We start from the raw sequence: 144,179 nt of genomic DNA, 5'->3' as shown, positions 1-144,179 counted from the left end.
CAGGTCTGAACTGCTTGCGACGTCTGGCGAGATCCGCGCTCATATCCAGGAAAAGGCTGACCCTCTTGCCATCGATGGTGATGTCCCCTTTGGCTCTTGCGAGTTGCAGTATCTTCTCTCTGTCTTGGAAACGGAGGAACCTGATCAGGACGGCCCGTGGGGGCTCATCTGGCCGGGGTTTCGGCGCTGATGTTCTGTGGGTGCGTTCGATTTCCAGCGGCTTGGTGAAGTTGATTATGCCTAGGACATCCGGGATCCATTGAGTGAAGAAACGGACTGGGTCACGGACCTCGCTGTCCTCTTTCAATCCCACCACACGGATATTACTACGTCTGCTCTGGTTCTCCATCTGGTCTACCTTGTTTTTGAGGTAGGCATTGTCCTTCTGTAGTTGTATCAGATCCTGGTCATGTCGAGCGATGGTATCTTCAACTGTGCTAATGCGCAACTCAGCCTCAGTCGTTCTCAAAAGGAGATCATTCATGGAGGATTTCAGGTCGTCAATGGAAGAATGGAGTTCAGCCGATTTCTTGTCAATTTTCATAGGAAGACCTTTGTTACCATCCTGAATTTCCCAGAGGAGAGTAGCCAGAATGTTGCGAGGCTGCCAAGAGCAACAGTCTGGAACTGTCGTCTGAGTTATGAGGGCTAATGCTAATCTTGCTAACTGTAGCGTTATTGTTATCTTGAGAATCAACAACGTTTTGGTCGTCCTTCTTGCCTCTCGGTCGGAGGTCCATGGCTCTTTGGGAAGGTAAGTACTTGACAATTTATCAGCCGATGTTAGAATATTGTTTCAACGTTGTTATTTAGGTAATAATAGAATAACTTTGAAGAGCTCGATTTGTCAACGTCTGCTCAGCAGCATCACGTGTCCCACGTGTCCGCCCTACTATTGATATTTTTGACAACTTTTATTTTACTACATTCCAAAAGAAGATAATGTACTTTTTACTCCAAACATTTTCCCTGACACCCAAAATTACTCTTTACATTTTGAAAGCTTAGCAGGAAAGGAAAATGGTCCAATTCACACACTTATTAAGAGAACACAAATGTTTTCCATTCAGCCACAAGAGCATTAGTGAGGTCGGGCACTGATGTTGGGCGATTAGGCCTGGCTTGCAGTCAGCGTTCCAATTCATCCCAAAGGTGTTGGATGGGGTTGAGGTCAGGGCACTGTGCAGGCCAGTCAAGTTCTTCCACACCAATTTCAACAAACCATTTCCGTATGGACCTTGCATTGTGCACGGGGCATTGTCATGCTGAAACAGGAAAGGGCCTTCCCCAACCTGTTACCACAAAGTTGGTAGCACAGAATTGTCTAGAATGTCATTGTATGCTGTAGCGTTAAGATTTCCCTTCACTGGAACAAAAAAAACACACACAAAAAACAGCCCCAGACCATTATTCCTCCTCCACCAAACTTTACAGTTGGCACTATGCATTGGGGCAGGTAGCGTTCTCCTGGCATGTGCCAAACCCAGATTCGTCTGTCGGACTGCCAGATGGTAAAGCGTGTTTCATCACTCCAGAAAACGCGATCTTAGGCTTGTGTGCGGCTGCACGGCCATGGAAACCCATTTCAAGAAGCTCCGCGGTCATCCCCTCTTCAAAGGGGGTGACACTAGACCCAAACTGTTACAAACCTATATCTATTCTACCCTGCCTTTCTAAAGTCTTCGAAAGCCAAGTGAACAAACAGATCACCGACCACTTAGAATCCCACCGTACCTTCTCCACTATGCAATCTGGTTTCCGAGCTGGTCATGGATGCACCTCAGCCACGCGCAAGGTCCTAAACGATATCATAACCGCCATCGATAAAAGACAGTACTGTGCAGCCGTCTTCATCGACCTGGCCAAGGCTTTCGACTCTGTCAGTCACCGTATTGATTGCCTCGCCTGGTTCACTAACTACTTCTCAGATAGAGTTCAGTGTGTCAAATTGGAGGGCCTGTTGTCCGGACCTCTGGCAGTCTCTATGGGGGTGCCACAGGGTTCAATTCTCGGGCCGACTCTTTTCTCTGTATATATCAAAGATGTCCCTCTTGCTGCGGGTGATTCTTTGATCCACCTCTAAGCAGACGTCACCATTCTGTATACATCTGGCCCTTCTTTGGACACTGTGTTAACAAACCTCCAAACGAGCTTCAACACCATACAACACTCCTTCCATGGCCTCCAACTGCTCTTAAATGCTAATAAAACGAAATTCACGCTCTTCAACCGATCGCTGCCCGCACCCGCCCACCCGATTAGCATCACTACTCTGGATGGTTCTGACTTAGAATATTTGGACAACTATAAATACCTAGGTGTCTGGCTAGACTGTAAACTCTCCTTCCAGACTCACATTAAGCATCTCCAATCCAAAGTTAAATCTAGAATCGGCTTCCTATTTCGCAACAAAGCCTCCTTCACTCATGCTGCCAAACATACCCTCGTCAAACTGACTATCCTACTGATCCTTGACTTCGCGATGTCATTTACAAAATAGCCTCCAACACTCTACTCAGCAAATTGGATGCAGTCTATCACAGTGCCATCCGTTTTGTCACCAAAGCCCCATATACTACCCAGCACTGCGACCTGTATGCTCTTGTTGGCTGGCCCTCGCTACATATTCATTGCCAAACCCACTAGCTCCAGGTCATCTATAAGTCTTTGCTAGGTAAATCTCCGCCTTATCTCAGCTCACTGATCACCATAGCAACACCCACCCGTAGCACGCGCGCCAGCAGGTATATTTCACTGGTCATCCCCAAAGCCAACACCCCCTTTGGCCGCCTTTCCTTCCAGTTCTCTGCTGCCAATGACTGGAACGAATTGCAAAAATCACTGAAGTTGGAGACTTATATCTCCCTCACTAACTTTAAGAGTCAACTGTCAGAGCAGCTTACCGATCGCTGCAGCTGTTCACAGCCCATCTGTAAATAGCCCATCCAACCAACTACCTACATACCTCATCCCCATATTTGTTTTTGTTTTTCTGCTCTTTTGCACACCAGTATTTCTACTTACACATCCTCATCGACACATCTATCACTCCAGTGTAAATTGCTCAATTGTAATTACTTCGCTACTATTGGCCTATTTATTGCCTTACCTCCTTACTTAATTTTTCACACACTGTATACAGATTTTTCGATTGTGTTAGTGACTGTACGTTTGTTTATCCCATGTGTAACTTTGCGCTGTTGTTTTTGTCACACTGCTGTGCTTTATCTTGGCCAGGTCGCATTTGTAAATGAGAACTTGTTCTCAGCTGGCCTACCTGGTTAAATAAAGGTGAAATAAAAAGATGGTTTGCAGGAGTAGGCCAGTTTTATCACAAGGAGGAAAGAGGAGGAATGGAGGGAAAAGAGAGGGAGGGAAGAAGAGGGTGAGCTTGAGTCGGATAAAAATGGTGGCAAAAAGGGAGATGGTTTGTTAAAGAAGAATGGTAGAAAGTATAAGCAGAGGGTGCTGAAGACAGGAGGAGAAGTTGAGGTGAATGAGGGTGAAGTATCGGAGGTGGTAGGTGTAGTGAAGTTATCGGAGACCGAGGTATGCACCGAGGATCAGGAAAAAGATGAGTCTGTGACAGTAGGAGTGAAGTTTATGGAAAAAGTGGACTCTTGCCTTTTTGGCTGATCCATTTGTGGTTTCACGGTGGGTGAAAAAAAGAGTTGGGTAATGTTGAATCGGTGAGGGTAACCAGAAGTGGTCTAGTGATAATTGTGTTTCTGTTGGTCAGAGGGAGAATGTGCTCGGAGTTAAACGAATGGGGGCAAGAAAAGTGAATTGTTTTGTTCTCAAGAAAAGGGCACCAATGAAAGGAGTGATAACTGGGGCAGCAGTAAATATAAAGTTGACCAGCTGAGGGGAAAGATTCCGGGTGTATGTGATGCTCCACATTTGATGCGATGCAGACAGGGTGGCGAGAGTGGGGAAACAGAAGTGTCATTGTCTGTCCTTTTGAGTTTTGAAGTTGAGTCTTTGCCTGACAAAGTGAAGTTAGGACATAAGTTATCCTGTACGAGCATATGTGCCGAATACATTACAATGTTATAGGTGTCAAGCTTATGGGCATGTGGCAGCAGTGTGTAGGAGGGAGGGTCCAAGGTGTGAGAAATGTGCAGAAGGGCATGAGACAAAGGAATGTGTAGTATTGGGGAAAGTAGTGGAATGTGTTAATTGTTGTGGTGCCCATGGGGCTGGGGATCAGAAATGTCCTGTGCAAGAGAGGCAGGTTGAGGTTTCCAGGGTTAGAGTAGTGCAGAAGTTGTCATATGCTGAGGCAGTGGAGACAGTAGAGGAAGATGGGTTAAGGGGGAGGAGTGGTGAGAGTTGTAGATATATACCAGTACAGAGGGATAGGCCAACAAGTGATATATGTTTCAGTAAGATTGGATTTTTTTTGCATTCATAGCAATGGCTATCAACTGTACTGCAGGGATGGAATGTAAGTCGCAGAAAATTGAGGTTGTGGTGGCAGCAACAGAGAGGTATTTGGGTGTGCGAGACTTCACATCAAAAGAGTTACAGGGTGTGTTAAGGGGTGATGTTCCATCCTTTCAGGATGATGGCATGAGGTAGGAATAAATACATTTAGTTAGTGGAGTAGGGTCTTAATTTCATTTTATATAATTGTGAAGTTAGCGAGTGTAGTGTTAGATGGTAGGGTATTTATTTAGTCAATTTTTATTTATCAAGCAAAGTACAAGGGAGTTGTACTCCCGTCTAGTAGGTGGCGGTAATGCAACAATTCGATGCCAACCGCCGTTAAACCTCATAGAAGAAGAAGAAGAAGAAGAAGAAGAAAGGCACAATAAATGCGGAAGATAAGTTTGTGTGTGTCGACGCGGTGTGCGCCATGGAGTGGGGTTCCCCAAAACACCAATCAGCACATTGTACCGCCTGAAATATCTCTCTATGCCGGACAGTAGCCTAAACAGAAGAACACCTATTGCAGTATTGCAAAATACACTGAAAGTTGCACTCAAAAGTAGTACTGTAATTGAGATAACCACGTCTGACGGAGTGCGGTGAAATTAAATTGTAGCACCCTACAATTTTGGATTACACGGCGTCGGTTGTGCACACTCCGCACGTTCATCAGTCGAATGCCGAAGGAGAGGGAGAAGAGGCGAAAGACCTCCAAGGAGGCAGGGCTGTCTGGCGCTGGGATTGGTGAAGGGTTTTGTAAAGAGCGCAGAACAAGCTGCAAAGCATCTGAGAATTGCGATGAATTGTGCCATATGACAGAAGTTCGGATACCTGAGGTTAACGCCGTTCTAGCGCAATCTAGTATGATGGAGGTGCTCCGTGTACCGCAGGTGACAATAACCCCAGATGGAGGCTGCTCGCAGGAGATCGAGCAGGAGGACTGGGCTGATGTGGACGGTCCTCTACGACGGAATATGTCAAACTCCTCTATCTCCTCAGCAGGTTCCTCCATAGAGTCAGAGGATGACATTCTGAGTGACAACGAGAAAAGGAGCAAGGGGAATATCACATTAGAACATTTGTGTGAGCACACGGGAGAAGTGAGTACAGACTATTCTTTATTAAAATAAAGTCATATTGTTATTGGGTCGTTCCACAAAAAGAGTGCCTTTTGCGTCCCTTTTCATATTTGAAGGAGAAATTGTGCACCAATATAGAATTTTAAAAGCCTGTTATAGTAAATGAATTGCCCTTTAATAAAGCTGGGTTGAGAAACTCTGTTACCTTTTAATATAGACCACATGGAGAATTCAATAAATCAGATTTTTGAAATGAATGAAGACTTGCTAAAGTGCACAAATTCGTCATTTTTATTGCATTTATTGCAAGTCCTCTGATTTCTAGGATGATTTTTAACCCACTTAACTCCAAATGTGTCCAGGTTTTCACCATCATGTAGTTAAGCCCTAGTTCTGATAGTTATTTCTGAAGATGATTTTTATTTCATGTGATTAGTGATTCATTTACGTGTACCTCATTTTAAGGTCAACCCTGTTAAAGCGGCAATATGTAAAATTTTGGGGCGACCTGACAAAATTAATTGAAAGCAAGTCTAAGAAGCGGTAGCGCTGTTCTATGTGCGCTTTTTCTATGGTTCCCGTTCTTAAGTTTCGTTTTTGCAGTCTATTACTTTTGTCAACCCTGTTACCCATAGATATAGGCTAGAAATGTTTTGTCTACTAGTATATCTCAGATCTGGCAGTCATTTTGATATTATGACTGAGAACTCTGTCCAGGGAATAGGGCTGGATTTATTCTTCCCCCATCTACTGTACAGTACCAGCCCAAAGTTTGGACACACCTACTCATTCCAGGGTTTTTCTTAATTTTTTACTATTTTCTACATTGTATAATAATAGTGAATACATCAAAACTATGACATAACACACATGGAATCATGTAGAAACCAAAAAAGTGTTAAACAAATTCAAATATATTTTATATTTGAGATTCTTCAAAGTAGCCACCCTTTGCCTTCATGACAGCTTTGCACACAAATATATTTCACAGCGGTTTAAATGGTAGAAGGATTCTCTACACTATACTTGCTTGTTTTGTCACCTGAACTAGAATTTTAGCAACCAAGAAATGGCGGAGTGATTTCTGCATAGTTAGTCTTTAATGGATGTGAGCTTTCTGATTAATTTACTAAACCTCCTTAATGTATTAATTCATCTTTTAGAAGCCCTTTCATACACAAGACCATTAAGCAACATACAGTACATGTGATACTGGTATAATCAGTTGTTTTTGAGGATCTTTATAATGTTTTCTAATTTATAGTGCAGTAACAATGAATCACTGAGTGAAAAACAGGACATTTTTGTATCTAATCAACAGCCATGTGATCAGTAAGCGCTGATCACTTGGGTAATTACAGACACTAATTACAGACACTAATCTAATGGTTTATTTAGTCTTGTTTGAGATCATGTCAGATAGGCCTATAGTTAGCCATCTTAAAGGTCATTTCCTCTTTTGCGGTGCTCTTCAGTGAGACAACACAGAAATGGAAAGGAATTAGTTCACCCCCCCATCTTAATTGAGTTAATCCCCTTCATGTCTGATGGACCCTGGTCTGAAGCAGCCATTTTGTTTTAGCCATGTCTTATAGCACATAGTACAGGCGCTGCTGTTAGCCTGACCTACAGTATGATTTAGGGGGGCTGAGGATGGTGTTGTATTTGACTTCAACGCGCTTGATTGATGACTTGCTGTATAAAATAGTGACACAGTTGTGTTTGTCAGGGCACTACAGTAGTTTTAGATCCTCAAACTTAAAAGTAGCTGTGAATACCTATATGATGATCCAACAAAGCTTCCAAATAATGTCACTTGTGAATGTAAAAACGGAATTCAATGTTTGACTTCTAAGGCCTCTGTTCCTCAACACCACTGGGTGACAATTCTGATTGAAGTGAACAATAATCTACTTATCAGAAGCCATATTTGACTTTGTCTCCGACAAAGATCTGTGCCTGTAACTCATAAGAGCTATGCTCAGCCATCTCCATAGAAGGCTCTTAGCTGTCAGCTTCCTTTAAACACACTGAATACACATTGCCTGGCCCTGCTGGAAGAAATGGCTGGGCTGTGTACACTACATACTGGTTCTCAGTGCTCTCCAACTGGGCCAGGTCAGTATGACAGGCCACTTGAAAAGCTCTCATACCCAACCCGTTTTATTGATCTTCCCAGTTATTGAAAACAAAAAATGGTCACTCGCCTCCCTGTTATGAAAATAGAGATTTCATTAACTCGCTAACCTTTTTAAATGGCAGATGAAGTCTCCAGTCAGCCCCCACACTTGCATTACAAGCCACCCCCATAGTCTTATGACTATGTGCACGTTTTAGCCACATTGACATTTAGTTATTGCCCTTTCAACACAGCAAGAAAACTACAACTTTGTACACTAGGTTACCCATTCTGTTTTTCCAGTAGGGGAGAGGTTATGTAAGTAGATTTTTTTTTAACCCTTTAGCATTACTCCTTCAAGGGAAATATAGTATTCTTTCTAACAAAGATATCTACATATATTTCAGGATGTTGTGTATCCCTGGAAATAATCAGAGGTCATGGAAATATTACAGTTTTGAAAACATAGCTTGTCTACCTGACACTTTTAACATAGGCCCTGTTGTTAGCTCATATCCCCTGTTGTTAGCTCATATCCCCTGTTGTTAGCTCATATCCCAGCAATAATGCCTTGCATTACGCCTGGGAAGACAACACTTCAACTTGTTCAACTTGCCATTGGCTCAACTTACCCCAAGGCAAACATTTAGACTATATTAGCCCACACAGCATCAGTTGAAGTCAGAAGTTTACATTATGTTGGAGTCATTAAAACTCATTTTTTCAACCACTCCACAAATGTCTTGTTAACAAACTATAGTTTTGGCAAGTCGGTTAGGACATCTACTTTGTGCATGACACAAGTACCTTTTCCAACAATTGTTTACAGACAGATTATTTCACTTATAATTCACTGTATCACAATTCCAGTGGGTCAGAAGTTTACATACACTAAGTTGACTGTGCCTTTAAACAGCTTGGAAAATTCCAGAAAATTCTACCTTCAAACTCAGTGCCTCTTTGGTTGACATCATGGGAAACTCAAAAGAAATCAGCCAAGACCTCAGAAAAAAAATTGTAGACCTCCACAAGTCTGGTTCATCCTTGGGAGCAATTTCCAAACGCAAGTATAAACACCATAGGACCACGCAGCCATCATACCACTCAAGAAGGAGATGCATTCTGTCTCCTAGAGATGAATGTACTTTGGTGCAAAAAGTGCAAATCAATCTCAGAACAACAGCAAAGGACCTTGTGAAGATGCTGGAGGAAACAGGTACAAAAGTATCTATATCCACAGTAAAAGAAGTCCTATATCGACATAACCTGAAAGGCCGCTCAGCAAGGAAGAAGCCACTGCTCCAAAACCACCATAAAAAAGGCAGACTACAGTTCACAACTGCACATGGGGACAAAAATTGTACTTTTTGGAGAAATGTCCTCTGGTCTGATGAAACAAAAATAAAAATGTTTGGTCATAATGACCATCGTTATGTTTGGAGGAAAAAGGGGGAGGCTTGCAAGCCAAAGAACACCATCCCAACCGTGAAGCACGGGGGTTGTAGCATTATGTTGTGAGGGTGCTTTGCTGCAGGAGGGACTGGTGCACTTCACAAAATTGATGGCAACATGAAGAGGAAAAGGATGTGGATATATTAAAGCAACATCTCAAGATATCAGTCAGGAAGTTAAAGCTTGGTTGCAAATGGGTCTTCCAATTGGACAATGCCCCCAAGCATACTTCCAAAGTTGTGGCAAAAATGGCTTAAGGACAGCAAAGTCTAGGTATTGGAGTGGCCATCACAAAGCCCCCCTGCTACTCTCTGTTTATCTTATATGCATAGTCACTTTAACTATACATTCATGTACATACTACCTCAATTGTCCCGACCAACCAGTGCTCCCACACATTGGCTAACCGGGCTATCTGCATTGTGTCCCACCACCTGCCAACCCCCGCCAACCCCTCTTTTTTTTACGCTACTGCTACTCTCTGTTCATCATATATGCATAGTCACTTTAACCATACCCACATGTACATACTACCTCAATAAGCCTGACTAACCAGTGTCTGTATATAGCCTCGCTACTCTTTCTTTCAAATGTCTTTTTACTGTTTTATTTCTTTATACACACACACACACACACACACACACACACACACACACACCATACCTTTTTTTCCCCGCACTATTGGTTAGAGCCTGTAAGTTAGCATTTCACTGTAAGGTTTACACCTGTTGTATTCGGCGCACGTGACAAACTTTGATTTGATTTGTCCTACCCAAAACGTTTGACCCAAGTTAAACAATTTAAAGGCAATGCTACCAAATACTAATTGAGTGTATGTAAACGTCTGACCCACTGGGAATGTGATGAAAGAAATAAAAGCTGAAATAAATAATTCTCTCTACTATTATTCTGACATTTCACATTCTTAAAATAAAGTGGTGATCCTATCTGACCTAAGACATGGAATTCTTACTAGGATTAAATGTCAGGAATTGTGAAAAACCGAGTTTAAATGTAGCTGGCTAAGGAGTATGTAAACTTCCGACTTTAACTGTATAATTATGTATTGTCATGCTAGGTTTAGGACCTAATTTTGAAGCTTATAGAGACCCCCACTGATGTATGGAACCTTCTTAAAATGATCTTCTTTGGTTTAGATGGAGGTTTCATGATGCTTCTAACACAATAAATTCATTTGACTTGCTTACCACTTTTTCAACGTGGTTTCTTCCTTCACAGACTTCATGAAATTATGACCTCTTCCTAAATATTTGGTCAAATGATTAATTTTGTGTATGGTTTACCCCTTTGGCTGAACTTACCCCACCCTCCCCTATGACAATTACTTTTAGTGAAAAAGAGGAATGAACTTTGATGACATCACATTTATTGGCGCTACCAATTTGTAAAAAAAAAAATAAAATACAATAAAATGGTACGTTAATGATTGCTCATATTCAAATCTGACAGGTTGAGAAACTGTTGCAAGGAAAATTAACAGCTTGAGTGAATCATTCAGTATTGTCACTCCCATGTTCCAGTTCTTGTTTACTGTAATGTCATTTATAATTGGTCGAGTCAAAGTGTACATGTTCATTAATATGTCACTGTACACTGTTGGCAATTATGTGTTTGCGAGAGAGTTGAAGGCCTGTGTGGACATGTGACACCCACATAGCTCTGGCTATACCAATAAAATCCATTTTTATATGCCACATAAACAACACCAGCAAGTGTCACTTGACATTTCAGAGTGTCTGTCTGTGAGTTCTGTTATTTGTTTTCAGTGTATACAATCAGTAGAATGAGTTAGTGTTCTTTCACTGCGGCCAATGACCAGGGCTTCACTTCCTTTTACTGCAATCTCAGTATACTGCATAGTGACCTCCGACCTCTTTCATTGATTACCCTAAATTGTCACTGGACTTACAGTGCATTCGGAAAGTATTCAGGCCCCTTGACTTTTTCCACATTTTGTTACAGTACAGCCTTATTCTAAAATGGATTAAATTGTTGTTTCCCCCCTCAATCTACACACAATACCGCATGATGACAAAGAATAAAGTTTAGATTTTTTTTTTAAATGTATAAATTAAATGTTAAAAACCCGGAAATATCACATTTACATAAGTATTCCGACCCTTTATTCAGTAATTTGTTGAAGCACTGAGTACAGCCTCGAGTCTTGGGTATGATGCTACAAGCTTGGCACACCTGTATTTGGGGATTTTCTCCCATTCTTCTCTGCAGATCCTCTCAAGCTCTGTCAGGATGGATGGGGAGCATCGCTGCTTAGCTGTTTTCAGGTCTCTCCAGAGATGTTCGATCGGGTTTAAGTCCGGGCTCTGGCTGGGTCACTCAGGACATTCAGAGACTTGTCCTGAAGCCACTCCTGCATTGTCTTGGCTGTGTGCTTAGGGTTGTTGTCCTATTGGAAGGTGAACCTCCGCCCCAGTCTGAGGTCCTGAGCACTCTGGAGTAGGTTTTCATCAAGGATCTCTCTCTACTTTGCTCCATTCATCTTTCCCTCAAACCTGACTAGTCTCCCAGTCCCTGCCGCTGAAAAACATCCTCACAGCATGATGCTGCCACCACCATGCTTCACCGTAGGGATGGTGCCAGGTTTCCTCCAGACGTGACGCTTGGCATTCAGGCCAAAGAGTTTTCATCAGACCTGATAATTGTTTTTCTCATGGTCAGTCTTTAGGTGCCTTTTGGCAAACTCCAAGCTGGCTGTTATGCCTTCTACTGAGGAGTGGCTTCCATCTAGCCACTCTATCATAAAGGCCTGTTTGGTGGAGTGCTGCAGAGATGTTTGTCTTTTTGGAAGGTTCTCCCATCTCCACAGAGGAACTCTAGAGCTCTGTCATAGTGACCATTGGGTTCTTGGTCATCTTCCTGGTCAGCTCCAGGAATATTCTTGGTGGATCCAATCTTCTTCCATTTAAGAATGATTGAGGCCACTGTGTTCTTGGGGACCTTCAATGCTGCAGACTTTGTGTTGATACTCTTCCCCAGATATGTGCCTTGACACAATCCTGTCTCGGAGCTCTACTGACAATTCCTTTGACCTCATGGCTTGGTTTTTGCTCTGACATGCACTGTCAACTATGGGACCTTTTTATAAAGACAGGTGTGTTCCTTTCCAAATCATGTCCAATCAATTGTATTTACCACATGTGGACTCCAATGAAGTTATAGAAACATCTCAAGGTTGATCAATGGAAATGGGATGCATCTGAGCTCAATTTGGAGTCTCATAGCAAAGGGTATGCATACTTATGTAAATAAGGTATTTCTGTTTTATTTTTAATACATTTGCAAACATTTCTTAACCTATTTTCGCTTTGTCATTATGGGGTATTTTGTGTAGATTGAGGGGGAAAAATTATTTAATCCTGTTTAGAATAAGGCTGTAACGTAACAAAGTGGAAAAAGTGAAGGCGTCTGAATACTTTCCGAATGCACTGTATCTCAGTACTTTAAAAAAATATCTGGTTTTACTTTTATTTATTCAGGGGAGCCCAATTGAGACCAAGGTCTCTTTCACAATAGTGTCCTGAGTACAAACATTTTCGCAATAAAAAAACAAAAAAACATTCATAATAAAACAATAATAAAAAAACAACCATTTTAACAAATAAACCAATACAATCAATCGAAACTGCAATCTTCAATGAATTCGTTTAACACCAGAGCCCTCAACTGCCCTAGTGGCACCAGGGAATCAAGATGCAAGGAATTTTACTGGTTATTTCAACAATGGGGGGGTACTAAAACTAGAGGAGGATTTACCTAAATTGGTCGAGACCAGAGGGACCTCGAGTTATCCCACTCGCAGGGATGGTTTGGTAGCTCATTCTTTTATACTTTAGTAGCACAGTTAGGTAAGTTGGAAGCTTGTGTACTAGAGCTTTGTAAACAATCTGCTTCCTGCTATTTAGGGAGAGACAATATCCATTTCTGAAAAATAAGCCCACTTTACATGTTTTTAACTAGCTCATCTGTATATTTTTTTTAAACATTAAATCTTTGTCAATCCAAATGCACAGATATTTATTGGCTGCTGACCCGATCAATGGGAGAACCATCAAATGAATAAATATGTAGTCCATCCCCAAAATTTTGCGAGAATTAGAGAACATGTATTTAGTCTTGCCTACATTAAGTGTACGTTTTAAACCTACCAGAGCGTTCTGTAAGGCAACCAGGCCAGATTGCAGCTCTTACACAGCCTGGTCATCAGTTGGGGCAATGGCATACATAAGTGTCGTCTGCATACAGATGAACATTATAAAAACTTGTATCTCGTAAACTAGACTTAACACCATTAGAAATCACACATTGTGTCTTGTCTGACAGATAATTCTCAAACCACACTGATCCAGGCCTATTTCACTCAACCTTTGGTAGGAGAATGGGATGGTCAACAGTGTCGGAAGGTCTATAAAGAAGGCAGCATAATGATTTTTATAATCGAAGCAATTTAACACATCAGCTGGAACGGTGCCATGTCCAGGTCTAAAACCGGATTGGTGTGGAAATGTTTCCTTTTAGAGTGTAATAAAATGTCTCACCTCCTGTGTCATCAAGCAAGTGCTAAGTCTGTGTCGCAATTCTGCTGTGAACATGCTGTGTGACTGACTCAACGTCTCATCACAGATAGGGAACCAAAGTTGTCATGTCTCTGCCTGAATCATCCACATCTCGTTGAACAAGATCTCCCATGACTGTCTTAATGCAAATCACATGCAAACAGCAAGCCAGTGACCATACACAACAGCTGGTAGTGAAATGTGTAAGTTCCACAGAAATGACAACATATAGCAAAGAAACGAATATGTTTGCAGATGAGGCCAAGGTTAGTGTTTTCAAGTAATGGGTTAGGGGTAATGGCTATGTTTTTATTTATTTTTATCGAACCTTTATTTAACTAGGCAAGTCAGTTAAGAACAAATTCTTATTTACAATGATGGCCTACCAAAAGGCCACCTGCGGGGACGGGGGCTGGGATTCGAAATAAAAATGTAGGGTAAAACGCACATCACAACAAGAGACAACACTACATAGAGACCTAAGACGACAACATAGCATGGCAGCAACATGACAACAGCATGGTAGTAGCACAAACATGGTACAAACATTTTTGGACACAGACAACAGCACAAAGGGCAAAAAGGGAGAGACAACAATACATCATGTGAAGGATTAAGGTTTAGGGTTGAGCAAGAGTGTGGCCATGAAGCTAGGGTTAGATTTGAGGTTTGAATTAGAGTTGAGCCGCGATAAGGATATGAAGCTACGGTTAGTGACTTAGATACATTGTAGCAAATAACCGAAGTAACAGTAGCCAAGTGATTATGACAGCTGTCCGTCGTATTTGAGTCAAATCATGATTATTATCGTTATACAACTTAATTGACATCCACCCGACTGGTGAGCGCTGGCTTGAGGAGGACAGTGGCTCTGCCTGGTTGATAATGGACCAGATACTCCAAAGAGATAAAGCTGACTGTTACTGTGCTTGGTCTTCCTTCTGCAGAGCATACCCTGGTGGACGCTAAAGAATATCGTCGTCAACTGGCCTTTTGTTGGCTCCCGGAGAAGAAACCTGTCCTGGGTTCAACTAGCTGGACACAAAGGTAAAGCACAGTCATCATGGTCATGACCCCTCACCTATCAGAGCAGCATACCAAGAACCAATCACTAATGACACATACTGTACACATTCCACGCAAAATAAAGCACACGAGACACAGACTACTGTATACTATTAGTCACACACAACTGCAAATTCCATCTGAAACAATCTTCTTGACCCTTACCAGCTTCAAGACGGGTCACTCAACCGAGACCGCTCTCCTCTCTGTCACGGAGGCTCTCCGCACTACCAAAGCTGACTCTCTCTCTCTCTCTCTCTCTCTCTCATCCTCCTAGATCTGTCCGTTGCCTTCGACACTATAAACCATCAGATCCTCCTCTCCACCCTCTCAGGGCTGGGCATCTCAGGATCTCCACACTCTTGGATTGCATCCTACCTGGCTGGCCGCTCCTAACAGGTGACGTGGAGAGGATCTCTGCACCATGTCCTCTCACTACTGGTGTCCCCCAGGGCTCCGTCCTAGGCCCCTCTTCTCTCTATGCACCAAGTCACTCGGCTCCGTCATATCCTCACATGGTCTCTTCTATCACGGATGACACTCAATTACTTTTCTCCTTCCCCCTTTTGACACCCAGGTGGCGACAGGCATCTCTGCGTGCCAGGCAGACATCTCAGCTTGGATATCGGTCCACCACCTCAAGCTCAACCTCAACAAGAAGGCCTGCCTGCTCCAAGACCTCTCCATCACGGATGACAACTCTACGGTGTCTTCCTCCCAGAGTGCAAAGAACCTTGGTGTGATCCTGGACAACACCCTATCGTTCTCTGCAAACATCAAAGCAGTGACTCACTCCTGCAGGTTCATGCTCTACAACATCCGTAGAGTACAACCCTAGTACTTCACACAGGAAATGGCTCAGGTCCTAATCCAGGCACTTGTCATCTCCCATCTGGACAACTGCAACTCGCTGTTGGCTGGGCTACCTGCTTGTGCCATAAAACCCCTGCAACTTATCCAGAACGCCGCAGCCTGCCTGGTGTTCAACCATCCCAAGTTCTACCATGTCACCCCGCTCCTCCGCATACTCCACTGGTTTCCAGTCGAAGTTTGCATCCACTACAAAACCATGGTGCCTACCTACGGAGCAACAAGGGGAACTGCCCCTCTACCTAGCAATACTCAAACCCTACACCCAACCCGAGCACTACGTTCTGCCACCTCTGGTCTCTTGGCAGTCCCACCCCTACAGAAGGTCCGCACCTGCTCAGCCCAGTCCAAGCTATTCTCTGTCCTGGCACCCAAATAGTGGAACGAGCTTCCACCTGAAGCTAGGACAGCAGAGTCTCTGCCCATCTTCTGACAACAACTAAAAACGTACTACCTCTTAAAAGAGTATCTTAAATGCAGTGTCTTCACAAAATATTTATACCCCATGACTTATTACACATTTGTTACAGCATAAAAAAAATGGATTCAATGTATTTTTTTCCCCACTCATCTACACACAATATCCCATAATGACAAAGTGAAAACATGTTTTTAGACATTTTTGCAAATGTATTGAAAATTAAATACAGAAATAGCTAATTTACATAAGTATTCCCACCCTGGACTTAATCCATGTTAGAATCAGCTTTGGTAGTGACCTACAGCTGTAAGTCTTTCTGGGTAAGTCTCTAAGAGCTTTGCACACCTGGATTGTACAATATTTGCACATTCTTTTTCAAATTCTTCAAGCTCTGTCAAGTTGGTTGTTTATCATTGCTAGACAGCCATTTAAGTCTTGACATAGTTTTGACTTAAATCGACTTGAAAATAAGGCCACTCAGGAACATTCAATGTCATCTTGGTAAGCAACTCCAGTGTATATTTGGCCTTGTGTTTTAGGTTATTGTCCCGCTGAAAGGTGAATTTGTCTCCCAGTGGCTGTTGGAAAGCAGACTTAACCAGGTTTTCCTCTAGGTGCTTAGCGCTCTTCTGTTTCTTTTTATCCTAAAACAACTCCGTAGTCCTTGCCGATGACGAGCATACCCATAACATTATGCAGCCACCTCCGTGCTTGAAAATATGATGAGTGGTACTCAGTGATGTGTTGTGTTGGATTTGCCTCGAACATAACACTTTGTATTCAGGGCATGAAGTTAATTTATTTTACACATTTTGGCAGTTTTACTTTAGTGCCTTATTGTTGTTGAATATTTTTATTCTTTACAGGCTCCCTTCTTTTCACTGCCACCTACCATCAACCAATCATGCCAATACGGAGCCCTCCACATTGGTACAAAATGTGAGAGGCACACGGCGATGTGGTACGGAGCTTGATTTGGCCTCTGTGTTCCTCTGGCGGCTCTGCAATTGTCACACCCTCCATACAAAGCCTCCGACCATATTTTCGGATCAAGCCTAAATTGGATTTGAGTCTGGACTGCGCTGCTGTGATCACTTCCACCTGCCTGGGTTCTTCCTCTTATCGCTGGCCTCCTGGTTCACTCCTGGCCTCGTATCAGATTACCCTCTGACTCTCGCTGCCGTGTATGGCTTCCGCCTCCCCCTGATTATTTGCCAGTAAGCTCTATGGCAGTGGTCACTGACGATAAAGGCTTACACTCCTTTTTTTTGTGTGTGTTGCGCTGTTGTTGGTAGTTGCACTTGATTCAGAAGCCCTGCACACCAGGCAGGCAAAGTGTTCCCATTTTGAACCATTTCATTTGTCTGAAAAGACAAACTCTGTCTACCAGGCAGTCCGGGAGATCTGTGGTTAAATTGAGAGTGCCAACTGTGCTGGCCAATTTTAGATAGCTCAAATCACTTTGTCTACAGCTTCCCCGGCCACAAAGTGCTCTCTCCTTCCCTCTGCTGATCAAGACAACTGGGAACTCTGGCAAAAAATGAGATCCGACTGGGAACAATAGTTTGAACGGTCATTCAACTCAGAATTCCAAGTTGGAAACTCTAGAGCTCCGACTTTCTGGCCTGAAGATCAGTGACGTCACGATTTGACCATGCCCCCCCCAGGTCCCAGTTGTCATAAAAGCACCATTACCATCGGATGCAGGTACCATCAGTCAACAAAAAAAGCTCATAATTTCAATTTATGCTCAGCTATGCCTTGCAAGTGCTACACCAACTGATCTATTAGTTATCAAATCTCGAGTTTTGAAATATAATATGGTCTGAGAAGAATATTGGCAAGCCAGGCATATAGCCAATATGCTTTAGGTTTGGGCCTACTGCACAAACCTCATTCCTACAGAACTGTTTTTATTAGGTTAATGTTACATTTTAAGTCCTGTTTAGAAAATATTATGAGCGATAGAATTCTGCATGCTTTTTGACTGCGAAAGTGGTCTTGACTCAGAAAAGGTTGGTGACCACTTCGTTACGGCCTCTCCCCTGAAGCGCCTCTTTCCCTGGCTCTGGTAACCCAGCCTCGACTCTTTTGCCATTGTGTGGGCCACAGTCATCAATCTCATTGAGTAAGTCTCCGCTCGCTGCTTTTTCCTCTGCTAGCAAAGATTTTGTTTTTGACTGTGGGTTATAGTGCTAGTTGGTTTAGAGTAGGCTAGTTGGGCTTTGGCTTGCTGCTTTGCCGACCATGGCGGTTTCCTTCATCTACGGCAACTGAGTTAGGAAGGACGCCTGTATCTTTGTAGTGACTGCTTGTATTGATACACTATTCAAGGTGTAATTACACGTTTTTTCATGCTTAAAGGAATATTCAATGTCTGCATTTTGTGGTCCTGTATGGCTCAGTTGATAGAGCAGGGAGCTTGTGACGCCAGGATTGTGAGTTCAATTCCCGTGGCTATTCACACATAAAAACGTGTGTATGCATGATTGTAATTCGCTTTGGATAAAAGCGTCTTGCTAAATGACATTTATTATAATAATAATAATAATAATAATAATAATAATAATAATGAATCATTTATTATTATATACAAAAAAATACCAATAGGTGCCCTTTGCGAGGTATTGGAAAACCTCACATTTTACATTACATTTACATTTTAGTCATTTAGCAGACGCTCTTATCCAGAGCGACTTACAGTAGTGAATGCATACATTTCATACAATTTCATAATTATTTTTTTTTCTGTGCTGGCCCCCCGTGGGAATCGAACCCACAACCCTGGCGTTGCAAACACCATGCTCTACCAACTGAGCTACACTGGTCTTTGTGGTTGAATCTGTTTGAAATTCACTGCTCGACTGAGGGACCTTACAATTATCTGTATGTGTGTGGGGTACAGAGATGAGGTAGTCATTCAAAAATCATGTTAAACACTATTACTGCACACAGAGTGAGTCCATGCAACTTATTATGTGACTTGTTAAGCAAACCTTTACTCCTGAACTTATTTAGGCTTGCTATAACATTTACATTTTTAGTCATTTAGCAGACGCTCTTATCCAGAGCGACTTACAGTAGTGAATGCATACATTTCATACATTTTTTTACTGTACCGTACTGGTCCCCCGTGGGAATCGAACCCACAACCCTGGCGTGGCAAACACCATGCTCTACCAACTGAGCCACACGGGACCACATATAACAAAGGGGTTGAATACATATTGACTAAAGACATTTCAGCTTTTTCATTTTTAATGAATTTATACAAATTTCTAAACATAATTCCACTTTGACATTATGGGGTTATTGTTTCAAGATAGTGTCACTATCTCATTTTTAATTCATTTTTAATTTAGGCTGTAACACAACAATTTGGAAAAAGTCTAGGGGTGTGAATACTTTCTGATGTCACTAAGTCATATGTCTTATTACCCCCCCCCTAAAATGCCAATATAAACTGGCATTCATGAGTGGTTTGCTGTGGAATGTCAGTGTGTCTGTGCTGCTCTTTTCCAGGTAATTTCAAAGCTGGCGGCGAAGGCACCATTCTGAAGAAGTTCTCAGAGAATGAGAAGCTGTGCTTTGAGAGATTGCAGGGTGACGTGCTCCAGGGCTTTGTACCAGGATACCATGGGGTGGTGGAGAGGGATGGGGAACCCTTCCTACATATGACTGATCTACTTGTCAACTTTGATGAACCCAGTGTCATGGACTGCAAGATGGGAGTGAGGTAAGGGAGCAGCAGATGGTCTGTTCAATAATAATGTGCATAATAATAATACTAATATAATAATACTACATGTCTGGCCCTTTAGGAGGGTTGGGTGAAAGGAGGTATTAAGCAATGTTGAGAAAATGGCAAAAGAATAACTGTTGGAGTAATATAATTTAGCAGTATCAGAGAGCATTTTCCATTTTTACACTTCAGTGCTCCTGATAGCAGAACATGCACACTGTAAACCTGTTTCTTTTTCTCTTGATAAAAAAAACCAAAAAAAAACTGTTTCTGTGAGGATTTCCTGCCACAGTTGGTGGGGGTGTCATGTCACACAGAGGCCCTCACGTTTCCTGTACATAGACAAAGAACCACATACACGCACACACGGGGGGTTGCAGGCACAGGTTTCCCCTGGAGACTCCCTTCTGACAAACACACAATCCAATTTACTCCCTAAGCTCTCTCACCGTCAGCTAACACACCCTGTCACACAGTTAAACTAACAGTCAGGCTGTGTACCCTGGAGTCTCCTCCTGACTTCCTCCTTTTATACAGAGGAAGTTCCATGAGCAGAATGAAACTGACCTTCACCGCGCATACATTGACTTTGCTTCTCTTTTTTTGTCTACCAAGTAAGACTTTGCATGCCGTTGTCTGTAGTGCCACCACACCAACTCCACTCTCATCATACACGACAAGAAACAATGAGAAGTCACTTAGCTGTGAGGACCTGTTGTCCTCTTCTCAGGACGTATCTGGAGGAGGAGCTGGTGCGAGCGCGGGAGCGGCCTAAGCTCCGAAGGGATCTGTATGACAAGATGCTGGAGGTGGACAGTGAGGCCCCCAGCCCCCAGGAGCACCTCCAGAGGGCCGTCACCAAACCCTGCTACATGCAGTGGAGAGAGACCCTCAGCTCAACACACACACTGGGGTTCCGCATCGAGGGCATCAAGGCAAGTACCAGTGTGTCAACATGAAAGAAGGAATTCGGTTAGTTTTCACTCAAAACGCCACCATAGAGATCCTTTCCCATTTAAACCAGAAAAGGTTTTTCTTAGTCCCCCCCCCTCATAAGTTTTTCATTTGAAGTTCATTAACATATGCAATTTAGTCATGTTGGCTGTTCCTTCTCTCAGAAAGCTGACGGTACGTGTCATACGGATTTCAAGAAGACCCGGTCTAAGGAGGATGTCTCACAGGTCTTCAGGGACTTTTCCGGAGGCAACACAAACATCGTAGTAGGTTGACAGCTACGAGTCCTACCTGTTATGGTGTTACAGCAGCATTCATTTCGAGTCCTACCTGTTATGGTGTTACAGCCGCATTAATTTGCATGTTCTGCTGATTCATAGACAAATGGAGGCATACCTTGTCAAACAAATTGGTTTGACTTTACCTGTCTTGTGTAAGATCACGTGAAAAGTAATACACACATTGGTAAATATTTGGATAGGATGAGCAACCCACATGGCAATATGCACTACAGTAGATCCTGTTGGAACGACAGATGGCAAATGGAATTGAGCTACCTGTACACATAATCTCTATTAATTTAATGGATTTATCAAGGGAGGCTCCCAAGTCTCAACTCTACAGCCAGAATTATCATATTGCCCCCTATTCTCCCCCTCTCATACAGAATTCATTCCTCAGCAAACTAGCAAATATTCAACAAGCCCTGAAGTCATCTGAATTCTTCAAGAGACACGAGGTGAATAGAGGAGCTTTAGTTCATCAGCACCTGTTTTCTATTGAAATTTGTTCATCACATTATACAGTCGTGGCCAAAAGTTTTGAGTGACACATTAATTTTCACCAAGTCTGCTGCCTCAGTTTGTATGATGGCAATTTGCATTTACTCCAGAATGTTATGAAGAGTGATCAGATGAATTGCAATGAATTGCAAAGTCCCTCTTTGCCATGCAAATGAACTGAATCCCCCAAAAACATTTCCACTGCATTTCAGCCCTGCCACAAAAGGACCAACTGACATCATGTCAGTGATTCTCTTGTTAACACAGGTGTGAGTGCAAATGAACTGAATCCCCCAAAAAACATTTCCACTGCATTCCACAAAAGGACCAGCTGACATCATGTCAGTGATTCTCTAGTGTTGACGAGGACAAGGCTGGAGATCACTCTGTCATGCTGATTGAGTTCGAATAACAGACTGGAAGCTTCAAAAGGAGGGTGGTGCATGGAATCATTGTTCTTCCTCTGTCAACCATGGTTACCTGCAAGGAAACACGTGCCGTCATCATTGCTTTGCACAAAAATGGCTTCACAGGCAGGGATATTGCTGCCAGTAAGATTGCGCCTAAATCAACCATTTATCGGATCATCAAGAACTTCAAGGAGAGCGGTTCAATTGTTGTGAAGAAGGCTTCAGGGCACCCAAGAAAGTCCAGCAAGCGCCAGGACCGTCTCCTAAAGTTGATTCAGCTGCGGGATCAGGGCACCACCAGTACAGAGCTTGCTCAGGAATGGCAGCAGAACTTTTGGAGGATGGCCTGGTGTCAAGAAGGTCAGCAAAGAAGACACTTCTCTCCAGGAAAAACATCAGGGACAGACTGATATTCTGCAAAAGGTACAGGGATTGGACTGCTGAGGACTGGGGAAAAGTCATTTTCTCTGATGAATCCCCTTTCCGATTGTTTGGGGCATCCGGAAAAAAAGCTTGTCCGGAGAAGACAAGGTGAGCGCTACCATCAGTCCAGTGTCATGCCAACAGTAAAGCATCCTGAGACCATTCATGTGTGGGGTTGCTTCTCAGCCAAGGGAGTGGGCTCACTCACAATTTTGCTTAAGAACACAGCCATGAATTAAGAATGGTACCAACACATCCTCTGAGAGCAACTTCTCCCAACCATCCAGGAACAGTTTGGTGACGAACAATGCCTTTTCCAGCATGATGGAGCACCTTGCCATAAGTGATAACTAAGTGGCTCGGGGAACAAAACATTGATATTTTGGAAACTCCCCAGACCTTAATCCCATTGAGAACTTATGGTCAATCCTGAAGAGGCGGGTGGACAAACAAAAACCCACAAATTCTGACAAACTCCAAGCATTGATTATGCAAGAATGGGCTGCCATCAGTCAGGATGTGGCCCAGAAGTTAATTGACAGCATGCCAGGGTGGATTGCAGAGGTCTTGTAAAAGAAGGGTCAACACTGCAAATATTGACTCTTTGCATCAACTTCATGTAATTGTCAATAAAAGCCTTTGACACTTATGAAATGCTTGTAATTATACTTCAGTATTCCATATTAACAACTGACAAAAATATTTAAAGACACTGAAGCAGCCAACTTTGTGGAAATTAATATTTGTGTCATTCTCAAAACCACGACTGTATATATTAAACACATCGAAGAGCTTTTGTGAGGCATACCGGTGAACAAGATCAACCATTATATTGTAATGAGTACTAGTCTTCTCTCTCCAAGGTGATTGGGAGCTCCCTCCTCTTCATCCATGACCACACTGAGCGAGCTGAGGTTTGGCTCATTGACTTTGGTAAGACTACAGGGCTTCCTGAAGGACAGACTCTGGACCACTGCATACCCTGGCAGGAGGGCAACCGAGAGGACGGATACATGTTGGGACTGGACAACCTGATGAGGACACTGGGCTCTTTGACCAATGAAGGCAATGGTGAAGGAACTAGTCAATTGACTAGTGAGTGAACTAGTGAGTGCCTTTTAGCTATGGCCACCCGGAAGGGAGATGGATTTTACATCATTCTAGCAGTTAGAGGACCCTGGGCAGTATTCTATAGTCTCTCAAGGGTCCTCTGTCACAAAGTATACCTACTGTATGAATCACACTTACAGCTTACCTACCTACTATATTCAGCACAACCAATTGTATCTCTGAATAAGTATTGTTGTAAATAATACTGTATTGTTGAAGCCATTGCAGCATGGAGGTAAGAGGAAGTTTTTTTTAGCGTATCTGTGCCTGCTGAACAAATGATACATTTTAGGGGATGAAATGTAATGAATATACAGAAACTTGATATTGTAAAGCCTGTACATTCTAGAAAAGGCATACATTACTGCTTATGTAAGGGACAGTATTGCATAGAAATCTAACACACTCCATATTCCAAGGTATTATTAGATATGATTGAAGTATTTGATAATCAAGCATGTCATTTTTGGTTTCAAATGTTAAGACATTGGGCATACTTTATTCTAATACAGTTACATATAGCAGTTTGTATTTAGGATCATATGGTGAAACATTTAAAATGAGTCTTTCTAGTATTGTATTTTGATAGTCCATGAGACTAACCTCAAACGCTATTGCCTTGTGTGAATGGGTTATCAATGGTTGTGTATTGGGATTTCATATGTTAAAGTAAACATCTGTAATTCTGTATTATAAAACACTTTAAATAGGTCATTTATTTGGGGTAGTGAGATACAAGAACAAGTGTAGTGTTTGTTCTTCTGTGTAGAGGCCCATAACTTTGGATATGAAACCAATGTCTGCGGAAATGATGCTGTGACAATATTCTAAGGAAATTATGTGAAAATAAAATAGTTTTGACTGTTTTGGTGGGGGAGATTGTATTTTACCAGGTAGAGTCAGGTTAAAGGGGGTTTCTTCACTGTAATTAATATATAGGCGTCAAGTCTTGTCCACGTCAAAGTGTCACTGTAGCCTACATCATGGAAACACAGGACATTATCGTAACCTAAAATATCCAGTAAACAATGTTTATTTCAGTGTAATAAACTAACATGTACATCAGCAACCGTACCGCTTTAACTACAGCTCGTGACAAATAAAGTAAATGGCAAACAAGCCCTCAAGTAAATACGAACTTTAACTATTTGGTATTTCATATGAGAATGCTGTCCCCTGCTGGGTGTAGGAGGTACAGTAGAGTACATTACAAACCTGTAGTGTTCAACAAGACAAACACACTTTATAAATAAAGTATAATTGCTACAAATGTACGAAGTTAGTCCAGTTTAAGGAATTCCAATGTCAAATAATATTTTGGTGTTGCCAAGGTGAAATTCAGTAGTATTAACATTTTCTGTGGTGGAACAAGATGGACACAGGAATTCCTACCACATGATCTGCTCTAGGTTTCTCTAAAAACCCTCAGTAAAAAGTGAGAATAGCCACCATTTGATTAAATGCACATAGAGGGTAAAAGTATTAGTAAACAATTAATAGACTATAGTATTAAGAAAATAAGTGTGGAAATGACTACATTTAAACTATCTACAAAATAACTATGACAATTCTAAGCGAGATGACATTTTGGTCATGCACCTTATAGGGAACAGTAGGTGACAAGTCATAATTCTTATCGCAAGGAGCTACTTACTACACGTCATAGCATCCTCACAATGTAATTCTCCTTTCTGCCTTACCGTCACCTGCATAGGGAACCAGAGATTCTAATGTCTTCACAGTATTGATTTAGCAGTCAATCCCAGTCATTCATTCCAGTGTAAACCTACAATACAACTTTATTATCCATCCTTTCAGTGACGAACAAACCCCCCCCCCCCATCACAGACACACTGTTGAGAGGAGCACAGGGTCAAGCTGCAGTGCTCTCCCTGGATGGAGAGCATGTTGTGGAGTTATGGGCTCAACGGTAGAGGATTGTCGTTGGGATATGAACCCAGCAACTAAAGGTAATGGTAGAAACCGAGAAGGAATGGACAAACAAAAGAGCCCCGAAGCAGAGGAGACACTGCGCATTTGAATGGATGCCAGACAGTGCAGATGAATCCAGCTCGGGCCTAGAAATTCACTGAGGCTTGGATGTGCTTCTGTGCCAGTGACGGCCTTCTTGGGATGTGTCATATTCCACATCAGGAAGAGAACATACCACCTGTCTCCTGGCAATGCAGCATCTCTTCCTGTCTGTAAACTTGTTTTCCTGCTACTCTGCCTTTCATATAATTCTCTCACTGCCTATGCTAACTAGAACGCATCATCAGTTGCACCAAAACTGTATAAAATAAAACAATGAAATCGACAAAAGGGAGTGAAAATTATTTGGTCAAAATGGCTGCCGTCTCCAGTAGTGTGTTCCTGTGAGTGGCCATTGATCTGTGGGGTCTGTTCCAGTGTTCTGCTCCTCTCCCCCATGGGCCACGGTTAGACAGGGGTGACGCTCAGGTCCTCCGACAGGGAGAAGCCTGAGTCTCTGTCCCGGGTGGGTTTCTCAGGTTTGGTGTGCTTCCTCACATCCTCGTGTCCATAGCTGGCGTGGCGCTTCAGTAGCAGTTTGGGCATACAAGAGGAGGCTGCGCCCAGGCCTGCCCCTGAGGAGGAGAAAGAGCCACTGGGGGCACAGCTGGTGCTGGGGCAGGGCTCTGGGCTTTTGGGCACCACCAGGGGCAGTCTCTCCGCCTCGTAGCTCTGCTCGTCGTAGGCATAGTTGACGTTGCCACAGGGGAAGCTCTGCAGCTTCACCAGGTCCATGGCCTGGCCCCCACTGGCTCCTCCTGCTGGGCCCTTCCGGGAGGACACCAGGCTGAGGCTGGGTGCACCCTGGGGCTGGGGAGCAGAAATGGTCTGGCAGGACGAGGAGGGGGATGAGGAGCACAGGCTGCTGGGGACAGGGAGGCCGTGGCTGCCAGAGTCGGTGCACTCGGAGCTAGGGGGTGCTGCCTGGAGGGCAGAGCAGCTGCTGGACAGGGGCATGGACTGGGTATGAGACAGTGCTGTCTTTCCCTTACCAAAGCTCTCCAGCACCCAAGAGCCGTAGGTTGGGTTCCACAGGTTCTTGGTCTTGTTTTTGAGCCTCTGGCTGCCTGAGAAGGAGCTGTTCCTGGAGCAAGGCTGGAGGGGCTCGGGTTGGAGCCAAGCCCCAGGGCAGACCCCTGGAGCAGGGACAGGCTCAGCCCAGCAGGGCTCCAGGGCCTCACGGTATGAGGCCACCTCCTGAGGCAGCTGCTGGGGCCTATGTAGCAGCAGACAGGGCTTGTGTGGTTGGGGCAGCGGGGTGGGACCAATGCCCAGACCCAGGCTGCTGAGCTGGGGAGAGACCTCCTGGGTGTCAGAGTGGGCCACCAGCAGAGGGGTCAGACTGCCTGAGGTGTCAGGGCAGATCACAGTGCTCAACTCCTCCTCTATTGTGGGGCCATACTCCACAGGCAGGGGTGTGTTGATCACATCAGGGTCCTGAGTGTGTGAGAGAGAGAGAGAGAGAGAATATAAATGGTAAATATGAATGATGAGTGTTATAAAGGAAATGCATCCCTGGTTGCCAGTGGGTCAGTACCTGAGTGCAGTAGTTGATCCTCTCCAGAATGGTGGAGAAATTGGGTCTGTGTTCAGGGCAGTGCTGCCAGCACTGAGTCATGATCCGGTAACTACAGAAGGGAAAGGGAGAAAAAAAACTCAATATCATGGATTTAAGTCTAAAATTGCATATAGGCATTTCAACAACAGTAAATGCATTATAAACTCCCACCAGGAGTTAACTCCATCAGCTCAATCTGATCTACTCACACAGGCCCGGGACAGCTCTTCGGGGGGTCCATCCTCCCCCCACTCGTCACAAACTCCAGAACCTCTTGGTTGGTCTTGCAGGGGTAAGGCATGTAGCCCAGAGAGAAAATCTCCCAGAGCAGTACTCCAAATGACCTGCAGAGGGAGAACAGAGCTCAGTTTAAAAAGTTGCTAAGAGAAATCAGTTGCTGTCCCATTTACACTGGCCGTATGTACTTATACCACTCATTCAACTTTGGATAAATAAACTTTGGATCATGTAGAAGAGTAAATGGGTTACCATGTGTCAGTTTTGCAGGTGAAGATGCCTTCCATGAAGGCCTCTGGCGGCATCCACTTGACGGGCAGCATGGCACGGCCGCCCTTTCTGTAGTAGCTGGCCCTATGGAGGAGAATGAGTCATGGTTAGCGTCTCAAACTCCTCTAGGTATATAACTCAATGGGAATAGTACTCGAGTCTTCATCACTGCATGGAGCAAGACCAGACTGATCCTACAGATACGTTGAGATTTCAACTAGGAAAAACACACAATGGAGAAATGAAACGGCTCATGTCTCATGAAGATCAAGAGGCTTGGTAGATGCTGAGCGTGCTATCGGTGTACCTGTATATATCACGTGCCATTCCAAAGTCCCCTATCTTAGCCACTCTGTCTGGCCCAGGGCAGGTCAGCAAACAATTCCTGGCAGCTATGTCTCTGAAACACACAACATTGAATACCTCTTTATGTAATATGAATACCGTATACAAAAAAAAGGTCATGCTTAGGTTGTGGTAGGAGGACGTGGTAACCTGTGGATGAAGTGGTTCTCCTCCAAGTAACGGCAGCCGAAGGCAATGTCTCTGGCCACGTGTAGCAGCTCCAGCATGGTGAGGGAGGAGCTCTGACTCTGAAAAGACACCATACAAAACCATTACTGCTGGCTTTTACCTACACAGACCTACAGGGCTGTTGAACAGTTGAGAGACACTCCGCTTCTGACCGTTTTGGGTCGGTTCTGTCTCAGGAAGCTAATGATCGTTTTGGTTCTGTTCTGTCTCAGGAAGCTACTGACCGTTTTGGGTCGGTTCTGTCTCAGGAAGCTAATGATCGTTTTGGTTCTGTTCTGTCTCAGGAAGCTACTGACCGTTTTGGTTCTGTTCTGTCTCAGGAAGCTACTGACCGTTTTGGGTCTGTTCTGTCTCAGGAAGCTCTTCATATCTCCTCCAGTCATCAGCTCAAGGAGGATGAAGCGGGGCAGGATCTGCAGACTCACCCCAATGCAGCGCACTATGTTCTGGTGGCTGAACTTACTGTGGACACACAAGGACAATGGTGGTGAATACACTACCTCAGGCTAGGAGAATTGGCCAGACACCAGCTGTAATAGCTTCAGGGTACACAGGATCCGGCACCATTCCGTTTTGAACTGTGTCATTCCTGAAACTATTTGGCCGGATCCGATACCTCTCCTGGCAAAAAAGAAATAAACGTAATATGAAAAAGTTGATTTTCAGCCCTTACCTAATAGTCGAAGAGTTGATTGGGGTAGGCCCAGCCTGGGTTTATGGTTTGAGCAACATTATGTTTGAGACCAACGCATGGCCGTGGCTGTGTGAGAAGCACGGCTTTATCGCTCACAGAACTAGAATGAGATTCAGTTTCTATGATCTCTCTCCCTCTCTCTGCTCTGATAGACATGAGCCTGCAACTCTCCGCTCTCCAGCGTTGTACTTCATTTATTTCCATATAGAAATCATAGCCGCGCAAAGGGTTCTGGAGGAGCTGCAGCACCCCTGATAAATTCAAATACATTTGACAAAGTTACAGAATTACTGCTGTCTGTTCAGAAATAAATGAAATAATTTTGAGTAGCCTACTAATTTAGCCACAGAGGATCAACAGCTTCTTTAAAAAAAATAGCCTAGCTGTGGATTTTGTATAGTAGCCCATTAACAAGACATAGCCTACAAGTCGAGAACGCTCGGCATATTGGTCAGTTGCAATTTGTCCATTGCGTGGAATTTGTTTATTAAAAAGCCACATTTTTCCCCAGACCCTAGGCTATTAAAAAATGTTCCCCATGTGTGCAACTTCTGGAAGTGCCTCTACTCTACTGCTCTATGCCAACACGCAAATAAAATGCCATTACATGCAAGCCAGGCTTTATTATACAGGTGATGTGTTTTTTTCCTCATGGGTTCCGGTACCTCAGAGCTCCCCAGGTCACCCCCCCACGCTCATTTTTTGTTCCGGCACCTCCCAATTTACAAATGAAGCACAGATTTTTTACAAAACTGTGTGTGATGTTGTGTGGTGGCATCTACATTAATGTGTTTACATCTGTATGTCTAAGGTTATTTCATGGCGAGGAAACACTCCGGGTCCCAATTTATCCCAAGCTGCTTATTATGTACTCTGTTGTGCCTGCTTTAGCCCGACAGCATCTGCTCGACAGATATGCTTTTTAATGCTTTCAGCAGAGCTCCATTTGGAGGAGAGACGAGGTTCTTCTGGCAACCAGCTGCTGTCTCCTCGATAGGGATGAATTGCCTGACTCACTATGATAAACAACAGCTGGTGAGCTGGTTAACAAAACAAGCAGCGAATGAGGACTACACAAAACATGGCAGCAGACTAGCCTGCCGAGCGCTAAGTGACGGCATGACAGTGTTTGGGTCTCATCCGCCTGCCTCATGGTACGCTATGTTACAGTATGCATCCTTTGTGTGTGGTGCAGGAGGAAGTGGATGGGGCAGTGTGTTCCAGCCCAATGCACCTCATAATCAGGGCCTCCATCAGGAAATCCATCTCGTCCTGTTCAGAGCAGATCTCCGGAAGAGTCTGTGGAGCAGAGAGGTAACAATAGGCAGTCAGGCCAATCAGGTTCTATTCAGAGCAGAAAGAGAGACACCTCATGGCACAAATTTGTTTACGTCACTGTTAGTGAGCATTTCTCCTTTGCCAAGATAATCAACCCACCTGACAGGTGTGGCATATCAAGAAGTTGATTAAACAGCATAATCCTTACACAGGTGCACCTTGTGCTGGGGACAATAAAAGGCCACTCTAAAATGTGCAGTTTTTGGTCACAACACAATGCCACAGATGTCTCAAGTTTTGAGGGAGCGTGCAATTGGCATGCTGTCTGCAGGAATGTCCAACAGAGCTGTTGTCAGAGAATGTAATGTTCATTTCTCTAACATAAGCTGCCTCCAACGTCATTTTTGAGAATTTGGCAGTACATCCAACCGGCCTCACAACCGCAGACCATGTGTAATTACATCAGCCCAGGACCTCCATCTAGCTTCTTCATCTGCGGGATTGTCTGAGGGGGACTGCTGAGGAGTATTTCTGTCTGTAATAAAGCCCTTTTTCTGGAGAAAAAAATAAATAATTCTGATTGGCTCGGCCTGGCTCCCCGGTGAGTGGGCCTGCCTCCCAAGTGGGTGGGCCTATGCCCTCCCAGACCCACCCGTGGCTGTGCCCCTGCCCAGTCATGTGACATCCATATACGAGGGCCTAATGAATTTTTTTAACTCACTGATTTCCTTCTATGAACTGTATGTTACTCAGTAAAATCGTTGAAAATGTTGCATGTTGCGTTTATATTTTTGTTCAGTATACATTGTTTACTGCGGGGCAGGGCTACCGACATAAAGGCTAATCTGAAGATGGTGCTGGCTGAGGTTAAAACGGGTGAGTGTAGATGGTATAGGGATATTGTTATCCACAGCAGCACAAATTATGTTAGGATGAAACAGTCAGAGGTCACCGAGCGCAACATAGCTTCAGCATGTAATTTAACTAGAAAGATATACTGGCATTGAGTAATTGTCTCTGGTTGAAAACTTATTTCTGTCCCTCACAAAAGATAGAATTTCTAGATAGCTGGCCCTCTTTCTGGGACTCACCTACAAACAGGACCAAGCCTGGCCTGCTGAAGAGTGACGGATTCAATCCTAGCTGAAGAGGTGCTCTCATCTTATCTATCAACATTCCCATGGCTCTAACACCTCCATCTCCACAATGAGATAGCTTAGTGGAGTCTCCCCCTAGCACAGTCAGTGTAGTCAGCTCAATTTTCTCCATTGAGACTGGGTATGTGCCTCAATCTAGGTCTGGCAAAACTAAACATGGCAGTGTTTGCCTATGCAATCTCCCTGGAATAAAGACTTCCTCCATTCCTGTGATTATTGAAAGAGAGAGTGAAAATACATCATCTCAAAATAGGACTACTTAATGTTAGATCCCTCACTTCCAAGGCAGTCATAGTCAATTAACTAATCACTGATCATAAACTTGAGGTGATTGGCCTGACTGAAACATGGCTCAAGCCTGATTAACTGACTGTGTAAAAGGAAGCCTCTCCTTCTGGTTACTCTAATGACCATATCCATTGCACATCCCGCAAAGGCGGAGGTATTGCTAACATTTATGACAGCAAATTTCAATTTACGGGGGAAAAAAATGACTGTCTTTTGAGGGTCTAGTCATGAAATCTATGCAGCCTTCTCAATTACTTTTTATAGCTACTGTTTACAGGCCTCCTGTGCCGTATACAGCGTTCCTCACCGAGTTCCCTGAATTCCTATCGGACCTCGCAGTCATGGCAAATAGTCCACAGACACACTCCAAAAGGCTTTCGGAGCCATCATCGACTCAGTGGGTTTTGTGCAACAGGTCTCGGGACCTACACAATGTCACAATCATACCCTGGATCTAGTTTTGTCCTGTGGAATAGATATTGTGAATCTAAATGTTTTTCCTCATAATCTTGAACTATCGGACCACCATTTTATTTGCTCAGACCCCAACCGAGCATTAACAAGAGCCACCCTATAGGTTCTCTGATAACGCAAAGATTCCTAGATGCCCTTTCAGACTCCCTCCACCTACCCAAGGACGTCGGCGTACAAATATCAGTTAACCACCTAACCTAGGATCTAAACTTAACTTGGCGTAATATCCTAGATCCAGTCGCGTCGCTGAAAACAAAAAAAACATTTGTCACAAGAAACTTGCTCCCTGGTATACCCAAAATACCTGAGCCCTGAAACAAGCTTCCAGAAAATTGGAAGTCCACCAAATTGGAAGTCTTCCGACTAGCTTGGAAAGCCAATATCGAAAAAGACCTCACTGCTGCTCGATCAGCCTACTTTTCAAAATTGATTGAGAAAAATAAAAACAATACTGACGCAAAGCTAACTAAAAACCAGCATTCCCCAAGTGATAATGGCCTTCACTTCAGCAGTGATGAATTCATGAACTTCTTTGACGAAAAGATCATGATCATTAGAAAGATAATTGCAGACTCCTCTTTGAATGTGTATTTCTCCAAAACGCAGTTGTCCTGAGTCTGCACAGAACTGCCAGGACCTTGTATCAATGGAGAGACTTCTGTATTTCTCAACACATTCCACGGCAATAGTAATGGCCTCTAAACCTTCCAGCTGCCTAATGGACCCTATTCCAACTAAACTACTGAAAGAGCCATTTCCTGTACTTAGCCCTCCTATGTTGAACATAATAAATGGCTCCCTGTCCTCCGGATGTGTACCAAACTCACTAAAAGTGGCAGTAATAAAGTACCTTCAGGCGTTTGGAAATTGCTCCCGAGGATGAACCAGACTTGTGGAGGTCTACAATTTTTTTCTGAGGTCATGGCTGATTTCTTTTGATTTTCCCATGATGTCAAGCAAAGACGCTTGACATCATGGGAAGAGTTTGAAGGTAGGCCTTGAAAAACATCCACAAGTACACCTCCAATTGACTCAAATGATGTCATTTAGCCTATCAGAAGCTTCTAAAGCCATGACATCATTCCCTGGAATTTTCCAAGCTGTTTAAAGGCACAGTCAACTTAGTGTATGTTAACTTCTGACCCACTGGAATTGTGATACAGTGAATTATAAGTGAAATAATCTGTCTGTAAACAATTGTTGGAAAAATGACTTGTGTCATGCACAAAGTAGATGTCCTAACCGACTTCCCAAAACTATAGTTTGTTAACAAGAAATTTGTGGAGTGGTTGAAAAACTAGTTTTAATGACTCTGATGTAAACATCCGACTTCAACTGTACATGTACAGTCGTGGCCAAAAGTTTTGAGAATCACACAAATATGAATTTTCACAAAGTCTGCTGCCTCAGTTTGTATGATGGCAATTTGCATATACTCTAGAATGTTATGAAGAGTGATCAGATGAATTGCAATTAATTGCAAAGTCCCTCTTTGCCATGCAAATGAACTGAATCCCCCAAAAAACATTTCCACTGCATTCCACAAAAGGACCAGCTGACATCATGTCAGTGATTCTCTAGTGTTGACGAGGACAAGGCTGGAGATCACTCTGTCATGCTGATTGAGTTCGAATAACAGACTGGAAGCTTCAAAAGGAGGGTGGTGCATGGAATCATTGTTCTTCCTCTGTCAACCATGGTTACCTGCAAGGAAACACGTGTCGTCATCATTGCTTGCACAAAAAGGGCTTCACAGGCAAGGATATTGCTGCCAGTAAGATTGCACCTAAATCAACCATTTATCAGATCATCAAGAACTTCAAGGAGAGCGGTTCAATTGTTCTGAAGAAGGCTTCAGGGCACCCAAGAAAGTCCAGCAAGTGCCAGGACCGTCTCCTAAAGTTGATTCAGCTGCGGGATCGGGGCACCACCAGTACAGAGCTTGCTCAGGAATGGCAGCAGGCAGGTGTGAGTGCATCTGCACACACAGTGAGGCAAAGACTTTTGGAGGATGGCCTGGTGTCAAGAAGGGCAGCAAAGAAGACACATCTCTCCAGGAAAAACATCAGGGACAGACTGATATTCTGCAAAAGGTACAGGGATTGGACTGCTGAGGACTGGGGTAAAGTCATTTTCTCTGATGAATCCCCTTTCCGATTGTTTGGGGCATCCGGAGAAGATGCTTGTCCGGAGAAGACAAGGTGAGCTCTACCATCAGTCCAGTGTCATGCCAACAGTAAAGCATCCTGAGACCATTCATGTGTGGGGTTGCTTCTCAGCCAAGGGAGTGGGGTCACTCACAATTTTGCCTAAGAACACAGCCAATAAAGAATGGTACCAACACATCCTCCGAGAGCAACTTCTCCCAACCATCCAGGAACTGTTTGGTGACGAACAATGCCTTTTCCAGCATGATGGAGCACCTTGCCATAAGGCAAAAGTGATAACTAAGTGGCTCGAGGAACAAAACATCGATATTTTGGGTCCATGGCCAGGAAACTCCCCAGACCTTAATCCCATTGAGAACTTGTGGTCAATCCTCAAGAGGCGGGTGGACAAACAAAACCCCACAAATTCTGACAAGCTCCAGGCATTGATTATGCAAGAATGGGCTGCCATCAGTCAGGATGTGGCCCAGAAGTTAATTGACAGCATGCCAGGGCGGATTGTAGAGGTCTTGAAAAAGAAGGGTCAACACTGCAAATATTGACTCTTTGCATCAACTTCATGTAATTGTCAATAAAAGCCTTTGACACTTATGAAATGCTTGTAATTATTCTTCAGTATTCCATAGTAACATCTGACAAAACTACCTAAAGACACTGAAGCAGCAAACTTTGTGGAAATTAATATTTGTGTCATTCTCAAAACTTTTGACTACGACTGTACTGTACTTATAATCTCCACCGGCACAGCCAGAAGAGGACTGGCCACCCCTCAGAGCCTGGATCCTCTCTAGGTTTCTTCCTAGGTTCCTGCCTTTCTAGGGAGTTTTCCCTAGCCACCGTGCTTCTACATATGCATTGCTTGCTGTTTGGGCTTTTAGGCTAGGTTTATGTAAATTATAAGCACTTTGTGACATCTGCTGATGTAAAAAGGGCTTCATAAATACATTTGATTGATTGATTTTCACACCAGATTTTCAAGGAAAATCAATGAATTCATTAATATATGTAGCTGAATTAATTAATTCATTAAATGTCAATGTCAACATCTATAGTATGTGTGATGCAATTATTTTACATTTCCCCTAATTGGAGAGGGCGGGATTGTGGCTGGAGCGGAATAAGTGGAACGTTATCAAATACATCAAACACATGGTTTCCATGGTTTCCATGTGTTTGATGCCATTGCATTTGCTCCGTTCCAGCCATTATTATGAGCCGTCCTCCCCTCAGCAGCCTCCACTGATTTTAACCCTACTCTTAAATGATCATGTAATCACACATTGTTTGACTTGCATCATGCATTTTTCCAAGCAGAAGCAATACATACAGACATGTTGTGTCACAGCGAAACAGAGCGACTAATAGAATGACATTTAGATCAGTGTTGATGTCTATTTAAAGGTCACCAGCTCAATCTCCTTTGTTCGATTACAGGTCTGCACGTCATTGTTGCTTACAACACAGAGGCAAAAAGGGGACCTTGTTATTGTCGACATTCAGACAGTTCTCAATGCAACAGACCAGCAGTACACATAATGAAGAAAATGTAAAGGAAAACTACCATAGAGGAATACATTTTGGGGTCAAATGGTTATCATTATTAACCATCTTCTCTCCATTCCTGCTTTTTAGACATTCAGTCATATGCACTGCCAAAAGCAATTACTTCATTTCAACTGCTATGTGCTAATGTGCTTCAAGTCATGGACGAGTAATGGAGGCGGAGGAAGAGGAACTGACCTTTATGGCCACTTGCATGGCTGTGTTCTCGCCATTCATCCCTAGAACCTGGCCCTCATACACCTCCCCAAATGCTCCATGGCCCAACGCCCTGTAAACACACACCAAGCCAGACAGATGACAAAGAGCTTAATTCCAGATTCCAGTCAAAACCTGAAGTGATTTGAACATAGCACACTACTACAAATAAATGATAATGTAATGCACTTAATAGCTTATAGGTCTCTGCTAAGTCACCCTCTCTGTGTGTGTGGACTACCTGAGGAGGGTGATGTTCTTGCGTGGTACTTCCTTCAGCTCGCTCAGTGAAGCAGCCTTGCCAGCAAAGCAGTAGTTTGGGTTGTAGTCTGTCATGATGGTGGATGACCGGATCTTACTCAGCTTGTACTCTGGACTCTGGAGATGCAGCCTGACTGCATGCAGCTGGTTCTTCTTACGGTAGTATACTGTAGGGGAGAGAGACCAGGAAGATAGGGTTGGTTACTGCGATACAGCCCTCGGCTTCAAACTGTTGCTATACTGTAACTATCAGAGACACAACATCCCACTAGCGCTGCATCAGACACACTACCCTAATGTCTGTCTGTCCTCTAACCTCTGGCCCTGGTCCAATCAGTGACTAGCTGACAGTCTGTGAGTTGAGGACCGAGGACTCACCCTCCGTGGAGGCGGCCTGCGGTCTCGATGCAGGTTGGTAGTCTGCCTGGAGGGCTGGGTGGGGGCCCTGGGGGGCGATGCGTGGAGGTGAGAGGTGCCCTCTGCTGTGATGTTGAGCTGCAGGTGCAGACAGACGCGACACTCGGGGGAGGAGTGGGGGGCCCGTGGACAGACTACCAACCTACATGGGGGAGAGCTCAGGTGAAGAGACACTGTTAAGTGTCTGAGGTCTGTCTCCACCTGGAAGGGCCCTCTCCATGGGCCACCTTGGGGCTGCATAAACCATCTGGCCCAGGGCTAAGGATTTTGTGTTGGGTTGAGTGTGTGTGTGTGTTGTGTGTTGTACGTTGTGTGTTATGCATGTTGTGTGTTTAGGATATAGGGAAACTATTTACTGACACTGTACAGTATGTTTTTTGAATTGATAGCTCTGACATCACTTCCTCTGAGGCTTATGGGAACGTTCTGTGGTCATACCCAAAGGGACTTTCACTTCACGGTGAAACTTTGTGTTAATGACGGGTTTTATTTATTTAGCATTGGAAAAAAGTACAGTCCCACTTCAGTCATGGCACAGTGTATTACAGTTAGTGCACAAGTCAAACTTTAAACATCTGTATCTCATACTGACATAGAGGGATGGTTTGTTGCCTTCACGGACAAAAGTTATCACATAGTTAATCGTTAATATCCAGACACTATATTGTTATTGGAAGTATTAACTCCTCCACAGTTGAGAGATGTACACTATATGAGAGAAGTATAGGGGATTAGAGAAGATCATTTCGCAGTAAAGCAGTAATGCTTGGATCCTGACAGGGCATATGCATAGTGATGAGTCACCACCACAGTGCTTTTAAAGCTTAAGTTGACATTCTGCCATGGTAAGACACTCCATGGTTAGACACTCCTTTAATCAGCACTGGCTGGAAAATAAGTCTTCCACTGACAGAATTTACCTCCGCTCTTACTGCAGCACACGGACCTCAAAAATGGGGCAGTGCAAAGAGAAACATCAAATAATCCCTCACTGTCCTACATTTCTAGCCAAAAAACTAATAAGACAATTGGTTAAACATTTTTTTTTGCATGAGCACACATTAAGTACACACATAACACAGTAGCAGCATTCAATATGATATTGATCATTGCCTATTGGCAAGACAAAGTTAGACACTAATATTAGGAGAATTGATTATTATTCTCTCTTTCAACCCTCAAAGCAGAATAATCAAAGGTACAATTTAAAGGTTCATATCAGTCATTTTCCTAATTCCCTAATCATTCCTTTTAGCAGGGTAATTGTGCAATCATTAGCATTAAGCGGTTAAAAAAATGTTTCACCTTGAATGTGATTAGAAAACAAGTATACAGTAGAGGGTAAGAATTGTTACTGGAGATATGTCCAATGCGCCCTTTGAAGCATGAATAGATATACAGTATATGTTATTGCACACAATTAGGACCATCAATCCCAATGTGCCACACAACCAACTGAATACTTAGCTAACCCCTTCACTCCAACATAGTCTTAGATTTTGTGGTCTGAAATAATGCAAGAGTGAACAGTGGTTAGTCTCACTGTAATCCCTTAAGCCCCTCCAAAATGATGTGTATCACAGTTAAAATATGTCTAGTCTCCAATCAGGCTTGAAATCTGAAAAAAATATAATGCCCAAGGGCTTGCAAGACAAACCCATTATTGTCACTGTGGAAAATGATAAGCCAAAATTCCTAAAAGGCCACCTTTTGTACTCTTTCTGTCAAGTCTATGAGTTATTTTATATTCAAGCTCTGCCTTTCTCTACAATTAAATATCTTCCTGGTTTTTAACTGCTGTGTTGAATCGTGGACTTCTGCCATTCACTCTCATCCAATGTCACATTTCCCTCAAAGAGAACACATCAAACCACAGCTTGGTTTAAAATGCTAAGCGTCCTGCCTTTTCAGGATGCTTTCATTCTGAAAGTTAAATACAGTATCGTTGGCATGGAGAGAAGCTCACAGCTCACAGGCGGTGAAAGGTGGACGGCACAGAGTTGACACAGAACTGGAAGAGTCTCTTACTGATGGTGAGGCTGGCGCAGGTCAGGACGATGCCCGTCACCACGATAGATGCCACCACGGCCAGGATGAGGGACAGGGACAGCTGGCCTTTTGGGGTGAGGCCCTGAGGGGCTGCTGGGAGGGTCAGAGGTCAGGGTTAGCAGGGGAAGATGGAGAACCACTAAGATTATAAGAATGTATCAAAGACAATGGGACTACTAGTGAGGTCGTTAACAACCTTCCATTCCATTCCTCCATGTATTTTATTTGATGAGTGTGCCATTTAATGAGAAACAGATTGGCAGAAATTCTCAAGGACTCATTTTTAAAATTTTGCTTTCATGATCCCAAAACACATCCAGTAAATTAGGGTATTTCCATGACTGTACAGAAGTTACCTGTGCAGGTGACATTGTCACTGGCCAGCACCTCCTCGTTGTGACAGAGGCAGAGGATGAGTCGAGTGTCCTCGTCTCGTTTGCAGCTCTGGGTCTGGCAGTGACTGCAGTTGAGCTGCACCTTGATCTCACATTCTCCATGGCTCTCCATGGCTGAGTGGAGAGGATGACAGAGGACATTAAATCATCACAAGAACAATGCTGTAGCACAAGCACCGGTCAACTTAGCCATATGTATGACTAAAAAGAGAAGACGTTTTACAATCTCAGTTTTTTGTATCTCTTCTTCATAACATCGTCAAACACTGGAGTTAAATTCTTAGCTATGGTCAACTAAACCTAATCATGTTTTCACTGTAAAGTCGATACCGCATGACCATGGATCAATTCATCTGTTTTAGTTTGCGTTTTTGTCATGTCTTTCACTACAGAGAGGACTGCTTTGTATTCCGGGCAGCATTGGCGGCACATGCTTTGGCCACAAATGACATTGTCGTGCCGTAAAGAATTGATTGGCTGCCTGTTTTTCAGCGGCTAAAGAGAAGACAGCATGGCGCCAGGATCAACAGGATCCGTGAGGCTATCAATTAGGTCACCTGTGTCTGAGGATTGAGGCGCCCTTCCCTACTTCTCCCACTGAATCAGAGTCAGGTGATAGAGACACACAAACCTCTGTGTTACGGCCAGGGCTCTTTCCTTGCGCTCTCCTGGCTCCCAGTGACACTGATGTAGTAGGAGAAAGCCTTACCTACCAGCGGCGGGAGAAATATCTCCCCCATGGGATGAACAAAGGAGATGCCATCCTGACCGCCCGCTGTGATGTCATCAGTCAGCGCGGCATCGCCACCTTGATTTAGATTAAACACGATATTAAAGATAAGTGCATGTTTGAGCTAATAATAATGGCTTATTATTGCCTGCACAACATCTGCTGACATTATAAGTGGCAATCTTCCTTTTGAACAAAAAAGGTCTGGGCAGAGGGAGAGTATGTATGGTATGTTAACAATGCTGAAAGAAATCAAATGTCTCTCAATCAATCTGTTCATATCTTGATCGTTCAACCAATTCGGTGCCTTTTGAAAAGTGTCATTTGGTTTAAAAAAAAAAATCATAAAGAACACATGTTCAACTTCAAAAGTTGTCCCATCTCAAGATCTCAAAAATTCTCAAAATTATGATAGTAAATGTCTATTAAGTACCAAATAAAGTAACAGGGTTGACCATAACAGGTTTATTATCAAATCAGCCATAAAGCCCCTTGTGACAGGGGTATTGAATGCAAAAATCCAATAGTTGGCCTAAAATCAGTTTATGTGACAAAACAAGCAAGTATAGTGTAGAGAATCATTTTACCATCTAAACTGTGAAATATATTTTCCATAATCAAACATGTTGTATTTTCAGCTATTTGAAACTGGTGTACAAAACATCAAAGTAAAAGACACAAAAACATAGAAATAGCGCATATAGAACAGATCTACCGCTTTTTAGACTTGTTTTCAATGAGAATGACATACACTACATCACCAAAAGTATGTGGACAAGCCTTAGTGTATTAGTGGACTCAGCTATTTCAGCCACACCCGTTGCTGACAGGTGTATAAAATCGAGCACACAGCCATGCAATCTCCAGAGACAAACATTGGCAGTAGAATGTCTGGTAATGAAGAGTTCAGTGACTTTCAACGTGACACTGTCATAAGATGCCACCTTTCCAACAAGTCAGTTCGTCAAATCTCTGCCCTGCTAGAGCTGCCCCGGTCAACTGAAAGTGCTGTTTTTGTAAAGTGGAAACGTCTAAGAGCAACAATGGCTCAGTTGCGAAGTGGTAGGCCACACAAGCTCACAGAACGGGACTGCCAAGTGCTGAAGCGCCTTACACGTAAAAATCATCTGTCCTCGGTTGCAACACTCACTACCGAGTTCCAAACTGCCTCTGGAAGCAATGTCAGCACAAGAACTGTTCATTGGGAGCTTCATGAAATGGGTTTCCATGGCCGAGCAGCCGCACACAAGTCTAAGATCACCATGCGCAATGCCAAGTGTAGGCTGGAGTGGTGTAAAGCTCGCCACCATTGTAATCTGGAGCAGTGGAAACGCGTTCTCTGGAGTGATGAATAACGCTTCACCATCTGGCAGTCCGACGGACTAATCTGTGGAGGATGCCAGGAGATTGCTACCTGCCCCAATGGATAGTGCCAACTGTAAAGTTTGCTGGAGGAGGAATAATGGTCTGGGGCTGTTTTTCATGGTTCAGGCTAGACCCCTTAGTTCCAGTGAAGGGAAATATTAACACTTCAGCATACAATGACATTCTAGACAATGACATTCTAGACTATTTTGTGCTTCCAACTTTGTGGCAACGGTTTGGGGAAGGCCCTTTCCTGTTTTAGCACGACAATGCCCCCGTGCACAAAGCAAGGTCCATACAGAATGGTTTGTCGAGATCAATGTGGTAGAACTTGCCTGGCCTGCACAGAGCCCTGACCTCAACCCCATCGAACACCTTTGGGATGAATTGGAACGCTGACTGCGAGCCAGGCCAAATTCAGTGCCCGACCTCACTTATGCTCTTTCGGCTGAATGGAAGCAAGTCCCCGCAACAATGTTCCAACATCTAGTGGAAAGCCTTCCCAGAAGAGTGGAGGCTGTTATAGCAGCAAAGCGGGGACCAACTCCATATTAATGCCCATGATTTTGGAATGAGATGTTTGACAAGCAGGTGTCCATATACATTTGATCATGTAGTGTGACATGTAATAAATAATTATCTTAAGAAATGACTTTGTCAAAGTAACAAAATAAACAGGGCTTTACAATGACGCTGAATTTTTTTTGAAATATTGGGGTTAGGTGTGTTAAAATCTTCCTAGAAATCCCTTACAGAAAAAACACATGTGGTCTTATGTGAAGTTAATGTGATAACATGTGACAACATGTAAAAGCAACGTGATAACATTAAACTACACATGTGAAAACATGATCTCATGTGAAATAAATGTGACAACATAGGGCTGCAAAATTTCTACGTGATACCATGACACTAGAAATTTGAGCACGTGAACCCATGATCTCATGTGAAATAAACGTGGAACAGGAATAAACATTTAAAGTTTTTCCAAATGTGAAAATGCAATTCCACATGTGCAAGTTACATTTTCATGTGAATGTTTTGCACGTGGAAGTGGAAGTTCAATTTTCACATGTAAAACATTTTCCACCACAGTTCGATTTTCTGCAATTTACATGTGAGGTGAAAACATGTTATTCTCCTCACATGTGAAAAAGTGGTTTTAACATGTGAACTCTAAATGTGATACATGTGAACATATGGTTCCACATATGAACAACTGACCTAACAAGTTTTTTTTTTTACATGTGAACATTTCAGCTCAACATGTGAAAACAGCTATTTCACATGTGAAAATGCGAAGTTCATGTGTTTTTTTGTTGTAGGGAAGGAAATGATATGGAGGTTTTAAAAGTAAGTGGGATGCTGTTCAGCTAAAATACTGCAAAATATCTTTAACCAATGACAATATGATAACATTTGACATGATCAATTAGTACTGACGTTTCAATATGACACCACCTGGGATTTGAACTCACAACCTCTGGATTTGGGGTACGCTGATTTTTCTGCTGCATCATAAAGTCTGCAGCATTCCTCTACACATTCATTAATTATAATAAATCTCTGCCTTTAGCATTACGGATAATCCTGAATGAATCGCACAAATATCATACCCCCAAGACATGCTAACCTCTCACCATTGCAATAACAGTGGAGGTTAGCATTTTTGGAGGGGGGTATGATATTTGTGCATCTGTAACTTTCTCACTCATCATTATTCACAATTCATGCAGGATTATCCACAATCATGGTAGCATCGACATTAATGTAGAAGTGTTTAGAAACATATTCTATACTTATTCACAATAAAATTGACTCCAAATGACACAATACATTATTTACTATTAATTTCTATTGGGCACAACATAATCTGAAACACAACCAAAACAAACAAGTAAATGCATCCAGCAAATGTGTAGAGTCACAAGCTTGATGTAGTCATTGCGTGCTATGAATATGGGACCAAATTCTTAACTTTTTACAACTCTAATACACATATAAGTGAATTTGTACAAATACTTTTGGTCCCCTAAAATCGGGGGGACTATGTACAAAAAGTGCTGTAATTTCTGAACAGGGGTTTTCTGTATAGTTGTCTAATGTTGGTGGGTCATATTATTCTGTTTAAATAAACATACACAATGTAATCATGTATGTCAAAGTGTGTCAAGTATGTAAGTTGAAAACACTATGTTAAAAGATATACAGTGGCAAGAAAAAGAAAGTGAACCCTTTGGAATTACCTGGATTTCTGCATAAATTGGTCATCAAATTTGATCTGATCTTCATCTAAGTCACAACAATAGACAACCATAGTGTGCTTAAACTAATAACAGACAAATTATTGTATTTTTCTTGTCTATATTGAATACATAATTTAAACATTCATAGTGTAGGTTGGGAAAAGTATGTGAACCCCTAGGCTAATCATTTCTCCAAAAGCTAATTGGACTCAGGAGTCAGCTAACCTGGATTCCAATCAATGAGAGTAGAGATGTTGGTTAGAGCTGCCTTGCCCTATAAAAAACACTCACAAAATTTGAGTTTGCTATTCACAAGAAGCATTGTCTGATGTGAACCATGCCTCAAACAAAGATATCGCAGAAGACATAAGAATTGTTGACTTGTATAAAGCTGGAAGGGGCTACAAAAGTATCTCTAAAAGCCTTGATGTTCATCAGTCTATGGTAAGACAAATTGTCTATAAATCGAGTAGGTTCAGCACTGTTACTACTCTCCATAGGAGTGGCCATCCTGCAAAGATGATTGCAAGAGCACAGTGCGGAATGCTCAATGAGGTTAAGAAGAATCCTAGTGTCAGCTAAAGACTTACAGAAATCTCTGAAACATGCCAACATCTCTGTTGACGAGTCTACGATACATAAAACACTAAACAAGAATGATGTTCATGGGAGGACACCACGGAAGAAGCCACTGCTGTCCAAAAAAAACATTGATGCACGTCTTAAGTTTGCAAAAGTGCACCTGGATGTTCCACAGCGCTACTGGCAAAATATTCTGTGGACAGATGAAACTACAGTTGAGTTGTTTGGAGGAGAAAAAAAGGCACACCACATCAAAACCTCATCCCAACTGTAAAGTATGGTGGAGGGAGCATCATGGTTTGGGGCTGCTTTGCTGCCTCAGGGCCCGGGCAGCTTGCAATCATCGATGGAAAAATGAATTCCCAAGTTTATCAAAACATTTTGCAGGAGAATGTTAGGCTATCTGTCCGCCAATTGAAGCTCAACAGAAGTTGGGTGATGCAACAGGACAACGACCCAAAACACAGAAGTAAATCAACAACGAGTGGCTTCAACAGAAGAAAATACATCTTCTGGAGTGGCCCAGTCAGAGACCTGACCTCAACCCGATTTAGATGCTGTGGCATGACCTCAAGAAAGCAGTTCACACCAGATATCCTAAGAATATTGCTGAACTGAAACAGTTTTGTAAAGAGGAATGGTCCAAAATTTCTCCTGACCGTTGAGCAGGTCTGATCAGCAACTACAGAAAAAGTTTGGTTGAGGTTATTGCTTCCAAAGGATGGTCAACCAGTTATTAAATCCAAGGGTGTCACATACTTTTTCCACCCTGCACTGTGAATGTTTACACGGTGTGTTCAATAAAGACATAAGAACATATAATTGTTTGTGTGTTATTAGTTAAAGCAGACTGTGTTTGTCTATTGTTGTGACCTAGATGAAGATCAGATCAAATTTTATGACCAATTTATGCAGAAATCCAGGTATTTCCAAAGGGTTCACATACGTTTTTTGCCACTGTACAGTTTGTGTGTGTATCCTATGTCACGCCCTGACCATAGAGAGCCTTTTTATTTTCTATTTTGGTTAGGTCGGGGTGTGACTAGGGTGGGTAATCTAGTGTGTGTATTTCTTTGTTGGCCTGGCATGGTTCCCAATCAGAGGCAGCTGTTTAGCGTTGTTTCTGATTAGGGATCATATTTTGGCAGCCATTTCCCCACTGTGTTTTGTGGGATCTTGTTTATTATGTGCCTGTGAGCACTCCATAGCTTCACGTGGTCGTTTATTTTTTATTGTTTTTTGAGAGTTTAATTTAATAGACATGTGGAACCCAGATCAAGCTGCGCTTTGGTCCGAGTACGCTTCCAACGACGTTCGTGACAGAAGATCCCACCACAACAGGACCAAGCAGCGTGTCCAGGAGGAAAGGGTATCCTGGGCTTGGGAGGAGACCAAGGAGGAGAAGACATCCTGGACTTGGGAGGAAATCTTGGCAGGAGACAAAAGCCTTCCTTGGCGGCAGACGCAAGGAGAGAAGGGAGAACAGCGACGACGCCGGGGTTCGCGGCCACATAGAAAACCCAAAAGACAGCCAAAATGTATTTTGGGGGGTGGGCACACAGGGTGGTTGGCAGAGCCAGGGAGTGAGCCAGTGACAACCTGGGAGGAGATAGAGAGGTGGTCGGTTGACCCAAGGAGAGTACCAGAGCCCGCCTGGGAGTCGATGGAACACATCGAGGAGGGATACTGGAGAATGGAGTTGGCTAGGAGTATGCGGCAACGCAGGCGTTTGGAGGAGCGTGTCACCAGTCCGGTGCAACTTGTGCTGGTCCCACGCATCAGGCCTCCAGTGCGCCTCCCCAGTCCGATACATCCTGTGTCCCCTCCTCACACTCGCCCTGAAGTGTGTGTCCCCAGTCCGGTGCGTCCTGTGCCAGCTTCCCGCACTCGCCGTGCGAAGTGTGTCATCGTTCTGGTACAATTTGTGCCGGCTCTACGCACCAAGTCTCCAGTACGCCTTCACAGCCCAGTATGTCCTGTGCCAGCTCCTTGCACTCGCCGTGCGAGGTGTGTCATCGTTCCGGTACAACCTGTGCCGGCAATACGCACCAGGTCTCCAGTGCGCCTCCACAGCCCAGTACGTCCTGTGCCAGCTCCTCGCACTCGCCCTGAAGTGCATGTCACCAGTCCGGTGCCACCTGTACCGGCCCCACGCACTATGCCTCCAGTGTGCCTTCCCAGTCCGGTACGTCCTGTGCCTGCTCCTCGCACTCGCCCTAAAGTGCGTGTCACCAGTCCGGTGCCACCTGTGCCGGCTCCACGGACCAGGCTTCCGGCGACGGTCCCCAGTCCAGGGCTTCCGGCAACGGTCCCCAATCCAGGGCTTGCGGCGATGGTCCCCAGTCCAGAGCTTCCGGCGACGGTCCCCAGTCCGGAACCTCTGGCGACGGTCCACAGTCCAGAACCTCCTACGATGGTCCACAGTCCGGAACCTCCTACGACGGTCCACAGTCCAGAACCTCCTACGACGGTCCACAGTCCGGAACCTCCTACGACGGTCCACAGTCCGGAACCTCCTACGACGGTCCACAGTCCGGAACCTCCTACGACGGTCCACAAGCCGGAGCCCTCCTTTGCGCCGGTGCCCAGTCCAGGCATGGTGTCCAGTCCAGCTCCAAGGCCGGAGCCCTCCTCTGCGCCGGTGCCCAGTCCAGGCACGGAGCCCAGTCCCTCTCCATGGCAGGAACCTCCCTCTGCGCCGGTGCTCAGTCCAGGCACGGCGTCCAGTCCCGCTCCATGGCAGGAGCCTTCCTCTGTGCCGATGTCCAGTCTAGGCACGGTGGCCAACTTAGCTCCATGGCTGGAGCCTTCCTCGGCGTCGAGGCCCAGTCCGGGCACGGCGTTCTACCCGGCTCCATGGCTGGACCCGTGGTCTGGGCGGGGGCAAAGTCCCGCACCAGAGTTGCCACCGAAAATAGATGCCCACCCGGACCCTCCCCTATTGAGTCAGGTTTTGCGGCCGGAGTCCGCACCTTTGGGAGGGGGGGTACTGTCACGCCCTGACCATAGAGAGCCTTTTTATTCTCTATTTTGGTTAGGTCGTGGTGTGACTAGGGTGGGTAATCTAGTGTGTATTTCTTTGTTGGCCTGGTATGGTCCCCAATCAGAGGCAGCTGTTTAGCGTTGTCTCTGATTGGGGATCATATTTAGGCAGCCATTTCCCCACTGTGTTTTGTGGGATCTTGTTTATGTGTAGTTGCGTGTGAGCACTCCATAGCTTCACGTGTTTGTTTATTTTTTATTGTTTTTTGAGAGTTTCATTGAATAAACATGTGGAACCCAGATCACGCTGGGTTAAAAAAAATATAAAGGTTATGTGATCACGTGAAAATCCAAGTGAAACTTCATGTGAAAAAAAAAAAACGTGAAGTGTTCCAAAAACACATAGTTTTACATGATTTCACACAGGCCAAACATGGACATCTCACATGTGAAATCATGTGGTTTTTCCGTAAGGAGTGAAACAAGTCTTTATACCTAAAAAAAAAATCTGATTTATTGAATTCTCTTAAAATGCAATATTGGTGCACAACATCTACTTAAAATATCAAAGGCACTCTTTTCATGGAACGACCCATCTCCTCTCAATTATGTTTGCAGAGGAGCCAAATGGAACACCCAATCTTATCAATCAATGAAGTACAACTTTCTTCCCGAGACAGAACAAGAAGCAGGGCCTTTCATGATCTCAGTATGGTTTAAACTGTCTCATATCAGTACATTCAGAACGGCCTGTGAGTTTTGTCACCAATCCACAGCTAGTAAATCATACTAGATAAAGACAGAAAAGCATCTGAATGTTGTCAGCCTGCCCCTTTCCTTGGGACCAATGGAAATTCTCCAGCATAAATATCTTGTCAGATTCATCCTACAATAACAGTATAACAGTACAACACATAGGAAAGCAGTAAATATTAGTATTATTATTATGTGTGTGTGTGAGCTTACCTCTGTATCCACCTCCTCCTCCTCCAGCAGTGCAGGCTCCCCCTCCCCCTCCAAACCCCCCGAAGGTGGCCCAGGACAGTTTGGATAAGGCTTGGGGGCAGGAGGAACCCCCCTCGGCCCCCTCCAGGAGAGACTTCCCTGCCCACAAGTGGCTGGAGGAGTCCTTCCAACCTCCACCTCCCCCTGCAACACACACACACACGCAGGCACGCACACACACCCCTCATTTAGCCATCACGCTCTCTAAACACTTCTTCCATAAATGTTTGCATAAGATGTGTCGATAATTGCTCCATAAGACCCTGCTGGTCAAAGGTGATTTAATGGGAATGTTCCATGAAGCTTTTCCAAGAACACTGACATGGTACTGCCATATACAGTATGCTGTTTCTCCCTTTTCAACAGTTGCATAAGTCAAAAGGCTGTAACCAAGATTATGAGCAGACCCAAAGGATAACCAGTCCAGACACAGGACCAGCTTCTTGATACAAACACATGCACTCCTGCCCTTTCTCTGACACACTCTTGTCCTGTCTCCTGAAGACACTCAAGTAGGAGCTTTAGCAGTCAGAGGAATGAAAGCCTTATGTTTTCAGGGAGCAGATCGTTAGCTCTGTGAAGAGAATCAGGGCGAAGGGCCACATGGAGGGGGTGAGGTAAAGGCAACCCTACCAACCTGCTGCCCCAGTCTTGCCGCTGGAGCTGGTGGCCATTGTGTCATTCTCATACTGCTCCAGAGGGATCTGGTCCAAGCTGCTCTCTGGGTCCTCCAGGTAGGCTTTACCTCCACCACCAGCTGCTATGAGTAGAGGCACCAGTACTCCACCCTCCATCTGGCAGGGGTCACAGTCAAACACAGTAAAAGCTTTTAGAGCACCCCTCTACCCTCTGTCATAGTCCATCATGCAACTTAGGGGCCAGTCGAGCGTTACAAAGACATACAACTTCTAGGTTAAAGGGCTCTTGTGATACAAACCAGTTAACATAACCTCTGACCTCTACTGCTTGTAAATACATCTGTAGAAAAAGACCATAATAAATGATCTTTTAGAATTCCTTCAGAACTTTTTTGAAGCTTATAAACCGGTTCATATCTAGCAGCTACAGTACATCTGCTTCCGATGGACACCAGCATGGCTTTCATTTTGTGTAGATGAGGTAAAGGTGGAAAAGAGTTGAATCAAGTTATGTTGAGATTAGGGACTCCTTTTAGGGACTCTTACGGTGTAGATATAGGTGGCTCCTCCGCCGCCTCCTCCACCACCTGCCCAATCATCCCCAGTGAACTCATCTTCTATCACTGAGGATTCCCCCAGGCAGATCTTCTGTGTCAGAGGATTTCTCTACAGAGAAGAAATGGATGTGGTCAGATCAGAGAGAGAGAGAGTGGCTGCTAGTCTGAAATTATATTTTCCTACCATCAGGAGGAAAATACTGTCTGGATGGCACCCGAGGTACCAGGAAGTAATCAAACGTTGAAAGAAAACGAAACACTTTGAACAGCAGGTTATCCATCCAATCTGTCACCTGAGGTGGCCTAACTCTCCACTCTAACACTCACCCCTGGACAGGCATCCTCCCCTTGATGTCCCACCAGTATATACAGGATGTCTCCCTTCTCCAAAGGGAAGATGGCTGAGATGAAGACCCCGTGGGAACGCTTGTTGTGGTTCTTTGCTCCTTTGCCACCTGCAGCTCCATAGGCTGAGATCCTGAGGAAGGCACAGTAAACATGTGATGAGACCACTGAAGGCCATGTTTGGTGCTTGGGTGACCTTATAACAGTGGCTACTCAATTAATTACAAGTGAGCATTGCAGAAAGAGGCAAAAAAGCCATGTTGGTTTGGTCTCTATAGTGCATCAGAAGTTTTGCAGCACTTCAAATCAGACTGTAACACTGGCAATACCAAGGCTTTGTCTGACTGACTTGTCTCATCAGCTTGTATCATCTGATGAAATCAGGGTAAATATTCTGTAGTTTTACTGTAATCAGAGCTCAGCTGAGCCCCCCCCCCGACAACAACATACCAATGCTAACAAAGAGGAGCAGAGAAGCTCCCTGATACCCACTTCTTGTCTTTCTTTACCCCTTTTAACATCTAGTGTTATGGAGCTCATTGTAATGCCCCATGACTAGACCAGAAACTACAATAAATGAGTTCAAAGTCTTGGCTTGGCAGGGGCCAGATTAGGAAGAGAGAGTGAGCAGTGAGCACAGACAGACTAATCTATGCCTCCAGCCGGTGAGTCACGCTTCTCACTCTGCCTCAGTCTTTTACACACACACACACACACACACACACACACACACACACACACACACACACACACACACACACACACACACACACACACACACACACACACAGTCTGATCCCATGTAAGACCCCCCCATCTCCTAACCTGGATGATGTGGAAATCAATCTTGACACTCCAGAGACTTGCCTATATTCTATAGGTCTAGCGGATACGTGACATGAAGGTGATGGTAGTATTTAACCTGTATTCATTCAGTTGACTGATGTCTCAGGTCAGGCTGCTTCCTGCCAGCTGTCAATACTGATGTGCAGATACAATCATTGGTCAGGGGGCTTGTTTCAAGAATCTTTACCCTAGGGTTTAGTCTAGTGTTCCGACTGCAAAAACAGTTGTTCTCTCTCTGTGGCTTTCATATTTCTACAAGATTAGAATAACATAGCAAAATTTCCACCCACATGTATCTGTTGGTGGCTGGTACCCTCCAGGTCTGCACTCCTTTGAACGGGCCCTCCTTGCCCACGGTGACACTGACATTGGTGTTGCGGTATGCGCTGTCACACTGGGCCTGGGTGGGACCTCGGGGGCCACTGGCCCCACAGGATGTGAACCACCAGGTCATCAGGGACACCTCTGAGGAGAGGAGACAGACACATGAGTCACATGTCAGTCAACAAACAAACTCCCTGTGTTGCATGGAAAGGAGAGAGACATACATATAGTGGAGCAGCTGCTGAGGAAATCAAAGGAAATTACTTTAATGGATGCACCTGGTGTATTATGCAAAATTGAGGGGAAAGGCTCTACGAAAATCGAATTGCAAAGGCCATTGGTCATAGAAAGGCTAAATATATTCCATTAGAACAGCTGGTAGTGTACCTGAGGCAGAGGGCTCTGGGAGGGGGCTGAAGAAATCCAGTTCACTGATGGAGTCCATTTCATGGAAGAATCTGTGTCCGAGCAGCAGGGAGTTGAGATCTGAGAGGTGGGAGACAGACACATTCATCTCTACAGTCTACAGACGGACCAGAAAAGCATTCTCTTTCAAACGACATCTATTAATAATGGTTTCTTCAAAGACGGAGACAGAGATAGGATTTAGAGCATAGACGTGTTTTTGTGAGGGCAGGATACAGTCCAGTTGAGTATATAAAAAGGCATAAGCTGCAGGATTGAGGAGATAGAATAAGAAAGACAGACAGACTTATGGAGAAAGTGAAGAAAGACAAAGGGGCTTCAGGAAATAAGTAATAATTGTGAGGGAGGATATTGTGAAAGTCTTAGCAGGAGACAAGATAAGGGAGGTTATGACTTAGGAGCTGTAATTAGCTGTGGAATTCTGGAGGGTCTGGAGATGTGCTACAGTAAAACGTAATAGGGCCGATAAATCTGCGTGCCGATCATAGCACGCCCAACTGGTGCCTGTCTGGCGTCGACAACCCGCAGCCACCAGTACCATTTGCCCTTGCACCAGACTCTGCAAGCACTCCCGCCTCCCTCCCAACATTTACCTAACCGCATTGTCAATTCCTATCAAATTAAACTAATGTTGGCAGGCTTCGGACCAAAGAGTTTCATGGTAGAGAAGAATCGATGGAGCGAAGAAGATGTGTCCTCGAGCGTGACAATAACTTGACACTGGAACCCACTGTTGGCGTACAATTTTATTGTCGGATTGCAGATTTCGAATCCCGTGGAGACGCATTCTACGTCGGTTTCCCTCTTTCAGAAGCAATCAGGCAGTGTGTGTATCATTGGGCCTCCTGGGGAGCTCTCCAGCTGCGTTGGAAACAGTGGTTAGCCATCGCATCTGTGTGCATCATTCTTTCGGTTAAGACTCCTCTCTGTCTTTGACTGTTCTTCAACAGCTCTATTGTTTCCAGTCATTAGAAATGCTCTATCAGCCACAGGGCTCTCCAGAGGGTGGTGCGGTCTGCCCAACGCATCACCGGGGGCAAACTACCTGCCCTACAGGACATCTACAGCACCTGATGTCACAGGAAGGCCAAAAAGATCATCAAGGACAACAACCACCCAAGCCACTGCCTGTTCACCCCACTGTCATCCAGAAGGAGAGGTCAGTACAGGTGCATCAAAGCTGGGACCAAGAGACTGAAAAACAGCTTCTATCTCAAGGCCATCAGACTGTTATATAGTCATCACCAGGTGGCTTCCACCCGGTTACGTAACCCTGCACTTTAGAGGCTGCTGCCCTATATACATAGACTTTGAAATCACTGGCCACTTTAATAATGGAGCACTAGTCACTTTAATAATGTTTACATATTTTTGCTTTACTCAATTCGTATGTGTGTACTGGATTCTATTCTACTGTATTTTAGACTATGCCACTCCGACATTGCTCATTATATAGTATATTCCTTAATTCCATTATTTTACTTTTAGGTTTGTGTGTATTGTGTGTATTGTTGTGAATTGTTAGTATTACTGCACTGTTGGAGTTAGAAACACAAACATTTCGCTACACTGCTAAACATGTGCTAAACATGTGTGTGTGACCAATAAAATGTTATTTTATTTTATTTGATAAACGGTCTCATTTGCAACTTCATGGGAATGCATCAGTAGTTCTAATATGGCGTTGTTCTCCACTGAATGTCATTCCTAGAACTAGACACATATGCTTTGGACTGTATTCAGGTGCTCCTGTACAAACTTCATGGCATCCCGCAGGTGAATGCCACATGTCAGTGATATTGGCAACATGAGCTTATAGCCATCATCCAGTTGACCTTTAACCCTCTAGAGTCGATGTCCGCGCCCCTTGTGTAAATCTAATTAGCATAATAAAAAATCCCCATCAAAATGTGGCAGTTTAAGCTTGAGATATCTGTTGTTGTTTTTTGCATTGGATGCGTCTCAATCCACCGCATCCGCCGATGTCGCACTTCCACATCTGCGATGAAAGGTGACAGAGCTGGAGAGGTGTTTGTCAGACCATGAGACATCCCGAAAATCGGTCTTCTCACAAAATCATCTGTAGCGTCTGAACAATTTACCCTACGAACGATTTGGAAAGGTGCGACTCTCACGAACACGTACATGTCGTTTGCTCGTCTGAAGGTCCCCCGGTACCAGTAGAAAAAACAAATGTACAAAAGTGTTAGAAAACATTAGGAAAACCTACTCTTTCCATGACTTAGACTGACCAGGTGAATCCAGGTGAAAGCTATGATCCCTTATTGATGTCACTTGTTAAATCCACATCAATCAGTTTAGATGAAGGGGAGGAGAGAGGTTAAAGAAGGATTTTTAAGCCTTGAGACAATTGAGTCATGGATTGTGTATGTGTGCCATTCAGAGGGTGAATGGGCAAGACACAAGATTTACAGTAAGTGCCTTTGAACGGGGTATGGTAGTAGGTTCCAGGCGCACCGATTTGTGTCAAGAACCGCAACGCTGCTGGGTTTTTCACGCTCAACCGTTTCCTGTGTGTATCAAGAATGGTCCACCACCCAAAGGACATCCAACCAACTTGACACAACGGTGGGAAGCATTGGAGTCAACATGGGCCAGCATCCCTGTGGAATGTTTTCGACACCTTGTAGAGTCCATGCCCCGATGAATTGAGGCTGTTCTGAGGGCAAAAGGGGGGGGGTGCAACTCAATACTAGGAAGGTGTCCACAATGTTTGGTTTACTCAGTGTATGTGGAGACTGTTTAGTGCCAGAAATATGGGTTGAATGTAAAAATATATATATATATATTTTTACACACACAAATGTTTCCGGATGTTACTTATATCTCTTAGATATATCTCTCAGACACTTCAGAGCAAACTTCATTTTTTGGGACTGTTGTTCCATGTAGTGAATCTGTTTTTCAATGCGTTTGTATGGGCAATTCAATATAGCTTAGTACGGGGCTATATTGGGGTTAAGGAACCTTATTAGCCATATCTTTATGAAAGAGGCCCCTCTCAATCAGTATGTAATCTGAAGACATTTAGGGAGTTTTACTCTATCACCGTTTGTTTGAGAGATTATTCAATGACGTGCTAGGAGCCCTCCAAATGGTTGCCCACTGTACTCTAGCCACAAAGTATGCTACAGTATCTATAATGAGAGCTGCCTTTGTGTTGTGTACAGATTGTGTTACATGGAGGGCTACCTGTGTCAAAGCATGCTGCCCCCAGGGCGATGTCATCTAGGGCGATGTCAGCATTGGAGCCTGGTCCCCACAGAGCCTTCACCTTGAGGTGGAACCTGGGTGAACACACATCACCATGAATGGAGGGAAACACAGAATGGCATTATTTTCATATTAGTTTAATTAAGTACCAAAAAGTACCTTAAATTCTTTCACACATCAGTCTATGCATTTCTTATACAGTACACTACAAACATATATTTTGTACTAACTAACACAGTCATCATTTATTCATGAACTACAATCACTCAAGAAACGAACTTTGAGCTTTTATGTGCTGTATGTTTGACACCTCTTGTCAGTAATTTAGCTGTAAATGATGGCACTGTACCCATTGAGGAGGGCAGGTAGCTGCAGAGTGATGTCCTGCCAGTTGTCTTTCCACTGTCCAGACCTCTCCCACACCAACGGGGACGCAACAGTACTGTTATCCTCTAGCGACAGCAGCACGGTGCCATTAAACTCCCCATAGAGATACAGGGAGAAATGCAACTGCAGACAGAGACATTGAGAACAGACGTTACGGTGAATTTCATGACATACTACTTGAAGACTTGACGATGGCTTAACCACCTGTGACCACCTGACTAATTTCAAAAAATGTAAGACTTGGCTACGGTTGTGAGATTCTGGCATCTTTGAGGGTGTTTCTAAAACTTCCTTAATGAGGATGTCTAGAACTCATCCGTGAGTCATCAGTGAACATGTAGTTAGTAGGGGAGATTGCAAGGAAGCCATTGGTGGAAAGATATGTCTAATTTTCTCACCTGACAGGCTATGGTAGAGACCGGTCGGGGGAAGGAGGAACTTCGGACAGACGCTTTAATACTGGAACTGTTCCCTCTCACCGCCAGGAACAGGAAGTGCCCTGGGGGGGGGAGACAATAACCGCAACACTGAGGGGAGTGAACACTGAAATAATTTTGCACCACTCAAAAGGGCATGACTGATAGAGCTCTGAAGAGAACAGCTTGTCAGTCCTCATCTGCAAAACACTATATATTGCCTTGGTGCAGTGCTTGTTAATTTGGAATGAAACCAATTGGAGCTATAAACTGAAATGCAGAAGTCAGTGACAGGAAATCAATTCTGCAGAAACATGGCACGTTTTACCTCACACCACATCATGCTGGGCTAAATATAAAGTAGTCAAGTATTATAACTGATTATAAATCATCTACAAACTTTCCAAAGGATCTTATTCAAATATATTCTGTGATAACCCCATAGGGCAGGAGTATTCAACACTTACCCTACGAGGTCTGGAGCCTGCTGGCAGGAGTATTTAACTCTTACCCTACGAGGTCTGGAGCCTGCTGGCAGGAGTATTTAACTCTTACCCTACGAGGTCTGGAGCCTGCTGGCAGGAGTATTCAACACTTACCCTACGAGGTCTGGAGCCAGCTGGCAGGAGTATTTAACTCTTACCCTACGAGGTCTGGAGCCTGCTGGCAGGAGTATTTAACTCTTACCCTACGAGGTCTGGAGCCTGCTGGCAGGAGTATTCAACACTTACCCTACGAGGTCTGGAGCCAGCTGGCAGGAGTATTTAACTCTTACCCTACGAGGTCTGGAGCCTGCTGGCAGGAGTATTCAACTCTTACCCTACGAGGTCTGGAGCCTGCTGGCAGGAGTATTCAAATCTTACCCTACTAGGTCTGGAGCCTGCTGGCAGGAGTATTTAACTCTTACCCTACTAGGTCTGGAGCCTGCTGCCAGGAGTATTCAACACTTACCCTACGAGGTCTGGAGCCTGCTGGCAGGAGTATTCAACTCTTACCCTACGAGGTCTGGAGCCTGCTGGCAGGAGTATTTAACTCTTACCCTATGAGGTCTGGAGCCTGCTGGCAGGAGAATTCAACTCTTACCCTACGAGTGTCACGGATCCCTCCGGTACTTTCATTACGCACACCTGTCCCCTATTCCCAGTGATTAGTAATTGTATAAGTGTGCCCTTGGTTTACCAGTGTCCTGTCGATTATTGTTACAATGTCCGTTGGTTCGTGTGAGTACCTGGGCTGTGTGTTTTGGCTTTCGTGGCATTGTGGATTGCACAGATGATTACGGGTCTTGTCCCGTGTGTTAATCACTGTGTGCTTGTGTTATTTACTCTTTTGTTTGGGTTTCAAACCTGTGTTTTGTATAGTGTTTGTTTGGTCTTCGTCCCTGTGCCTTTACACGGAACGCTGTAATTTCAGTATAATAAAAAAAACTATTACGCATTCCTTGGGTCTGTCTCCAGAATCCTTTATACCAACGTGACAACGAGGTCTGGAGCCTGCTGGGTTTCTATTCTTCCTAATAATTAATTGCACCCACCTGGTGTGCCAGGTCTAATCTTTCCCTGAACAGAGGGGAAAAGCAGTGGAACTGGCTCAGAGGTCCAGAGTTGAGTTTCAAGTTCATAAGAAATTCCTCTGACTAAGCCAGTGTTTGCCGAACTCGGTTCTGGGATACCCCAAGGGGTGCACGTTTTGGTTTTTGCCCTAACACTAGACAGCTGGTTTAAATAATCAAAGTTTAATGATGAGTCGGTTATTTGAATCATCTGTAGTGCTACGGGCAAAAAACAAAATGTGCCCCCCTTGGGTTCCCCAGGATAAGCCATTAGATTCCCAATGTTTTGAAAACTTGAATCTGAATAGAAATTCCATTGGAGTCCAAAAAAACAACATGGATTTCCAGTCTCTGTGTAATATGAGAAACATGGAAAGAAACCTGAAGGATCATCTTTTCCTATACAGTCTTCTCATATTTCCCCTCTCTTAGCTCAAGGACCTGATGGACAAGACTCAGCAGCACTTGAAAACCAATTCTCAGAGGACACATCTAACCCTAGAGCTGTAGGATACCATCATACCTCCATTTACAACTCCTGGTCAATTGCCTATTGGGTGCAAAAGGTGCTTATACTGATGCCTATACAAGGTGCTTATACTGTATTTCACATATGACAAAAGGGTTGCAAGATTGAACAGTGAACTGAATTTTCAGTACACTGTGTGTCCACCAGTGTTTAGTGACTGAGTAAAAAACAATACCCAATTTACAGGATGAGGACCAGTCTAGAGTAAAATTGGTACTTTATACAGCACAATGCAATAACCAACCTCTATTTATGTCTAGCCTGATAACGGCGCCATGTATACCCCCTTCAAATAAAGTGTTAGCCAGCAATTTTAGGACTGGTACCCTTTGAGTGACCTGGTGTGTTTTGCACCATTTACCTTGGGTGTTTTGCAGAGCTGTCCCCAGCATGTCTTTACTGTGTTCTAGTTCCTCCCCACTGACCCTCCTCCAAGAGGACAGCTCACTGGACGTTGACCAGCCACAGGACCCAGGCTCAAAGGAACAGTGGGCTCCATAAGGCAGAGTGTCTGCATGGGGACACAGTTGACCAAAACATACTCGCTTCACTGACTCATTCAGTACCCTATACACTTATAAATACAGATACAGCTTATACAAATGAAAGCTTCTAGAAAATGATAAAATAGGACATAGTGACTAGGTCCACAGACTCCCCTTTTCAAAGACCGCCTTGTACACCAATTTGAGCACTCCCAGCGCATTATCTTTTCTTCTCAGAATGTAGTGGCTCTTGAGTATGCAAAAGGAAGGCTATTCTACTGTGCTGAACCCACAGCGTCTCTCCAGGGTCACACTATTCAATAGGTCTTATTAGGTCTAAGCAGGGTAGTGTAAACAGAATTGCCCAACATTCATACAATATAAATACTAGTAGCAGAGCTATGCTTTTGAAACAGCTGAAATGTACGGCCATTTTCAGGATATTTGAAACTGGTTTTAATTGAGTTTTCACCTGAAATTGCAGTAACAGCTTACAGTTACATGATATCTGATATTGTCAACGAAGCTTTAAGAAAGGAAACCTCAACAGCATTTTTCCCCTCTTGGCTGCTCTGAGCCACCATCCAGGAAAGAAGCGTGCAGCAAGAAGCTAACCAACTCACCAGGGAATTATCAAAGTTTTCAGTCGCAATTTTGCGTTTACCTCATGTAATGACTTCCATGATATTGATAAAAATGAAGCCTGCCTACTGGGCACATCACGTCATTTTAACATGGATAATTGGGTAATATTTGGTTGAGAAGTTGATCAATAAGATTACAACCTACAGTATATTGTTCACCTTTATTTAACTAGGCAAGTCAGTTAAGAACAAATTCTTATTTACAATGACGGCCTACCCCGGCCAAAACCGGACGACTCTGGGCCAATTGTGCGCCGCCCGATGCTTGGATATTCATCCACTTAAAGACAGACAAAAGTTAGTTGAATTTCCAATGTGTTATCATATGCTTCAACCATCTAAAAGCACAACCAAATTCCAATTGAAAAACAATGTCTGGTTTTTGGTTTAGTTGGCATCCAAATGTCTAACTGCGCTTTTTAAAGGGCCATTTAAAGGGATACTTTGAGATTTTGACATTGAATCCCTTTATCTACTTCCCCTGAGTCAGAGGAACTCATGGATACCATTTTTATGTCTCTGCATGCATCCTATGAAGGAAGTTGGAAGGAGTTTTGTGAGTTAATGCTATCTAGCGTATTAACGCAATGACTGGAAGTCTATGGTATCTACTAGCATGCTAATAGCTACCATGCACTTTCAGTCATTGCGCTAACGATAGTTAGCAATTGCGCTAGTTAGTGACTTCCTTCAAACTGCACGCAGAGACATAAAAATGGTATCCACCAGTTCATCTGACTCGGGGGAAGTAGATAAAGGGCTTAATTGCCAAAATCCTGAAGTATCCCTTTAAAAGCACACTAAAGTTCATGGGAATACAATGTCAGATATTTTGTTTATTTATACATGCTGCGCTTCGTCTAATAACAGATGCAAATGACCTGGATTGCAGTCGAGATTACATTAAAAGTACATGGTGCAAGTGATCAATGCCGTTCGAGATTCTGCACAGAATTTAACAGCAATTGTGAAGATCTCTACTGACCTGCGATGACCTATCTTGAACATCCACGCTTTATATACAGTAATAACACAAGAAGAAATGTATAGTTAGAGTAACCTCAAAATATGGCCATAGATGTGTTACTCATTTCAAAGTTGAATGTTACATTAGTTTGTTAGATAACATTAACTTTAGGCTATTTAATATATTACAAAATGAATATTGAATTGTGTTTGGTTGAGAACACAACCAAATAACAACTTTTAAATGAGATATATCTACTGCTTGGTTAGTTCCATCTGAGCCACTGGCTTAATCCCATTCTTTAATTGGTATTTTTGGTTGAGTTGGAAATGTGAATTCAACATATAATTTGTTAACTTGTTGACAAGTTAATAGGCTATTTAATTTATTTCAAAAGTGATACTGAATTGTGTTTGGTTGTCAAGAATTCTTTCCACCTCATAGCTTGTTTTTTGTTCTGCCATGCACTGTCAACTGTGAGACCTTACATAGACAGGTGTGTGCCTTTCCAAATCATGTCCAATCAATTGAATTTACCGAAGGTGGACTCCAATCAATTTGCAGATTGGATGATCAATGGAAACAATATGCACCTGAGCTCAATTTCGAGTCTCATAGCAAAGGGTCTGAATACTTATGTAAATAAGGTATTTCTGTTTTTATCTTTAATACATTAGCAAAAATGTCTAAAATCCTGTTTTTGCTTTGTTATTATGGGGTATTGTGTGTAGATTTCTGAGGATTTGTATTTATTTAATCCATTTTAGAATAAGGCAGTAACGTTAAAAACTTTGGAAAATGTCAAGGGATCTGAATACTTTCCGAAGCCACTGTATGTGATAAAGTATGGTCACATTTAATATGCTCTGTTAAACCTTCCCTTTGGAATGACTTTGATAGCAGCCTAGTAGTTTTGAAGTGGAGATCTTTCAACAATCATTCTCACGATATCACATTGGTAACAGTCAGTGACAAATAGCTAAGCAGGGCTTGGTTAAAACCCTGGATGAGAGACCAAAAGGTAGCTGTAGATATATCAATTCTCCAGTAGGAGGTGCTGCCCTGCCTGTTGTTTTTTTTCTGTTAGTGGATATAACGTTGAACAAATTAAACAAATTAAACATATTTTATGCACGGTTTTTTCTATGTTTACATTTGGTTACCATGATGACATAATCCTGTGGTTGAAATTTCACCCTCAAAACAGTTTACGTTGATAACTTTTTTCAAATCCAATGTATTTCCCACGTAGATTCAACGTCACAAACGTTGACAAATGACGTTGAAACAATAGTGATTCAACCAGTTTGTGCCCAGTGTGCGGTTTGTTCTATGGTAACTTTAATACGCTGAAACTGTAGTTTTATATTCGTATGAGAGGGGTAAACATTCATGTTTGATATGCTAACGTTACTAGCTAGCATTGATAGCTAGCTGTTTTATTGTCTTGCAAACTACATTTAGCTAATGCGTGTACGAACAAAAAAATGAACCCACAATTCACGTGCTTGTGAATTGTTGCATTATTCAAGAGTGTGCTATGGTTTAGCTGCATTATTCAAGAATGTAGCTTGCTAATATGTTTTAGAGGAAAAGTTGCTTGCATAGTTGAATAGCTTGCAAGCTTACTGGCTAGTCAGTACCAGTGGCTACTGTGATACTAATATTTACGGTAAATTTTGAGCTGCAGAACGAGAACGTCACATTGCCAGCCACAACGAAAAGTCAGGCAAGGCTGTAACGTACATTGAAAAGTTTATGTACATCAATGGAGGCTTTTGAGGGGAGGACGGCTCATAGTAATGGCTGGAATGGAGTCAATTAAATAATATAAACCACATGTTTGATACCATTCCATATACTACATTCCAGGCATTATTATGAGCAGTCCTCCCCTCAGCAGCCTCCACTGATGTACATATTATGTCAACTGAAATCTTGTCACGCTGCATCTCCTCAAATGTTTGTCAATGAGAATAGCCTCTTAATTACCTACTGGAGGTACAAGTTGTATTGTCCATGTCTGAACCATTCTTTGCATTGAATGTGTTTTGAGTGAGTGTTAAGAGGGCTTTTATGACTAATGGTGTTGATGTGAGCATTGATGCAAGGGCTGCAAGCGTTGATTGCTACCTTCATGTTGTCACTAACTAATCAATTCCCTTTGTATACTTTCACAAAGCTGCCGTTTAAACGAGCATTTACATTCAAATACCAGCATTAATAATGGTATTTCAGTTCCAAGTGGTGTCTTGGAGAAACAGTACATTAATTAAACCCATAGAGAATGGTCCAAAGAAAAATATTAGCCTTAGTGGAAGGACTCTTTTGGCACATTTCTGTCTCTTAATGCAACGCCCATCTAGTGGTTGTTACACTTAGAGAGAAGGAACTGGCTGAGACACACAGTAGAGAGAAGGAGAGCACTTACTGTTGGCTAATCCACTGCCTGCAGTGAAAGGATTAACAATTCATCATGGCCTTAAACTTTAATACAGTTAATGCAGGTGGCATGCACCCTGCCAGTGGTACCACACTCTGTCTTTGTGGCTTGTCACATCACTCTCGTCACTTCTAATTGCATTAATTTAATCCAATGAGAATACCCAACGCAAAAAAAGATGTGATTTAAGATGCTGAAACTCTTTTTCCTTTAGGCTTAGCTGTTTCAAACATAATCTGATCACTACCTTATAAGATTTACTTTGAAAAAAAACATTGTTTTGGTGAGGTTTAAAAAGAAAATCAAAGCTGGCAATGAATTATGGTGAAGCCCTATTTGAAATTTCAGAACGTTACACAACTTATTCAGATTTCTCAAAGTACGAAGTTCGGATCAAAGGTATACACATATTCGACAACATCTTTCTTGGAAAGATCAGATGCAAGTTACACATACCTAGGGCCCAGAATTTGTCCTAGCCACATGATGACCATGAAAAATCTGGACCCTGAATTCAACGTCAGTAATGTCATTGTGACGTTGTTGCACTGTTGGAGCTGCTCTTAGGGATACAGCGAGATTCTGGCAATCAAGACATTTTTCTACTTTTCATCTGACTCTGGGTAAGGAGAAAAACTGCTTAATTGCCAGAATCTCACAGTATCCCTTTAAGGCCTTAGACTCACCACAGATAAATCCCTCATCCTCCCCTAGGGGGCAGTCACTGTGGAAGTCACATACTCTCGTCTTGTCAATGCAGCCTCCTAGGTCACAGTGGAAAGAAGTGATCTCGTCACAGTCTGTGCCCAGCTGTAATTCATGGTGACCTGGAACAAGAAAGAGTTCACATTTAGTTTCCAGATTAGTTTCCGGAAAAATATCATAGCATTTTTATGTTTCTATTAACGTTCGGAGATGTAATTCAGAATTTACCCATGTCACAGTCTATGAGCTCCAGGGAGTCGAGGGCCAGAGTGCCCCTATCCTTCCCCAGGCAAGTGGAGTAGAGCAGGGTCACCTGGAAGGGCTCATCCACCTCTCCAATCACCGTCTCCAGCACCTCCCACTGGGCCCTGTTCCAAGCAAAGAGAGGGTTAACTGTGCATGTGTGTGTGGGTTGGCTCTCCTACACTTGTGGGGACATAAAATCCCCAAAAAGTCCCCACAAGGATAGTAAAACAAGGAACATTCTCCCTTGTGGGGACATTTCCCACGTCTTCATGAGGACAAAGGCTATTTTAAGCAGTACCCAAGCAACCATTATACTACACTTTATATTCTACTTAAAGATTATATTATGACATTTTAGATTTAGGTTTATACATTTCCCTCTCAACTGAAGTCAGCATAACATAATATATTATGTCCACCATCTCAACATCTGCTCATTTAACTATTTTTAAGTGCAATCTACAGTGCCACTTTTTGGGATGTCAATATGAATGTTATGTCTTTGTTTGTCATTTTGTCTAATCATTGCATGTTCTGTATGTTTTTACATCAAGGACCACTTTAGAAACAAGTGTTTTAATGAATAATGTGCTATCCTCTGGGGACACATTGTACATATTTTTGTATATCTTTTGCCCAAATAAAATTCAATTCAAACTGTCTAGATTCCAGTCTTTCTTGACAACATATGTTCATATTTCATATTTCTGTTCATATTGGCTCTATGCTGTCTCTGCTCCTGCAGTACCATACAACAACCATCCCTCCACGTGAGGTTCCCTGAGCTCAATGACAGCACAGGAGCTAGGAGAGGTTCCCTGAGCCCCCCCCCTCTCCCCCAATGGCTGGTAGAGCATGGTGTTTGCAACGCCAGCATGGTGTGTGCAACGCCAGGGTTGTGGGTTCGATTCCCACGGGGGGCCAGTACAATAAAAAAAAAAATTAAATGCATGAAATGTATGCATTCACTACTGTAAGTCCCTCTGGATAAGAGCGTCTGCTAAATGACTAAAATGTAAATGAGACCCCCAAACCCATTTTTGGGAGGGAGCTAAATGGAATGTTTACATCGCCTTTCAAATCCAAGTTTAAATTCTAATTACATTTTTTTTTTTTACGATAGGTGCGCCTTTATTCAAGAATATTACATGAGATGCTCTTAAAAGCCCACTACTATTACTACCTCAGCTAATAGGTACAAATGTGTCTGCACATTACGGTGGGTGAGTGCTGAACATCATACAGTACTGTACATTCTGTGAAAAAAACAACTTGTCAAGCTGAAAGCTTTCATTCATTTATTCATTAATTCCATCTGTTTCTTCTATATGTCCACCCCTGTTTATACAGTATGCCTTGCTTCCAGTGGAGATTAAGGTGACCTGTCATCCCCAGTACTCACCATCTTACAGTCTGTGAGTTAAAACCTTTTTCATAATGGACAAGCACTCCATTACTCTCCAAATAAAGAGGCCAGGGTATAACCTTGTTGCCCATCCCTCCACGCTACTGTCCAGGCCAATTAGGTCCAAATTCATTTTCAGGGTCTGCATTTGGAAACAAAATGCTTTTATCTGGTCCCAGAATGCCTGTGCCCAATATTAGATCAATATTAAGGACATTTGCCCAACAATAGTTACACAAAGATGATCTCTCTCCATGTCAAGGGATGTAGTGGTATTTCCATGCCATACTTAAAGCTTATTGTATGGGACTTTATCCCTCTAGGCATCCCAAGAACCTTCACTTCAGTGCATTATAGCAGAATGATCCATGTATTTCTTAAAACAACCACTTCAATCCATCAACAGACTGAGTACCGTATAGTTACTAGCAGTGTTTCAATGCAATGCTGGCCCCTTTCTTTTACTACTGTATTAGGTGGATGTGTATAGAGTTCACCGCCAGATTTCATCACTAAGAACGTACTCAAGATACATTGTAGAGTACCGTAAGTACCGTAAGTAAGTTACATATGGATGCAGTGTAGAGCTAGTACCGCAAATGCTACTACTGTAGGCATACAAAATAGAAATTGTTGAGAAGTTGTGTGGAATGTTCAAGTGAACAAGCATACAATTGAAACATAAGAGGCTAAACATGAGCATAAAATCTAGTCATAAGGCCTTGCTGACCTGGTGCCATCTTGGGCTCTGCCACTGAGAGCTGTTGTGCTGATGACAGATGCTGAGTCGACTGGTTTCACTAAGACTGAGAGGTTTCCAGCGGTGGGCCCTGACTCAAAGCGGGCCAGCTGCAGATGGCACAGTGGACCACTACTGTAGACCACTGGACTAGTGATGTGGTATTCACACTTTCTAGATGCCCTGGAGGCAGCGGAGGCACTCAAAAGCAGGAAGTGACCTAGAAAGGGAGGGAACCAGACAATAATTTCCCAGAAGTAAAAAAAAACAACAACTGTTGATTATAGAGCAAAACAACATTTTAAAAATGTGCCCCTTCTCTCTTGCCTGTTTTCCCAGCACTCAACACCATCTATCTAATGCCTCCATTACGTCTCTCTGAATATAGCATACTACACCATGCTCTCAGTGAGATAAAAGGAGTACCACATTAAAAGTGTGAGTGAAAAACACAATTTGTGACTGTGCTTCCTCCCTTACCATCAGAGCTCCCCTCCGAATGGTCGCTGACCGGTCTCATGGCCTGTGTGCTGGATCTGTGTTGCTGTGGTGACGTGACCCTCCAATCATATCTGATGCTGTGATTGGAGAAGATCCAGGAGCAAGGCGATTCAAAATCACAGGAGGTAACTGCAGGAGTGAGGATAAAGAGTTCCATTAGGTCTGAGACTGACTCTACGGACCTGCCACACATTCTTGCTCAACACTGGCCACTGTAACTGTATGATACCATTTACATTGTACTGTATTCATTGATGTCAACATGGAATTCAAGAGGAAAACTACATCTGAAATAGATTTGTAATCAAATGAGTTGACAGTATTTATACAAATGAATGAAATGGAGACACAACCCACGGAAATAATTATCCTTATCTGATGCCAATTTAGGCCAACATGGCATCCTGCTTCAGAAGTATGACAAGATTTTTATTTATTTTACTAGGCAAGTCAGTTAAGAACAAATTGCCCTATGGGACTCCCAATCACAGCCAGTTGTGACACAGCCCAGGATCAAACCAGGGATTGATCCAGGGTCTGTAGTGACACCTCTAGCACTGAGATGCAGTGCCTTAGACCACTGAGCCACAGCTCCTTCACTGTGTACTCCACTCCACCAATAAATAGTTCCTTACATGAGAAGAAGAAACTCAAAATGCCCATGGGTGAAATTAGCAGAAATTAACCAAATCTCAGGGCAATTATCATTTGAAACCATTATGGTTACAGTAAATTAGCTTCAGTATAGACTTCATCTTCAAGGACAGCATAGAATTGGAGCGATAATCTCATGATTGCTGACACGTCCTTGGTACAGTTACCACAGTTTGTGGGCATTACTGTTTCTACTGTAATTCTGAACACATTCAGACAAGCAATGCAGAGTGAGCCACATAATTGGTAGCCTCACAGGGGTCAGCGACATTTTCCACTCATACCAAAGGAGCTCTCTGACATGCATTATCTGAGAGCACATTTACCAGACTCCGATAATGGCAATACGCAGACAGCTCTGCCTACCTCCAAGAACAGCACATACAGCATATTCAGTAGAAAATGTCTATTTAGTTTGCCATTGAAAACTTTTTATAAAGCATCTCTGAGCCTTAACAAAAGGCCATCATTAAATATCAAATCCAAATAAAATTGTATTTGTCACATGCCTTGTAAACAATAGGTGTAGACTAACAGTGGAATGCTTATTTACAGGCCCTTCCCAACAATGCAGAGATAAAACAAGATGAGGAATAAATACACAATAAGTAACGATAACCTGGCTATATACACGGGGTACCAGTACCGAGTGGATGTGGAGGGGTACGAGGTAATTGTGGTAGATATGTACATATAAGTGACTAGGCAACAGGATAGATAATATGATAGATAACAGCAGCAGCAGCATATGTGATGAGTCAACAGAGTTATTGCAAAAAGGGTCAATGCAGATAGTCTGGGTAGCTATTGGTTAACTATTTAACTAACTCTTTAGTGTCTGGAGTCTGCTACACTCACACAATCATGCACAAATTACTCATGTCAGTACATATTCAGTACAGTTTCTTCTCAGCAACCAGAATTGACTAAAATGACCATAGAAACCCTGCTTAGTGTTTGGAGCTGTTATTGTCCGTTTCAGACTAATTCCATTTGCGCTTGAAATTACCTAAAGTGTAGTGCTGGAGATATCTAGCCTTTCTCCAATAAGACACCAACAAGACAATTCAAAAGCATTTTATAGTTCAAACTAAGAATGCTGCTTCGTGACTGATGAAGCTAGTCATTTGTGAACGATCAGACATTGAAACAGCAGAAGACCAGGGAATGTCAGTCTGGAAGAGGAAAATATACATTTTTAGAGGCTCCATAACTGGCATGGGGAATCTAACCAAGTGAATGTGTGAGGGTCCTGAATGAGTGAAACCATTAATAAGAAAGCCATTCCTCTCTTCTGGGACGCGGAAATATCCTAATGGAAGTGGTTAGGTGGAAAATGTAATTTTTTTTATTTTTTATTGCAATGCAGATTGATGGGTTACTATAAATACAAGCATGCTTTTGTCATGAATAAACAAGGCAGACGAGGCTTTTTGTGTTAAACTCCATTTCAAGAGGGTCTTCATTTAATGAACAAACAAGACTGAGAACGCAATGCTTTTGACTTCAGACTGTGTCACGTTTTATAGTTAAAGATGTTGCAAATCAAAATGAACACATTACCAATGTTGTAAAAGCTGTGACAAACACTGCATTAGATTAGTGCTTTCAATGGTTTAATTCACTCTCTGCAGACCACACAGACTACTGACTACCTAAGAGAAACGGCAGCCCTATAAGGCAAAACAATGAACAACCACAGACACCTGAGCCTTAATGTCCCAGACACACATGACCATTAATGACACTTAATAAGTTGGGTTCCATACACACTTTGAATATTTCACTAACGATATGGGAGAGTATTCTATGTGACTGTGTCAATAGCGTCAATAAGTCAATAATGAATTCTTCTCCTGGTCTGCTAATGACAAACAGCTTGCTGTGGCTGTGTCTAAGTGAATAGTCTTACTTTGGCTCTCGTCCTCAGGCCTCAAGTGATGGGGGAACATGAAGTTCTCCTCCAGGGACTTGTCCAGTAAAGCATGGCTGGAGCTGCTTACTGAGAGAGAGAAAGAGAGAGAGAGGAACAAGTGGTTAGATGATTGCTGTTATTGACTGTGCGTCCCGACACCAGAGGATAGGTGGCTTACTCAAGTGTTCTCTGATGAGGCCTTTACATATAAATTGCACTCTGACATGTTGAATATAAATGTAGCAGATGAATGTGGCCAAATGCTTGATGTTTTTGTTGTCCTACAGTTTCAATAATGAATCTGAAGCCCACAAAAGATAATTGCTTGTCATATAACCTTGGGAAGGATCAATTTGAGTTCACAACGAGTTGTTGTCGCTGACGCATATGAACAAGATGTTTGTAAAAGGTGAGTTTGTACTGTAATAACATGAGGTTCATAACATTTATAAGGCATTATTAACAGCTTATAAATCCAAAACTCAAGAGGTACAGTATAGTATTACGACTTGAGCACAATTACCTAACATTACTTTAGAATACATTTGTTTACATGGGCTGAAGTTAACAATCTGTTAACAACATGGCTTGAGTTCTACACAATAACCAAAAAGTGTTATTAAAAACTCCTTTGCCCTGTTTGAAATTGGCACACACTGCTTTGGATAGTAGTATCAAAGTAGATCAACTATCAGTACAATTAGATTAAGCTCTGTTTTGAAATAAGTCATTTTTATGGAACCCATTTTTTTAATAGCCCAATTTAGCTCTCATGAAAAACGGGGACAATAAGTTCAATACAAGGTAACCATTACAGAACAGCTCAGAACCTTCTCTCTGGATTGCCATACAGTATATTGAGTCCTCGCATTGTAATATACATTATTATCACCACTTTTGATTAAACACAACCCCTGTCTTCGGGCCTGTTTTAATCTTGGCAATAAAACCTCCACTTGTTTATAGAGGATGGAACATTAAGATATGCATCTTAATCGTATTAGTTAGGAATGCCTCCTCCCTGAATCTGTCTGTCCTTAGATTTCAATAACATCAGCTGAACTTAATTATCAAGTAATCCCTTTGGCTACGGCTTGTCCACACTTACTCAGTTAAATGAGGGTGGAGGGGATCAGGCTTGAATTTATACATCCTGGTCAGTGAGATTTACATGAAAATAAAACACTTGGAAAAACAAATTCTGGAAACCATATTTAAATGCCTTTTAATCTTCTACCACAGGAAGCATACAAGGCAATCCGGGATCTCAAGGCAGCTAGGTTTTCAGAATGTGTTAAAAAGAAAATATATATAAATAAACTATTCACAGAAGAGCCATAAACAAGATCAGGCAGCAGAGAATATTGCAAGTGTGAGAGCTCTGTTTTACCAAGGTACATACTGTAGGCCTACATTACAGTAGTTCCACAGAGTGAGAGGCAGCAGAATAAGAATACCAGCAAGAATATCTATGCAAACAACATTAGAGTTGCCTCATACACAGCCCACAGAAAACACTCCTCTCCCAAACACTCTATTTTATATGCATCATGTTATTTCTGAACAGGGTGCAACATCAGCACCGTTACAGTAAACCCTTAGAGGCTTAGGAATTCTAACACAAAGACCTGAATAAAGCCCTACTCAAGTTTCCTGATCCCTCTGACTCAAGGCTCCAGACTACCGACACATCTCTGACTCGCCAAACAGGAACTCAGCCGAAGTGATTGAAACAATTCAAATGTGTATAAACAGATTAATTATAGACAACAAGCCCAATTCAAAACAACGATTGACGAATTTGAACTACAAAGTCACACAAAAATAAACTGGACATGACAGTTTTAGCTCAGTGGAGTAGAGGGCCGGAAACAGGACACAACACCAACAATCAGAGCCCTGGGGGTTGATGGACAAATCATGTGACACACCCCACGGTCCAATTAGGATCAACACACACTAACAGGAATAGGGGTTTTCACTGGGGGTCAGCATAACTCAACCTCACAAGACTGGACAAAAGAGACAATAAAAATAAGTCAATACTAGTATCGTGTCATTCTAAAGATTGACGCCTGTATGAAAAGCTCACATGACAATAGACAGTCTGTATGTTGCCAGATGCTGAAGAAAAACATACGAGACATGGCCATGCTTGTGAAATTGAATTATAAAAAAGCAACTCACTAGATGAAGTAGGCTGTAACTATATTGGGTAAGATGCCATTTTTAATATTGTATAAAAACAGATGTTTCACTGCAAACACTAACATATTTTCTCAGCTTAGATGCCATTAGATGCCTTATTTGCCGTTTGTCACACCAGCCTTCGCTATGGCTCCCCCTCCTGTCCAGCTCAGGCGTTAGGCGTCGACGGCCTTCTAGCTGCTGCCGAACCTACTGCTGGCAAACGCCCTTCACTCATCAACCCCGGACTTGTCTCGTCATCATTACACACACCTGGTTCCAATCCCCACTCTATCACTGTATATATACTCCCTCTGCCATTTGTCTTTGTCGGTCATTGTAAATGTTACTTGTTTTCCTTAGAGGAATCTCTCCTACTATTTCCTCTACTATTTCCTGAGTACTTTATATTTTGAACTTTGTGTTCGCCCTGGGCCTTTTTGTATATGAACATACATTTTGAGCACAACAACATTTGGGTTTCGTCACACTTTGATCTATGGTGCTTAATAAATAAATTCAGTAGTTCTAAACCTGTGACTGCCTCCTGCCTACTCCTATCTACACCAGTGACAGAATAACCGACCCAAGAAAACAGGAAGCAGCAGGACATCCCGACCTCTCGGCTGTAGGAGCAAAGCTCCACCACCACGACTGGTGCCTGGAGCGCCTCGGGACTGCCATGGACGAGGTGCTTCGGGCCATACGCCAACTGCAGGCTACACCACCACCTTCCCAGCTCCCCGCGGTCGTTCCAGCCACCCCACCACCATCTACATTACCTAGTCCGATAGGCAACGTCCACCTGCCCCTCCCGGAGGGGTTTGACGGCACCCCAGCTCATTGTAGGGGGTTTCTCCTGCAGTGTGACCTCCACCTGGCCCGTCATACCGGGATGGCCTCCGAGAGGGACAAGGTGGCCTTGGTGATCTCGGTGCTGACAGGCCGGGCTCTGGAGTGGGCGCACGTTGTCTGGGAGAGTGACGGACCAGAAGTGCAGTCCTATGAGCGCTTCCGTGCCGTCTTCGACCACCCTACAGAGGGCCGAGAGGGAGGTGAGAGGGAGGTCTCCTCCGTATACGCCAGGGGTACAAGACAGCGTCGGAGTATGTTCTGGATTTCCGGACAGTGGCAGCGTCCACTGGCTGGAACGACCAGGCCCTGTTGACGGTTTTCCGCAGCGGGCTACAGTCGGACATCCAGACCGAGCTGGCCTGTCGCGATGAGGACCTCACGCTGGACCAGCTCATCGCCATGACCATCCGCCTGGATAATCTCCTGCAGTGCCCTTCGCCGCCCATCCCGGGGGTTTGGGTCTCTCCCAGGAACCTCCAGCGAGATTGAGCCCATGGAGGTGGGCACGACGCACCTTCCCCCTGAGGAACGCCAACAGCAATGTCAACAGTGTCTCTGCTCCTACTGCGGGGAGTCGGACCACCCCTCGAACACCTGTCCCAGAAGGAGAACCAGGTGATTAAGCGACAGGCCGAGGAGCACTCCTGCACCTTCCCAGGTAGGCGTGGACGTGCCTTGCTCCTCTCTGTCCACCCAGCCCGTCCTTCTCCCAGTCACCTTCCCTGACTATCCTGGGCCCCCACTGAGTCCTGCCCTAGTGGACTCAGGTGCTGCAGGAAATTTCCTACACCGGTGAGTGGCCTTATCATTACGCATTCCTCTAGTCCCTTTTCAACTCCTATCCCAGTACTTGCCCTAGACAACTGTCCCCTAGGAACAGGACTGGTGCGCCAGACCATGATTCCCATTTCCCACACAGTTACTCACAACCACCTTAAACTCTCCTGCACACCCTGCAGTTTTAGGTTTCAGGGGAGGTGTCTCTGTGTCAATCTGTGCCACCTCCGTGGAAACCACCAATGTCCCTATCCCGATGGAGTACTGGGACCTACAGGTGGCCTTTTCGAAGACTCATGCCACGTGCCTGCCCCCACATTGCCCATTGGACTGCACTATCAACCTACTGTCTGGTTCTAACCTCCCGCGGGGGCACATCTATCCTCTCTTGCATGCAAAGACCGAAGCCATGGAGGCCTATGTCCAGGAGGCACTGGCCCAAGGATTCATTCGTCCGTCCACCTCTCTGGCCGCCTGCAACTTCTTTTGTGTGAAGAAGGAGGGAGGTCTCCGCCCCTGTATCGATTACCGGACACTGAGTAAAGCAACTGTTATATTCAGTTATCCCCTGCCTCTCATACCCACTGTGATCGAACAGATGCACGGTGCTAAGTACTTTACTAGATTGGATTGACCCAGTGCCTACAACCTGGTGCACATCAGAGAGGGGATGAATGGAAGACCGCCTTCAGCACCAGCACTGGGCACTATGAATACAGGGTAATGCCCTACAGCCTGACAAATGCACCCTCACCCATTCAGCACTGCGACAAGAGCCCTCACCTGCCCACTGTCCCGAGGGGCGTATCTACATGCCGTCTGATGTGCGGGACTGTCTCCTCGCATGGGCACACACAGCACTTTCGGGGCACCTGGGTATAGCCCATACTATCGACTGTCTCTCTGCCAAGTACTGGTGCCCCACCTTGGCCTGGGACGTCTGGGTTTAAGTCTCTTCCTGCTCGACCTGCGCACAGAGCAATACACCTAGACACCTCCCCTATGCAAACTCCACCCGCTGCCGGTTCCACAACGACCCTGGTCCCATCTCTCCGTGGACTTTGTCACAGACCTTCCTCCCTCAGAGGGGCACACCACCATCCTGGTTGTTGTGGACCGGTTTTCCAAAACCTGTCTGGTCTCCCTACGGCCCTGCAGACCGCGGAGACTCTCTTCTCTCACGTCTCCAGCACTACGGGATGCCGGAGGACATCATGTCTGACCGTGGTCCTCAGTTCACCTCCCGTGTCTGGAAGGCTTTCGTGGAACGACTGGGGCTCATGGTCAGCCTCACCTAAGGATACCGTCCCCAATCAAATGGGCAGGGGGAAAGGGTATATCAGGAACTGGGTAGGTACCTTCGTAGTTACTGTCAGGACCGGCCAGGGGAGTGGGCTGCGTTTCTGCCTTGGGCAGAATACGCACAAAACTCCCTCCGTCACTCCTCCACTAACCTCACACCCTTTGTGTTCTAGGCTATCAGATCAAGGTTCCTGCGGTGGAAGATTGGTTCTGTCACACCAGCCTTTGCTTTGGCTCCCCCTCCTGTCCAGCTCAGGCGATCAGCAATAATCGACAGCACCATGGTGAACAAAGGGCACATATACGCAAATACAATCGGTGGGAAGAGAGGCCAGGTGTGCGCAATGAAAGTTCCAGAGGGATCCGTGACAATTGAGATTGCCTGCAATGACAACAAGCTCAGTCCAATGATGCTGTCACACACTGCCACAGACCATGACTGACCCTCCTCCGGACCGCTTCAAAGTACAGGCCTCGGTGTAACGCTCATTCCTTGGGCGAGAAACGCGAATCCGACCATCACCCCTGGTTAGACAAAACCGCAACCCGTCAGTGAAGAGCACTTTTTGCCAGTCCTGTCTGGTCCAGAGATGGTGGGTTTGTGCCCATAGGCAACGTTGTTGCCGGTGATGTCTGGTGAGGACCTGCCTTACAACAGGCCCTCAAGCCCTCAGTCCAGCCAATTGCGGACAGTCTGAGCACTGATGGAGGGATTGTGTGTTCCTGGTGTAACTCGGGCAGTTGTTGTTGCCATCCTGTACCTGTCCCGCAGGTGTGATGTTCAGATGTACCGATCCTGTGCAGGTGTTGTCACACATGGTCTGCCACTGCGATGGCGATCAGCTGCCCGTTCTGTCTCCCTGTAGCGCTGTCTTAGGCGTCTCACAGTACGGATATTGCAATTTATTGCCCTGGCCACATCTGCAGTCCTCATGCCTCGTTGCAGCATGCCTAAGGCACGTTCACGCAGATGAGCAGGGACCCTGGGCATCTTTCTTTTTGTGTTTTTCAGAGTCAGTAGAAAGGCCTCTTTAGTGTCCTAAGTTTTCATAACTGTGACCTTAATTGCCTACCGTCTGTTAGCTGTTAGTGTCTTAACGACCGTTCCACATGTTCATGAATTGTTTATGGTTCATTGAACAAGCATGGGAAACAGTGTTTAAACCCTTTACAATGAAGATGTGTGAAGTTATTTGGATTTTTACGAATTATCTTTGAAATACAGGGTCCTGAAAAAGTGACGTTTCTTTTTTTGCTGAATTTATATACAAATACAATCAGTTGGAATAGGGGCCAGGTGTGCACAATGAAAGTTCCAGAGGGATTCGTGACAGGTTCGCCCTGTGACTTTTTGTTTTTGAAGATATATTTTGAGCACAACAGCGTTTGGGTTTTGTCCCGCTTTGATCTATGGTGCTTAAAAATAAATTCAGTAAACCTGCGACAGCCTCCTGCCTACTCCTCTCTATACCAGTGACACCATTTGCCATTTGGCTTCAAAATAAAGCAATTGTTGGTTCAATTTAACAATTGGCATGTTTTATTGAAAACACTAAAATGCATAAATTGATGTTTACTTTGGGGACGTTGGCTTCTTCGCTAGCTACTGACTATCAAATGAAGCAAAGATGTTTCCAGAGTAAGGGATTGTTTGACTGTTTAACGTCACATGTGCGGTTCAAAGCTGAGATGACGCCCTTAGATTGGGTCTAAAAATGTAACAAAAGAAAAAGATATTCAATCATCAACCACAGGATATCTGGTCATCTTCAGAAACACAAGGAATGGATGACCTGGGTTCATAACCTCCCTGCCGTGCTCCACATTTAGTTCAACTTCAAAGGTAGCGCCTGGTGTACCCTGCACGCACTACAAAAACCCCACACTTGGTAAAAAATTTGAAATGTTTACTCTTGATAACAGCCTTTTGTGTACGTTTGAGCGATTTGAATTGTTTGCATGTGTTCCATTTCACCTCACACCTTTCATCCTCTGAGATCTGCGAAACAGAACAAACACCTGCAGTAAAACATTTAAATTGTCACACAAAATGGACTTGAAAGATATTTAGTTCAGGGAACACTGTAGCTTACAGTACATTCTCACACTGTGGCGTTTTGCTCATTATATTTTCAGTCTTTTTTTCTTTCCAAGGGTTCCAGTACATAGTGGATTATGATAAGGTAATACATCAGTACTGAGCTATTTCAGATATTTCCAAATTGTATTCTGACCAAAAGGGTGCCCAAAACATATAATACTTGATATAATCTGTAGGAAAATGAACTCATTCACAGAAAAGGTCTTTAGAAGGGAGCAATTTATTTGCAATGTTGTTTTAATGAAATCCATATCCAAATCCTAAGGCATGGTTTGTTGTAGAGGGACATCAACTAGAATCAGTGGTCTGCATCATTCCCAACGGACACCAGTTTACATCCTGTTTAAGTCATGCACTGTCTATTCATGCAGAAACGCCTAAACATATCAGATGTCTCACACATGTTGGTGTTAAAAGCTCTGCAGGATGTACAGGAGCTGGTGCTGTACCCACTGAGAGGGGATGTCCAGAGGGATAGACTAATAATACATCTTTGGCAGTGCATGGGCAATTTACTGAAAGGCATAAACCATGGCGCTATTCTTCCAATGGACCATTGAATGCCTGTCACAGTGATACAACTCACTCATCATCACCATCTTTCCTAAGTCACCAGAAAAGCAACATACAAAGCTATGAAGTTATTTACTGACTTGAAATAGTGGGAACTGGAAACTAAAAACAGCACAACAAAAAAAACTATCAAGACAGTCAATTTACTATCAAGGCAACAAAAAAAAGCTCTGGTAGAGAAAGAGCCGAATATCATATCACAATGTTCTGAGCATCAGCCTTGCCTTTTTCTAATCTAGTTTACGAAAGTTCAATCAGGAAGGCTGGCCTGAATGCTCATTTAACTTCATCCAGTAGGCTTAACATAATTCACTTTGTTTCCTTTTCTACGGGTATATTGGGAATGAATACAAATGTATCATCATCAACATAGCGTCTTGCTTCTTCTCCTCTTTCCTATTAGCCATGTGTGGAATGTTTTTCACCTATTTACCTCATAGCCTTTAAGCACGGCACAATAATGCACATTCATCACGCTTGCTGTTTAACCTACGGGCTCACTCTTGCAATTAGCACCTTCCTCTCTCTCAACCAATGGGCTTAAATCTTGGGATGTATTTAAATGTCAACCTACGCTCGTTCTCTCACTTTCTCACTTTTCGACAACCATCCACCTCCTCACCATCACCAGCTATAATAACCTTAAGGTCTGTCATCAGCGGGGGAAAGGAGTTCCAATGATGGAAACCAGCAGACCCGCATAGGGCTACCTGCTATCACATCATCTGGCTCCGAGGATCTTCCCTTGGAGACAAGACCATTCCCCAAACCATTTATTCAAATGTCATAATATATTCCGTCATTGTTGTTCATTCAGTTAAGCCTGTACTCGATTGAATTAGCTGAAGGTCCAAGTAGTAGTCTTCATTTAGCCAATAACTACTGCTTTGATGAACGTAACAAGACCTGCCAAATGGAATCTTCATTATTCACAAATGAATGTTTCTGTAGTGATGTGGCTGTCACGACTTCCGCTGAAGTCGGTCCCTCTCCTTGTTCGGGCGGCGTTCGGCGGCCGACGTCACCGGCCTTCTAGCCATCGCCAATCCACTTTTAATTTTCCATTTGTTTTGTCTTTGTTTTACACACCTGATTTCAATTTCCAATTACATGTTCATTATTTAACCCTCTGTTTTCCCCATGGTTTTTGTGCATGTTTGTTTTATGTATTTCGGTCCTTTTGTGTGGGTGTCACGTCCTGACCAGTATAGGGGTTATTTTGTTATTGTAGTTTGGTCATCAAATGACTTAAATGTCAGGACGTGGCAGGGGGTATTTGTTTTATATGGTTCGGGTTGTATGTGTATGTAGATGGGTGTTTGGTTTATGTATTCCGGGGTTTTTTGTATTGTTCTATGTTAGTATAGTTCTATGTTCTGTCTAGTCTATTGTAGTTCTATGTTTAGTTTATTGGGGTTGGACCTTCAATTGGAAGCAGCTGGTAATCGTTGCTTCTGATTGAAGGTCCTATAATTAGGAGTTTGTTTTCATGGGGGTTTTGTGGGAGGTTGTTCTTGTTTTGCTGTACGTTGCCGTCAAGACTGTTTTTTCATCGTTCATCGTTTTGTTGTTTTTGTTTGTTAATAAGTGTTTACATTAAAAGTTCATTATGAGCACTCCTCACAACGAACGTTACAGTGGGCTTGGTATTTACTACATGGAATGTATATTATTGAGTAAAGTTACTTTTATTACTCATCTCTGCTGTCCTGCGCCTGACTCCTCTGCACCAGCTACACCCAGACCATTACAGAAACACGCACCACGAAATGGAGATAGCAGGAGCAGAAAAAACCCATTTCGATGTCGCTCGGTGTGCGCCTAGTGCAAGGCCCCTAGGCACTTGCCCAGAGGGAAGTTACAGCCCTTACCCGTTCCACAACGGCCGTGGTCGCACCTATCGGTGGATTTCCTCACGGATCTTCCTCCCTCACAGGGGAACACCACGATCCTGGTCGTTGTGGATCGGTTCTCTAAGTCCTGCCGTCTCCTTCCTTTGCCCGGTCTCCCTACGGGGTGCCTGAGGATATAGTGTCTGATCGAGGTCCCCAGTTCACGTCAAGGGTCTGGAGGGCGTTCATGGAGCATCCGGGGGTCTTGGGCAGGCTTTCACCCCGAGAGTAACGGGCAGGTGGAGAGGGTAAACCAGGATGTGGGTAGGTTTCTGCGGTCTTATTGCCAGGACCGGCTGGGGGAGTGGGCGGCACCTTGGCATCAGAGCCAGATCGAGGCTCCTGCGGTGGACGAATGGTTTAAGCGCTCGGAGGAGACCTGGGACGCCGCTCATGTGCACCTGCAACAGGCCGTGAGGCGTCAGAAGGCGAGCGCCGATCACCACCGCAGCAAGGCCCTGGTGTTCGCACCGGGGGATCGGGTCTGGCTCTTGACCCGAAACCTGCCCCGAAACCTGCCCTGCCGAAAGCTGGAAAGTCCTGAGGAGACTGAACGAGGTTTGCTACAGGTTACAGCTTCCCCCAGATTACCGTATTAACCCCTCGTTCCATGTGTCTCTCCTCGGGCCGGTGGTGGCTGGTCCACTCCAGGAGTCTGAGGTGCAGGAGGTTCCTCCGCCCCCTCTGGACATCGAGGGGGCTCCGGCGTATGCTGTTCGAGCCATACTTGGCTCGAGGCGTCGGGCGAGGGACCTTCAGTACCTCGTGGAGTGGGAGGGGTACGGTCCGGAGGAGAGATGCTGGGTGCCGGTGGAGGACGTTTTGGACCCTTCGTTGCTGTGGGATTTCCACCGTCTCCATCCGGATCGCCCTGCGCCTCGTCCTCCGGGTCGTCCCCGAGGTCGGTGTCGACGCGCGGCTCCTGTCACGACTTCCGCTGAAGTCGGTCCCTCTCCTTGTTCGGGCGGCGTTCGGTGGTCGACATCGCCGGCCTTCTAGCCATCGCCAATCCACTTTTCATTTTCCATTTGTTTTGTCTTTGTTTTAAACACCTGATTTCAATTCCCAATTACATGTTCATTATTTAACCCTCTGTTTTCCCCATGGTTTTTGTGCGTGTTTATTTTATGTATTTCGGTCCTTTTGTGTGGGTTTGGTATTTACTACATGGAATGTATATTATTGAATAAAGTTACTTTTATTACGCCTTTTATTGCGCCTGACTCCTCTGCACCAGCTACACCCAGACCGTTACAGAGTTTGGTGCTGATCCAACACACTTCCTTCAAACACGTTGAACCACAAGGGTATACTTTATCACCATTTAAAGAAAACAGGGATGAGAGGGGATGAGGGATGAGACTCACATGAGCTTAAAATAGGAAGTAACTCCTGGACATTGGGCTCCCTTGTAAAAATAGATTAACGATTTGATTCCAAGTGTAATCCTTTTCTATTCTAAAATGTTATGATACTGTATATTGTGTATCCATCCATACTTAGGGACTCGTACAATACAGCTTCAGCATCAATATAATATCTACAGTATGATCTGACTCAGAGCCATTAGTGTCCTCCTAAGTGAAGCAGTTATGTTTGACCTTGAATTGAAACCAGCTCCAGAGGCTAAGGAGTATCTTGGAAGAAGAGGGGACAGACAGTGGAGTCACTGATAAACAGAGCAGCACATGTGTTGAAAGCACATCTGTTCAACACATCTGTTCTCTTCATTAGAAGTGCTTGACATTCATTAGGTTCCAGGACAGTGAAACCGCACAGCGCTCTTCACCAAGCCTGTCAACAGGAATGTTTTCCTCATTAACTGAAGGTTTCCGCATTCCTGTCATATTATATAGAGCTGAGATAAAGCAGTTCTGTTCCTTACCCTGTATAGAGTTAATCATGATCAAATATAACAAGGGATTATGTCCTGCAGTCAACTTCCTTCAAACACTATATTATACATTAGTGGAATGAAAACAGGTTAACATGGCTCTTCCTGACTGGTATCCATTCAGGTAGGAATATTGCCCTTTTCATTTATTCCACTATAGCAGGGAGACTGACAAAGTCCAGCAACTTAACTGGTCAGCCTATTTTAATTAGGTCTACTCTGTTAGTCTGTGACTGGTACTAGATTTACTGTGGTTACAGACTTAAGTAACTCTGGAGTCAACCAAAAACTTATTTGCTGAAACTCATTGTTCTAAGAGATGAGGAAGATGTCAATCTGACAAATTCAAGCCCTATTAACAGGAAGTTAGAGCAGGTTTTTAGACATAGAGAACCAAACCTATGATAACAGAACATTGAATTCCAAAACATTGGTCATGACCCACCACAGGAAATTGTGTTTCAGGTTTTATTTTCTTGCTCATTCCAGACATATCGTATGGGGCTGTCCACCAGAACTCTGACGCACGCCACTGACACATCGAGGAGAGCAGTGCTGCAGAAAATCAAATACACCGGAGACTGGGCTCTTGTGATTACAGATATCCTCAAGAGCACAAACTCAACAGCCCAGAGGTCAAACTCAGCAGAATATGCTCTCTGTTAATCAGCCAGCCAAAATACCACGACAGTGAAAATTGGCAATTTCCAAAGGCGTTTGTTCAGGAGGAACCCTAGATTTGGACAGACCACAGACAGGATGGAAATATCCAGGCCTCCAGCTGTAATAAGTTCCTCTTTGTTTTTCAAACTAAACACAACTGGGAACAGGGTCTGTGCTGCAACTTGTCTCGTCCTTTTCTACCCAGAGAGACTATTGACCACTAGGAAAAACATGGCTACCGCACCGCAAGACCACGACAAAATACAGGGTCTGTTGTTGGAGCAAAATGCTGGTCTTTTCCCTGCCCACTTCTAAGGACCTATTCATATGCAATGAATCAGGCTTTTGGCATTTCCCAAAAATTACACCATAATTCAATTTATAATTTAATTGGTTGCAGCTAGGCTTGAATTAGATTCAGGGGTTCCTCAGACCTCAGACCCCTGTCCTTCCATTTACACTAAAAGCCCACATCATCCAGACATTCTGCCCCCCACACATCCTCTCTATCCCCCATCCATCCACTCACCTCATCACAACCTCGCTTTCCCATTAATACATTGAAAAGTGAGGTTTTATATAATCTTCAGTTCTTTCCCGTCAGTGGAAATTGGCCATTTTTAGAGGACTTTGTTCGGCAGGGACAGGAAGGAAATATGAGCCATCACAACCACCACAACCTCACTTTCCCATTAACACATTAAAATCTATTGATAAAAACACATCTGGACAAATTCAGGCATAAGTTTGGATGTGGGGACGAGTCGGAAATGTCTCACCGCAACGCCACTGACATATTCGCTTGTTACCATATTCGCTTGTTAGCTAAACATGAGCACAATTCCCGCTTGTATTTACAGCCCCTTTTACCCAAAATCGTGACTTGATTGGGAGAGTTGAGGAGTCTCCCCAGAATTGTTTTTCTGAATATCAGACAAAAGCTGACATTCTCCCCAGACTTTGTGCCGTTGCCTATAGGCTTACGCTGCTTTAAGTTCGGGGATATCCGAGACTATGCATAATGTTGGTGAAATTACATTATATGACCAAAAGTATGTGGACCGGACATACTGCTCATCAAACATCTCATTCCAAAATCATGGGCATTAATATGGAGTTGCTCTCCCGCGCTGCTATAACAGCCTCCACTCTTCTGGGAAGGCTTTCCAATAGATGTTGGAACATTGCTGCAGGGACTTGCTTCCATTCAGCCACAAGAGCATTAGTGAGGTCGGGCACTGATGTTGGGCGATTAGGCCTGGCTTGCAGTCGGCGTTCCAATTCATCCCAAAGGTGTTTGATGGGGTTGAGGTCAGGGCTCTGTGCAGGCCAGTAAAATTCTTTCACACCGATGTCGACAAGTCATTATGGACCTCGCTTTGTGCACAGGGGCATTGTCATGCTGAAACAGGAAAGGACCTTCCCCAAACTGTTGCCACAAAGTTGGAAGCACAGAATCGTCTACAATGTCATTGTATGCTGGAGCATTAAGATTTCCCTTCACTGCAACTAAAGGGCCAAGCCCGGACCATGAAAAAAAGCTCCAGACCATTATTTGTCTTCCACCAAACTTTACAGTTGGCACTATGCATTGGGGCAAGTAGCGTTCTCCTGGCATCCGCCAAACCCAGATTGTTCCGTCGGACTTCCAGATGGTGAACACTCCAGAGAACGCGTTTCCACTGCTCCAGAGTCCATTGGCGGCGAGCTTTACATCACTGCAGCCGACACTTCGCATTGCGCATGGTGATCTTACGCTTGTGTGCGGCAGCTCGGCCATAGAAACCCATTTCATGAAGCTCCCGACGAACAGTTCTTGTTCTGACGTTGGTTCCAGAGTCAGTTTGGAACTCGGTAGTGAGTGTTGCAACCGAGGACAGCGCTTCAGCACTCGGCGGTCCCATTCTTTGAGCTTGTGTGGCCTACCACTTCACGGCTGAGCTGTTGTCACTCCTAGACGTTTCCACTTCACAATAACAGCACTTACGGTTGATCAGGGCAGCTCTAGCAGGCAGAAATTTGACAAACTGACTTCTTGGAAAGGTGGCATCCTATGACGGTGCCATGTTGAAAGTCACTGAGCTCTTCAGTAAGGCCATCCTACTGCCAATGTTTGTCTATGGCGATTGCATGGCTGTGTGCTCGATTTTATACACCTGTCAGCAACGGGTGGGGCTGAAATAGCTGAATCGACTAATTTGAATGGTTGTCCACATACTTTTGTATATATAGTGTAGATGGCATCATCTTCATAGAAAAGGTGAGAACCTTTAAATTCTGCATTAAAATCAACAATTCCATAGTGAGTCATGCAAACTACGGTACAGAAGGCCATCATTTAATAGACGTGTCAGTCTGTATTCCATTCAGGGAGGCCTGCAATCTAACTGCTTCAATCATTCACTTAACATAAATTGAGGGATTGATTAACTGAAAACATGTTGAGAGTCTTTATCATTTAGAACAATATCTGAAGGGGGTAAATACATTTTCACAGCCTGGTTTTGACTATCCACCTGGAAATGGCTCATCACTGGCTTATGAAGGAGCAGGTGATATGCCATGGACAGTTTTGTACACTAAATCAGATGAGGGCTTACCTATTGGGAGCACTACTTTATTTAATAAAATACAATTTAATACAACTTTAATACATATTTGTTTAAGATAAATACATTTCCATCATCTTCACTCTGGTGCATTATCATTCTTCCTGTTTTGTCTTTCGTTCTTCTATGTTTTGGAGTCTGGTCTTCTTTGGTCTGTTATTTAGAAGGGTTCTGTTGTTTTTTGGTTTATATATGATGTCCATTAGGTCCAGGTATTTACAAAGGGGTCCAGTTTCAAGTGGATTTTAGCTGTTATTTGTTCCATATCTTGGATTTCGTTGGTTATGTTGGTCTAGTCCTGGATGGTTGGTATTTGAGGTGATAGCCAGTGTCTTGTTATTGCTTTCTTACTTCTGGCCAATAAGATGTTATATAGCAGGCCTCCTGAGTGGCACAGCAGTCTAGGGCACTGCATCACAGTGCTAGATGCGTCACTACAGACCCTGGTTTGTTCCCAGGCTGTATCACTCCGTGTTCGGGAGTCCCATAGGGCGGCGCACAATTGGCCCAGTGTCGTCCGGGTTAGGGGAGGGTTTGGCCGGGGTAGGCAGTTATTGTAAAATAAGATTTTGTTCCTAACTGACTTGCCTAGCTAAGAAAAAAAATTATTGGGCCATGTGTTTAACAGATGTAAAGCACATCAGACAGTAAAACCTTGTCATTCACTACTTAAGAATTCGAATGTCTGAATATGCCATCACTCATTATTTCCCTCTAATTGAGCGTTAGGAGCAACAAGCTACAAAATGGTTTGCATCAAAGGCACCATCTGTAGTATATTATTGTGTTTTCTAAATGTCCTTGAGTCTTAAAGAGTTTTCATATTCTTCCTCTTTATTCAAATATATTCACACACCTCGTTAATTGCTAATTGAGACAAGATTCACAATTAACTGCTTACTTAAATGAATAGCCCATCTGTTCAATTACATTGACGATTCATACAGTAAAAAAAAAATATTAATATGCCATCATAATAAACAGATTCAAGTAAGAATCAAAGTATTGGAGGTACAGCGTAATCGAAACATATTCATACCCCTTGACCTTTTACACATTTTGTTACGTTACAGCCTTATTCTAAAATGGATTAAAACATTTTTAATCCACATCAATCTACACACAATAAACCATAGTGACAAAGAAAATCTAGGTTTTTATTCATTTTTGCAAATGTATTACAAATTAGGAATAGGAATACCTTATTTACAAAAGTATTCAGACCCTTTTCTATGAGATAAGGTGCATCCTGTTTCCATTGATCATGCTTGAAATGTTTCTACAACTTGATTGGAGTCCACCTGTAGTAAATTCAATCATTGTACATTATTTGGAAAGGAACACACCTGTCTATATAATTTCCCACAGTTGACAATGCATGTCAGAGCAAAACCCAAGCAATGAGGTCAAAGGAATTTTCCATAGCACTCCGAGTAAGGATTGTGTGGAGGCACATATCTCGTGAAGGGTACCAGTAAAAGGCACATGACAGTTCGCTTGGAGTTTGCCAAAAGGTACCAAAAGGACTCTCAGACCATGAGAAACAAGATTCTCTGGTCTGATGACGCGTCACGTCTGGAGGAAACCTGGCAACATCTTATGGCGAAGCATGGGGGTGGCAGCATTATGCTGTGGGGTTGTTTTTCAGCGGCAGGGACTGGGAGACTAGTCAGGTTTGAGGGAAAGATTAATGAAAAAAAGTATAGAGAGATCCTTGATGAAAACCTGCTCCAGAGTGCTCAGGTTCATCTTCCAACAGGACAACAACCCTAAGCACACAGCCAAGAGTGGCTTTGGGACAAGTCTCTGAATGTCCTTGAGTGACCAGCTAGAGCCCGTACTTGAACCCGATCTAACATCTCTTGAGACACCTGAAAATAGCTGTTCTGTGTCGCTACCCATCCAACCTGACAGAGCTTGAGAGGATCTGCAGAGAAGAATGGGAGAAACTCCCCAAATACGTGTGCCAAGCTTGTAGCGTCACACCCAAGAAAACTTGAGTCTGTAATCGCTGCCAAAGGTGCTTATGTACAGTTGAAGTCGGAAGTTTACATACACGTTAGCCAAATACATTTAAACTCAGTTTTTCACAATTCCTGAGTAAAAATTCCCTGTTTTAGGTCAGTTAGGATCACCATTTTATTTTAAGAATGTGAAATGTCAGAATAATAGTAGAGAGAATGATTTATTTCATCTTTTATTTCTTTCATCACATTCCCAGTGGGTCAGAAGTTTACATACACTCAATTAGTATTTGGTAGCATTGCCTTGTTAGTATTTGGTAGCATGTTTCGGGTAGCCTTCCAAATGCTTCCCATAATAAGTTGGGTGAATTTTGGCCCATTCCTCTTGACAGAGCTGGTGTAACTGAGTCAGGTTTGTAGGCCTCCTTGCTTGCACATGATTTTTCAGTTCTGCCCACACATTTTCTATAGGCTTGAGGTCAGGGCTTTGTTATGGCCACTCCAATACCTTGACGTTGTTGTCGTTAAGCCATTTTGCCACAACTTGGAAGTATGCTTGGGGTCATTGTCCATTTGGAAGACCCAGTCAAGGGGTCTGAATACTTTCCGAATGCACTGTATATATTCTTGCCAAGTCCAACATTCCCCCAAATCCAGTCTCTAACCTAATGTTAACTATATTACCATAGCATAAAGTTAGCGTATTGAATCTGCTATGACAGCACAGACAGGTTTTCACAATGGCCTGAACAGCTCTTCCATAGAAGAGCCTCTTTACACTACACTTGTTTGACGACACATACTAGTTCCACAACACATAGTTTTGTAGTGTAAAGAGAGTGATCTAGCTTCAAAACTCTCTTTCCCAAGCCACCTTGGTATGTACAGTAGTGTGGGACACCCCTCTGAGTGGTATAGTGTAAAGACAATGGCTCTCCAACGCCTCATGCCCCTGCAAACTGCAATAAATTAACTGAGTTCTGACTCTGGGTATGTAGAAAAAGGGCTTACATGACAAAATCTCGCACCATCCCTTTAAGTTCAAACAGATCGAGCAGTGGCAAAAATTAGAGCCATGAGTGCATAGCCACTGCTCTCTCCTCATCATCTCCCTACAGTGTATAGGCACGCATCAGTTATATTTCCGATGGTGTCAACATAATTACATTTTCATGCATTTGGGAGTAGAATGTATTTTTTTTTAAATCACCAGAAATGACCTTATCACAGTCGTTGTATTAAAAAAAAATCTCACGGGAGGCAGTGACCCCCACTACTTACTTTGCCACCGCTGCTGAAAAAAATCCTAGGGGAAACACTACATCTATCTACGATAATATGGTGTATAGCCTACTGTACATATTTCTGTACAAAGACTGTTCACAATAGCAGTGTCTTAACTAAAGGAGCTCCCTTCCAACTGAGATTTTCTCCAGTAGACATGTCGTGTAGACAATACGTAACCAATGTACCACTCTACTCATGTAACATGCCTGCTAGAAGTCACATCAACATGAGTTTATTTTTTTATAGATTGGATCTGTTCCAAGAAAAAGGTAACTGGCACTTGCATTGAATTCATTCAGCTTGTATATCAATTCTAAATAATCAAATGAAGTTAGAGTACAAGTAAATGAAATAAATGTGAAGCTTCAGCAAGTATGGACAGTAGATTTCAAAGACAACGTATAGAGAAATTCCCTTTGCTGTCTGCTGTTGGTGTTAATTTCACCTAGACAGAATACTAAGCATTACTGGAGGGAGGGAACAGACGTTAACTGCCGTTCTTCTTATTAAAACACAAATTAAGTTAAGCAGATCGCCTCCTTTCCCTTCTTGGTTATTGAAAAGTCTACAGTGAACAAAAAGCCCTACAGTACATACCACTATAGCTCAATGATTCCAATGAGAGTGACTCTGGGTCGAACATGGTTATTTTAATGAATCAATTATATTTTCATAAGTAACCTCAAATCAGGTTTCGATTCCTTCCTTACTTTTGGCAGTTGCTTCTTCAATCATACTAAAAGCAAAAGTCAAATCCAAACAATGCACAGGGCTATTTAGACTGAGACGAAGAGGTATAATTCTGGTAATAGTTAACTGGCATTTACAGGAAAACATTTTCGTCATCTTGCAGAACAACAAATGCTCAAACATGTTCTGCAAACTAAGTTGTAGATGGTCTATTTTCATTAGTATGCTAGAAGAAGAACTAATTGATTGTGCCACAGAGGTGAAAATGATACCAATATTTGCTCATTCAGAGTGAGAACTATGTCCTGTTTTCCCTTGCGGAATATATTTTTTTGTGATTTCACTGTGATGACCATTGGATAGGTTATTTAATCAGTTATGTGGATAATACGGGCAGCGAATCAACTATGCACCAGAAAGCCAATGCCATTGGTGAGCTATCTAAGCAATGCCAGGAAATAATACATCAAATCAGTAGAGAAGCATGGCTTCACTTTTAATGTCTCTTGCTTTATAAAACCAATCCAAATGGTATTTGTCACAACAGGTAGACCTTACCGTGAAATGCTTACTTATGAGCACAATGCAGAGTAAGTAAGAAAGATTTGCTCAATAAACTAAAGTAAAAACAGAAACATAATAAATTAACAATAACGAGCCTATACACTATGGATACCGGTACCGAGTCAATGCGCAGGCGTACGGGTTAGTTGAGGTAATTGATGTAATACATTATACATACAAAAGTATGTGGACACACCTTCAAATTAGTGAATTTGGCCACTTCAGCCACACTCACGCTGTTATTGTGAAATGGAAACATCTAGGAGCAACAACGGCTCAGCCGCAAAGTAATATACACCACACAAGCTCACAGAACGGGACCGCCAAGTGCCGAAGCGAGTAGCTTGAGTTCCAAACTGCCTCTGGAAGCAACGTCAGCACAATAAGTGTTTGTCAGGAGCTTCAAGAAATGGGTTTCCATGGCCGAGCAGTCGCACACAAGCCTAAGATTACCATGCGCAGTGCCAAGCATCAGCTGGAGTGGTGTAAAACTCGCCGCCATTGGACTCTGGAGCAGTGGAAACGCGTTCTCTGGAGTGATGAAACACACTTCATCATCTGGCAGTCCGACGGACAAATCTGGGTTTGGCGGATGCCAGGAGAACGCTACCTTGCCCCAACGCATAGTGCCAACTGTAAAGTTTGGTGGAGGAGGAATAATGGTCTGGGGCTGTTTTTCATTGTTTGGGCTAGGCCCCTTAGTTCCAGTGAAGGGAAATCTTAACACGACAGCATACAATGACATTCTGTGCTTCCAACTGTGTGGCAACAGTTTGGGGAAGGCCCTTTGCTCTTTCAGAATGACAATGCCCCTGTGTAAAAAGCGAGGTCCATACAGAAATGGTTTGTCTAAAACGGTGTGGAAGAACTTGACTGGCCTGCACAGTGCCCTGACCTAATTTTTCCCAAGATGGTGCTGCAGTAGGACGTGTGTATGTGTATCTGTCTCTGTCTTTGTCTTTTGTCTTTTCCTGTGTAAATAGCCGGTCTTTTTTGTATATATCTTAATCTCACTTTCTATCTACGAACTAAATATACTTTCCTGCAACCCGCCTCACCCAACGTGGTACGGATCTGCTATTTTTATTCCTTATAACTGGAACTTCCATCAGGAGATAGCCAGTTAACTAGCCAGTTAACTACTAGTCCTTGTTAGCCACGGCTAGCGGTCCTCGCCTTTTTTCCCCGTCAGCCTTAGCTCGGACAACACCTGCCAGTCTGCACAGCGCAATATCAACCCAGAGCATATCGGACTGCTTCTCTCTACCATATCACCGGATTCCTGCCGCTTTGGATCATTACACCAAATCATTACTCCGGATCATCGCAGCTAGCTAGCTGCAAACGATTGGCTACTGTTAGCTAACGCCTCTGTCCCGAAGCAAGCACCAGCTAGCCTTGAGCTAGCCTCGAGCTAGGCCCATATACCAGCTAATTCTAGGGCTACAATCCTCCTTTGCCAATTGGCCGCCGATCCATCACGACTGGACTGCCGACTGGACTGCTCGCCTAGCGCAGAAGTGACTACCGATCAGCACCTTGACTCACCTATTGCTGCTCTTTTGACCCTATGATCACTCGGCTACACAGCCGATGCCCCCTGGACTGTTTCAATAACACGGTACCTCATTTTGTTTACCTGTCGGCCCCAACCTCGAACTCAGGTCCTGTGTGTACCTAACTGACCAGTTCTGCGCATTCATCGCCATTTACCCGTTGTTGTCTTAGCTCTCCTGATCAACACCTGTGATTGCTTTATGCATCTCTCTAATGTCAATATGCCTTGTCTACTGCTGTCTTGGCTAGTTTTTACTGTTTTATTTCACTGTAGAGCCTTCAGTCCCACTCAAAATGCCTTAGATAGCTCTTTCGTCCCACCCCACACACATGCGGAGACCTCACCTGGCTTAACTTGTCCCTCCAGAGACGAAACCTCTCTCATCGTCACTCAACGCCTAGGTTTACCTCCACTGTACTCACATCCTACCATACTCTTGTCTGTACATTGTGCCTTGAATCTATTCTACCACGCCCAGAAATCTGCTCATTTTATTCTCTGTCCCCAACGCACTAGACGACCAGTTCTTATAGACTTTAGCCGCACCCTTATCCTACTCCTCCTCTGTTCCTCTGGTGATGTAGAGGTTAACCCAGGCCCTGTAACCCCTAGATCTACTCCTATTCCCCAGGCGCTATCATTTGTTGACTTCTGTAACCATATAAGCCTTGGTTTCATGCATGTTAACATCAGAAGCCTCCTCCTTAAGATTGTTTTATTCACTGCTTTACCACACTCCGCCAACCCTGATGTCCTAGCCGTGTCTGAATCCTGGCTTAGGATGGCCACAAATAATTCTAAAATGTCCATCCCCAACTACAACCTTTTCCACCAAGATAGAATGGCCAAAGGGGGTGGAGTTGCAATCTACAGCAGAGATAGCCTGCAGAGTTCTGTCATGCTATCCAGGTCTGTGCCCAAACAGTTCGAGCTTCTAGTTTTAAAAATCCACTTTTCCAGAAATAAGTTTCCACTGTTTGCGCTTGTTATAGACCCCCCTCAGGCCCCAGCTGTGCCCTAGACACCATATGTGAATTAATTGCCCCCCATTTATCTTCAGAGTTTGCACTGTTAGGTGACCTAAACTGGGATATGCTTAACACCCTGGCCGTCCTACAACCTAAGATAGATGCCCTCAATCGCACACAAATTATCATGGAACCTACCAGGTACCACCCTAAATCTGTAAACAAGGGTAACCTCATAGATATCATCCTGACCAACCTGCCCTCTAAATACAACTCTACCAGGATCTCAGCGATCACTGCCTCATTGCCTGCATCCGTAATGGGCCCGCGGTCAAACGACCACCCCTCATCACTGTCAAACGCTCCCTAAAACACTTCAGTGAGCAGGCCTTTCTAATCAACCTGGCCCGGGTATCCTGGAAGGATACTGACCTCATTCCAGTCAGTAGAGGATGCCTGGTTATTCTTTAAAAGTGCTTTACTCACCATCTTAAATAAGGATGCCCCATTCAAAAAATGTAGAACTAAGAAGAGATATCGTCCTTGGTTCACTCCAGATCTGACTGCCCTTGACCAGCACAAAAACATCCTGTGGCGTACTGCACTAGCATCGAATAGCCCATCCTGTGGCTAGCTTTTTCAAACAGAAATTTGCATCCTGTAGCACAAACTCCAAAAAGTTCTGGGACACTGTAAAGTCCATGGAGAATAAGAGCACCTCCTCCCAGCTGCTAGGAAACACTGTCAGAGGCTAGGAAACACTGTCACCACCGATAAATCTACGATAATCGAGAATTTCAATAAGCATTTTTCTACGGCTGGCCATGCTTTCCACCTGGCTACCTCTACCCCGGTCAACAGCTCGGCACCCCCCACAGCATCTTGCCCAAGACTCCCCCATTTCTCCTTCACCCAAATCCAGATAGCCGATGTTCTGAAAGAGCTGCAAAATCTGGACCCCTACAAATCAGCTGGGCTAGGCAATCAGGACCCTCTCTTTCTAAAATTATCCGCCGCAATTGTTGCAACCCCTATTACTAGCCTGTTCAACCTCTCTTTTGTATTGTCTGAGATCCCTAAAGATTGGAAAGCTGCCGCGGTCATCCCCTCTTCAAAGGGGGTGACACTAGGCCCAAACTGTTACAGACCTATATCTATTCTACCCTGCCTTTTTAAAGTCTTCGAAAGCCAAGTGAACAAATAGATCACCGACCATTTAGAATCCCACCGTACCTTCTCCACTATGCAATCTGGTTTCCGAGCTGGTCACGAGTGCACCTCAGCCACGCTCAAGGTCCTAAATGATATCATAGTCGCCATCGATAAAAGACAGTACTGTGCAGCCGTATTCATCGACCTGGCCAAGGCTTTCGACTCTGTCAATCACCGCATTCTTATCGGCAGACTGAACAGCCTTGGTTTCTCAAATGACTGCCTCGCCTGGTTCACCAACTACTTCTCAGATAGAGTTCAGTGTGTCAAATCGGAGGGCCTGTTGTCCGGACCTCTGGCAGTCTCTATGGGGGTGCCACAGGGTTAAATTCTCAGGCCGACTCTCTTCTCTGTATACATCAATGATGTCGCTTTTGCTGCTGGTGATTCTCTGATCCACCTCAACAGCACAGCACTCTGTAGGGTAGCACCATGGTGTAGCCGGAGGACAGCTAGTTTCCACCCTCCTCTGGGTACATTGACTTCAACACAAACCTAGGAGGCAACCCCTTCCATAGACTTACACAGTAATTATGACAACTTCCAGAGGACCTCCTCCAACCTATCAGAGCTCTTGCAACATGAACTGACATGTTGTTCAACCAATCCAAGGATCAGACAATGAATATTGTACTGAAAGCATACAGTACTGCTAGCTAGCACTGCAGTGCTTAAAATGTGGTGAGTAATTGACTCAAAAGGAGAGAAAGACAATAGTTAAAAAGTTTTGAACAAATTCATTTATTCAAAATTTAGTAGAAACAAGAGAGTGAGCTAGCTATATTTCATATTTTTTCACTTTCACTTTCACTTACTTAGCTAGTGAATGCAGCTAGCTAGTTTAGCATACTCAAACACCCGGCTCAAACAGAGAGGGATGCTTTGTTACCTAGCTGGCTATGGCTATCTAACACTGGAACTCTTCCAAGTCAAGGTAAGCTTTTGGTTTTATTAATTTATTGCCACCGGGGCCCACCGGTGTAACTGCTCAACTGCTTGCTGACTGTACACTGTACTGCATGATTGTAGCGGGTTTACTAACGTGTTAGTTCTAGTAGCTATGTTGACTTGACGTTAGCTAATATGGTGGAAACAATGTAGGCTGTGTGTAGCGGTTATCGTTAATGATATGAAGGTTTGGCTTGGAAAGTTGTTTGTATGTAGCCGCTATGAAAGTGAACTGTGTTTGCGTGGGATCAGGGATGTATTCATTCTGCCAATTCTGTTGAAAAAATATTTCTTAAACGGAAGCAAATGGATAGAAACAGGGATAAACATACCTGAATTTGTCCAATAGAAGCTTTCGTTTGCAACTGTTGGACTAATGATTAAACCCTAGTTTAGCTAGATTGTGCAAGGCGGTATTGAATATGTATGTTTGTCACCTTGATTACTCAAATTTCTCTCGATCTGTGCACCTACTTTGTAAATGTTCATTCAGAGGCTAGGTTGTAGCAACCTCATGGATGGGTATAGGGAACATTTTAGAATCATGTAGTAGCCTAAACCTTTCAATGTTACATTGAGCTGGGTGAATGAAATATGAATGACAGGCATCAAATATGCTGTAATAGAAAAAAGACCATGCTCACACATTTTTTTCTGTCCTCCCTCATCTTTAACAGCAACGATCACCACTTTCAGTGTAGTACAGTGCATTTGGAAAGAATTCAGACCCCTTGACTTTTTCAAAAGGCTGTTACTTTACAGGCTTATTCTAAAATGGATTCAATTGTATTTTTTCGTCATAAAGGGAAATACAATACTTCATAATGACAAAGCAAAAATAGGTTTTTATAAAAAATGGAAACATCACATTTACATAAGTATTCAGACTCTTTAATCAGTACTTTTCTGAAGTACCTTTGGCAGCGATTACAGCCTCAAGTCTTCTTGGGTATGATGCTACAAGCTTGGCACAACTGTATTTTGGGAGTTTCTCCCATTCTTCTCTGCGGATCCTCTCAAGCTCTGTCAGCTCAATAGTTCAATATTGGTTTCATCAGACCAGAGAATCTTGTTTCTCATGGTCTGAGAGTCTTTAGGTGCCTTTTGGCAAACTCCAAGCGGGCTGTCATGTGCCTTTTACTGAGGAGTGGCTTCCGTCTGGCCACTCTACCATAAAGGCCTGATTGGTGGAGTGCTGCAGAGATGGTTGTCCTTCTGGAAGGTTCTCCCATCTCCACAGAGGAACTCTGGAGCTTGGTCAAAGTGACCATCGGGTTCTTGGTCACCTCCCTTACCAAGGCCATTCTACCCCGATTGCTCAGTTTGGCCAGGCAGCCAGCTCTAGGAAGAGTATTGGTGGTTCCATTTAAGAATGATGGAGGCCACTGTGTTCTTGGGGACCTTCAATGCTGCAGCCATTTTTTGGTATCCTTCCCCAGATCTGTGCCTTGACACAATACTGTCCCGGAGCTCTACGGACAATTCCTTCGACCTCATGGCTGCTCTGACATGCACTATCAACTGTGGGACCTAATATAGACAGGTGTGGGCCTTTCCAAATCATGTCCAATCAATACCACAGGTGGACTCCAATCAAGATGTAGAAACATCTCAAGGATGATAAATGGAAACAGGATACACCTGAGCTCAATTTTGAGTCTCGTAGAAAAGGGTTTGAATACTTAAGTAAATAAGGTATTTCAGCTTTTTTTTTTATAAATTTGCTAACATTTCTTAAAATCTGTTTCCGCTTTGTCATTATGGGGTATTGTGTGTAGATTGATCAGGGAAAAATGTTTTAATAACAAAATGTGGAAAAATACTTTCCGATTGCACTGTATGTGTGAGTGTGTGGTTAGAATCCAGTGAGTGTACATTGAGCCTGTTCAAGAAATAACAATAAAAGAAGCCAGTAATGTAAATAGTCCAGGTAGCCATTTGATTAACTGTTCAGCAGTTTTATGGCTTGGGGGTAGAATCTGTTAAGGAGCCTTTTTGGTCGCAGACTTGGCGCTCTGGTACCGCTTGCCGTGTGGTAGCAGAGAGTACAATCTATGTGCTTCTACATCTGCATTGCTTGCTGTTTAGGGTATTAGGCTGGGTTTCTGTACAGCACTTTGTGACATCGGCTGATGTAAAAAGGGCTTTATAAATACATTTGATTGATTGATGACTTGGGTGGCTTGAGTCTTTGACAATATTTGGGGCCTTCCTCTGACACCGCCTGATATAGGAAGCTTGGCCCCAGTTATGTACTGGTCCGTACGCACTACCTTCTGTAGTGCCTTGCGGTCGGAATGCCTGAGTAGTTGCTATACCAAGTGGTGAAGCAACCAGTCAGGATGCTCTCGATGGTGCAGCTATAGAACTTTTTGAGGATCTGAGGTCCCATGCCAAATCTTTTCAGACACCTGAGGGGGTGTTGTCGTGCCCTTATCACAACTGTCTTGGTGTGTTTGGACCATGATAGGTCCTTAGTGATGTGAACACCAAGTAACTCGAAACTCTCGACACGCTCCACTACAGCCCCGTCGATGTGTTTGGGGGCGTGCTTGGCCCTTCTTTTCCTGTAGTCCACGATTAGCTCCTTTGTCTTATAAGGTACTGCCTCAAGGTCAAGGATTTAACGTTTAACCTGATTTTTAGATATTTTTAAGATACCACTGTAGGTTGAAAATACACAAGACAGACAACATTTCAAGATAACAACTTATTATAAGGGACAAGCTGGTGATTTGAAGTTTTAATATTGAGAAATATGTGTAGTTCTATGGTAGCAGCTGCCAGCACAGTCAAACGTGCAAGCTAGATTATCTACAAATGTGCACACTACAAATCAGCATTTGTTTTGGTTGTTTTCAGACCCGATTAAATTATAAGCCTGTTATCAAAATAGTATATACATGCTTGGAATTCCCTGCCTCTATTTGACTAAACTAACAGTTCATCACAAGAAATATTTAGTTGGGAAATAAATTCATATATTACAATAAGATGTATTGGATAAACTATGGTGATTGGTCCCATCTACAAGACATGCGTTCAGTTTTAATGAGCACATGGATGACTACCAAAATAATAGAATCTGTGAAGCTGCACTATTTAAAATAATAAAGGTCTGTGAAAATAGTTCTGGTTCCTCTGATACCACTTTATTACAGTGTAATTACTCATTTGTTCTGATGTAATTAACTCATTTCATGTCAAATACTTCAATGTTCCTCATCTAAGGAATATTCTGCCGTGATATATAGCAAGAACGATTACATTAAACATAAATAAGCCACTATAAAGGAGAGCAAAACCACCTACTATAATTTGTTAATTAATACAGTTTTTCATATCATTTTTCTATTTCAAAAAGTTGAGAGATTTATGCTTTATCCATGCTTGGTTTAAAACATGTTTTAAACCAAGCCAAAACAACATTATATCAATTATTTATATTGAACTTACATTTGAACTTCATGAATCTTACATGAGTGTTTTCCTGTCATATTTATTTAACACAAATTGTGTTTTCCTAATGCATGATTTAGCATTAGCAACACATCAGCTTCTACTGCCACAATTCGTTTTAAGTAAAAAAAAAAAAAAATGGTATTTCAGTTTTTTATTTGTAATAAATGTGTCTGGGAGTGCAGTCATAATTACTCAGAAATCAGTGGGATGGCGTGTGTAGAATTTAGTGTGCTTATTTTCGAAATAAGCACTATATGCAGGTACAGTATATGCAGAAATGTAAACTACAGTTAAAACAGACATATTGAAGCAGGTTCCTCAGGAACTCTCTGATTGAGACATCATGGATTATTAAGATTGCAAAAATGTGCATATGGCTGTAAGGATAATGAAGGCTTACTCTTTAAGGAAATACAGTGAGGCATAGTTAAAGAAATATTGACAACATGGACTATCCATGTGAATATTGTTTTCAAATAATCCAGCACCATTCCAAATATTCAGGGTGCCAAGAATCACAATGTCAAATAGCAAAGAATTATTCAATGGCAGTAATGTTTATAATCACAGTTGACCTGAAGCTACAATAGGTCGCAAAATGGTTATCTGACCATCTCAGGCGATTATTCCTAAAACCTATGATCACACATTAATAACAATATTTCTCTAGAGAAATCCGTTGAGTAAACAAGTTGACTGCCACAACCTTTCCTAACAAACGGAAATGTGTCGTTCTGAATTTTCCAGGTGCAAGAATGACTCTAAATGACTCTAAAAGTATGTTAACCTTAATGATTCGGTCAGGAATGTGTATTAATCTCACAATAAAATGAATTGATTAATATGCCTGTCATAGAAGAAGAACATATCATGGCCGTGAGGGGAACTGATGCTGAAACTTCGAATGAAGTATATTCCTCGTATCTAGACCAAACTAAAGAGATTTTTTTTTTAAATAAAAAAAACATTATTGAAATTGACTCCTCAGTGCCGCAATATAGCCAATGAAATTGTAAATATATTACTATATTCTACTTACCTATCAAAACGCTGACAGCGATATTAATAAAAGTGTGTCTTCTTATACAATCCATGGCTCCTTTTGAAAGGATCCTAGAAAGAGTTGTCACTTTTTTGCACTTTTGCCACTTTTATTTATTAATGTTAACAAATGATAAACAACCAAAAACACGTTTTAGATCACCAAGTCCCAAGGACGTGCAGCCTTTTTGCGAGCGTAGTTTTTACTTCACCTTGCTGTAATAGTGGCGATGCTGCAGCGTTTCGGTCTGAATTGGCGAACCAACTCAAACTCACTCCCGAATGAATGCCTGCTCCTTCTCTTTGGGTTACCACTGCCTACTTAGAAACTTGGTCCTAAAGCCTGCCTGTGGTGTCATGCTGTATATTATTGCTTTGCAGAGGGCTTTGTGTATGGTGGTTGGTTGGTATGGTCATGTTTTACAGTTGGCACAGCCTGGTCTCATACAATAGACGTAACATAGTGAATGTAAATCCAGGACACTTAAATTAGTATGAAACGGTATGAAAAGTTTGGTAACCCTAAGGTTGTGAGTTTTAATCTCATCTTTACCATTATTGTAATTAGTAACCTTTAACTACTTGCTACTTTTTAGCCATTTTGCAACTACTTAGCATGTTAGCTAACCCTTCCCCTAACCCTAACTTTAATCCTTTTAGTTCACCCTAACCCTAAGGTCTCACAAAATCAAATTACTGAACACCTGAAAAAGTCTCTATTGCAAAGTGCAAAAGTCCATTCCTCTAACATGACCCCATTATGCCATTGGATTCTTCTTCTTACTGTATCATATTTCATTCCTTTTCATTCATCAGTGCTCCTCTTCTTGTAACATAGAAATTCAATATGTTGAGCGTCCATGTGTCGTGTCTGATGTGTTTTTAATACAGGATATGGTTACGCCTGTCACCTCGTAATAACCTGCTAATAGAGGTTTCCTGCTTTTGATGTGTTTGCAAAGATCAGTGAAGATCAAAGGCCACAGCTATCTCAGCATAACGCTAATAAGGGGTGTCTGAGTGTAATGCCAAGATAAAGACGATGCATGCTTAATCTGTATTTTTTCAAATGATGTTTGTGCATTACTATTTTAAAGCAATGGGCATATATTGTATATTAATAATCACATCACAGTGCTTTTGATCTATTGTATAGGATTAGGAACAATAGATGTCCTTATAGCTGTATGAACACATATAATAAAATGTTTGTAAAAGGAAGTTCAGAAAAGCTTGTCAAATCTTGTGTCAAATAAAAGCTAAGGGTCTATATTCTTTTTGAAATTGAGGCATATATGCACTCAGTGTCCAGTTTATTAGGTAAGCCCATGTAGTACTGGGGCGGACCCCACTTTTGGCTCCAGAACAGCCTGAATTCTTTGGGCATGGAAACCTTGCTCAATTGTTATGAAGGGACCTAACGTGTGCCAAGAAAACATTCCCCACACCATTACACCACCGCCACCACCGCCACCATACCGTTGACACCATGCAAGATGGGGCCATGGACTCTGCTTCGTCAAATCCTGACTGCCATCAGCATGACGCAACAGGAACCATGACTAGTCAGACCAGGCAATGTTTTTTCCACTCCTCACATATCGTCCAGAGCATGAAAAAAAACTAGCTTGAGCTACTACAGTTGAAGTCGGAAGTTTACATACACCTTAGCCAAATACATTTAAACTCAGTTTTTCACCATTCCTGACATTTAATCCTAGTAAAAATTCCCTGTCTTAGGTCAGTTAGGATCTCCACTTTATTTTATGAATGTGAAATGTCAGAATAATAGTTGAGAGAATGATTAATTTCAGCTTTTATTTCTTTCATCACATTCCCAGTGGGTCAGAAGTTTACATACACTCAATTAGTATTGGGTAGTAGGACTCCCCAAATACGTGTGCCAAGCTTGTAGCGTCACACCCAAGAAAACTTGAGTCTGTGATCGCTGCCAAAGGTGCTTATGTACAGTTGAAGTCGGAAGTTTACATACACGTTAGCCAAATACATTTAAACTCAGTTTTTCACAATTCCTGAGTAAAAATTCCCTGTTTTAGGTCAGTTAGGATCACCATTTTATTTTAAGAATGTGAAATGTCAGAATAATAGTAGAGAGAATGATTTATTTCATCTTTTATTTCTTTCATCACATTCCCAGTGGGTCAGAAGTTTACATACACTCAATTAGTATTTGGTAGCATTGCCTTGTTAGTATTTGGTAGCATGTTTCGGGTAGCCTTCCAAATGCTTCCCATAATAAGTTGGGTGAATTTTGGCCCATTCCTCTTGACAGAGCTGGTGTAACTGAGTCAGGTTTGTAGGCCTCCTTGCTTGCACATGATTTTTCAGTTCTGCCCACACATTTTCTATAGGCTTGAGGTCAGGGCTTTGTGATGGCCACTCCAATACCTTGACGTTGTTGTCGTTAAGCCATTTTGCCACAACTTGGAAGTATGCTTGGGGTCATTGTCCATTTGGAAGACCCAGTCAAGGGGTCTGAATACTTTCCGAATGCACTGTATATATTCTTGCCAAGTCCAACATTCCCCCAAATCCAGTCTCTAACCTAATGTTAACTATATTACCATAGCATAAAGTTAGCGTATTGAATCTGCTATGACAGCACAGACAGGTTTTCACAATGGCCTGAACAGCTCTTCCATAGAAGAGCCTCTTTACACTACACTTGTTTGACGACACATACTAGTTCCACAACACATAGTTTTGTAGTGTAAAGAGAGTGATCTAGCTTCAAAACTCTCTTTCCCAAGCCACCTTGGTATGTACAGTAGTGTGGGACACCCCTCTGAGTGGTATAGTGTAAAGACAATGGCTCTCCAACGCCTCATGCCCCTGCAAACTGCATGAGTTCTGACTCTGGGTATGTAGAAAAAGGGCTTACATGACAAAATCTCGCACCATCCCTTTAAGTTCAAACAGATCGAGCAGTGGCAAAAATTAGAGCCATGAGTGCATAGCCACTGCTCTCTCCTCATCATCTCCCTACAGTGTATAGGCACGCATCAGTTATATTTCCGATGGTGTCAACATAATTACATTTTCATGCATTTGGGAGTAGAATGTATTTTTTTTTTAAATCACCAGAAATGACCTTATCACAGTCGTTGTATTAAAAAAAAAATCTCACGGGAGGCAGTGACCCCCACTACTTACTTTGCCACCGCTGCTGAAAAAAATCCTAGGGGAAACACTACATCTATCTACGATAATATGGTGTATAGCCTACTGTACATATTTCTGTACAAAGACTGTTCACAATAGCAGTGTCTTAACTAAAGGAGCTCCCTTCCAACTGAGATTTTCTCCAGTAGACATGTCGTGTAGACAATACGTAACCAATGTACCACTCTACTCATGTAACATGCCTGCTAGAAGTCACATCAACATGAGTTTATTTTTTTATAGATTGGATCTGTTCCAAGAAAAAGGTAACTGGCACTTGCATTGAATTCATTCAGCTTGTATATCAATTCTAAATAATCAAATGAAGTTAGAGTACAAGTAAATGAAATAAATGTGAAGCTTCAGCAAGTATGGACAGTAGATTTCAAAGACAACGTATAGAGAAATTCCCTTTGCTGTCTGCTGTTGGTGTTAATTTCACCTAGACAGAATACTAAGCATTACTGGAGGGAGGGAACAGACGTTAACTGCCGTTCTTCTTATTAAAACACAAATTAAGTTAAGCAGATCGCCTCCTTTCCCTTCTTGGTTATTGAAAAGTCTACAGTGAACAAAAAGCCCTACAGTACATACCACTATAGCTCAATGATTCCAATGAGAGTGACTCTGGGTCGAACATGGTTATTTTAATGAATCAATTATATTTTCATAAGTAACCTCAAATCAGGTTTCGATTCCTTCCTTACTTTTGGCAGTTGCTTCTTCAATCATACTAAAAGCAAAAGTCAAATCCAAACAATGCACAGGGCTATTTAGACTGAGACGAAGAGGTATAATTCTGGTAATAGTTAACTGGCATTTACAGGAAAACATTTTCGTCATCTTGCAGAACAACAAATGCTCAAACATGTTCTGCAAACTAAGTTGTAGATGGTCTATTTTCATTAGTATGCTAGAAGAAGAACTAATTGATTGTGCCACAGAGGTGAAAATGATACCAATATTTGCTCATTCAGAGTGAGAACTATGTCCTGTTTTCCCTTGCGGAATATATTTTTTGTGATTTCACTGTGATGACCATTGGATAGGTTATTTAATCAGTTATGTGGATAATACGGGCAGCGAATCAACTATGCACCAGAAAGCCAATGCCATTGGTGAGCTATCTAAGCAATGCCAGGAAATAATACATCAAATCAGTAGAGAAGCATGGCTTCACTTTTAATGTCTCTTGCTTTATAAAACCAATCCAAATGGTATTTGTCACAACAGGTAGACCTTACCGTGAAATGCTTACTTATGAGCACAATGCAGAGTAAGTAAGAAAGATTTGCTCAATAAACTAAAGTAAAAACAGAAACATAATAAATTAACAATAACGAGCCTATACACTATGGATACCGGTACCGAGTCAATGCGCAGGCGTACGGGTTAGTTGAGGTAATTGATGTAATACATTATACATACAAAAGTATGTGGACACACCTTCAAATTAGTGAATTTGGCCACTTCAGCCACACTCACGCTGTTATTGTGAAATGGAAACATCTAGGAGCAACAACGGCTCAGCCGCAAAGTAATATACACCACACAAGCTCACAGAACGGGACCGCCAAGTGCCGAAGCGAGTAGCTTGAGTTCCAAACTGCCTCTGGAAGCAACGTCAGCACAATAAGTGTTTGTCAGGAGCTTCAAGAAATGGGTTTCCATGGCCGAGCAGTCGCACACAAGCCTAAGATTACCATGCGCAGTGCCAAGCATCAGCTGGAGTGGTGTAAAACTCGCCGCCATTGGACTCTGGAGCAGTGGAAACGCGTTCTCTGGAGTGATGAAACACACTTCATCATCTGGCAGTCCGACGGACAAATCTGGGTTTGGCGGATGCCAGGAGAACGCTACCTTGCCCCAACGCATAGTGCCAACTGTAAAGTTTGGTGGAGGAGGAATAATGGTCTGGGGCTGTTTTTCATTGTTTGGGCTAGGCCCCTTAGTTCCAGTGAAGGGAAATCTTAACACGACAGCATACAATGACATTCTGTGCTTCCAACTGTGTGGCAACAGTTTGGGGAAGGCCCTTTGCTCTTTCAGAATGACAATGCCCCTGTGTAAAAAGCAAGGTCCATACAGAAATGGTTTGTCTAAAACGGTGTGGAAGAACTTGACTGGCCTGCACAGTGCCCTGACCTAATTTTTCCCAAGATGGTGCTGCAGTAGGACGTGTGTATGTGTATCTGTCTCTGTCTTTGTCTTTTGTCTTTTCCTGTGTAAATAGCCGGTCTTTTTGTATATATCTTAATCTCACTTTCTATCTACGAACTAAATATACTTTCCTGCAACCCGCCTCACCCAACGTGGTACGGATCTGCTATTTTTATTCCTTATAACTGGAACTTCCATCAGGAGATAGCCAGTTAACTAGCCAGTTAACTACTAGTCCTTGTTAGCCACGGCTAGCGGTCCTCGCCTTTTTCCCCCGTCAGCCTTAGCTCGGACAACACCTGCCAGTCTGCACAGCGCAATATCAACCCAGAGCATATCGGACTGCTTCTCTCTACCATATCACCGGATTCCTGCCGCTTTGGATCATTACACCAAATCATTACTCCGGATCATCGCAGCTAGCTAGCTGCAAACGATTGGCTACTGTTAGCTAACGCCTCTGTCCCGAAGCAAGCACCAGCTAGCCTTGAGCTAGCCTCGAGCTAGGCCCATATACCAGCTAATTCTAGGGCTACAATCCTCCTTTGCCAATTGGCCGCCGATCCATCACGACTGGACTGCCGACTGGACTGCTCGCCTAGCGCAGAAGTGACTACCGATCAGCACCTTGACTCACCTATTGCTGCTCTTTTGACCCTATGATCACTCGGCTACACAGCCGATGCCCCTGGACTGTTTCAATAACACGGTACCTCATTTTGTTTACCTGTCGGCCCCAACCTCGAACTCAGGTCCTGTGTGTACCTAACTGACCAGTTCTGCGCATTCATCGCCATTTACCCGTTGTTGTCTTAGCTCTCCTGATCAACACCTGTGATTGCTTTATGCATCTCTCTAATGTCAATATGCCTTGTCTACTGCTGTCTTGGCTAGTTTTTACTGTTTTATTTCACTGTAGAGCCTTCAGTCCCACTCAAAATGCCTTAGATAGCTCTTTCGTCCCACCCCACACACATGCGGAGACCTCACCTGGCTTAACTTGTCCCTCCAGAGACGAAACCTCTCTCATCGTCACTCAACGCCTAGGTTTACCTCCACTGTACTCACATCCTACCATACTCTTGTCTGTACATTGTGCCTTGAATCTATTCTACCACGCCCAGAAATCTGCTCATTTTATTCTCTGTCCCCAACGCACTAGACGACCAGTTCTTATAGACTTTAGCCGCACCCTTATCCTACTCCTCCTCTGTTCCTCTGGTGATGTAGAGGTTAACCCAGGCCCTGTAACCCCTAGATCTACTCCTATTCCCCAGGCGCTATCATTTGTTGACTTCTGTAACCATATAAGCCTTGGTTTCATGCATGTTAACATCAGAAGCCTCCTCCTTAAGATTGTTTTATTCACTGCTTTACCACACTCCGCCAACCCTGATGTCCTAGCCGTGTCTGAATCCTGGCTTAGGATGGCCACAAATAATTCTAAAATGTCCATCCCCAACTACAACCTTTTCCACCAAGATAGAATGGCCAAAGGGGGTGGAGTTGCAATCTACAGCAGAGATAGCCTGCAGAGTTCTGTCATGCTATCCAGGTCTGTGCCCAAACAGTTCGAGCTTCTAGTTTTAAAAATCCACTTTTCCAGAAATAAGTTTCCACTGTTTGCGCTTGTTATAGACCCCCCTCAGGCCCCAGCTGTGCCCTAGACACCATATGTGAATTAATTGCCCCCCATTTATCTTCAGAGTTTGCACTGTTAGGTGACCTAAACTGGGATATGCTTAACACCCTGGCCGTCCTACAACCTAAGATAGATGCCCTCAATCGCACACAAATTATCATGGAACCTACCAGGTACCACCCTAAATCTGTAAACAAGGGTAACCTCATAGATATCATCCTGACCAACCTGCCCTCTAAATACAACTCTACCAGGATCTCAGCGATCACTGCCTCATTGCCTGCATCCGTAATGGGCCCGCGGTCAAACGACCACCCCTCATCACTGTCAAACGCTCCCTAAAACACTTCAGTGAGCAGGCCTTTCTAATCAACCTGGCCCGGGTATCCTGGAAGGATACTGACCTCATTCCAGTCAGTAGAGGATGCCTGGTTATTCTTTAAAAGTGCTTTACTCACCATCTTAAATAAGGATGCCCCATTCAAAAAATGTAGAACTAAGAAGAGATATCGTCCTTGGTTCACTCCAGATCTGACTGCCCTTGACCAGCACAAAAACATCCTGTGGCGTACTGCACTAGCATCGAATAGCCCATCCTGTGGCTAGCTTTTTCAAACAGAAATTTGCATCCTGTAGCACAAACTCCAAAAAGTTCTGGGACACTGTAAAGTCCATGGAGAATAAGAGCACCTCCTCCCAGCTGCTAGGAAACACTGTCAGAGGCTAGGAAACACTGTCACCACCGATAAATCTACGATAATCGAGAATTTCAATAAGCATTTTTCTACGGCTGGCCATGCTTTCCACCTGGCTACCTCTACCCCGGTCAACAGCTCGGCACCCCCCACAGCATCTTGCCCAAGACTCCCCCATTTCTCCTTCACCCAAATCCAGATAGCCGATGTTCTGAAAGAGCTGCAAAATCTGGACCCCTACAAATCAGCTGGGCTAGGCAATCAGGACCCTCTCTTTCTAAAATTATCCGCCGCAATTGTTGCAACCCCTATTACTAGCCTGTTCAACCTCTCTTTTGTATTGTCTGAGATCCCTAAAGATTGAAAGCTGCCGCGGTCATCCCCTCTTCAAAGGGGGTGACACTAGGCCCAAACTGTTACAGACCTATATCTATTCTACCCTGCCTTTTTAAAGTCTTCGAAAGCCAAGTGAACAAATAGATCACCGACCATTTAGAATCCCACCGTACCTTCTCCACTATGCAATCTGGTTTCCGAGCTGGTCACGAGTGCACCTCAGCCACGCTCAAGGTCCTAAATGATATCATAGTCGCCATCGATAAAAGACAGTACTGTGCAGCCGTATTCATCGACCTGGCCAAGGCTTTCGACTCTGTCAATCACCGCATTCTTATCGGCAGACTGAACAGCCTTGGTTTCTCAAATGACTGCCTCGCCTGGTTCACCAACTACTTCTCAGATAGAGTTCAGTGTGTCAAATCGGAGGGCCTGTTGTCCGGACCTCTGGCAGTCTCTATGGGGGTGCCACAGGGTTAAATTCTCAGGCCGACTCTCTTCTCTGTATACATCAATGATGTCGCTTTTGCTGCTGGTGATTCTCTGATCCACCTCAACAGCACAGCACTCTGTAGGGTAGCACCATGGTGTAGCCGGAGGACAGCTAGTTTCCACCCTCCTCTGGGTACATTGACTTCAACACAAACCTAGGAGGCAACCCCTTCCATAGACTTACACAGTAATTATGACAACTTCCAGAGGACCTCCTCCAACCTATCAGAGCTCTTGCAACATGAACTGACATGTTGTTCAACCAATCCAAGGATCAGACAATGAATATTGTACTGAAAGCATACAGTACTGCTAGCTAGCACTGCAGTGCTTAAAATGTGGTGAGTAATTGACTCAAAAGGAGAGAAAGACAATAGTTAAAAAGTTTTGAACAAATTCATTTATTCAAAAATTTAGTAGAAACAAGAGAGTGAGCTAGCTATATTTCATATTTTTTCACTTTCACTTTCACTTACTTAGCTAGTGAATGCAGCTAGCTAGTTTAGCATACTCAAACACCCGGCTCAAACAGAGAGGGATGCTTTGTTACCTAGCTGGCTATGGCTATCTAACACTGGAACTCTTCCAAGTCAAGGTAAGCTTTTGGTTTTATTAATTTATTGCCACCGGGGCCCACCGGTGTAACTGCTCAACTGCTTGCTGACTGTACACTGTACTGCATGATTGTAGCGGGTTTACTAACGTGTTAGTTCTAGTAGCTATGTTGACTTGACGTTAGCTAATATGGTGGAAACAATGTAGGCTGTGTGTAGCGGTTATCGTTAATGATATGAAGGTTTGGCTTGGAAAGTTGTTTGTATGTAGCCGCTATGAAAGTGAACTGTGTTTGCGTGGGATCAGGGATGTATTCATTCTGCCAATTCTGTTGAAAAAATATTTCTTAAACGGAAGCAAATGGATAGAAACAGGGATAAACATACCTGAATTTGTCCAATAGAAGCTTTCGTTTGCAACTGTTGGACTAATGATTAAACCCTAGTTTAGCTAGATTGTGCAAGGCGGTATTGAATATGTATGTTTGTCACCTTGATTACTCAAATTTCTCTCGATCTGTGCACCTACTTTGTAAATGTTCATTCAGAGGCTAGGTTGTAGCAACCTCATGGATGGGTATAGGGAACATTTTAGAATCATGTAGTAGCCTAAACCTTTCAATGTTACATTGAGCTGGGTGAATGAAATATGAATGACAGGCATCAAATATGCTGTAATAGAAAAAAGACCATGCTCACACATTTTTTTCTGTCCTCCCTCATCTTTAACAGCAACGATCACCACTTTCAGTGTAGTACAGTGCATTTGGAAAGAATTCAGACCCCTTGACTTTTTCAAAAGGCTGTTACTTTACAGGCTTATTCTAAAATGGATTCAATTGTATTTTTTCGTCATAAAGGGAAATACAATACTTCATAATGACAAAGCAAAAATAGGTTTTTATAAAAATGGAAACATCACATTTACATAAGTATTCAGACTCTTTAATCAGTACTTTTCTGAAGTACCTTTGGCAGCGATTACAGCCTCAAGTCTTCTTGGGTATGATGCTACAAGCTTGGCACAACTGTATTTTGGGAGTTTCTCCCATTCTTCTCTGCGGATCCTCTCAAGCTCTGTCAGCTCAATAGTTCAATATTGGTTTCATCAGACCAGAGAATCTTGTTTCTCATGGTCTGAGAGTCTTTAGGTGCCTTTTGGCAAACTCCAAGCGGGCTGTCATGTGCCTTTTACTGAGGAGTGGCTTCCGTCTGGCCACTCTACCATAAAGGCCTGATTGGTGGAGTGCTGCAGAGATGGTTGTCCTTCTGGAAGGTTCTCCCATCTCCACAGAGGAACTCTGGAGCTTGGTCAAAGTGACCATCGGGTTCTTGGTCACCTCCCTTACCAAGGCCATTCTACCCCGATTGCTCAGTTTGGCCAGGCAGCCAGCTCTAGGAAGAGTATTGGTGGTTCCATTTAAGAATGATGGAGGCCACTGTGTTCTTGGGGACCTTCAATGCTGCAGCCATTTTTTGGTATCCTTCCCCAGATCTGTGCCTTGACACAATACTGTCCCGGAGCTCTACGGACAATTCCTTCGACCTCATGGCTGCTCTGACATGCACTATCAACTGTGGGACCTAATATAGACAGGTGTGGGCCTTTCCAAATCATGTCCAATCAATACCACAGGTGGACTCCAATCAAGATGTAGAAACATCTCAAGGATGATAAATGGAAACAGGATACACCTGAGCTCAATTTTGAGTCTCGTAGAAAAGGGTTTGAATACTTAAGTAAATAAGGTATTTCAGCTTTTTTTTTATAAATTTGCTAACATTTCTTAAAATCTGTTTCCGCTTTGTCATTATGGGGTATTGTGTGTAGATTGATCAGGGAAAAATGTTTTAATAACAAAATGTGGAAAAATACTTTCCGATTGCACTGTATGTGTGAGTGTGTGGTTAGAATCCAGTGAGTGTACATTGAGCCTGTTCAAGAAATAACAATAAAAGAAGCCAGTAATGTAAATAGTCCAGGTAGCCATTTGATTAACTGTTCAGCAGTTTTATGGCTTGGGGGTAGAATCTGTTAAGGAGCCTTTTTGGTCGCAGACTTGGCGCTCTGGTACCGCTTGCCGTGTGGTAGCAGAGAGTACAATCTATGTGCTTCTACATCTGCATTGCTTGCTGTTTAGGGTATTAGGCTGGGTTTCTGTACAGCACTTTGTGACATCGGCTGATGTAAAAGGGCTTTATAAATACATTTGATTGATTGATGACTTGGGTGGCTTGAGTCTTTGACAATATTTGGGGCCTTCCTCTGACACCGCCTGATATAGGAAGCTTGGCCCCAGTTATGTACTGGTCCGTACGCACTACCTTCTGTAGTGCCTTGCGGTCGGAATGCCTGAGTAGTTGCTATACCAAGTGGTGAAGCAACCAGTCAGGATGCTCTCGATGGTGCAGCTATAGAACTTTTTGAGGATCTGAGGTCCCATGCCAAATCTTTTCAGACACCTGAGGGGGTGTTGTCGTGCCCTTATCACAACTGTCTTGGTGTGTTTGGACCATGATAGGTCCTTAGTGATGTGAACACCAAGTAACTCGAAACTCTCGACACGCTCCACTACAGCCCCGTCGATGTGTTTGGGGGCGTGCTTGGCCCTTCTTTTCCTGTAGTCCACGATTAGCTCCTTTGTCTTATAAGGTACTGCCTCAAGGTCAAGGATTTAACGTTTAACCTGATTTTTAGATATTTTTAAGATACCACTGTAGGTTGAAAATACACAAGACAGACAACATTTCAAGATAACAACTTATTATAAGGGACAAGCTGGTGATTTGAAGTTTTAATATTGAGAAATATGTGTAGTTCTATGGTAGCAGCTGCCAGCACAGTCAAACGTGCAAGCTAGATTATCTACAAATGTGCACACTACAAATCAGCATTTGTTTTGGTTGTTTTCAGACCCGATTAAATTATAAGCCTGTTATCAAAATAGTATATACATGCTTGGAATTCCCTGCCTCTATTTGACTAAACTAACAGTTCATCACAAGAAATATTTAGTTGGGAAATAAATTCATATATTACAATAAGATGTATTGGATAAACTATGGTGATTGGTCCCATCTACAAGACATGCGTTCAGTTTTAATGAGCACATGGATGACTACCAAAATAATAGAATCTGTGAAGCTGCACTATTTAAAATAATAAAGGTCTGTGAAAATAGTTCTGGTTCCTCTGATACCACTTTATTACAGTGTAATTACTCATTTGTTCTGATGTAATTAACTCATTTCATGTCAAATACTTCAATGTTCCTCATCTAAGGAATATTCTGCCGTGATATATAGCAAGAACGATTACATTAAACATAAATAAGCCACTATAAAGGAGAGCAAAACCACCTACTATAATTTGTTAATTAATACAGTTTTTCATATCATTTTTCTATTTAAAAAAGTTGAGAGATTTATGCTTTATCCATGCTTGGTTTAAAACATGTTTTAAACCAAGCCAAAACAACATTATATCAATTATTTATATTGAACTTACATTTGAACTTCATGAATCTTACATGAGTGTTTTCCTGTCATATTTATTTAACACAAATTGTGTTTTCCTAATGCATGATTTAGCATTAGCAACACATCAGCTTCTACTGCCACAATTCGTTTTAAGTAAAAAAAAAAAAAAATGGTATTTCAGTTTTTTATTTGTAATAAATGTGTCTGGGAGTGCAGTCATAATTACTCAGAAATCAGTGGGATGGCGTGTGTAAATTTAGTGTGCTTATTTTCGAAATAAGCACTATATGCAGGTACAGTATATGCAGAAATGTAAACTACAGTTAAAACAGACATATTGAAGCAGGTTCCTCAGGAACTCTCTGATTGAGACATCATGGATTATTAAGATTGCAAAAATGTGCATATGGCTGTAAGGATAATGAAGGCTTACTCTTTAAGGAAATACAGTGAGGCATAGTTAAAGAAATATTGACAACATGGACTATCCATGTGAATATTGTTTTCAAATAATCCAGCACCATTCCAAATATTCAGGGTGCCAAGAATCACAATGTCAAATAGCAAAGAATTATTCAATGGCAGTAATGTTTATAATCACAGTTGACCTGAAGCTACAATAGGTCGCAAAATGGTTATCTGACCATCTCAGGCGATTATTCCTAAAACCTATGATCACACATTAATAACAATATTTCTCTAGAGAAATCCGTTGAGTAAACAAGTTGACTGCCACAACCTTTCCTAACAAACGGAAATGTGTCGTTCTGAATTTTCCAGGTGCAAGAATGACTCTAAATGACTCTAAAAGTATGTTAACCTTAATGATTCGGTCAGGAATGTGTATTAATCTCACAATAAAATGAATTGATTAATATGCCTGTCATAGAAGAAGAACATATCATGGCCGTGAGGGGAACTGATGCTGAAACTTCGAATGAAGTATATTCCTCGTATCTAGACCAAACTAAAGAGATTTTTTTTTAAATAAAAAAACATTATTGAAATTGACTCCTCAGTGCCGCAATATAGCCAATGAAATTGTAAATATATTACTATATTCTACTTACCTATCAAAACGCTGACAGCGATATTAATAAAAGTGTGTCTTCTTATACAATCCATGGCTCCTTTTGAAAGGATCCTAGAAAGAGTTGTCACTTTTTTGCACTTTTGCCACTTTTATTTATTAATGTTAACAAATGATAAACAACCAAAAACACGTTTTAGATCACCAAGTCCCAAGGACGTGCAGCCTTTTTGCGAGCGTAGTTTTTACTTCACCTTGCTGTAATAGTGGCGATGCTGCAGCGTTTCGGTCTGAATTGGCGAACCAACTCAAACTCACTCCCGAATGAATGCCTGCTCCTTCTCTTTGGGTTACCACTGCCTACTTAGAAACTTGGTCCTAAAGCCTGCCTGTGGTGTCATGCTGTATATTATTGCTTTGCAGAGGGCTTTGTGTATGGTGGTTGGTTGGTATGGTCATGTTTTACAGTTGGCACAGCCTGGTCTCATACAATAGACGTAACATAGTGAATGTAAATCCAGGACACTTAAATTAGTATGAAACGGTATGAAAAGTTTGGTAACCCTAAGGTTGTGAGTTTTAATCTCATCTTTACCATTATTGTAATTAGTAACCTTTAACTACTTGCTACTTTTTAGCCATTTTGCAACTACTTAGCATGTTAGCTAACCCTTCCCCTAACCCTAACTTTAATCCTTTTAGTTCACCCTAACCCTAAGGTCTCACAAAATCAAATTACTGAACACCTGAAAAAGTCTCTATTGCAAAGTGCAAAAGTCCATTCCTCTAACATGACCCCATTATGCCATTGGATTCTTCTTCTTACTGTATCATATTTCATTCCTTTTCATTCATCAGTGCTCCTCTTCTTGTAACATAGAAATTCAATATGTTGAGCGTCCATGTGTCGTGTCTGATGTGTTTTTAATACAGGATATGGTTACGCCTGTCACCTCGTAATAACCTGCTAATAGAGGTTTCCTGCTTTTGATGTGTTTGCAAAGATCAGTGAAGATCAAAGGCCACAGCTATCTCAGCATAACGCTAATAAGGGGTGTCTGAGTGTAATGCCAAGATAAAGACGATGCATGCTTAATCTGTATTTTTTCAAATGATGTTTGTGCATTACTATTTTAAAGCAATGGGCATATATTGTATATTAATAATCACATCACAGTGCTTTTGATCTATTGTATAGGATTAGGAACAATAGATGTCCTTATAGCTGTATGAACACATATAATAAAATGTTTGTAAAAGGAAGTTCAGAAAAGCTTGTCAAATCTTGTGTCAAATAAAAGCTAAGGGTCTATATTCTTTTTGAAATTGAGGCATATATGCACTCAGTGTCCAGTTTATTAGGTAAGCCCATGTAGTACTGGGGCGGACCCCACTTTTGGCTCCAGAACAGCCTGAATTCTTTGGGCATGGAAACCTTGCTCAATTGTTATGAAGGGACCTAACGTGTGCCAAGAAAACATTCCCCACACCATTACACCACCGCCACCACCGCCACCATACCGTTGACACCATGCAAGATGGGGCCATGGACTCTGCTTCGTCAAATCCTGACTGCCATCAGCATGACGCAACAGGAACCATGACTAGTCAGACCAGGCAATGTTTTTTCCACTCCTCACATATCGTCCAGAGCATGAAAAAAAACTAGCTTGAGCTACTACAGTTGAAGTCGGAAGTTTACATACACCTTAGCCAAATACATTTAAACTCAGTTTTTCACCATTCCTGACATTTAATCCTAGTAAAAATTCCCTGTCTTAGGTCAGTTAGGATCTCCACTTTATTTTATGAATGTGAAATGTCAGAATAATAGTTGAGAGAATGATTAATTTCAGCTTTTATTTCTTTCATCACATTCCCAGTGGGTCAGAAGTTTACATACACTCAATTAGTATTGGGTAGTGAGTGTCATGACGTGGCCCTCATTGGGGATAGCGAGTACCATCCCCCTATCTCTGCACCATCCCCCTCTCTTTCTCACCACCTTTCTCTCTTCCCCCTACACCCAGGCTCTGTTATGCAGGTCATAAATTCCTAGAGGAGTCTCTCTCCTCATGGCCAGACAATATAGAGAGAATGAGTTTCACAGGAGAAAAAAGGAACCTCTTCCACATCACAGAACTTGAGAACTGAACAATGTCCATGTTTTGGAGAATCTGTACACAGTCGGGGGAGAATCCAGCTACGACCGGTCCGTTTCGTTTAATGTTTGTGAAACTCATGAGAGACAATACAGCCACATTACCATAACTCTGTTTATACAAGAGTCTCAGTTGTGAGGCTTGCATCTAATTGTTGTATAAAATGAATGAGTAAAGATGAAACTATCTGTCAAATTATGTAATGTGATTTTAAACTGTTTAATGAAGGAAACTCCAATTCCCTTTGGAGTTTCACTAAGTCATTGGCCCGCCCCATGAGCACAGACATGGATCTGGCGTCATGGGACAGCCCCTTTCTACTGTTACGAATATAACTCCCACCGGGAGGAATTTCATAGTTAGACCAGCTTACCTCAAATACCGAGAGGGCTAAGGTTTGAGTAGAGACCATAAACCTGATTATAAGCTAAGGTTGTAATGGTTGTTGAAACTCTGAGACTATCGATACCGACAGAATAAGAGCAAATCTTTGATACTAATTACTAGTCTGCAGCTAGGAATTCTATACCATTGAAAGCATAGGCAGACAATCGCCAAAACATCTATTCTATAAGAACATTTCTGAATGTTACTCTGAAGTAGCCATTCTAACCAAAGACTCCAGGGACACAGAGAGAGGGGCGGATGAACGTTCAACAGAGATCACGACGTCACACTGAGTGTAAATATATTTATATTGATTGCAATTACTCCCGAATGAGTGAGCGTTCATGTGCAAAGGATTAGCATTTCAATTGTTAGAATTATCAACTGTGTAGTGTCTTTTGTCTTTTGCGCCCTTCTCAGTCCCTTTGTCTACCAAGCCGCGATACCGGTTTAGCCCACTAGGGAACATCCCCTATCATTTTCTTGTAACCATATCTACTTTGTTGTTTGTTTATGCATTTCTGTGATTATTTAGTTAGTTAATAAATAAATGATTGAGACAATTGATGTATGGATGATTAATTGTGAAGACTGGGTTCGTGCAGATAACCAACAATTTACGACGTTTGGAATGAGACTAACGCGAGGTAAAGAATAATTAATTAATTAGATATTAAGAAGGGGGAGGCTTGCAAGCCGAAGAACACCATCCCAACCGTGACGCACAGGGTGGCAGCATCATGTTGTGGGGGTGCTTTGCTGCAGGAGGGACTGGTGCACTTCACAAAATAGATGGCATCATGAGGTAGGAAAATTATGTGGATAATCTGAAGCAACATCTCAAGACATCAGTCAGGAAGTTAAAGCTTGGTCGCAAATGGGTCTTCCAAATGGACAATGACCCCAAGCATACTTCCAAAGTTGTGGCAAAATGGCTTAAGGACAACAAAGTCAAGGTATTGGAGTGGCCATCACAAAGCCCTGATCTCAATCCTATAGAACATTTGTAGGCAGAACTGAAAAAGCTTGTGCGAGCAAGAAGGCCTACACACCTGACTCAACACTCAAGCTCTGTCAGGAGAAGTTACAAGTTACACAGCTCTGTCAGGAAGAATGGGCCAAAATTCACCAAACTTATTGTGGGAGGCTTGTGGAAGGCTACCTGAAACGTTTGACCCAAGTTAAACAATTTAAAGGCAATGCTACCAAATACTAATTGAGTGTTTGTAAACTTCTGACCCACTGGGAATGTGATGAAAGAAATTAAAGCTGAAATAAATCATTCTCTCAACTATTATTCTGACATTTCACATTCATAAAATAAAGTGGTGATCCTAACTGACCTAAGACAGGACATTTTTACTAGGATTAAATGTCAGGAATTGTTAAATACTGAATTTAAATGTATTTGGCTAAGGTGAATGTAAACTTCCGACTTCAACTGTATATACTATAGACATTTTAAGGACACAATCTATTTTAAAATAGTTATATTTTGTTTGCTTTTAGTCCTGGCCTTCCTTTATTCAACCCCTCCCATCTTTCTCTTAACACCTTCCATATTGGATTTCTGTTTGCCATATATTTTTCAACTGTTCTGTGATGCTTCACAAAAGTTCTGAACCTTTCTATTCTCATAGTTTCTACAGATTGCAAATTAAAGATACACATTTGTGCTAAAATAATTATTATATTATTGATCGATTGACTATGACTTTTCAAATCACCCAGTATTGCTATCTGCAGCATTAGCTGTAGGTAAATGTTACAATTCTTCAGCCATTCCTGGACCTGTGACCGAAAACGAGGTACATATGGACAGTACCAAAATAAATGATCTAATGACTCTGCCTCCTCACAGCAAAATCTGCAGAGCTGGGAAGGTTGTATCCCCATATATACTGCTCAAATAAATAAAGGGAACACTTAAACAACACATCCTAGATCTGAATGAAAGAAATAATCTTATTAAATACTTTTTTCTTTACATAGTTGAATGTGCTGACAACAAAATCACACAAAAATAATCAATGGAAATCCAATTTATCAACCCATGGAGGTCTGGATTTGGAGTCACACTCAAAATGAAAGTGGAAAAACACACTACAGGCTGATCCAAATTTGATGTAATGTCCTTAAAACAAGTCAAAATAAGGCTCAGTAGTGTGTGTGGCCTCCACGTGCCTGTATGACCTCCCTACAACGCCTGGGCATGCTCCTGATGAGGTGGCGGATGGTCTCCTGAGGGATCTCCTCCCAGACCTGGACTAAAGCATCCGCCAACGCCTGGACAGTCTGTGGTGCAACGTGGCGTTGGTGGATGGAGCGAGACATGATGTCCCAGATGTGCTCAAATGGATTCAGGTCTGGGGAACGGGCGGGCCAGTCCATAGCATCAATGCCTTCCTCTTGCAGGAACTGCTGACACACTCCAGTCACATGAGGTCTAGCATTGTCTTGCATTAGGAGGAACCCAGGGCCAACCGCACCAGCATATGGTCTCACAAGGGGTCTGAGGATCTCATCTCGGTACCTAATGGCAGTCAGGCTACCTCTGGCGAGCACATGGAGGGCTGTGCGGCCCCCCAAAGAAATGCCACCCCACACCATGACTGACCCACCGCCAAACCGGTCATGCTGGAGGATGTTGCAGGCAGCAGAACGTTCTCCACGGCGTCTCCAGACTCTGTCACGTCTGTCACGTGCTCAGTGTGAACCTGCTTTCATCTGTGAAGAGCACAGGGTGCCAGTGGCGAATTTGCCAACCTTGGTGTTCTCTGGCAAATGCCAAACGTCCTGCACGGTGTTTGGCTGTAAGCACAACCCCCACCTATGGACGTCGGGCCCTCATACCACCCTCATGGAGTCTGTTTCTGACCGTTTGAGCAGACACATGCACATTTGTGGCCTGCTGGAGGTCATTTTGCAGGGCTCTGGCAGTGCTCCTCCTGCTCCTCCTTGCACAAAGGCGGAGGTAGCGGTCCTGCTGCTGGGTTGTTGCCCTCCTACGGCCTTCTCCACATCTCCTGATGTACTGGCCTGTCTCCTGGTAGCGCCTCCATGCTCTGGACACTACGCTGACAGACACAGCAAACCTTCTTGCCACAGCTCGCATTGATGTGCCATCCTGGATGAGCTGCACTACCTGAGCCACTTGTGTGGGTTGTAGACTCCGTCTCATGCTACCACTAGAGTGAAAGCACCGCCAGCATTCAAAAGTGACCAAAACATCAGCCAGGAAGCATAGGAACTGAGAAGTGGTCTGTGGACACCACCTGCACAACCACTCCTTGCTAATTGCCTATAATTTCCACCTGTTGTCTATTCCATTTGCACAACAGCATGTGAAATGTATTGTCAATCAGTGTTGCTTCCTAAGTGGACAGTTTGATTTCACAGAAGTGTGATTGACTTGAAGTTACATTGTGTTGTTTAAGTGTTCCCTTTATTTTTTTGAGCAGTGTATATAACATTCTATTGGATGCAAGAATTGTCTATAATAATTTAAGTAGAAAAATAGGTTGTTTTGAATCTGGTGTCGTTTTGCGTGTCAATTCACAAACTATGTGCCATGGAATCGATACATTGAAAATCATTTCCCAACTATTTTGCAGTTTATATTGCACAGCTGTCGATTTTTTGGTCCTTAAATGAAACTGGTATATATTTTTATTTATCACAATTTTCATTAACCAATTTTGGTCTTTAATGCAAGGCCGATTTGATGAGATGTTTGGAACTCTCTTTGTTATCGGTCTATTAACTTATACTGCCTGGTGATGTCACAAGGCAAGCCAAAACTCCACGCATGCAAAATCAACTGATTCGAAGGTCATGTGTAAATTCTATTTTCAACCAGCAACTATCAGGAAATAACAGTGATCAAATTTTTTGACACTTTTACAATGTTTAGTTTCATCAGCTGTTGTGCAATGATACAAAACACAGGAAAAACATCATTCTGACTGCACTAGGCCTTAGCAAATCTGCATGGATATGTCAGTGTATCCAAACTCAAGGTTTTTGGTTCATGATTGAACTAGTTCTGCAATTTGAATATTGAATGTATGCCCAGATCACACTAGACCACACCATCTGTCCCGGTTCCTGGATGGATGTGGACTGCAGTATGAGAGAATGGCTGAGGCTTGCCTCGTAGGGGACTGTTCCAGACTACTGTCAAGATGTGGCGGTCTTTTCCTAATGCTCTTAAAGTCGCTGAAGCATCTCCCAGGTGGGTGCTACACTTTGACAGAGGATGAGCCAGCCTCCCTACGGAGGAGGAGACAGCATGCCTGATGAACACCATTTTCCCTCCGCTCCAGCTACTGTTACTGACTGAACTGCCTAAAGACATCTGAACCTGTGGAAGACCATGAACTGCCGGAATCCCTAAACGTGTTTTTGTTTTTGTGTTCAAAGTGACTTTGAGATTATTGTCTGTAATGAAAAGCGCTATATCAAAAAGACATGTGTTGTTGTTTATTATTATTATATCTGGAATGTTAAATGAGTGATATACAGTTTGGATCTGGAGATGATGATCACTTCAGTTCATTTCATATCAGTATTCACATATGTGATAGGAAGCCAGGGGGCCCAAACTGGGGTTTCATCACAATGCTACCATGACCTCCATATGACTGCAGCCATCTCTCAGGATGACCGCAAAGTTAATCAGCCAATTGAATTAGAAGAGCGTCATTACTTTAAATTGCCTGCAGAAATAATGCTTTGTCTTAGGGCTCATTTTCGGACATTTCTCCTAACGTAGAGAGGGCCTCGTTTAAGACAGAAGAGGTAGATGTTCCCCAAAATAAGGTTCTTTAAATCCTCAAACCCACTAACCTACGTCTGCCTATCTTAATTCTTTAATTAAAGTCGAATGATATTTCTGACAGCCACCAACCATTTTATATTTACCTCCTCCTCCAGTCATTCTGTGCTCTGAGCGATTTATGAGGCAGCTATCAGTATAGTGCCTCGCCATTCAAAGCTGTCCAATTCACTCAGTACATTCCCCACCAAGTCACACAGTACTGAGCAGCTGCATTGGATGAAAACGGGCAAGAATTTAAAATGCATGGCATGTTTATTGAGCAGTGTAAGAAATATTGATTCCGGAAGACCTTGGCTTCGCACGTGTCAACCACTGCCATTTGGCCATGTATAGAGTCAAGTCTAGAGGATATAATAAGTCAATGCATTAGCCCCTTCACTTTTCCATATAGTATCTTCAGTTGAAGTGGGAAGTTTACATACACTTATGTTGGAGTCATTAAAACTCGTTTTTCAACCACTCCACAAATTTGTTGTTAACAAACTATAGTTTTGGCAAGTCGGTTAGGACATCTACGTTGTGCATGGCACAAGTCATTTTTCCAACAATGTTTACAGACAGATTATTTCACTTATAATTCACTGTATCACAATTCCAGTGGGTCAGAACTTTACATACACTAAGTTGACTGTGCCTTTAAACAGCTTGGAAAATTCCAGAAAATTATATCATGGCTTTAGAAGCTTCTGATAGGCTAATTGACATCATTTGAGTCAATTGGAGGTGTACCTGTGGAGGTATTTCAAGGCCAATCTTCAAACTCAGTGCCTCTTTGCTTGACATCATGGGAAAATCAAAAGACATCAGCCAAGACCTCAGAAAATAAATTGTAGACCTCCACAAGTCTGGTTCATCCTTGGGAGCAATTTCCAAACGCCTGAAGGTACCACGTTCATCCGTACAAACAATAGTATGCAAGTATAAACACCATGGGACCACGCAGCCGTCATACCGCTCAGGAAGGAGATGAGTTCTGTCTCCTAGAGATGAACGTATTTTGGTGCGAAAAGTGCAAATCAACCCCAGCACAACAGCATAGGACCTTGTGAAGATGCTGGAGGAAACAGGTACAAAAGTATCTATATCCACAGTAAAACCAGTCCTATATCGACATAACCTGAAATGCTGCTCAGCAAGGAAGAAGCCACTGCTCCCAAACCACCATAAAAAAGCCAGACTACGGTTTGCAACTGCACATGGGGACAAAGATCGTACTTTTTGGAGAAATGTCCTCTGGTCTGATGAAACAAAAATAGAACTGTTTGGCCATAATGACCATCGTTATGTTTGGAGGGAAAAGGGGGACGCTTGCAAGCCGAAGAACACCATCCCAATCGTGAAGCACAGGGTGGCAGCATCATGTAGCGGGGGTGCTTTGCTGCAAGAGGGACTGGTGCACTCCACAAAATAGATGGCATCATGAAGTAGGAAAATTATGTGGATATATTGAAGCAACATCTCAAGTCATCAGTCAGGAAGTTAAAGCTTGGTCGCAAAAGGGTCTTCCAAATGGACAATGACCCCAAGCATACTTCCAAAGTTGTGGCAAAATAGCTTAAGGACACAAAGTCAAGGTATTGGAGTGGCCATCACAAAGCCCTGATCTCAATCCTATAGAACATTTGTGGGCAGAACTGAAAAATCTTGTGCGAGCAAGAAGGCCTACACACCTGATTCAACACACAAGCTCTGTCAGGAGGAGTTACAAGTTACACAAGCTCTGTCATGAGGAATGGGCCAAAATTCATCCAACTTATTGTGGGAGGCTTGTGAAAGGCCAACCGAAACGTTTGACCCAAGCTAAACAATTTAAAGGCAATGCTACCAAATATTTATTGAGTTTATGTAAACCTCTGACCCACTGGGAATGTGATGAAAGAAATAAATGCTGAAATAAATCATTCTCTCTACTATTATTCTGACATTTCACATTCTTAAAATAAAGTGGTGATCCTAACTGACCTAAGACAGGGAATTTTTACTAGGATTAAAAGTCAGGAATTGTGAAAAACTGAGTTTAAATGTATTTGGCTAAGGTGTGTAAACTTCCGACTTCAACTGTATGTGGACCTCTTCAGCTCCATCTTTCAGCACCACCTGTGATTAAGACAGCTCCCCAGCGTCTGAACAACAGAGAGGTTAAGAGAATAACATGATTCAAATCACAGGGTTGACTGTGACAGAGTAATGTCACTGACGGAGAAGGGTGACGTCCTACGAGTTTCAACCCGACTTTGCTATTTAGTGACTTTAACAGAACGTTATCTTTAACAGAAGGTTCATACTATTATCACATATGATCGCCAAGCACTTCTGTACATCAAATCGACATTTACAAACTTCAATTACCGACTTCAACTCCGACTCAACTGTTCCCTTGTTCATACCAGACCCCAGTTCTTTGTTTCACGGGCTACCAAAACACCGCAGGCGTAGACGTGGCAGGCGAACTGGCATCCTGGTGAGAAAATCGCCTGGCACTCCCTTCCGTTCTATTGACAAATGTCCAGTCACTCGAGATGGAAAAGCTTAGTTCGAGAATCTGCTATCAGAGAGACTTGAAAATCAGCAATATTATATGCCTTGCAGACATATGGCTGGATGACTATGTGCACAGAACTCAGTGGTTTCTCCATGCAGTGGCATGATCGGATGAAGTCGGCCTCGAGCAAGTCCAAAGGGGGAGGGGTGTGGCTCTTCATAAAAAACAACTGGTGCGCTCTTTCCAGTGTGAAGGAAATCTCAAGCTTTTGCTCAGCTGATATAGAATACCTCATGGTAAGCTGCAGACCCTATTATCTACCATCTATTATCTATTATCTTCTCATCCGTAATTATAATGGCTGTCCCTCCACAAGCCAACACCACTTTGGAACTGAACAAACTGTATGGGGCTATAAACAAACAAGAAACCACTTACTCAGAGGCAGCGTTTCTGGTGGATGCAGACTTTTACACGGGGAGACTTAAAACCATTCTACTTCACTTCTATAAAGTCTCCTGCACCACTAGGGGCACTAAATCTCTGGACCACTTTTATTCTACCCACAGAAACACATCTCTCGTCCTCCCTTCGGCAAATCGGACCACGACTTTATTTTCCTGCTTCCTGTTTACAAACAAAAGCTCAAACAGGAAGTTCCAATGACACGCTCAATACTGAAGTGGTCTGATGAAGCAGACACGAGGCTACAAGAGTGTTTTGCTAGTACAGACTGGGATATGTTTCAGAATTCATCTGATAGCATTGAGGAGTTTACCACATCAGTCACTGGCTTCATGAATAAGTGCATAGACAACTTCCCCACAGGGACTATACAAACATATCCAAACCAAAAACCATGGATTACAGGCAATATCCACGCTGGGCTAAAGGCTAGAGCTACTGTTTACAAGAAACGGGACACGGCATGGACGCATACAAGAAAGCCCGCTACGACTTCTGACGAGACACAAAACATGAAATAGGATAATATAGGAGGAAGGTAAAATCCTATTGCACTGGCTTCGATGCTCGTCATATGTGGGGCTTGCAGATGATAATGGATTACAAAGAGAAATCCAGTCGTGAGATGCCCAGTGATGCAGAAAGCTTAATGCCTTTTTTGTTCGCTTCGAGGAATACAACACTGAGTCTTGCGTGAATGCCCCTGTTGTTCAGGATTAATGTGTCATCTCGGTTTCCGTGGCCGATGTGAGTAAACTTTTAAACAGGTTAACACTTGCAAGGCCACCGGGCCAGGCGGAATAACAGGGCGCATTCTCAAAACATGTGGTCCCGTGTGGCTCAGTTGTTAGAGCATGGTGTTTGCAACGCCAGGGTTGTGGGTTCGATTCCCACGGGGGACCAGTATGAAAAAAAATTATGAAATGTATGCATTCACTACTGTAAGTCGTTCTGGATAAGAGTGTCTGCTAAATGACTTAAATGTAATGTGAAGACCAGCTGGCAAGTGTCTTCACAAAAATGTTTAATCTCTCCTTGTCCCAGTCTGTAATCCCAACATGTTTCAAGCTGACCACCATTGTCCCTGGTAACCTGCCTAAATAATTCATTATGAAGTGATTTGAAAGGCTGATCATCATCATCCCTGGACTCACTCCAATTCATATACCTCCCCAAGAGATCCACAGATGACGCAATCTCAATTGCACTTAACACTGCCCTCTCCCACCTGGAAAAGAGGGTAAATAAATACAGTATGTAAGAATGTTGTTCATAAACTACAGCTCAGCATTCAACACCATAGTACCCTCCAAGCTCATCACCAAGCTGGAGACCCTGGAACTGAACACCTCCTTCTGTAACTGGTAACTGGACTTCCTGAAGGGTCGGCCACAACTGGTGAGGGTAGGCAACAACACCTCATCCACGCTGACCCACAATACAGGGGCCCCTCACATGTGTGTGCTTAGTCCCCTCCTGTACTTCCTGTTCACCCACAACTGTGTGGCCACGCATGACTCCAACACCATTATCAAGTTTGCTGACGACACAATGGTGGTAGGCCTGCTCCCCGATGGCGATGAGACAGCCTACAGGGAGGAGGTCAGAGACTTAGCGGTGTGGTGCCAGGACAACAGCCTCTCCCTCAATGTCAGTAAGACTAAGAAGCTGATTGAGGACTACAGAAAAAAGACGGGGCGGTAGTGGAGCCGGTCTAGTGCTTCAAGTTTCTTGGCGTCCACATCACTAAAGACTTAACATGATCCCCACACACCGGCACAGTCATGAAGAGGGCATGACAGTGTCTCTTCCCCCTCAGGAGGCTGAAAGATTTGGCATTGGCCCTCAGACAGCTGCACCATCGAGAGCATCTTGACTTTCTGCATCACCGTTTGCTATGGCAAATACACCTCCCTTGACCGCAAAGCGCTACAGAGGGTGGTCGGGCAGCCCAGTATATCACTGGGGCCGAGCTCCCCGCCATCCCGGACCTCTATATCAGGCGGTGTAAGGGGAAGGCACAAAAATGGTCAAAGACTCTGGCCACCCAAGCTATAGATTGGTCCCTCTGCTACCCTCCGGCAAACGGTACCGTAGCATTCGGACCAAAAGGCTCCGAGACAGCTTCTACCCCCAAGCCACAAGACTGCTAAATAGCCATAAGAAAGCAAAATAGTTAATTAAATGGTTACCCGGACTATCTGCACTGACTCTATGCACACTCACAAGACTATATAAGGTATACACATTATATACTGTACACACTCACTCACACCCACTACACTGACACTCTCACCTAAAACCCACACACATTCCCGTACATTGCGTACGCACACACACAGATGATACAAGCATACCAACACAACACAAACACACATACAGATGTAGGAACTTAATTTGATCACTCCTTTTTTGCTGAGAAATTTCATGCAGAGCAGGAAATGCAAACTTGTATTGTATTCAAGGTTTTAAAAGGCTTCTAAGGTTTGTAACTTCCACTTTAACATTTCTGACTGATTTGCCTAAAGAAAAAAATTATTATCCCCAACCAAAAATGTCCATTAATTTTAATCCACATAATACACTATATATACAAAAGCATGTGGACCCCCCTTCAAATGAGTGGATTCAGCTATTTAAAATCGGGCACACAGCCATGCAATCCCCACAGACAAACATTGGCAGTAGAATAGCCTTACTGAAGAGCTCAGTGTTTTTCAACGTAGTACCGTCATAGGATGTAACCTTTCCAACAAGTCAGTTCGTCACATTTCTGCCCTGCTAGAGCTGCCCCAGTCACCTGTATCTGCTGTTATTGTGAAGTGGAAACGTCTAGGAGCAACAAGGGCTCAGACGCAAAGTGGTAGGCCACACAAGCTCACAGAATGGGACTGCCGAGTGCTGAAGCACGTAGCGCATAAAAATCGCCTGTCCTTGGTTACAACACTCACTACCAAGTTCCAAACTGCCTCTGGAAGCAACGTCAGCACAAGAACTGTTTGTCGGGAGCTTCATGAAATGGGTTTCCATGGCGGAGCAGCCGCACACAATCCTAAGATCACCATGCGCAATGCCAAACATAGTGGAGTGGTGTAAAGCTCACGGCCATTGATCTCTGGAGCAGTGGAAACTAGTTCTCTGGAGTGATGAATCACACTTCACCATCTGGCAGTCCGATGGACGAATGTGGGTTTGGTGGATGCCAGGAGAACGCTACCTTCCCCGATGCATCATGCTAATTGTAAGGTTTGGTGGAGGAGGAATAATGGCCTGGGGCTGTTTTTCATGGTTCGTACTAGGTCCCTTAGTTCCAATGAAGGGAAATCTTAATGATACAGCATACAATGACATTCTAGACGATTCTGTGCTTCCAACTTTGTGGCAACAGTTTGGGGAAGGCCATTTCCTGTTTCAGCATGACAATGCCCTCGTGCACAAAGCAAGGTCAAGACAGAAATGTTTTGTTGAGATCTGTGTGGAATAACTTGACTGGCCTGCACAGAGCCCTGACCTCAACCCCATCGAACACCTTTGGGATGAATTGGAACGCAGACTGCGAGCCAAGCCTAATCGCCCAACATCAGTGCCCGACCTCACTTATGCTCTTTTGGCTGAATGGAAGCAAGTCCCCGCAGCAATGTTCCAACATCTAGTGGAATGTCTTCCCAGAAGAGTGGAGGCTGTTAAAGCAGCAAAGCGGGGACCAATATTAATGCCCATGATTTTTTAATGAGATGTTTGACGAGCAGGTGTCCACATACTTGTGGCCATATAGTGTAATTCTTCCCTGTGGCTCAGTTGGTAGAGCATGGTGTTTGCAACGCCAGCATGGTGTGTGCAACGCCAGGGTTGTGGGTTCGATTCCCACGGGGGGCCAGTACAAAAACAAAATGCATGAAAGGAAATGTATGTGTTCACTACTGTAAGTCGCTCTGGATAAGAGCGTCTGTTAAATGACGTAAATGTAATTATATTTCCAGTTGCTGCACGACTATTTTCCTGCTCTAGCAAGATGGCTCAAATTAAGTTGCTACATCTGTACACACACACGCATTCACACACATTTTTATATTCTGCTGCTGCTCTGTTCTTCTTCTTATCTATCCTGATGCCTAGTCCCTTTATCCTGCCTTCATGTACCTACAGTATCTACCTCAAATACCTCATACCCCTGCACATTAATCTGGTACTGGTGCTCCCTGTACACTGGGTGTACAAAACATTAGTCTCACCTTCCGAATATTGAGTTGCACTGACTTTAGCCATCAGAACAGCCTCAATTCATCGGGGCATGGACTCTACAAGGTGTCGAAAGCATTTCATGTTGAATCTAATGCTTCTCACAGTTATGTCAAGATGGCTGGATGTCCTTTGGGTGATGGACCATTCTTGATACACATGGGAAACTGTTGAGTGTGAAAAACCCAGCAGTGTTGCAGTTCTTGACACACTCAAACCGGTGTACCTGGCACCTATTACCATACCCCGTTCCAAGGCACTTAAATCTTTTGTCTTGCCCTTCACCCTCTGAATGGCACACATACACCATCCATATCTCAATTGTCTCAAGGCTTAAAAATCCTTATTTAACCTGTCTCCTACCCTTCATCTACACTAATTGAAGTGGATTTAACAGGTGACATCAATAGTGTATTTACAGGAAAATCTAAGAGGTTCATCATAAATAACACAAGAATGATTTCATCATTAACAACAAATGAATAGTCCTGTCAGACCCAAGTGTCCAAAGAGCATATTATGCCGGGGGAGGGGGGGGGGTTCTACTAAGCTATATGGAATTGTTTTAAGAAGGTCATAAGCATTTTCTTTGGCCTTACTGCTATTAGCCCATACAAACACATTGAATAACAGATTCACTACATTGAACAACAGACGCCTCAGAAGTCCTCAACTGGCAGCTTCCTTAAATAGAACTCGCAAAACACCAGTCTCAACGAGTTCCTCTGTCCAGAGTCTGTGTTCTTTTGCCCATCTTAATCTTTTCTTTTTATTGGCCAGTCTGAGATATGGATTTTTCGTTGCAACTCTGATGGGCAAAAGAACACAGACACCGAACAGAGGAACTATGCCTAGAAGGCCAGGATCCCGGAGTCGCCTCTTCACTGTTGACGTTGAGACTGGTGTTTTGCAGGTACTATTTAATGAAGCTGCCAGTTGAGGACTTGTGAGGTGTATGTTTCTCAAACTAGACACTCTAATGTACTTGTCCTCTTGCTCAGTTGTGCACCGGGGCCTCCTACTCTTCTTTCTATTCTGGTTAGAGCCAGTTTGCGCTGTTCTGTGAAGGGAGTAGTACACATCGTTGTACGAGATCTTCAGTTTCTTGGCAATTTCTCGCATGGAATAGCCTTCATTTCTCAGAACAAGAATTTACTGATGAGTTTCAGAAGAAAGTGCTTTGTTTCTGGCCATTTTGAGCCTGTAATCGAACCCACAAACGCTGAAACTCCAGATGCTCAACTAGTCTAAAGAAGTTTTATTGCTTCTTTAATCAGACACAACAGATTTCAGCAGTGCTAACATAATTGCAAAAGGGTTTTCTAATGATCAATTAGCCTTTTAACATTATAAACTTGGATTAGCTAACACAACATGCCATTGGAACACAGGAGTGATGGTTGCTGATAATGGGCCTCTGTACGCCTATGTAGATATTCCATAAAAATGTGCTGTTTCCAGCTACAGTAGTAATTTACAACATTAACAATGTCTACACTGTATTTCTGATCAATTTGATGTTATTTTAATGGACAAAAAATTTGCTTTTCTTTCAAAGACAAAGACATTTCTAAGTGACCCCAAACTGGTGCCAGGGGTACTTCAGATGAGTCTTTTGAGGCCTGTGGGTGTCCTAGAGCAAAACTGAGAACTCACCTTTCCACAGAGGGGTCTTAATAGTTTTGTAGGCCAAACCATTCGGACGCCACAGACAATTTTATGAGAAGCAAGATTTTAGGGATGTCTCAGGGTCTGACAAACACCGCTCTACCTCTGTCACCTTTCACTGCAGATGTGGAAGTGCGACATCGGCAGATGCTGTGGATTGAAAAAAAGAAATAAGATATCTCCAGCATAAACTGACAGATTTTTATAGGGATTTTTATGACGCTAATTAGATTTCCGTGGAGGCACGCACATCATCTCTAGGGGGTTAAACCTTTCACCCTCTGAATGGCACACATGCGCAATCAATGTCTTAATTGTCTCAAGGCTTAAATATCCTTCTTTAACCTGTCTCCAACCCTTCATCTACATTGATTGAAGTGGATTTAACAGGTGACGTCAATAAAGGATCGTAGCTTTCACCTGGTCAGTCTATGTCATGGAAAACGCAGGTGTTCCTAATGTTTCGTATACTCAGTGTATATACTGTAGCTCCACCCTTGTGTATTTATTCATGTGTTACTATTTTTCTTTTTCTTCCGATTTTTTTTACAACTCTGCATCGTTGGGAAGGACTCATAAGCAAGCGTTTCACGGTAAAGTCTACACCCGTGGTATTCTGTGCAAGAGACAAATACAATTTATATGATCAGCAACTGTCTCTTCCCCATTCATCACACAGCAGAAGGGATGCAGATAGAGAAAGAGCCAGAGAGTGGTAGAACCAGTGCCATCTCCATGAGTGTGGCACTCTGAGTCTTTTAGAAATGCTAAATGACTCACTCAGAGCTCTGTAAGTCAATTCCTGAAATCTCTTTAGCATGCGGAATTATTTATGAGAGAAGTGCTCAGGGCTCTATCACTGGATAGATTGTGTCCAACTATCTTCAATAATGGTCCCCACTCTACAGTGAAGAAATAAGACTTATGGTAGGCATCCTTAATAGAAGACATTTTTTTTTTTAAATGTATACATCAGCGCAAGGGCTACCTAGGGGCACACACAAGATAACATTCATGGGTGCTGTATTCGCTTTAGATAGCTGCCAACCATCTATATTGTTTGACCATTTCACAGGCAGTTTAGCCGATTTTTATGCCAGAGGCCAGAAACAAAACCGTTGGTAGATTAACACCAAATAAAGCAGGTATTTTTCCTTGTATCGATGATGATGTATGTGGAATTTCCCCACCACTTTCTCGTCCAATCAGGCAATACCCTGGACAGCCGCAGCAAAAAAACGATTTTCTTTGTAACTACGAGAATCTATTGCCATATTTGCTTATGGTTAAAGTCCATGTTCCGTCCCAACATGTAAAAACATTTATGCAATCTGACAACAAAAAATGTGTCCATCCAGATGAGTTTTGCATTGTTGCCATATGCAGGAATTGGCACATAGTGGAAAACCCATATTTCTGGCATGAAACTCATTTAGCACATTGTTTAAATATTCATATCTCATTTAACTGGAGATAAACAAGATGATGCCTGGGGTTTCATTTAGATGGATTTGAACTTAATTTCACCCCATCAGTCATTTCATTGGCACATTTTTTACGGTGAAGTACCACCGAAGTTCCTTGCTAGAATAGTATTGCATTGTTCACAAAGATGGCTTGTGCCGCTATCATACTCTAGCTTCAGTAAAGATCATATCCTCTAGCTTTCAGTCAACAGTGGTAGACGACAGTCTGCTGTGACTAGACAGCTTATTGAGGCCATTGCTTTCTTACTAACACATGCATGCATACATTCTACCACAGACAGTCAACAGGAAATGTCTCTCTTGATGCTTAATTCAATAAGATTCAAAGACAGCGCTGTCTGGTTGTCTCCACCAATGTATTTCCCCTGTCTCTAAGGTTGAACTCAACACCCAATATCTCAGTGTCCTCACAAGGATTGGAAAACAACATATACCGTTGTAGAAGTCCGTAGTGATAGTTTCACATTGCCATAGATTACAACTTAAATCTAAACAGGAAAAAAACACAGATACGATGTAAGAAACTTGCTATAAACCACATTTCCAGAAATAAGTGATATGGGAGCTAGGTCAGCATAACAATAGTGTGTTGATAGGAACATCTAAGAGGTTTAATCATGAACAACACAAGACTGATTTCATCACCAACAACAAATGAATATTCCTGTCAGAGCCAAAAGTCCAAAGAGCATATTCAGAATGTAACTGAAAACGTTATTTCTCCCAGAACCTCTGGTTGAGTCTTTGAATGGAAGTCCAAGTCCCTGTAACTATTTGTAATTCAAGAGAAGACAAAAAGTAATCCCAACCAAATCCCAAGTATGAAGTCCAACAGGAAATGTAAAGTTTCAATGTATATTTATTTTATTTATTTTTTAACCCTTATTTCACCAGGTACGTTGACTGTGAGCACATTCTCCTTTACAGCAACAACCTGGGGAATAGTTACAGGGGAGAGGAAGGGGGGTGAATGAGCCAATTAAAGTGTTGGCTCTAAACTATTCAATTTCTATGTTTCCACTAAAGCAGTGTGGAATCTGAAAAGAGAGGGCTGAATTCCCTCTTAGTAGCAAACAATGTTAAACGCAATCAGCACAATATAGTGTGTTAAACATTGTCTTGGCCAAGTGGATACATCAATATACTATTTCATCATTTAATTTATTTTAAGGGCAGTGTTCCATTTCATTTTCTCTCCCTGTGGGATGATGTGACTGAACGGCCTGAATTGTTGAATCTGTTCATGGGTCAATTAATGCCAAAGAGACCAGGTTCCCCATCTTTAAATGACAGGGTGCATCTGAGCTGACTGTGCTTAATCCACATTAGAATTACATCTAACCAATTTTCCAGCTGATTATACATAGAGGAGTTTAAACGACATGTCCGATTTAGTTGTATTAGACTTACCAAAATATCATGGGCCACAAACATTCTGGTGGTTGATGGAACCCTAGCAGGCTTGGATAGAAGACAAAGCTGCTTTCAAATGCTGTGTGTGAATTCAGTTGTTGGATTCTTTCAGAGAAATGGAAGAGCTACACATTTCAATTGGTTGTTGGGATGGTTCTTTTGCTTCTTATGTTCAACCTATCCAATTGCTGCTGATGCTCCCAATTTCTTGTTTGATTTGTTTGGAAATCATTTGATAATATAAATACAAAGATATATACATAAACGGTAAGAATTGTTGAAGTCTCCATCTGCCTTATTTCAAACAGCAAGAAATGAAGTTAAGATTAGGTTTATCAGAACAAACTATTACCCCTCGGTGATGATCTAAAGCCATAAGAAGGAAAAGTTTTTGGACTGGAGATAGTTGTGGTTCTTGATGGGGCAAATACTGGCTAATGAAAATGACTGGATTTCATTTCCTTCTGGCCACACAGTATTTGTCTTTGTTACGCTAACGTCTAAACTGTAGCAAATTCACAAATATGTAGTACTAAATACAAGAAAGCTGATCCTTATCTTATCAGCTGGAAAGATTACTACTGAAAGATCAATTTACACACTTATGCGGAGCCCTCGAACAAAACACCAATGAAGGATATATTTTTCCACAAATCAGGCCTCCAACCCAAAAGTAGTGGGATCATACAAGAAGGAGTAAGGAGGCCCACCCCTGAGGGCATTTGGAGAGAAAGTTGTTGTGTAGGGAAGAGGGTCTCTTGACAGTGATTAGAAGTTCTGTGTCACTTATTTTGGGCTTGGAGGGGAGCTCAGTGCCTAAGGCAAGTCCATACAGCAGCCCCACGTCTCAAATTATTTTTGTTATTGGAGTCTTGTAGACTAGAGAGCCAGACAGTAAGAGAAAGTGTGTGTGTGAGTGTGTGTGTGTGTGTGTGTATTTATGCACTTGTTTTCCTACATTATCAGGACCCCAATGTCCTAACATTTCACCCAAATGTCTTGAAAAGGATGGAAAGCAATAACTATAAATGCTATTTTAAGCTTAAGGGTTAGGTTTAAGGTTTGGGGTTTAAGGTTAGGGATAGGGTTATGGATAGGTTTAGGGTTAGGTTAAGGGTTAGGGGTAGGGTTATCATTTTTAATGGTCAAACATGTTTATACTCCAAAAAGTCCTGAAATTGAAGATGTGTTTTTGTGTTCAAAAACAGCCTTTGTGGGCACACAGACCACTAGAGCCAGACAATCATTCTGAGTATTGCTTCTGGCCACAGCTTGCAGCCAGGGGGTAATTTAACTACTTGGGAGGTGTGGATAACATTTTGACACTCTGTAATGGAGTATATTTTTAACTCCGACTTTTGTAGATTTGTATTACTGCAGAAAAACCGAAGGAGAGCAAAGATATGTCAATTCAAACCACAGTGTATACACAGCTAATACAAAATGCTATCCCTCTGGATGAAAACTACTTTTGTGATCTTTACTTTAAATTAAATAATATTGATGGATAAGATTTGTTTACAATTTTTTATATTAATCAGTCAATGTGATCATTTGAAGTGTCTTTATCAAGCCTTTCAAATTATGTTGAAAAAGGATTACATTTATGCATTGCATCCTACACTCTTAATAAGTAAAAAGGGTACTTCGGCTGTCCCCATAGACGAACCCTTTTTGGTTGGAGGTAGAACCCTTTTTGGTTCCAGGTAGCACCCTTTTGGGTTCCATGTAGAACCCTCTGTGGAAAGGGTTCTATCTGGAACCCAAAAGGGTTCTACTTGGAACCAAATAGGTTATTAGCCTAGAAGGCCAGCATCCCGCAGTCGCCTCTTCACTGTTGACATTGAGATTGGTGTTTTGCGGGTGATATTTAATGAAGCTGCCAGTTGAGGACTTGTGAGGCGTCTGTTTCTCAAACTAGACACTCTAACGTATTTGTCCTCTTGCTCAGTTGTGCACCGGGGCCTCCCACTCCTCTTTCTATTCTGGTTAGAGCCAGGTTGCGCTGTTCTGTGAAGGGAATAGTACACATCGTTGTACGAGGTCTTCAGTTTCTTGGCATTTTCTCGCATGGAATAGCCTTAATTTCTCAGAACAAGAATAGACCGACGAGTTTCAGAAGAAAGTTATTTGTTTCTGGTCATTTCGAGCCTGTAATCGAACCCACAAACGCTGATGCTCCAGATACTCAACTAGTCTAAAGATTTTACTGCTTCTTTAATCAGTGTCTGTTTCTCAAACTCTGCCTCCTCGCAGGAAGATCTGCAGAGCTGGGAAGGTTGTATCCCCTATATATATCTGGCACCCCAATGGTGGAACAAGCTCCCTCACGACGCCAGGACAGCGGAGTCAATCACCACCTTCCGGAGACACCTGAAACCCCACCTCTTCAAGGAATACCTGGGATAGGATAAAGTAATCCTTCTAACCCCCCCCTTAAAGATTTAGATGCACTATTGTAAAGTGGTTGTTCCACTGGATATTATAAGGAGAATGCACCAATTTGTAAGTCGCTCTGGATAAGAGCGTCTGCTAAATGACTTAAATGTAAATGTAAATATATATATTATATACACTGCTCAAAAAAATAAAGGGAACACTTAAACAACACAATGTAACTCCAAGTCAATCACACTTCTGTGAAATCAAACTGTCCACTTAGGAAGCAACACTGATTGACAATAAATTTCACATGCTGTTGTGCAAATGGAATAGACAACAGGTTGAAATTATAGGCAATTAGCAAGACACCCCCAATAAAGGAGTGGTTGTGCAGGTGGTGACCACAGACCACTTCTCAGTTCCTATGCTTCCTGGCTGATGTTTTGGTCACTTTTGAATGCTGGCGGTGCTTTCACTCTAGTGGTAGCATGAGACGGAGTCTACAACCCACACAAGTGGCTCAGGTAGTGCAGCTCATCCAGGATGGCACATTAATGCGAGCTGTGGCAAGAAGGTTTGCTGTGTCTGTCAGCGTAGTGTCCAGAGCATGGAGGCGCTACCAGGAGACAGGCCAGTACATCAGGAGATGTGGAGGAGGCCGTAGGAGGGCAACAGCCCAGCAGCAGGACCGCTACCTCCGCCTTTGTGCAAGGAGGAGCAGGAGGAGCACTGCCAGAGCCCTGCAAAATGACCTCCAGCAGGCCACAAATGTGCATGTGTCTGCTCAAACGGTCAGAAACAGACTCCATGAGGGTGGTATGAGGGCCCGACGTCCACAGGTGGGGGTTGTGCTTACAGCCAAACACCGTGCAGGACGTTTGGCATTTGCCAGAGAACACCAAGATTGGCAAATTTGCCACTGGCGCCCTGTGCTCTTCACAGATGAAAGCAGGTTCACACTGAGCACGTGACAGACGTGACAGAGTCTGGAGACGTCGTGGAAAACGTTCTGCTGCCTGCAACATCCTCCAGCATGACCGGTTTGGCGGTGGGTCAGTCATGGTGTGGGGTGGCATTTCTTTGGGGGGCCGCACAGCCCTCCATGTGCTCGCCAGAGGTAGCCTGACTGCCATTAGGTACCGAGATGAGATCCTCAGACCTCTTGTGAGACCATATGCTGGTGCGGTTGGCCCTGGGTTCCTCCTAATGCAAGACAATGCTAGACCTCATGTGGCTGGAGTGTGTCAGCAGTTCCTGCAAGAGGAAGGCATTGATGCTATGGACTGGCCCGCCCGTTCCCCAGACCTGAATCCAATTGAGCACATCTGGGACATCATGTCTCGCTCCATCCACCAACGCCACGTTTCACCACAGACTGTCCAGGAGTTGGAGGATGCTTCAGTCCAGGTCTGGGAGGAGATCCCTCAGGAGACCATCCGCCACCTCATCAGGAGCATGCCCAGGCGTTGTAGGGAGGTCATACAGGCACGTGGAGGCCACACACACTACTGAGCCTCATTTTGACTTGTTTTAAGGACATTACATCAAATTTGGATCAGCCTGTAGTGTGGTTTTCCACTTTAATTTTGAGTGTGACTCCAAATCCAGACCTCCATGGGTTGATAAATTGGATTTCCATTGATTATTTTTGCGTGAATTTGTTGTCAGCACATTCAACTATGTAAAGAGAAAAGTATTTAATAAAATTATTTCTTTCATTCAGATCTAGGATGTGTTGTTTAAGTGTTCCCTTTATTTTTTTGAGCAGTATATATATATATATATAAGCATTCTATTGGTTGCAATAATTAAACAATTTTACGTTTTGAGTCCGGTAGCACCTTTTTTTTTAAGAGTGTAAATAATTATACATCAAGAGTGGTGCACTTGTATTAGCTTCTAGTACAGAAAAGCTATGCAAGTCTAAAGGAGCTGCCAAATGTTTATGTCACTTTTATGTCTCCATTTCCATCAAGCACTGAGGGGGTCGGCTTTTGCACAGCCGTTCACAAGGGCAGTAAAAAGTAATCCATCAATGAGAAAGGGAGAGTGAGGGGGGTAAAAGCCTGCATTTTACCTGCTCTTTGCACCAAGCCAGAAGGCTCAGAGAACAGTGTATTTCCATTCTTCTCATGCTTCTCATGTTAATATCATCATGACAGTAGAGAGCCTAGTCACATCAAATATCACTGGGACCACACATACAGGTATACAGACTTGAGCACACACAGCCATAGCACGCACAAGCAGACACACACACACACACACACACACACACACACACACACACACACACACACACACACACACGTGGCCTACAGACAACAAATCACTTAAGCCTTCTTGTACTGCATGAGGAAATACTCATCCAGTGACATCATTCTTGGAAAAAGATACAGCACTTAAAGGGACAATCTGTAGTTGCTATATCCATTTCTGCACTTATCAATTAATGATACGTACCCATTGATTCTTGCAGAATATAACTTCTGAATGCTTCATGAGCTTAGTTAAACTGTTGTACCCCATCAGAACCCAAAATATAAGCTTGTTTTACTCCGATGTTTGTAAACAAAGTGAATGTAAGCGAACACTATATAGCCTCAAAACACCGTTAAATCTATAATTGTGATGTCATGGATTGTAAGTCCTTGCATCCATAGCTCTGTCTATGAATTTGAGAGACATTACATTTCTCCAGCCCCATCCCTCAGCTTTTTACCGAATCAGGGGCCGGTAGAACACTTTTTATTGTTTCAACTGCTGATTGCAGCTTTAAGGTACATAACAACGGAATACGTAGGATCTTTGTGTCACATTTGAAATATTGAAGAGATTTTGTTGGAGAACAGCAGATTTCCTATACAAACAGCAAGCCAACTTACCTGCAGTAGGGACATTCTGACCTTTGAGTGCTTCTTGTCGAAATCTATCAACTGTAATTCAAACCAACAAGAAAAGTAATTACAATAGTCCATACTTAATGTTGTTGTCACGCCCTGGCCATAGAGAGGGTTTTGTTCTCTATTTTGGTTAGGCCAGGGTGTGACTGGGGTGGGCGTTCTATGTTCCTTTTTCTATGTTTTTGTATTTCTTTGTTTTGGGCCGAGTATGGTTCCTAATCAGAGGCAGCTGTCTATCGTTGTCTCTGATTAGGAATCATACTTAGGCAGCCTTTTCCCACCTGTGCTTTGTGGGATCTTGTGTTTGTGTAGCTGCCTGTGAGCAGCCCAGAACGTCACGCTTCGTTTTCGGCTGTATTGTTTTGGTGAGTTTCATATTTATTAAACATGTGGAACTCTAAGTACGCTGCGCCTTGGTCTACTCCTTTAGATGATCGTGACAGAAGATCCCACCAAAGAAGGACCAAGCAGCGTGCCCAGGAGGAGCAAGGATCCTGGGCCAGGGAGAGAAAGGACTGGAAATGGGAAGAGATCCTGGTCGGAAGGGATCCTACACTTGGGAAGAGATCCTGGTCGGAAGGGATCGCCTCCCATGGGAAGAGGTAGAGGCACTCAGAAGAGCGGAGGCAGCAGGAGAAAAGGACCAACGGCAACGGTATGAGGGAACATGGCTGGCAAGGAAGCCCGAGAGGCAGCCCCACATTTTTTTTGGGGGGGGGGGCACATGGGGAGTGTGGCAGAGTCAGGTTGGAGACCTGAGCCAGCTCCCCGTGCTTACCGGAAGCAGCGTGGTACTGGTCAGGCACCGTGTTATGCTGTGAAGCGCACTGTGTCTCCAGTGCGCGCTCATAGCCCGGTGCGCTATAGGCCAGCCCCCCGCAAGTGCCATGCTAGAGTGGGAATCGAGCCAGGACGGGTTATGCAGGCCGTGCGCTCCAGACCTCCAGTGCGTCTCCAGGACCCGGTTTATCCTGTGCCTGCTCCCAGAGCCAGGCCTCCTGCATGTCTCCCCAGCCTGGTGAGTCCTGTGCCTGCGCCCAGAGCCAGGCCTCCTGCAAGTCTCCCCAGCCTGGTGCGTCCTGTGCATGCTCCCAGAGCCAGGCCTCCTGCATGTCTCCCCAGCCTGGTGAGTCCTGTGCCTGCGCCCAGAGCCAGGCCTCCTGCAAATCTCCCCAGCCTGGTGCATCCTGTGCCTGCTCCCAGAGCCAGGCCTCCTGCATGGCTCCCCAGCCTGGTGCGTCCTGTGCCTGTGCCCAGAGCCAGGCCTCCTGCATGTCTCCCCAGCCTGGTGAGTCCTGTGCCTGCGCCCAGAGCCAGGCCTACAGAAAGTGGCCCGCCTGTCCGGAGCTGCCAGAGTCGCCCGCCTGTCCGGAGCTGCCAGAGTCGCCCGCCTGTCCGGAGTCCGCGGCGAGGGTCCGGGGTCGGTGGCGAGGGTCCCCAGTCCGGAGGCGCCACCTAGGCCAAGCCGAAGGTGGAGCGGGGTCCACGTCCCGCACCAGAGCAGCCGCCGTAAGGAAGGCCCACCCGGACCCTCCCCTTTAGAGTCAGGTTTTGCGGCCGGAGTCCGCACCTTTGGGGGGGGGTACTGTCACACCCTGGCCATAGAGAGGGTTTTGTTCTCTATTTTGGTTAGGCCAGGGTGTGACTGGGGTGGGTGTTCTATGTTCCTTTTTCTATGTTTTTGTATTTCTTTGTTTTGGGCTGAGTATGGTTCCTAATCAGAGGCAGCTGTCTATCGTTGTCTCTGATTAGGAATCATACTTAGGCAGCCTTTTCCCACCTGTGCTTTGTGGGATCTTGTGTTTGTGTAGCTGCCTGTGAGCAGCCCAAAACGTCACGCTTCGTTTTCGGCTGTATTGTTTTGGTGAGTTTCATATTTATTAAACATGTGGAACTCTAAGTACGCTGCGCCTTGGTCTACTCCTTTAGACGAGCGTGACAGTTGTTTATTCAATGTGAAATAAACAGCAAATGCAATTGAACATCTACGATGTGGACATAATGCACACGACGAAGACACTATATAAATATAATAAGATACAGTCTGGCCCTTGAGCATATGCAGTAATATACTGCTCAAAAAAATTAAAGGGAACACTTAAATAACACAATGTAACTCCAAGTCAATCACACTTCTGTGAAATCAAACTGTCCACTTAGGAAGCAACACTGATTGACAATACAGTTCACATGCTGTTGTGCAAATGGAATAGACAACAGGTTGAAATTATAGGCAATTAGCAAGACACCCCCAATAAAGGAGTGGTTGTGCAGGTGGTGACCACAGACCACTTCTCAGTTCCTATGCTTCCTGGCTGATGTTTTGGTCACTTTTGAATGCTGGCGGTGCTTTCACTCTAGTGGTAGCATGAGACGGAGTCTACAACCCACACAAGTGGCTCAGGTAGTGCAGCTCATCCAGGATGGCACATCAATGCGAGCTGTAGCAAGAAGGTTTGCTGTGTCTGTCAGCGTAGTGTCCAGAGCATGGAGGCGCTACCAGGAGACAGGCCAGTGCATGTGTGCATGTGCATGTGTCTGCTCAAACGGTCAGAAACAGACTCCATGAGGGTGGTATGAGGGCCCGACGTCCACAGGTGGGGGTTGTGCTTACAGCCCGACACCGTGCAGGGCATTTGGCATTTGCCAGAGAACACCAAGATTGGCAAATTCGCCACTGGCACCCTGTGCTCTTCACAGATGAAAGCAGGTTCACACTGAGCACATGTGACAGACGTGACAGAGTCTGGAGACGCCGTGGAGAACGTTCTGCTGCCTGCAACATCCTCCAGCATGACCGGTTTGGCAGTCATGGTGTGGGGTAGCATTTCTTTGGGGGGCCGCACAGCCCTCCACGTGCTCGCCAGAGGTAGCCTGACTGCCATTAGGTACCGAGATGAGATCCTCAGACCCCTTGTGAGACCATATGCTGGTGCGGTTGGCCCTGGGTTCCTCCTAATGCAAGACAATGCTAGACCTCATGTGGCTGGAGTGTGTCAGCAGTTCCTGCAAGAGGAAGGCATTGATGCTATGGACTGGCCCGCCCGTTCCCCAGACCTGAATCCATTTGAGCACATCTGGGACATCATGTCTCGCTCCATCCACCAACGCCACGTTGCACCACAGACTGTCCAGGAGTTGGCGGATGCTTTAGTCCAGGTCTGGGAGGAGATCCCTCAGGAGACCATCCGCCACCTCATCAGGAGCATGCCCAGGCGTTGTAGGGAGGTCATACAGGCACGTGGAGGCCACACACACTACTGAGCCTCATTTTGACTTGTTTTAAGGACATTACATCAAAGTTGGATCAGCCTGTAGTGTGGTTTTCCACTTTAATTTTGAGTGTGACTCCAAATTCAGACCTCCATGGGTTGATAAATTGGATTTCCATTGATTATTTTTGTGTGATTTTGTTGTCAGCACATTCAACTATGTAAAGAAAAAAGTATTTAATAAAATTATTTCATTCATTCAGATCTAGGAATTGTTATTTTAGTGTTCCCTTTATTTTTTTGAGAAGTGTATATCATTATGAGATAATTATGAACATTGAAGGTTACTGTACGTATATATCAACTTCCTCAGTATGAAATCTTAAGACAATGTAGATCACATAAATGCAGACTATGAGAAACTGCAAAAGCCATACCATATGAATTAATAACATCAATGAGAACCGTCCTGAAAGACAGAATTGGAACACATTTTTCTACTGTCTAAAGAATGAAGGTTTGCTCATGCCTCTTTTCCCTTACCCATTAAATGAATGTTCCCACTCCACCACAGACTTGGTGGACCATCATCCATTAAACATGACAGGTCCCCCTGCCCTGCTACAGCAGTCTGAATCCTATCCAAAGGCGTTGGATCATTATGGGAAATGGGCCAGAAGTAAATGGACAGCGTAGATGCAAAGGCATTAAAAAGACAAATGTTTTGGTCAATTACCACCAAACGCCCCCATTTCAGATTGATCCAAATTGAGAATTTGTTTCGTACTGTACATTGTGGCGGTAACAGAGACAGACTGTAGATAATACATATTTCTTCAGCTAGCTGTCCTAGTAGGTGAGTACACTGGATTGACAGGTGCGATCCATTAAAGCTGCGGAACTAATAGAAGGAGATTGGAGAGAGGGCCTACTGCTGTGACTGTCTATCTTCAGTGTTCTCATCAATAATAAACCACTGTCACTTCCCTAAGGGGATTTCTGCTCGTGAGTAAGTTTCACAATGGACATTGAGTCAATGGAACAGCCCAACTGCTACCAACTTTTCAAGGGTTTACCATTCTCCTTCACTCTTGACTTTAAACAACTTTGTCAGTGTGGATCATTCATATATAATTCATGGGGGTCTTTTAGCAAGAGAACGTCGCATCCTTTTCTCAGCACACTGTTATTTTCTATTCTTCGCCTGTCGAAGTCTCCCTCCACAAGTCTCTTATCCCCCTTGTAAGACTCTCTCTCTCACACACACATACTATAACATTTGTTGAGAGCGTGATACTTTCCATGGCTGGAAGAAGATATTGACTGTTTCCTGTTGCCCTGCAAAACAGGGTTGGGGTCAATTTGGATCGAAGTCAATCAATTCAGGAAGTAAACAGAAATTCCAATTCAATAATTGAGAACGTTTAGCATCTATTTTCAATGATTTCTCAATTAACTGAAAATAAGCTATTTATTTAAAACGTTTAACATATTTTTATTGTTTTTATTCAAATCACTTCCTGAATTGAGTAACTTAAATTCGAATGGAGCCAAACCCTGGTTTGCAGGGCAATAGTAAACAGTCAATATCATTCTCCCAACAAATGTTTTTTTGTAAAAGTCAAAAGAAAACACAAATCAGGACAGCATAACAAACATTCCTTGTACCATGCCGGAGGTTCTATTTAATGAAAAACGGAAATGTACTGCTGTCTTATACAAGTTATGTGGACTGTACTGTTATGTGGACTGTACTGTAGGTATAAGATGAGTTTCTCTTCTCCTTAGAGGAGAAGGCATGATGTGTGAGACGTGAGGATGAGAGTGTAACTGACCTGTTTGTCGTCAACCCTTGGCCCTGCCTAACTCTTGGCTTTGGAATAAAGCAAAAATCAGCAATAATTTCTTCCTACCTTAAGTAATTAAAGAAGCAGAATAGTATGACGCAATGCTTCATTCCTTGGCATGATGGGGGAAGTTGGAGGAGGAAGGTGAAGAGTGTCAAGTGCTGATTCTTGTCTTGGCATGATGATCACAGTTGCAGGCTGGACACTCACCAGTCAATCTGTGCATCTAAACTAACCTCTATTACTGTCCTTCCTCCTTCCTTCAGGCTCCCGAGTGGCGCAGCGGTCTAAGGCACTGCATCTCAGTGCTAGAGGCGTCACTACAGACACCCTGGTGTGTGAATCCAGGCTGTATCACAACCGGCCGTGATTGGGAGTCCCACAGGGTTTGCGCACAATTGGCCCAGCGTCGTCCGGGTTTAGCTGGGGTAGGCCGTCATCGTAAATTAGAATTTGTTCTTAACTGACTTGTAAAAAAAAGAACACGTTTGAGCCATCTATCTTTTTGTAGGTGTAATGTTTGTTGGTGATTAAGGGCATGTTTGTTGTGGTTTCAAAAACTTGGGCCATGTTTTCAACGTTTTGTTATTTGCATGAATCATTTTCCACAGATTCTGAAAGTCCTGGGAGTCCACATAAAGTGAACAGGCACAAACATTAACAGTATGAGGTAAACCTCCTGCTACACTACACTGGTAATGTAAATTCATCAGAAAACCCATGACTAATTTCATAGGCACAAACAGACGGAAATGATGTGTTTATTTCTCTTACAGCAATTAGATACGTCAGTGGAGATCTTACAGTATATTTGATGTGGTCTGTTTATGTTATTGCAGTGGAATGAATGAAGTTTTGAATGAATGAGGTTTCTATACAGAATAGACATTGTTTTGAGGAGTTCCCTTTGTTTTATGACATTTTCAACAATCACATCATTGACAACTGGACAAGTCCCAAGTACTGGAACAACACAAGGCTGTAACCTTCCTATGAGATAAACTTTGACAAAAACTTGACATCACAAAATAGGTTTGAGGATTTTAGGTCAAACAATCTAGAGATTTAACAACTTAGATTTAGAGCGTTGATCGACAGTTCATTTGTTTTGCATGGTAATTTACTTTTCCAGTTCATCACGATCATTTCTTAGCTCGAGCCCTTTGCAACGATATTTCAAATTCAAAGCTTCAGAATGTGTGAGATCTTACATCACTGATTTACATATCATCTATTAAACATTCATGGGGCGGTTTTCCCTTGTTATCCTCTGCAACATCAGGAATAGGCATATAGGCAGAGCATTCCATTGAAGTTTCACTTTTTGTTTTATAATTCCTTTTACTCAAACATGCCAACGAGAGGGAGAGATGTACTTTTCCCACACAAATGTGGTGAAGAATATACTAGTCCATGTTTGAAAAATTCCTCTAACACTGCAATAACAGAGGTAGCTAGGCAGGAAGAGGCAGGAGACTTCCAAAGAACTATCACATTTACCATTCTCCATCACTCCTCTCCTGGATCAAGTTTCAGCTCTGAGCCACTAATCTCATTTTTAATGGCTACTTTAAAAGTAGGACAACTTTTCCAGCGGAAACTGGTGAAATTGTACAATGGATTTATAAGTGGGGGAAACCCAGGGGCTAATGGTGGAGGTACATTCCAAACCTCCCCATATGTGTCGTTGCAGGTTTGGATTTGTAAAACAGAACTCAGACATGTCAGAGCACTCATCTGGTAGCTTTTCTAGAGAAAAGCAGCTATTCACAGTGATTTACTTGAGTGAATAAATACACTACCTTGGCTTCCCACAGAATATGTGACAGACACTAATGTTACAGTCTTTGTGTATTTATGGTCTTACATGTCTCTAATGTATTTCTCAATGTCCAGGAAAGGTAGAAAAGAAATGCATGCCGTACAGAATGTTACCGTCTCTAGAATTGTAATTAATACCCCCCTTCATTGTACACTTTTGACAGTGCAACGTAAGAATGTGTAAGTGATGCAATGACAAGCTTGGACCTCTCAGGAGCTGAAACCATTCAAAAAATGTACAACAAATATTTAACTGTGACCATTAATTTCACAGAGACAGTAAGTAAATCCTCTGACCTTACTCCACCTTGTCTCCTTGTCCTTGGCTCATTGTGTGGAGTCAAACTAGCTAGTTATTAAGAATTATGTGAATATTATTATACCATTCAGGAGGTCCAAATCACTTTTAAAGTCCAATCTAAGCTGTCCTATGGGATATTTTAAGAGTGGGCCGAGGACAGCAAAGAAAATGAGAGATCATACAAAATACCCTATATTGTATCGCATGAGCTGCACAGCTTTGTGAATTATTCCCAATTAACAATGTACTGGCACCTCTTCCCTTCAAACAATAAATCATTCCCACAATATGCCCAACACGTTTTCTCTGTCCCTGAAATCTACTACTGTACAATTAAACCATGGTGGTAATACTGGCCCATCTCATTTCCTGGTTGAAATCAGAGTGAAATCAATCACGTGTTTCAAATATAACGAATCAGAGTTGCCATGGTATGGTGCACACAGTTGGAATTTAAAATAGTGCAGACATAAATAACCGCAACCAATGTGCCTTGAGCCTTGAGCCTTGAGCCAGCACCTAGAGGGAGAGGCTGCTGCTTGTCTCCCAGCGTGGTCCTGCCAGGGAACACACAGTGCTCCATACTGTCATGTCAGTGTACACTTCGCTCTCCCAGCTCTGCTTACAGCTCAGAACTAAATGGAGCAGTACAGCTTGAGTGTCAAGACCCAGCGGTGGGTTGTTCTGTTACTTCAGACCTTGAGCAACAAGTCAATGGAGCTCATGGGACACTGAGTAAGATATAGAGGAAGGCGATGGGACGGCATTAACAAACTAAGGTAGCCAACAACCAGTTGCAAAAGGAAGATTTTCAGGAAATTGAAGGCCCATTCTGCTATCAGAATACACACATTACAGTATTTCATTTTCTAGGGAAGTATGTTATCTAAGTTATTTGTACTGTGGACATTTTCCACAGACAGCTCTGTTCCAGACTAGACCAGACACAGGGAGCAGGACAGTCAGTGATTACCACAGACACTCAAGGGGTCTGTGTGTGCCAGGCCAGGCAGCAGCCCTAATTAGAGCCCTCAGTCTAATTCCAAAAGCATGATCTCCCCACAGCAGCCCTGATAAACATTAAAGCATACAGAGGATCAATGTATGTTGCCCGGGGAGCCTTCAGCTGGCACAGACTGTTCTTTACGTCTCCCACTGCAGTTTTCCCATTCATTAACCTAAATTATCCCCCTGCCTGGAGGCTGCGGGGTAAACAATTATCCAATTAGCAATCTCTTGTGCCTAATGATCACTTGGATATTGGCTAGCTTAATGGCTTGATAAACATTGATACGTGCGCAGAGCAAAACGGGATGGGGGAGTGAGATGCTGATGTTGTCAGTCTGGATTATCTATTATCTGGGTGTTAATGTGCATTAACGCTTGAATTAGTCATTAGCCAGGGATTAGTTGTGTGATGTGTCATTATAAAATCAATGCAATGGCCCATTTAGAACGCTTCAGTCATGTCTCTCCTCTAACTTTGAGCCATGGGCGTTATGAGCAGACCGAGGAAATACTTGCAAAGATCAGAATGTAAAAACGACCAACTATAAATGTCTCAGTTAAATAATCTGTATTCCTTGAGGTGGCTGAGGAGCTATCTCTCAAAGCGTTCTTAAGCTTTAAAAGCTTTAAAAAAAACTAGTGTAGGCATATACTAATTTCCACAGCGACAGCCTGATCAAAACACCCCCATGAAATGTCAGGGTTTAAAATATATTTTTGTGGGAGAGAATCCACCAAAGAAATTGTCATTTCCAAATATCAGGGTATTTATGGATTGAAACAAAGGGGGGTTTTGGTGGTGATGAATGATTGGGCTAGAAACAGGACAGACACTGCATACCTGAGGGGTATACGGGGACAGTTCTATTGTATCTTTGAGGTTACCTGCTGTATGCCTTGTTTTGGCATCATTTCCTGCAGTAGCTTTATACAAGGGAAATGGCTAAATTCTCTGTGTGTGCAGCAGGTAGCTCCCACCACTCATCTGAGAGAGGAGTGAGATGGTAAAGGCTAAAATTCCATGTCTTATTATTGACTAGATTCTCCTCCAGCCGTGTGAAGTTGTAATCTGACAATCAGAACCATTTCATGCTGAGCTCAGGTCCCTCTGCTCCCTCTCATAGCCCTACTTGAAAAACATAGTGCCTTGTTAGCTAGCTGATAAATAATGAACAAACCCCAAACTACAGAGAGAGAATAACTCTCAGCGGACTGACTATCACCATGGCATTAGGATTCTGTTGGCTCGCTGGCTGTCTGTCTGCTCTCTGCCTCGGGTCCAGCTATATCAGAGGCTTTACTCTTCTAAAATGCCAGCTAGGAAACTTGCGTCATGAATGGTTTAAACATGACCCTGTGATGTGCAGATGACGTAGTTACGAAATTGACGGTTATTGACCATAGCATGTTCTTTATGAATAGCACTTTCATATCTCGCTTGCAAATACCACTTGCATAATGGCTCATCTGTAAAGCATAGTAAATAAAGCATGTATCCTTAAAGAACACTTATAACTCATTAAACTTATCAAACTCAATTTCCCCAGTCATTT

General features: G+C 43.2%; 2 protein-coding genes across 3 annotated transcripts; one reads left to right on the top strand and one right to left on the bottom strand.

Moving 5' to 3' along the window:
• Nucleotides 1-4,938: 4,938 nt before the first annotated feature.
• On the top strand, nucleotides 4,939-20,019 carry ip3ka (Inositol-trisphosphate 3-kinase A). The gene is given in 3 exon segments (NM_001141466.2): nucleotides 4,939-5,531; nucleotides 14,624-14,723; nucleotides 19,555-20,019. Coding segments are annotated over 3 exon segments (741 nt in total). The 5' UTR covers nucleotides 4,939-5,108; the 3' UTR covers nucleotides 19,773-20,019.
• A 4,451-nt stretch (nucleotides 20,020-24,470) lies between these two features.
• On the bottom strand, nucleotides 24,471-96,736 carry LOC106610753 (leukocyte tyrosine kinase receptor-like). 2 transcript variants are annotated; one of them, XM_014210289.2, is made up of 29 exons: nucleotides 96,436-96,736; nucleotides 67,888-67,977; nucleotides 65,301-65,450; nucleotides 64,812-65,040; nucleotides 62,659-62,798; nucleotides 62,412-62,552; nucleotides 57,548-57,697; nucleotides 55,088-55,188; nucleotides 54,652-54,812; nucleotides 54,282-54,376; nucleotides 51,030-51,128; nucleotides 50,609-50,783; nucleotides 49,455-49,605; nucleotides 49,117-49,236; nucleotides 48,570-48,726; nucleotides 47,894-48,076; nucleotides 39,732-39,830; nucleotides 38,984-39,136; nucleotides 38,607-38,720; nucleotides 36,142-36,328; nucleotides 35,883-35,973; nucleotides 30,012-30,076; nucleotides 28,416-28,545; nucleotides 28,045-28,142; nucleotides 27,857-27,949; nucleotides 27,532-27,633; nucleotides 27,252-27,386; nucleotides 27,022-27,112; nucleotides 24,471-26,921 (listed from the first exon to the last, which is right to left on the bottom strand). In XM_014210289.2, the coding sequence occupies exons 1-29, from the start codon at nucleotides 96,488-96,490 to the stop codon at nucleotides 25,893-25,895; spliced, it is 4,584 nt and encodes a 1,527-aa protein (XP_014065764.2). In that variant the 5' UTR covers nucleotides 96,491-96,736; the 3' UTR covers nucleotides 24,471-25,892. The 2 variants fall into 2 exon arrangements, with proteins under 2 accessions (XP_014065764.2, XP_014065765.2); XM_014210290.2 differs by having other exon boundaries at nucleotides 38,607-38,717.
• Nucleotides 96,737-144,179: the final 47,443 nt, after the last annotated feature.

This window comes from Salmo salar, chromosome ssa09, assembly GCF_905237065.1.
Source record: "Salmo salar chromosome ssa09, Ssal_v3.1, whole genome shotgun sequence".
In the NCBI taxonomy this organism is placed as follows: domain Eukaryota; kingdom Metazoa; phylum Chordata; class Actinopteri; order Salmoniformes; family Salmonidae; genus Salmo; species Salmo salar.
The sequence above is the reverse complement of the archived record's forward strand: the minus strand, read 5'-3'. Positions and strand labels throughout refer to the sequence as shown.

What these genes read in the sequence shown, in the direction of transcription:
- LOC106610753 (XM_014210289.2), bottom strand. Translation starts at nt 96,490, where the DNA reads ATGGATTGTATAAGAAGACACACTTTTATTAATATCGCTGTCAGCGTT. An exon ending in TTCGGAGGGGAGCTCTGATG is followed by an intron (nt 65,041 to 65,300) that starts GTAAGGGAGGAA and finishes CTCCCTTTCTAG; the next exon opens with GTCACTTCCTGCTTTTGAGT. An exon ending in AGCTCTGCAAAACACCCAAG is followed by an intron (nt 55,189 to 57,547) that starts GTAAATGGTGCA and finishes TCCCCCCCCCAG; the next exon opens with GGCACTTCCTGTTCCTGGCG.